At 41.3% G+C, this 140,339-nt stretch overlaps 12 protein-coding genes across 18 annotated transcripts in view; 6 read left to right on the top strand and 6 right to left on the bottom strand.

Annotated features, from left to right (window-relative positions):
- Nucleotides 1-18,426, top strand: part of LOC138621177 (disintegrin and metalloproteinase domain-containing protein 10) — a 31,354-nt gene extending 12,928 nt beyond the window's left edge. Inside the window, exons 9-15 of the mRNA XM_069699007.1 lie at nt 4,906-5,069; nt 10,679-10,850; nt 10,962-11,106; nt 11,437-11,620; nt 13,966-14,065; nt 14,502-14,722; nt 17,433-18,426. Of these exons, the coding sequence (XP_069555108.1) occupies nt 4,906-5,069; nt 10,679-10,850; nt 10,962-11,106; nt 11,437-11,620; nt 13,966-14,065; nt 14,502-14,722; nt 17,433-17,537 (1,091 nt within the window). The 3' untranslated portion in view covers nt 17,538-18,426. The remainder of the gene's footprint in view (nt 1-4,905; nt 5,070-10,678; nt 10,851-10,961; nt 11,107-11,436; nt 11,621-13,965; nt 14,066-14,501; nt 14,723-17,432) is intronic.
- A 218-nt stretch (nt 18,427-18,644) lies between these two features.
- LOC138621183 (lipoprotein lipase) lies at nt 18,645-25,144 on the bottom strand. The gene is made up of 10 exons (XM_069699021.1): nt 24,906-25,144; nt 23,794-23,993; nt 23,287-23,466; nt 22,603-22,714; nt 22,248-22,481; nt 21,606-21,848; nt 21,154-21,274; nt 20,484-20,702; nt 20,032-20,139; nt 18,645-19,948 (listed from the first exon to the last, which is right to left on the bottom strand). Exons 1-10 carry the CDS (start codon nt 25,003-25,005, stop codon nt 19,927-19,929), a joined length of 1,539 nt encoding a protein of 512 aa, XP_069555122.1. The 5' UTR covers nt 25,006-25,144; the 3' UTR covers nt 18,645-19,926.
- Nucleotides 25,145-35,198: 10,054 nt separating this feature from the next.
- lpla (lipoprotein lipase a) lies at nt 35,199-43,106 on the bottom strand. Its single transcript, XM_069699020.1, has 10 exons — nt 42,883-43,106; nt 41,741-41,946; nt 40,955-41,134; nt 40,246-40,357; nt 39,370-39,612; nt 38,826-39,068; nt 37,964-38,084; nt 37,501-37,683; nt 37,275-37,382; nt 35,199-36,654 (listed from the first exon to the last, which is right to left on the bottom strand). The coding sequence occupies exons 1-10, from the start codon at nt 42,980-42,982 to the stop codon at nt 36,603-36,605; spliced, it is 1,548 nt and encodes a 515-aa protein (XP_069555121.1). The 5' UTR covers nt 42,983-43,106; the 3' UTR covers nt 35,199-36,602.
- Nucleotides 43,107-52,825: 9,719 nt separating this feature from the next.
- On the bottom strand, nt 52,826-61,887 carry safb (scaffold attachment factor B). Of its 2 annotated transcripts, none has more exons than XM_069698978.1 (21): nt 61,621-61,887; nt 61,211-61,307; nt 60,133-60,197; nt 59,771-59,977; nt 59,621-59,680; nt 59,489-59,528; nt 58,273-58,672; nt 57,907-57,950; nt 57,689-57,798; nt 57,421-57,570; nt 56,602-56,675; nt 56,321-56,370; nt 56,116-56,195; nt 55,712-55,854; nt 55,293-55,398; nt 54,839-55,074; nt 54,548-54,725; nt 54,207-54,289; nt 54,032-54,090; nt 53,769-53,823; nt 52,826-53,623 (listed from the first exon to the last, which is right to left on the bottom strand). In XM_069698978.1, exons 1-21 carry the CDS (start codon nt 61,771-61,773, stop codon nt 53,506-53,508), a joined length of 2,508 nt encoding a protein of 835 aa, XP_069555079.1. In that variant the 5' UTR covers nt 61,774-61,887; the 3' UTR covers nt 52,826-53,505. The 2 variants fall into 2 exon arrangements, with proteins under 2 accessions (XP_069555079.1, XP_069555080.1); XM_069698979.1 differs by having other exon boundaries at nt 54,839-55,035.
- A 204-nt stretch (nt 61,888-62,091) lies between these two features.
- malt2 (MALT paracaspase 2) lies at nt 62,092-69,988 on the bottom strand. Its single transcript, XM_069698977.1, has 17 exons — nt 69,824-69,988; nt 69,272-69,423; nt 67,798-67,964; nt 67,259-67,389; nt 67,016-67,172; nt 66,743-66,930; nt 66,416-66,512; nt 66,179-66,229; nt 65,768-65,860; nt 65,451-65,654; nt 64,937-65,114; nt 64,768-64,842; nt 64,457-64,584; nt 63,771-63,920; nt 63,501-63,658; nt 63,181-63,318; nt 62,092-62,864 (listed from the first exon to the last, which is right to left on the bottom strand). Exons 2-17 carry the CDS (start codon nt 69,406-69,408, stop codon nt 62,421-62,423), a joined length of 2,496 nt encoding a protein of 831 aa, XP_069555078.1. The 5' UTR covers nt 69,409-69,423; nt 69,824-69,988; the 3' UTR covers nt 62,092-62,420.
- An 883-nt stretch (nt 69,989-70,871) lies between these two features.
- Nucleotides 70,872-75,268, bottom strand: mrpl54 (mitochondrial ribosomal protein L54). Its single transcript, XM_069698976.1, has 3 exons — nt 75,087-75,268; nt 74,363-74,519; nt 70,872-71,759 (listed from the first exon to the last, which is right to left on the bottom strand). Exons 1-3 carry the CDS (start codon nt 75,196-75,198, stop codon nt 71,627-71,629), a joined length of 402 nt encoding a protein of 133 aa, XP_069555077.1. The 5' UTR covers nt 75,199-75,268; the 3' UTR covers nt 70,872-71,626.
- A 1,885-nt stretch (nt 75,269-77,153) lies between these two features.
- On the top strand, nt 77,154-79,744 carry fam32a (family with sequence similarity 32 member A). Its single transcript, XM_069698975.1, has 4 exons — nt 77,154-77,269; nt 78,050-78,194; nt 79,099-79,152; nt 79,357-79,744. The coding sequence occupies exons 1-4, from the start codon at nt 77,196-77,198 to the stop codon at nt 79,423-79,425; spliced, it is 342 nt and encodes a 113-aa protein (XP_069555076.1). The 5' UTR covers nt 77,154-77,195; the 3' UTR covers nt 79,426-79,744.
- A 47-nt stretch (nt 79,745-79,791) lies between these two features.
- fh (fumarate hydratase) lies at nt 79,792-81,871 on the bottom strand. The gene has a single exon (XM_069698974.1). The coding sequence runs from the start codon at nt 81,826-81,828 to the stop codon at nt 80,329-80,331; it is 1,500 nt and encodes a 499-aa protein (XP_069555075.1). The 5' UTR covers nt 81,829-81,871; the 3' UTR covers nt 79,792-80,328.
- A 1,042-nt stretch (nt 81,872-82,913) lies between these two features.
- hdgfl2 (HDGF like 2) lies at nt 82,914-90,814 on the top strand. 2 transcript variants are annotated; one of them, XM_069698971.1, is made up of 16 exons: nt 82,914-83,147; nt 83,697-83,773; nt 84,843-84,984; nt 85,414-85,596; nt 86,028-86,150; nt 86,234-86,302; nt 86,416-86,596; nt 86,752-86,836; nt 86,952-87,249; nt 87,354-87,487; nt 87,590-87,657; nt 87,820-87,890; nt 87,991-88,092; nt 88,508-88,664; nt 88,775-88,892; nt 89,659-90,814. In XM_069698971.1, the coding sequence occupies exons 1-16, from the start codon at nt 83,076-83,078 to the stop codon at nt 89,756-89,758; spliced, it is 1,980 nt and encodes a 659-aa protein (XP_069555072.1). In that variant the 5' UTR covers nt 82,914-83,075; the 3' UTR covers nt 89,759-90,814. The 2 variants fall into 2 exon arrangements, with proteins under 2 accessions (XP_069555072.1, XP_069555073.1); XM_069698972.1 differs by lacking the exon at nt 82,914-83,147 and adding an exon at nt 83,250-83,279.
- A 316-nt stretch (nt 90,815-91,130) lies between these two features.
- On the top strand, nt 91,131-118,216 carry ap3d1 (adaptor related protein complex 3 subunit delta 1). Of its 5 annotated transcripts, XM_069698966.1 has the most exons (35): nt 91,131-91,434; nt 94,055-94,150; nt 95,079-95,159; nt 95,436-95,516; nt 95,641-95,748; nt 95,867-95,996; nt 96,646-96,785; nt 96,992-97,065; nt 97,194-97,243; nt 97,644-97,693; nt 98,085-98,133; nt 99,866-100,011; nt 100,531-100,679; nt 100,801-101,031; nt 102,169-102,400; nt 102,541-102,686; nt 102,905-103,046; nt 103,460-103,531; nt 104,334-104,409; nt 104,584-104,783; nt 105,345-105,418; nt 105,772-105,795; nt 107,562-107,730; nt 107,959-108,102; nt 108,540-108,593; nt 110,982-111,089; nt 111,377-111,532; nt 112,002-112,049; nt 112,754-112,774; nt 113,183-113,372; nt 113,683-113,771; nt 114,298-114,383; nt 114,717-114,838; nt 115,071-115,150; nt 115,295-118,216. In XM_069698966.1, the coding sequence occupies exons 1-35, from the start codon at nt 91,339-91,341 to the stop codon at nt 115,388-115,390; spliced, it is 3,810 nt and encodes a 1,269-aa protein (XP_069555067.1). In that variant the 5' UTR covers nt 91,131-91,338; the 3' UTR covers nt 115,391-118,216. The 5 variants fall into 5 exon arrangements, with proteins under 5 accessions (XP_069555067.1, XP_069555071.1, XP_069555069.1 ...); XM_069698970.1 differs by lacking the exon at nt 108,540-108,593; XM_069698968.1 differs by lacking the exon at nt 105,772-105,795 and having other exon boundaries at nt 91,132-91,434.
- A 664-nt stretch (nt 118,217-118,880) lies between these two features.
- cdc34a (cell division cycle 34 homolog (S. cerevisiae) a) lies at nt 118,881-131,039 on the top strand. Its single transcript, XM_069698962.1, has 5 exons — nt 118,881-119,327; nt 127,987-128,073; nt 128,273-128,370; nt 129,706-129,840; nt 130,015-131,039. The coding sequence occupies exons 1-5, from the start codon at nt 119,145-119,147 to the stop codon at nt 130,238-130,240; spliced, it is 729 nt and encodes a 242-aa protein (XP_069555063.1). The 5' UTR covers nt 118,881-119,144; the 3' UTR covers nt 130,241-131,039.
- Nucleotides 131,040-140,105: 9,066 nt separating this feature from the next.
- LOC138621149 (C2 calcium-dependent domain-containing protein 4C) overlaps nt 140,106-140,339 on the top strand; it is a 7,409-nt gene continuing 7,175 nt past the window's right edge. The window contains exon 1 of the mRNA XM_069698960.1: nt 140,106-140,214. The gene's annotated coding sequence lies outside the window, so the exon portion shown is untranslated. The remainder of the gene's footprint in view (nt 140,215-140,339) is intronic.

Raw genomic sequence — 140,339 nt, 5'->3', positions numbered from 1 at the left:
AAATAAACGTAAAGACTTCGATGCCTCCTGCAGCTACAACAGAATGCTCCATGCACACATATGTAGATATATGCAACCCCCATCCACCACACCAAACTCCTCCTCCAACCCCTCCATGTTGTGTTAGACATCAGTGGAGGATTGGGGGTTGGGCCCCAGACACCCCGCCCCACTCAGGCTTTGAAACCAGTAACTTCTCCTTCTGAGATAATAATTTTCCACACAATATGTTTGGAGTTGTGGAATCTTTTACGGTGGCCCAGAGTGCTCAACGCACTGCCAAAGAAAACACATGGAAATGGACAAAAACAAGCAAATTAAGAAAGAAAAGCTTAGAAAGAATGCTGCAAAGTGAGGAAACACAAGTGAATACATACACACTGAAGGGTTAACTGCACATACCTGTTATAATAACAATAAGTGTATACCGTTCGTGTCAGGGCGCATTTATCACATACCGTTTCCCCTTTATGAACAGGTGTTTTAAAACTAATTTCTGTTTTACTCGCAGCATTTCTGTACTTGGTTACTACTTTGCTGTATTTTTGTAAAAATGGCACTTTCTCCTTCACCGATAAATATTTCCAGGTTGGCTGTTCGTCCCATTTTCCTGAACGTGATATCTCAATAACACTTACATGGAGTTTCTTCAGATTTGGCACAAATTAACTCAATGGTGAACTGATTAGGTTTTGGAGGTCAGAGGTCAAAGGTCAGAGGATTGTGTCCTCACGTCCATTGCATCCATTGGTTCCATTCTAGTGATCGGGTTGCCCCAAAAATGCCTCGAGGGATTTTCTTTAAACTTGACATGATTGTTCACTTAGACTGAAGGATTGGAAAAGTACTTAATGGATACCTTTGTTAGTTACTTGAAGCTTTGAGCTACAAGCTTGAATTAAAACTGCAAGCAGTGATATGCGGGCCCTCGCACGCTGCACGTCGGGGATCCGGCGGGTAGCACACGAAGGTTAGCATATTCCCGATCTTCTCGATCTTGTTCCTTATTCTTTTTTCTTTTTTTAAAAAAAGGCTTTTTTTTGGTGGCTTTAACATCTTCAAAAACTCATGAAAGTTGGTGCCTCACACATGTGCAAAGTTTCATGAGGTTTAGAACATCGTTTGACCTTAAACATCAACTTCCTGTGTCACGGCAAAACATCAAACTTAGCCGCATTGCCCTGGCTGTACTATATACTCTATACAATATATTTTTGGTGTATGACCTTTTTCTGAACTGACATGCATGCCTCAAGTTACTTCTCACTGTGAGAACAGCTCTAACCAGTGCACAATGAAAAAAAAAGTCTCTTTTGGACTTTTTTTTTATTGTTGTTGACCTTTGGTTTGGTATTAGTATGACTGCATGTACCAACCTGAACCTTTGTGGCTTACCTTTAGAGGGACTCATCCCCTGTGAACCATGTGGCTTACCCTTAGAGGGACTTGCACTCTGTGAACTGTGTGGCTTCTTAAGGGGACTTGCCCTCCGTTAACCATGAACGTTACCTTGGCGGGGCTCAAACCCGTGTCATGAGATTGTTTCCAGCTTGGAGTTGGCATCGTAGACCGCTGGACTATCTTCTGTGCCAGAGGACAGGTCCCGGCAGGAGAAAGTGTTTCATGGAGTTCACTCAGAGCGTCCAGTGACTCAGCCGGTAAAAGATTCTACTTCACCATGGTTGCTATTAATGGTTCAGATTCCACATTGGCCTGTTGATGGTGATTCAACATTTAGTGACTGATTTGTCTGCGTCAAATTTGGTCGCATTTGAATGAATATTTATGGACGGTGGAGTTATAGTTTGCAGTGAGCCAAAGGTTTGTCACAATGTAACTCCTGGGAAGATAGATGGCACAGCGGTTAGTGCTGCTGCCTGTCAGCTAGAAGGTTTGTGGTTTAATACCCCCCTTTGTCATGACAAAATTGTTTTTTGACTTTGAAAATGCCTGTCATTTTTTTAACATGCTATAGCATAACTTTTGTGTCACGTTTTGGCCGCCACGCCACGGGCACACCGATCGACGAGAACAAATTATTTTGATAACTTTTAATTCCAAACATGTTAAGAGTGCACAGACTAAATTTCGAGTTGGTCCAACGCACTTTGACGATAACGCACAGGCTTCTCAAAGTATCATCATCAACATGTTAAGGCTATTCTTACCAGAATTTAGGTTCATGTGATCAACCAGGTCGACGAAGCATGTGAAAGTATGAAAGATTTCATTTCCAGTTGCCAGGAGGGGGCGCTATGTCTATGAGCAAACATGACCATACAGATGTCTTCAGGGCCAAATTTTTTATCAGGGATGTAACGTTTGGAGAAGGTCGGTCCATGTACATAAGGTTTACAGCAACTTGTAGTTTCACGGCAAGAAGCTCAAAATGGCCACCATGCCACGGGCACACCGATTGCCGAAAACAAATTAATTTAACAACTTTTCATCTCACAGGTTAAGATGGGACAGTTAAGATAGGACAGAGAAAATTTCAGGTCGATGCGTCAAAATCTGTAGGAGTTTGTTAAAATACAACACGTACGAATAGCCAAAAAAGGCAACTAAATTCAAGATGGCAGACTTCCTGTTGAGTTGACGTAATGGTGCGATGTAACTTTTTTGCAGTGTAAGTGTGATAAACATGTCCACCGATTTTCGTGCATGTACGTAAATGTAGCCTTTTCCCACATTTCCCATATTAGTGCCGGTGACGTTTTCTGAGAACTCTGGCTGTTGTTAGTGCACAGTGTCTGCTTTTGCTGTTAAAGGTGTTATTTGGACACTCTGACTCCCCCCACTTACAGTAAGACGGGAAAGACTGCCCCCTTACTATTGTTTGTTCATATGAAACCCTGTGAAGAAGTGTTTGCTTGTGTGTGTGCTTAGTACGGCGTGTCTCAATGAGTGTGTGTGTGTGTGTGTGTGTGTGTGTGTGTGTGTGTGTGTGTGTGTGTGTGTGTGTGTGTGTGTGTGTGTGTGTGTGTGTGTGTGTGTGTACCTCCACATGTTTGCCCATGATGTTAATTGATACTGTATGACCAAACCTTTTTAAGGGGTGTTTCTGTAGAAGAATAAGTGAGTGTCTATGTATATATAAATATATATATATATATATATATATATATATATATATAATATATACACTATATGCATGCATTTTTCCTCCGATGTTGTGACCCAGAGGATTGTTTGTTCCTCCAAACTTTGATTATCCACCGAGTTAATAATAGGAGTCTTTCATTACGGCTTCTTTCTTTGGCCAGGACGAGGAGGAGGGGACAAAATCGCAGGCCCTCCGCTAGTGCTGCCAAAACCCACAGCACGGGCCTCCAAAGGGACAATCTTTCTAGGAAATCCAGCGCCTTAAATAACCCATCAGGGGGGCCATTTTAGGTCAAAACCAATGCATCCAGAATTCTTGATTAATGTGGCTCGGGGAGTCTCCCCCAGCAGCTTAGCATTTAGCCGTGACAGGGACAATAAATCAGGACTATAATAAATTTCATTTCCTTCTGCATTTTCCTCTCGACTTTAAAATTCTCAGTGAGCTTCCTCATTTCTGGCAAAAGCCCACGTGACATCAAATACTGAGAGATGAGATACTCTCAGGTTACTGTATCGTCTATCGCTCCTTCATGTGATATGATGGGAGAGTGACCTCATGTCTTTGCTCCCAATACTTACAGCACCCTTCTTGTTTCTGTAGTAACAGAGATAGGTAGCCCTTTAGTTTTTGTTTTTCAAACTCCAATTGTCCCTGACCATTCCTGGACGTCACACTTACGCCCACTGTGTAACAAAAACATGCTGGTTGGAGATCCAGATGCCCGCAACTGGTTATACCAGTCCTCAGTGACACCTGGTGAACTCAGTTTTCTTCGAAACAGGGGCTGATATCGCTAGCAGATGTGCACCTCCCAAGCTTCGCCCCCAAAACTGGTACAACTGACTACATTGTGTAAGAGGCATTACATAAAACTCATGTGACTGCTGAGACCTCCAACCTGAACCACACATGGCCACACAAAGGAGGGAACCAGTGACGAGACAGGACATAACTGATTAAAAAACCTTGGTGGTCGCAAACATTGCTTGGGTTATTAATCATTTATAGGAGGTCCTCCAATGTTCAGTGTTCTGCTGGGTTGTTTTTTTTACCTGTATGTGCTGTGCAATAAGAAGAATTCACACTGTGAGATGGCACGGCTTTGATGAATGACATAGGTAAACTACAGGAACTAAAATCTTACTTTAACCCATCCGCTGTCTTGCCTCTTTATTATAGGTTTACAGCCTGACCAATAGGACTGGTTGCTGTAAAACTAACTGGACAGCTGGGAGATGATGTCACAGCCCTGCCATCCATTGATGTGAATCTGGCCACCTGTTTGTAATTGTAGGTATAGCTTTCAGGGTCCTTACATAACCAGGGACATTACGTACAGGCAAATGAGACCATTGCAGGCTGTGATGGGAAACCTGGGGAGCTCAGCAGGTCTGCTGCTCTGTCTGTCTGCACCTCACAGACCCAAAGCCTCAGAGGTCAATAACACTACAGGAGCAAAACATTGTTGGTTTAAGGTATTTCGAGAGGCACAAAAGTCCCTTGCGCAACCACACCGCACTATGGAATGACAAGTAGACATGTTTTCATCAGGTCTGCAGCTTATTTGGGCCTGTAGAGTCTGCATGATCGAAACTGTTAATTCAGCAGGATGTACAGTGTGTGTCATCATGAGGCATTTTATATTTTTAAAAAAACCTATCTTTATACCGCCTTCTTGCAGTGCAATGTATATTGTAAACAAGGGTTGTAAAATATATAAACAACGAATTGGGAATACTTTCAATGAAAATCTAACTACTAAAGTCTATGTTTATCCTCTATTTTCTGTACTTCAGGTAACTGGGGAGGAATATGTTCCAAGCCCACCACCCTCCGTAACGGCCAAACCGCCACCCTCAACACAGGTCTGGTTACAATTCAGAACTATGGGCAGTTCCTGCCGCCTCGACACGTCCAGCTGACCCTGTCACACGAGCTGGGCCACAGCCTGGGATCCCCGGTTAGTAAGCATCTTAAAATTGTATTATCTGCACATAATCAATTATGATTATTAACAATCACTCAATCCACATCATTATTTAATTTTCAATACAAATGATACCAGCAAGAACAAGATGATTACAATATTGCATGCTATTATGATCAAGTTAAACCATTTGAATGAATATTTGCTGTATATAGTTGCAACTTTCTTGCAAATCACAACGTACTTGAAAAGGGAAAATCTTTACTAAATACAGAACAGTTAAACAAATTAGTTACCCGACTCATTACGCTGCTTTTTGGTTAGATGCCTTCAAACAATTTTAAAGTCTCAACTCTCGCATGTCACAACTTCTCTATTTAACAAAACCAACTAAAACCTGAAAATGAACATTTTTGTTTCAACCAGCAGTCTGCCAATGTTTTGGAAGTCAAGAGCTAGCATTAGCTTAGCCCGAGTGACAGCAGGACTCCACACACCTGAACAAAACCTAAATTTGCCAGTCGTTAGGCTTACTGCCCAGAGACAACATGTTGAAATAACAATGTGAAAAAGTGATGCAACTTTTAATGTATTAGATTGCTCATGGCTAAAAATACATTCATATCACCCAAACTGAATGCTGCCATCGTTAATATCAGGGACACCTGTGATTTTCTTTCTTTCATAAAAAAAATTATCTGAAGTGTAAAGTGTCTGTTTGTTGGACGTCTGATAAAATAGGTCATCCAGAAACATGAGGAGACTTTTCTTTATACGATTTGTACTTTTAATGGGTTCAGTGAATTTCGAGGTGTCTGTTAAACTTTACCAGTTTCACCTTGGATCCTTTTCCTGTTTACTTCAACATAAGACTATGTGGGTTGTGCACTGAATAATGATTCAACATGTGTTGCAGTGAAAGGAGTACTTTCCCGTTAGCGTTGGAACAAACCGTCAGTGAATGATTCACTTCTGTGGGCATTAGAGACCTTGGTCCTTATTGACTGGTTTATTCTATATAGACCTCTGGCTCAGCCTCACAGGAAAATCTCAAATAAGGGAACAGGAGGAGCTCTGATGTCACTCACTTTGTGACCTATGGTAATTCTCAGTTTATTTTTATATGCAAGCCCTGACAACCTCTAACACGACCACAATAATAGCGCACAGCTCACTGACACACTCAGATGCATGCGCCTCTCGCCATGTGTGACGGCTGCTAACACCTTCAACCTCTCTCCCACTGCACGAAATGCCATCAGCACTTGTCAGACTCTTTTCACCCTGCCCTGTTATTCACATTTCCACAGACCAAAGAGTCCTTGGACACGTTCTTAACTCTCGTGTTGTCCTTGGGTCAAAATGACCCGCAGCTGTGTTCAACCAAGTTCTATTTTATTTTCACTTTTTTTGGGATCATTGGTGACAAGGAGGCTGTGAGGGTTTCTTTAAAGAATGATCACCAATGATCCCAAAAAAATATAAAAATATAGAAATAAAATAGAACTTGGTTGAACACAGCTGCGGGTCATTTTGACCCAAGGACAACACGAGGGTTAAGCAGATTAGTTCTGCTATGTAAGACTCTGGAGGCTTTACATAAATCAACTATGCTAAGTTTGTCTAGGCTATGTCCCTACTCCCGTCACAGGAGGCATGTCTCGTTGTTTCCAGGCCGGACAGGCTGGAAGAAGCACATAAAGAGATTTGACTGAAGGCTTCACCTGAGATGTGATGCATTTTGGAGTAAACAGATGGGGTGGTCTGTGATGCAGAGTGAAGCCTGGGTTAAAAAGCTGCCATGACCTTTGACTTACTTCCCTTCCCAACCATGCATCTGCACATTGATTTTTGAAAATATTTGTTTGTTCCTTATGCGCTGCTTTTCTTGAAACTGCATCAAGGGTATGTCTGTGGTGACAGCATCTGTAAAACCACTACAGGTGTTTAAAAAGTAAACAGGAAGTGCAGGAAATGTACAATACTGTTTACTTTTTAAACACCTGTAGTGGTTTTACAGATGCTGTCACCACAGACATACCCTTGATGCAGTTTTAAGATAAGCAGCGCATAAGGAGCAAACAAATATTTTACTAGCTACCTCAGGGAAAACATGGTGTCACATTTTCATGTATTTTGTTTTGTGCATTTGTCTCCCATTTGCTGATGAAAGATACATGCCATGGTTATATGAAAATGTTTAGATTTGTACGTGTACCAAAAACTAAATGTAATGAAAATTATGAGCAGAACAAGAGCAGAAAAAGCTTAAAGGGACATTCTGGGGATTTATTTCAATGCATAAAGTTAGCAGGCTCCCAACAGACAGATTTAAACTAGAAAAATCACCTTGTGATTGTCTGCCTCCACCATCCAGTCAAGTCGCAGTTTACATGCATATCTGTTAAGACTCATAACATATGTAGTGAAGACTTGAAAAGAATCTGGTCAATAAAGCTGATTAAAAGTTGTAACCAGGCCAGTAGACATTGATTCATATATGGATCTTGCTGCAAAGAAGCTACAAATTCTAAAACGTGGATACCACAAGCAGGTTTTTTGAGTTCAGTGACCTTTTGACCACCAAATCCATTCATCCATGAGTCCAAGTAACGGTTCGTGCCAATTTTGAAGAAATTACCTCGATCTGCTCCTGAGATATCGTGTTCATAAGCATGTGTTCAATCAGCTCAGAGTAAAAAGTGACTTGTGTGAAAAGGAAACAGGTTAATATCAATATAAAGAGCTATTCGGGAACCAGTATGACAATAATAATAATAAAAAATGCCTACAGGAGAGAAACAGCCAACAAAAGCTCATCAAATACAATATATCCTGCTGAATCTCCATGTTTTCCCTGAGGTAGCTAGTAAAATTATTTGTTTGTTCCGCTTATCTTGAAACTGTATCAAGGTTATGTCTGTGGTGACACCTTCTGTAAAACCACTACAGGTGTTCAAAAAGTAAACAGGAAGTGAAGGAAATGTACAATGTACAGCGCACTGCTGATATTCACAAGTGTTTCTGAAGAAGTGCTGTCTTCAACAATTAGCTTTGCTTTTCCTTACTGCTTGTCATATGTTGGCAGCAATAAAGTAGGTAGCTGCAGTTCTGGTGTACAGTAGTACCTGTTTTTTGTTTTAATCTAAAGTCGGCCATCCTTTGAGCTGAGACACCACAAAGTGGTTTAAAACAGTGGAAACAACTCAAGTGGTCTGTCGAAAATAAGGTTTGCCAACCAAATGATACCAAAAAAATTAAAAAAATAAAATCACTAGAAATAAAAAATAAATGTTATATTTAAAAGGAAAACAGTAACATCTGCTGTGTCACATTGCCCTGCTAAACCCAGAGCTGCAGATACTGACAGTTATGGTGAATACTAGGATTAATCATCCTAGTTTATCAAACTGATAAACACCAGATGCAGAAATGTCCACGTGAACAATATTCATTTCAAGTCTATGCACTGGTCTCTTAACTCATCAGAGTTGGACATCCTGAGAAGATGAGTTACAGAGAACGAATACAAAACAAATACAGCAAGAGGAGCCCTTTGTTCTGTCCTGGACGTCTCACATGTGGAACACAACATTCCTCTTCAGGGACGTCAGATTCCACTGAAATCTTCTGATTTCTTAAAGATGCTGTAAAGTAGAAATTAAAATGAGTTTTAAGTTCATCACACCACATAAGTATGGGTTGTTAACTACCCATCCAAATTTTAACGAAAAAAAAACACAGACAAGTATTTTGTCTTTAGGCTTTGAAATCGTGAGAAAATCAGCAGTCTTCTCTGCTCTGAGACTGTGGGGGCGTGGCCTGAAGGAGCTGAAGCTCCGCCCACTCACTGGAAGGTGTTCAGTGATCTGTATGACAGTCCTGTGGCTGCAGTTTTTTTCCCCACTAAGCGGTCCGTCTGACATCCAACCTCTCGGTGACTTCATGCATGATGTCCCACTGGTCCTCTGTCTCTCTGGTGGACTGAGCAGCCTGCTTTGGGAAAACAGAATAAAATTAGAATTTATTTGTCCAATGAGTGAAACATACAGATGCATATAAATGAAGCTTGTCCCCCCTGAGCTGTAACACAGGAGTAAAACTGGACACCAGAGACAGCAGACAGTGAGTCTCCAACTACTTCTAACGTAGCTGCATTACAATAGTGGAGATAATAAGAGCGGAGGAGTTGATTTAGTTCTGTAACTGCAACATGAACAACGCTGCATCACATCACATGTCAATTCATTATATCACGTCAATTCAAACTTTGAACCTGCTTAGGTCTAGCTGAAAGTCTTTCTCTTCCACTGATGTCCCTCCACCTCCACCACCTCCTCCACCTCCACCTGCTCTCTGCAGCCTCCTCCACATGTAGTCGGGCTCGTTTATCCGGACCAGTACCGGTACATGTAACCGAGAGGGTCGGTGATTGTAATGTTACACCGGACTACAAAAACAACAACCCTCATTAATCGGGAGGACAAGATATCCTCTGGTCCATGTCTCCATCACCCTGAAACGTAAAATACAGAGTTACATATATTATAGTTCCTTATCGGAGCTTTATTGAGACGCACAAAATAATCTGCGGTTATCGGAGCATTTTCCTCTGAACTCTGCTCGGCTACGAGCTCAATAGAAGATAATTAGCACATTAAATACCATTTCATGAAAATACTGTTATTCTACACCGAGTAAAATCACGTTAGGGGTTTGCACCGCAGACTAAATATAGCAGAGTTACCTCTGGAAAAGTTATCTAGTGTAATTATAACAAGCACACAGAACTTACGCTGAGTGGTGAACTGCTGGCGGCGGCGGACGGCGCAAACTGCAAACTGTTTCAGACATGTATTCATGTTACCATCCTCTCCGGTTGGTCTGATGATAATAATAATCTATATTGTATAGCACTTTTCAAAACTTGAGTTATGAGGTGCATCACGTAAAGTAAGACATTAACACATATCTCCAGGGATCATCCGCTATGATTTACTCTCGAGAGGCAGGATTGTACGAGCCGCGGGGCTCTGACGAAATTCTCGGGCCTGATATGATGTGCAGGCTGCTGAACAGTCGATGGAGCGATTGGGTACGATGTTGCCAACGTGTAATCCCGTGTAGTGCAGTTAGGATTACAGCACAAATTCTGTTTAGATTAAGGTTTTACTTTACAGATGGAGCGAGGTCAAGGCAGGATTTTCCTTCCGAGCTCTGCATTGTCTGAAATGTTGCTGACGGAATCGGATGTAATGTTGATGATGAACGGAATAAGTGAACGGCACCGCGCTGCGCATCACGAGGTCTGAAAGGCAGAATGACGATATTTGAAGAAGAGGGCTGACAACTGATTGGCTCGAAAGCGCGGGCAGAGAGATCATTGGCCAGATAAGGTGACAACAAGAATATGAATGAGTGACTTGACAGCGTGGGAAAGCGGAAGTAACGCAGAATATAGCACAGCAGGATTAATTCAGAGGTGGAATCAATACCATGACGCGACATTAGAGATCTTCCATATTGAATTTATGTAAAATCGTCATTTAATTCCCCCATCTGTGATTAAGACAGACTCAAATCGATTTGGCATTTGCTTCCACCTTCACAAGAATATTTCTGTTGTTTTCTCCATGTTTCAGCATGATGAGGGCGCTAATTGCGGAAACCTCGGCTCTACCGGTGGAAAGGGCAGGTACCTGATGTTTCCTCATGCCACAGATGAGGTGCGTGAAAACAATGATAAATTCTCACCCTGCAGCATCAAACACATCAGTCAGATCCTGAAGCTGAAGAAGGATGACTGTTTCATGGGTGAGGCACAAACAGCAGTCGGTGTTGCCTTCAGAGTTTGGACACAGTGAATTAGTCACCGTGAACAATTTATCTTGTGTGTTTACCTGCATGTCTGTTCATTTTGGTCAGTTAGTGATCAGCCCATCTGTGGAAACCAGATTGTGGAGGAAGGTGAGGAGTGTGATGTGGGTCACAACGACACAGACCTCTGCTGCTACAGTGCTATAGAGCCTGTGGAAGTCCAGTGTCGCCTCAAGCCTGGTAAAGCCTGCAGGTACTGCACACGTAAACACAGAGTATACACAGTGTGGATAAATGGAAAATTCCCATTTTTAGTTGAAGGAGAACTAATGATGCTGCATCTGTAGTCAGATTTGTTTTAACATTTATGGCTTTGTGTTTGTATTTTAAGTTAAAAATTCGTTCTCACTTGCATAATGTTTAATTGACGTGCCCACACCCCATTGTTACCAACCTTTCATCTGAGCTATTTTGTATATTTGATCTTCTACGTGTGGCTTTGCTTTGTTTATGTGTTGCTTTCATGTGTATCTGTCATCCCGACTGTATGCGTGTGACGTCTTTCCACTTGTCCATCCATCAGCCCGCGTCAGGGCCTGTGCTGCGGTCAGGACTGTGGGTTTAAGCCAGCGGGTCAGATGTGTGATGAGGAGACAGACTGTCAGAAAGACAGTGTGTGTACAGGCCTCTCCCCGCTGTGCCCCGAGCCGAATGCCAAGGAAAACCTCACCGTCTGCAGTCAGGGCACACGCGTGTGCCTGAACGGGGTGAGGCAGACACATCCACCACACCAGAGAGTGACTCAGTGAGTTTCAACTCCATTACCCAATGAGGCAAAGTTTGCAAGTTTACAGCAATGTTACAGTCTCATCATGAAGTTCATTTAGTAGCTGTTCTGGTGATTTCAATTACATCAGGTATTCTTTGGCAGCACATCCACTTCTTTTCAGTTGTAAACAAACATTTTTAGGACTTAAAAGATCCGCTTGAAATATCAGCTTATCACCAGTTGACGACCTGCAAATGTTTGCCAACCGCCACTGGTTTCACCTCGCTGCATTGCTGTAGAAGTGGACTGGAGGAAGTGTGTATCAGTACAGTGTGACATTACTGGTAGACAAGGTGCAACACAGCACACGTGTCTTAAATATATGGGCTACTGAGGGCTTATTAAACCTACCGGGCATTTGAAATACAAACATGTTGAACAGTCTTACATTTCCAAGAACACAAAACCTGGTCAACAGAGGTCGCTAGTTGGGAAATAAACGAGAAGCACTGGATGTGACATGAAAAAAAAGGCAATAAAGTAGAGCACTTGGGTACTGCAAAGGAGGCAGTGGAAGAAAAACTCCCAACAGCCGCCCACTATGTCTATCAAAATGATTAAAAAAAAACACAACCTCAAATTAAAAAAAAGAACTGAGCCCAAACAAACAAAATAAAAGTTGGGAGTCACTGGGAAGTAGAACTGAATAGCAATTTGAGGCAGGCTGAACAAAGAAAAACCATCAACACATCAAACACACAACAAACCAGACAGTCAATTAGAGATGTTGACCGCCCAGAGACACACCAAACTGACCACCAAACCAACCTCTTTATAACCTCCCAGCCAGGCTGATTGGCACCAGGTGACTACAAACATCACAGGGGCAACAAATAGCTCCTGATTTGCAAAGTTGAGTGAGCCTGTAACTTGGATCTCAGGATCCCTGGGCTTTCTGTTTTTGTATCACCTCGCACAAAGTAACAATCCTCTGGAGTTAATCAGACGATTCACCATCCACTCTGTGCTCACAAGTCACTTTACTTGAAAACAAATGGACCAATACAAGACAGAACTACTGAGGAAAGATCTTTTTGAATCCATTCCATAAAAGTTTCATTTTGACCATTTTCTCCAGTGTTGAAGACAGATGATACACTGTACTCTGAGGAGGTAAGCAGGGGAATTCATTCCAGCTGCTCTGGATATATTACTCTCCAGATGTGCTAATTGTGGTGACCCCTGATGACCTGAACATGAAACACAATTACTGGAAAAAGCTTTTGGGGGTTGATGTGGAAAATGGTATATTCCAAGAAAAGGAATCCAAAAATGAAGGAATGTGTTTTGGTTACAGTTTTCAAATTGATTGTAAATCATTTCAGCTCGCATTGTTTCCTTCACTGAACCACATGAACAGAAAAGAGCAAAACAGATTCCTCTGACTAAATAAACACGTTCAGTTCTTCACAAACTGGAAATGTATTTCAGCCTTTGATAAAAAAAAAAATTAAAAAAAGAGAAAACGTGTGATGCAGATTACCCACTTTAACAAGTGGTGGCCAAAGATTTAACTGTTAAGATTCAGTCAGTAATTTAACATTTTGAACATATGAACACATCCTAAACCATATCAAATTTGAGAAAAAGATAAGGCCAAATCATTTTTATAATTTTTAAAAAGTGTGTTGGAGGTATCTCAAGTTTTGTTCAGACTGCAGGCAAATCAGAATTGTTTCTCAATTCAGATATTGAGGACAGACTGTCTGGACTGCTATTTGCAAGCGTGCAGATCAGAAGAAATCTGATTTTAGCCACCAGAGCATCTGGACTGAAACCCATCTGTAGGAATCCAATTACAAATGTATTTCAGGAACCACCTCCACATGTGGTTGTTTTTTGGTGTCCAGGCTTTCCAAAATCAATCTGGATACAACCCGGATATGACAACAAAAAAAAACTCATTTAAACTAGCAGTAAAGCCAAACTTTCTCAGCCTTATCCAGAACTGGTGTTTAAACACAGTTTATTGGTTGTGATTTAAACAGGTGCATTTTATTACCAATAAACGTTAAGTCTTAAGAGTGACCGAAGCTCCAGCTGAAAACCCAAGTTACCTTCTAATCTAGTTCATATTGAAGTATCAACAAAGTGAATACATATATAGAAGATCAACTTTGACTGGGTTCATGCAGTGTTAGCATACAGCTGGCTTCCAGATAGCTCTTCTTTCTCAGGTACTATCTCACTTTTGTATCTCTTTATTCTCCCCCAGCCTTTCTTGTCTCATCTTCATTTCTTTGAAGTCCTCTTCTTAATGAGGGTCTCTGGTTGTCTATGCAGGTCTGTGCTGAGTCTGTGTGTGTGAAGCACCACCTGCAGCAGTGTGACTGTCCAGGAGACTCCATGAAGGAGAAATGCCACATGTGCTGCCAGCAGCCCGGTAACCACAGGCCCAAGTGTCCTCCTCTACTGAGGAATGCGTTTACACTTTGTGCCCCCACGAATCAGCCTGTGTCAATTTGTACTGAGGTCACCCTTCCATATTATTGTTTTCCATTAGACAATCTCAAGTCCTTTGTTTGCGAGAAATGCGATTTACAATCCGCTGCAGTGCTGGATGTTTTGGTCCGTGTTCAAGACACTGCAACTTGGCAAATTCTACATATTTGCTTCAAAGACTCGAACTTTGATTCTATTTTGTCAATTTTCCCGAGTGCCATGCCACCATTGAATATATATACAGTACATCTGCAGTATAATGGCATGTCACTCCGTAAACTTGACTATACAGTATGTACTCTATACGTGTGTGTGTAATATCCTTAATCTTGAAACTTCTAATCTAATTTGACATTCTTTGTGTGCGTATATGGCAGATAAGCCTGAGACGTGTGCCAGCACCACCTCCTCCGTATTGTCTCGTCACTTTCAGAGAAAAGCGTTGCCCCTGGTGGGCGGTGCTCCGTGCTCTGGGAACCGAGGATACTGCGACAAATTCCATGTTTGTCGCCTCCTGGATGCGGACGGCCCCATCGCCAGACTGAAGAACTCCTTTCTCCATTTGGTTGACTTCAACGACCTGGCAGAGTGGATGAAGGTGGTTTCCTGCATTAAGTAGATGACACATACATAAGATGACAGCGTTAATGATGGCAGATGTCACCATAAATCTGAAGAACACTTAACATGGATGTTAGGTTTGACCCTAGGTTTGACCCTAGGTTTGACCCTGTATCAGCTGTTTCAGCTGTTTCAGCTGGTACAGGGTCATTATTTGTTTTGGCCAAATAGATGAGAAGACCGATTTGTAATTTGAGTGTGTTGGTTTGTGGAACAACAATATAATAATAATAATAATAAGAATAACTTTATTCATATAGCACCTTTAAAAACAGAGTTTACAAAGTGCTCTACAGAGAAGCAAAGCATAGTCATACGTAATGTCAATACCGGTAAACATTTAAGAAAACAGGAGGCAAAAAAGACCATACCATTAAGGTAATGAATACAAGAAAACCAAACAAATAACCAAAATGAGCAAATGGAATAGGAAACAAACAAATAAATAAATGAATAAAATAAACAAACAAAAACAGGGGAACAAAAGAACTGCATAAAAGGACGACATCACTTAAAAGCAATTCTATAAAAATGGGTTTTAAGAAGTGATTTAAAAGAAGTTAATGATTCTGCAAACCTTATCACCTCAGGTAGGTCGTTCCAAAGTCGAGGGGCCCTTATGGAAAAAGCACGGTCACCCATGCCCCCATGGACCCATGCCGGTACTGGACTGTCATGCATTTGAAGGCTGGGGAACATCTGTTCACCATGTCTATGCCAGATGTTACAATATATTCAGATCTGATCGGGCCCAGTCATTCTTTGCTGTCAGGAGGTTAAAGAGGCAAAAGTACAGACAGCAATATGATATACAGAGTAATAGTAACAGGGAGAGGTGCAGGTGAAAGGGTTTATGGTAGTCAGGTTGGTTTATAAATTAATTCATTGAAATGTAATGACTGTGATTCAGTTCTTCTTTCATACTAAGAACATTTCTGTTACAGCAAGACTGTATCTTCAATAAATCTGCTTCATAAACATGATTACAGTAAAAAAAAAAAAAAAAAAAAAAAGAGGGAAATAACATTAGGAATCATAGTTTTTTGAGAGTTTTGATTTCAGTCAGAGGCTGAGCTGCAACGCAAAGACACGATCCATGCATCCATCTTTACAGAACTAATGTGCAGTTGTTACGATAAACTTCTGCAGACAAATAAACCAGATTTGTGCAAATTATACCCGATGAAAATTTACTGTCTGAACACACATCAACACGTGTAAAGTTGGAATCTCAAGCAGTAAAATGCACATTTACGAATAAACTGAATAATTAAATTCATGACTCTTCTCTACTAGACTTACCATTATATTTTATATTTATATATTTTTATTTTATTGCTTTTCTATTATATTATTCTATTCTATTATTTTATTCTATTGTTTTTATTATTGCTTCTGTATGTATGCTGCTGTGGCGAAAAAATTTCCCCTCGGGGATTAATAAAGTATATACCTACCTACCTACCTACCTACCTAATACATTTTAAGCATTTTCAGCTACCACTAGAGGTGCTGCACAGCAACGTATTACTGAGCATGTCCAATCTAAATCATGTGCCGAACGTTTAGGCCAGTTGCAAACAAAGAACACTGATGATGCACCTTAAAGGGACAAATGTCCCACTAAATGCATCCATCATGTTTGTTGGGCCTAAAAGAGACACAATGTAACTGTGTTGTTAATGAAAGACACACAGTGTACATCTAATGTATATTGTGAGAGCCCAATTCATCCTAAAAAAAAACATCCCTTAAGGAGATATTTTTTTTTATTTTAAAGAAAAGTTACTGTCTTGTGGTGGACTATTGTCACATAATAGTGCAAGAGTACATCTGTTTTGGTCTGATTTCAATCAGTTTTTCGTGTTAACTTACAGATGTCTTTTAGATTTGCATTTCAGGGACAGTGCACATTAATCAGCGCGACTGTAAAAAAAAAAATTTTAAACAGTCCCTGAGCCACATATTAAATTAGAGATTACGATGTGAGGACAGAGCAAAATGTTTGCCCGAAGTTACATCCTCAGCTCAGAGTGTTTGTTTAACTTTCTGTCTCAATGTTCAGCTGTCGTCACTGTTTCAATTGTATATAGCTGCCTTTGAGGTAAAGTTTCTCATGACAGCATGGAGAATCAGGAATGTCCATTTGGGTTTAAGAGCATCTCATAGTTTCAGCCATCCGTCTCAGTGAAGACCGAAATGAGCCCTTGCATCATGAATTATTGTGTTGCTTCACTACAAGCGTGTTGACTTGATCTGAAATGAGAAGGTTGTGGATGTGATTAATTATTAGGAAAGCTTCTTCAGAAAACATTTAATTGGTTATACTTTTAGCTTCTTAAAAGAACAGACATGGAAATTGTACTTAATGTGGAATATTCATTACAATAATGTGTTAGTAATCTCTTCAGTTGTTAAAAGGCACACAGTGTACTGAACCTGCTCTTGTTGAGTTTTGCTATAACACACGATCAAAACAGTTCACGTTTGTAAGATCACTGAAGACTATATGACACTAATAACATCTGTGTATTTAAAGCTCCTGTAGGGGTTTAAACTAAACTCTGTGTTCACAGACCGCATCACCTGCTGTATGTGGTGGACCTTTGGAGTTGATAGACACAATTGTTTTATGTTTATGTTTTGATCCTTAAAATCTTTAATATATTTTTGTTCACTCTCCACAGGCTCATTGGTGGGCCATCCTGCTGGCTATACTGACGCTGTCTGGAGTGATGGGCTGCACCGTCTGGCTCTGTGGCCGCAAATTGGACACCGATAACTTGGACTGACCTTTGAACTGATAAAAGATGCCTTTATCTGGGATTTTGAATTGCCAAGGCCACATTTATTCCACATCTCAAACATTCTGTGAGCTGCAGGCGACTTGGAAGACACTCAACACCTGCTCACTGCCTCTCACGCTGTATTGTTAACTGATATCTTTCTACGTCATCGTGGTTCTGCTGTTTCTTTTCTTTGTGCAAGTTGCCTGTTCACATTTCAACAAGCAGTGACAATCTCCTGTAATGCATGTGTTGTGGAAAATTTTGCTGTTGCGGCCAACTGTGGGTCAGTGAGATCCCCTTCAAGAGGGGTCACGTTCCTCCATTGTGACAGTACACCCACGGCAATTTAAATCCATCTGTCATGCAACAACTCAAACGAGCTGAGCGTGTTGGAGCTTGAATTTCAGCTTTGATGACTGTCCAGCTTTCTATCTCAGTGAGACAACTGCAAATTAGTGCTCAGCTGGACATGACATTGGAGTATCTGCTGTTATTCGCAGGTTTACAAAGTTAATAAAGGGACGAATAAACGTTTGTCATCTCAAATAGTAACTGTTTACTAGTAAATGCAGCTACTGTATTAAGTACAATTTTGAGCTAGTTGTACTTTATTTGTACACCACTACATCTATTTAACAGCTACAGAAAGAACCTGACTATGATTCATAATAATAAAAAAAAAAGCATATAATAATCTTATTTTATTACAGTGCAATGCACTGTAAAGATCAAACTCCTGGTTTCAAACCTTTTGGTCTTCTGACCCTGTACAGTTGTTTACACAAGTATTGTGATTCAGTCTGGGTCACCTTGACACAATCAGCCAAATGCACTGGCATCACAACAGAAAGGAAATTAAGCAACAGCACAGCTTGTTTTGGGTTATGTACAAATTCACTGCACTTTTCTATCAGAACCAGCTGTGAGAGTTTAAACTGTTGAAACTGTTTAGATCAAACACGCTTTGCTTTGATAAAAAAACAAATTGAAAAGTGGAACAAACAGCCTTGAGATGGTAAATGTGAGTGATAATGGTGAACATTTTTGTTATAGAGTAAGGAGAGGATAAAAAAAATGATCATGCTCCACTGTCAGGCTCAAGATGACCTCTCAGATGTCAGGTTTGGTTTATTAAAGACACAGTACAGCGACGTATTTACAGCTATGTACAAAGGATTACAGAAAGGCACATTTTACAGATCCATCCAGAGGTGAAATATATAACCAACAGTGCTTCAAACTACAAATTCTATTATCTGTATTATGGTATTTACATACATTTACTGTACAAGCAACTTGATTAGCAATCTCTTCCCCTGTTTTCAGTGCAAAAGTAAAACATTTCCACTTTTTTTTAAAGAAGATAAAAATGAAGTCACAATGATTACAGTACCGATCTCTAAAAAGCTGAGGTTTAGATATTGCTCACAGAACTGGAAATGTACTTGTGAATATATTAGCATTAGTAAAAAAAAAAATTTAGAGTTAGGGACAGAAGAAGTTGCATTTACAAAGAGCACAACACCATGAAAACACTAGTATTAGCTGTCTTCTACCTCACACTGAGCATCACATACTCGTTAAAAAAAACAACCAAAAAAACAAAGCCATATAACAGAAGAATGTCTGGCACTTCTTTGAGGTGACAGCTTCAAAGTCATATGTCATCTTACAGAGATGTAGCAGTAACAATTGAAAACAACAGCTTTTGCTGGTTCATGGACCTCACGCTCACGGAGGTGAAAAACAGCAAGAAAAGCACAGAAAAGTTCAGTTTGCAACAGCTTACTTTTGACAACTGTTTACAGTAAGGCACACTGATACAGGTCCCACAGTCACGTACAGTGCTGGGAGCCACAGTGGTGAATGCTCGGTTAGGTCATGCACTAGTTAGAAAATACAAAAAGGTGAATATATTGTACCCTATTGCCTAAAACACCCTAAGAAATTCACCTGTTTTTCTGAGGTGTCAGTTTGCAGGACATTATCTTTCACAGTGGTAGCTTTAAATACAAAGTTTAACTTGAGGTATTTTACACAATAGGACATCAGTACTTCCAAAGCCAAACATGATAAATCCAGTCCTCAGACCTCTCAGTGTGAGAGCATGAGCTGAATACATCCATCTATCTGGACAAAGAAGATCCACCAAAGATGACACCATTGTCTTTTAGTACAACAAAGAAGTTACAGTTACGTGTCATTAAAAACGGCTTTTTACAAAATATATTACAGTATTCACATACACGTTGTTTTAAATACCATACATACTTCTGTTGATATATACAAGGTGATAAAGGTTTTATATATTTGATAAATTTACAGGCGTATAAATTATCTACTAAGTGCTGAAATGGTCAGAGGGGCGTTCAACAGTATCTTCTCTTCAAGGTCAGTGGTTCTCCAGAGTTACTCTACAGACAAAACCAGGTATATTGTTATTTATCAGATGTAAAAGTAATGAAATATTAATAAAGTAAAGTGGAGACTAACATACCTTTTTGGGGCTCGTTTTGGGTTCATCCTCCACGCATCCTTACATTTAACAAACGTGACTTCCTGTGATAGGTTGTGAACATCGGGGTCTTTTACACAGAACACCAACCTGTAGGAGAAGTACAATTCATTTGAATGAAATCCGAGTAATGGACACGTTTTGGACAGATTTTGACCACAATTAATGGGGTAATTGATTAACTGGCCCGAGTCTCAAGGAAACTCATCTAACAGTGACGCTTAAGAAACAGTCAGGGGTTAATCAAATCATTAGGATCCCTCCTCTGGGCACAACGAACTCTTATGGGGACCCATTCTTCTATTGGAATATTTCAGTCTGAACCAATCGACAGACTGTAATTGCCAGGTTACAAGTAGGACTAAAGATTTAGTTCTGTTTCTGTAAATACCACGTACATAATTTTCTGTCTTCGTCTTTACAGTGCAACTTACTTTTGCTGTGTCTCGCCGGCTCTGATGCGGATTTTGTGAAACTCCATGTTGGAGCTGTCCGAGTCGCCGGACCACCAGGAGGATACCATCTTCAACATGTTGGAGGCAGACCAGCCGTTTGTCTCCTCCCACTTAAACTTCAACATCAGCAGGTCCCCGATGTCTTTTTCTGTCACCAGCAGGAACGAATGCGTCTTATTGGTCACAATCTTCTCCTTCCTGTAAGGCATGCATATGGAGGAAAGTTAGTGCTCAAGTGCTCTCTTGTTTTATTTAGCAAAGACTTCTAAAGTATGCACCGTAAAACATGCCAACACAGTGGTATAACCAGATATAGTAAAGAGCCAACTTTACTGTATTTGTGTGTGTGTGTGTGTGTGTGTGTGTGTGTGTGTGTGTGTGTGTGTGTGTGTGTGTGTGTGTGTGTGTGTGTGTGTGTGTGTGTGTGTGTGTGTGTGTGTGTGTGTGTGTGTGTGTGTGTGTGTGTGTGTGTGTGTGTGTGTGTGTGTGTGTGTGTGTGTGTGTCTCCATGGTTATAAAACTGTTTATGGTTTCTATCACGAGCTGTTGAATTCTCTGCCACTGTTGCAAAACAAATTGTATAAATTGTAAGCTGCAAGTCACGGTGCAGTAATTCACTTTTATAAATGATTTTGAACTTCTCACTTACAGCTTAAGCTCCAGGTTTTCAGCCTCTCCTTTGGTTCCGTGCAGTGAGATGGTCAGTGAAGGCTCCATCTCTGAACTATTCACCTTACTGGAGAAGTGGATCTTCAGCTGGTAGTGGTAAACTGTAAGAGGAAGCAACAACAGGCATCATTTAGGAAACTTAAAACATGCATGTAGGTTACTGTAATAAAACGCCTCCAATTCCGTAGTTTTATCAAAATGAATCCTCATGTAAACAGACTTTTGCACCCAGAGCAACCAGAATCTGAAACTCTACAGACCTCAGAAGGTCTTCATTTCCTTTTTAATCCCTTTTTCAAACATTTCAAAAGATGTTTTTTCAGTATTAGACATTGGACCTTGTTTTTGTAATAATATTAGCTCATTTGGCTATGACCAAGTAGGAAAATATTGCAATAGTTTTAGTCGTTTGTGTTGATAAAGTCTGCTGACCTCTGAAAGGCATGGAGGCTCGGGTCTTGGTGTACATCTGAACGTCGCGTGCCCTGCGGATCTTGCTGATGTCATAGCCCACTGTGTTGCAGCGGCCTTTGCGGCAGCTCAGACACATGCCGCGGTCGAACATGTCATTGCTGCCGCACCTGTAGGCCTTGGCCGCTTCCTGCTCGTTCAACAGCGAGTCGATGAAGAGGTGGATTGAGCGCTCGTGTTCACATTTCACTGCGTCGGTGATAGCTGATCAGGAAAAAGAGGAGGATGATCAGACACAGATAAAATTTCAAGTTCTTGGCTGAAAACATTCTAGATAAATGTTCACCTGCCGCCTAAAAAAGAACAATATTTTATCTGTCCTTTTCTCCACCATGTTTACTTTAATGTCCGAAAATATACCTGTAAAGTAATCTAAGTACTTCAGAAAACTATTTTCTATTTAAGAAGTGATTTATAGGTAATTCAAACAAAAAATGTTTATTATTCTCAGTATAAAAAAGTCCCAAAATACAATTAAGAGTACAAAAAACAAGAAAAAAAAAAAGTTGCATTGTTGTTGCATTCTGAAAATACAGTATAACACAATTTTGCACGTTTCAAGTTGAGTTACTCAAAGCTTCAATATTTTAGAGTTATTTTTACCAAATAGCCCAAAGTTAGCGATCCTCTCCAGGGCCCCTCTGAGGTTGCAGCCCGGCTGGAAGCTGCCTCCGTTGGGGTAAATGTCCACGTGGCCGACGGGCTGCTGGATTCCAATGCTGAGACCCAGGGAGCCACGTGTGAAGGTGTGGAGGACATCCACAAAGTGAGCATCATCTGGGGAGAGGCGCCGGTGGGCATGCTCGCCCTCAAAGTCAGGACCGGCTGGATCCAGACCTTAAGACAGAGAGGAGGAGCATCGCCAGATAGTTTATAGTCAATTAAACAGTCAAAAACTTAATCATACACTGCTTTATTAGTTTGTAAGATGTAGCATAAAATGGTCCCTTTTGTTTACCAGTTATTCTTCCGACTTTATTGGTCACATGGCTGCCAGCAAATCCAGCCACATGAGCTCCAAGGCTGTAGCCAATCAGGTGGATTTTGTCAAGAGGCATGTTCGTGGTTTCCTTTTAAATGCAAGTTACAGAAAACAGCATTAAAGAAGTCAGTAAAATATAAGATAAACTAAATAAACCATTATATAATAAACAACCTCTGATTTTGGAAGATCTTTTTTTTTTAAGATAGGGACACATTTCTTTACAAATTGACTGGGGACATGGAAACTAATGTCACTGTGGAACACAACTGTATTCATGAGCTAGTTTAGCAGATGAATTAGAACAGTACTGTTTTATAATAATGTAAACTATATTATAATGATTACTAAATTATCTATAAATATTTTTGGCTTGTTGTAAAGAGGAACAACTGGTGACTCTCCATTGTTTTAAAATACAGGTGGAAATAACTTTTTACAACTATTTTTCACAGTTCTAAATCTTCTAAATGTCCCTTTTGGTCCCAACAAGAGATCATTCAAACAGCAATGAATGACAGCTACAAGCTTCTACCAAGTCTGTTTTTTAATTAAAACATTTTTAAAAAAAGGGAATTAAAAACAGTCTCCTCTTTAAAACGAACAGTGATGGGTAAAACACTTTTAAATGAAACCTCTGAGGTTTTGGATCCCACTGACCTCGATCCAGTCGATGAAGCGGGCGATCTCCCGCCCCACTGCTTTGGTTTTCTGAGCTGCCACCACATAGTGATTCTGAGCCGAGTTAAGCCAGTCCACCACGATGACATTTGCCGTCTGCTCTCTTTCGTACAGCGCTGATACCAGCTTGGGCACCCAGCTCTCAAACATCCCACTCAACTGTGGAGTTGACAGTCAAAACATGAAACTTACAAGGTGACATTGCAACAAGGTCAAGTGGATACTGACACTGATAAACCTCCAATATCCACGATGTCTGAGCCCCCTCCAGATAAACTTTACAGCACATACTTTGGGATTAACTACAACCTACTGCTGCCTGTCAACAGCAGCTGATGAAGTGAGATTGTTCAAACGTGGTGGCATCAGAATTTAGTGAAATACAATCAGTCATAGGTGGGTTTTTTTCCTTTTCTGTGGCCTAAAGTGAACAAAGCTCCAGGAGGGATTTTAAAAGCAGGGCAAGTCACAACAGGCGTTGCTCACCGTCCATCCGTGGATTACTAGGAAGGTTTTGGAGGTGCTGTCGAAAGTGCAGGCAGCCAGGGAGTCCGGTCTGCCAGGAAGTATGTAGCACAAGTCGTCATCGGGATGGGATGGTTTACGGAGGGAGAATTTGGCAATACTTGCGTTCTTGTTGTCATCCTTGTGGTCAAGCAAATCTTTCAGAGGGTCGAGGAAGTTACCTGACAGAGAGATTAACCAATTAGCTGCATGATTTACGAGGACATTTTTCTCTTTAATTAACATTTAAGAAGAGCTGAGAAGAAGACGTTCCTGTGTCTAGCTGCTGTTTCTGTCAGATGTGCAAATCCTATCTAATGTTCTCAATGGGAGGTCTGAGACGCTTGACTAGCTAAATGAGTGACTGGCTGCAATAAGCCTCGGCCCCACGGGGCCCCCAAAGTAAATGAGCCTCCACCTTAGAGAAGATCAGTGCTCAGGGGTTACAGGGGTTTACTTGGTCAGGACTGAGCTCCATAGAAAGCCCTGGGGTTGTTCCCAGCTTTGTTCCTGCCACCTCACTGACTATAATCTGCCCAAATTTCAGTGGTCCTGAGACAGTCAGCTGACTCAACCCAACTGGGGGTTGTGCTGGTTTTCGGAGTTGGGGGTTGGGTGGTGGAGCTAAGTACCACATAGACATGCAAAAAGGATTACAGTGAAAAGTTGGAGCCGTTTAGGGGCCATATTGTAAACATAAATGCACATAATCACACTTAGACAACGGTTTCTTTTAAGATGACTTATTTCTCTGAATGTGTTCTGCACTGTGCACCTCAAATGACCACTGACTCTGTCAGAGAGTGAAAAACCAACATTTTCATCTGGTCTCTCAGAGTGAATAGCAGTAACAAAGTTGAGTATTGGCCAAAGAGCACAAAGACGAGTTTAGTCATAGACACGTGATCTAAAGCATGTCTTATATACCCTTAATGTTATTGGCAGAGTGTAAACTACACAACATCCGGCTCGGACAAAAGCACTGCGCATACATTCAAACAGAGAATCTCCACCGCCCGTGTCTGCAGACCGTACAGTGCTCCAGAGAAGTCTGCTGATATCGGAGAGTAAAAGAAGTTCAACTGTAAACTCACCAAAAATAGAATCGGTGAGCTCTTCTTCCAGAGACGTCACATACTGCACAGCTGCGTTCAACACCACGAAGTACAGAAACCGAACTCGCCACGCTTTCATTTCTTTTACAGCTTATTCCTTTTAGAGAAAATGCCTTTAACAGTTAATCAGATCAATAGCACACACCGTAGCCCGAGAGTGAGATATTCCTCTAAGAACAATCCTGCGCGTCCTGTTGCGCGCACAGCGCTGATGTATCTGAACCACCTTGAACTGGCTGCGTCTTAAATAGCACTTGTGAACTTTCTGACAAGCCATTGGCTGCTGACCCCCGGGCGGGGAATGGAAAGTATGGGTAAAGTAAATCATTACACTGCTTTATGGGGAGAGTTAGCAACACTGGTTGGCAGTGTGCTCTCATTAAAACCAGTAGACTGTTCTATTTGTGTTCTTAAATTAACTCAATGTATGTTTCTACCACATAACTCGCCAAACATGAGGAATTAATGAGTACTGCATGATGGGATTGTTTAATGGTTTTCTTGTGTGCGTATACATTTGTTGACTGTCTGTGGTAGAAGAATTATTTGTACTTCTACTAATACTACTCAATGAAAATACTCCTCTACAAGTAAAGTACTGCATTCAACACCTTACTATAATAACAATATGAGCATTATCAGCTAAATTTACTTAAATTATCAGAAGTAAAAGTAAAAAATGTTCCCTGTCAGTGTTTTATGATGTTTTTGGATTCATATTACTGCTGCATCATTGTGTATTTTACTGCTATAGCTATTTAAGGTTGTGCTAATTTGACTTGTTTTATATAGGCCTACAGTGTTGGATAGTTTAATCTGCAGTAGTGCATCATACTCTACATGTTCATAGTGTCACATTCAACAAGGTCCAAAAAAGAACCATAAAAAACACCTAAACCTCCAGGGGTTGATTAAGCTATAGAAAAGAAAACATTTACAACTTATAAAGGAAAACTTAATCATGTTGCCTATTGGAAAAAAGTCTGAGTGATTTAGGCTGAAGCAGGTCACAAGTGTTGTGCACAGTAGCAGACAAACTAATATACGTCACCGGTCACCTACATGGCTGACTCTTCGTTACATACCAGGACTCAGGCAGCCATAAAGACTTGAGGGGCTTCCCGGGGGCATTTTAGGGACTCTTTTACTTCGTTTTGGCATCAGAAATCAGATGAGTGTGACACAAACTCACAATTATAAATTACAACTTCTGTTCCTGAGTTAGGACATTATTAACATCCAGAAAAATGTTTTGAAGTTGATGCAGTGACGTTCTCCTTTGAGCATTTGAATATGAAATGCCATCACTTCACTATTTTATCTTATTAAACATTTGCGTGAAATTTTGTCATAATTCTGTCTTAAGTCATGGCCACAAACATGTTTTGCGGGGTCACAGTGGCCTTTGACCTCTGACCATCAAAATCTAATCAGTACATTCTTGGGATGAGAAAACCTGAAAACATAAAGCCTCCGGTTGCCGCTGTTGGTGTCAAGAAGGCAATCGTAACATTGTTATTCATTTTTAGGCAGTGTACAATTTTTCAATGATTCAGCTAATTAGTAAAATTTCTTTAAATGTTTTTTTCTTTCAAAACTTGTCTCTTTTTTTGTCTTCACTCTCCAGCTTCAAAGGACTGACACAGTTTGTTTAAGGTTTATATATAACACTTGTATTTGTTTTGCTTAGCATACTGCATACTCATCCTTGGGTGCTGTTTCACAAAACCTTGATAAGGGTTTAAGCCAGGATTTTCCAGGTATCATGGTTTAATTAAACCTTGATTTGGTTTCACAAAAGCAGTTGCACATACATTACCATGGAGATTTATTCTGTGAAACTAGCCTGGTTCTGACCAGACAGCTATGTTTACTTAGTCCTGGTGCCTTTCAGTCAGTGTTTACTCTGATCAGAAACCTATTTCTTACAGTTATTCCCTTTGACGGGAAGTTTTGCGAGAAAATAAATAATAAAAGAAATTTAACTTTATGAAAACTACTGTTCATAATATTCCTTGAGGCTTCATAAATATTTTATTACACTTTTTGAGATGATTAGAAATGGACAATAAAGTTGCAAAGGAGTTTTAAATTAAGTCATGAAGGTAATAAAGTATTAGAAGATGGTTGTTTCTCCCTTTACAGTCACATGCTCTTGATGACGTCATCGATGATGAAACGCATACGGGCTTCCTGATGGAAAAAGGTCTTTCTGGACAAGTCGGACCCCTCGACTTTTCTTAATGACGGCCTGCATGAGCGTTCCCGAGATTCAGCCCCACAGAGCACCGAGCCCTGACTGTCCTGCAGATAATCTGTTGTCTGATGTTTTTCTTTATGCAGCAGAAGATGCTGAAAATCTGAGCAAAGCCACTATTTGTCGCTCTGTTAAAAGGTGTATTTGGCATTGAAACAATATTCTCACATCTTCATCATGTTTCCACATAAGTATGTGCTATATTGAGAAGGATTTTTACTAAATCGCAGGTACAATGAATTACAGATTACACACAGAGGGAGAGAGGGCTTTGTAATATTCATGATGAATAATACAAGTAACATTAACTTCGTCTGCTCACTTTTAAGGCATTAATAACTGATAATTTGAATCAATAACTCCTTGAATTATAGAATTATGACCGTTTTATTTATAGGAAACTACGCATTCGGTCAGTCCACTATGTCTGCCACACCTTATGACGCTCCTTAATTAAATCAGCAATGTTCTCTTTCACATATTGTCCTTTTCCTCCTTGTATGCTTCCATTAAGAGCAGTTTCTCACTGGGATTTAAGCATGTAACACATCTCTTTTCAATTTCACATCAGTGAATCTGTGATGTACCTCCTGGTCTTTTGAAGACAGATGTAAATGCGCATTTATCCGGATATGTTACACCTGGTTTGAACGAACCACACCTGATCACCCAGGCTTGGCAAATGTGAAACAGATTAAGCCAGGATGCTCTGACTGGGCTAGATCAAGCCTGGCTTTTCTCTGTTATCCTGGATATCTTAATTCTGCTTTTGTGAAACAGGCCCCAGGAGTTTCTGGGAGTAAATTCCTCAATGATGTAGCCTAAAGGAAGAAAAATTCTATTAGCTGTGCTCCACTTATTTTGCTGTTACATTATGGGAAGGATATTCTTTAACCCAAGTTGGATAATAAATCCTGACTCCTCTCTGAACAATACAATGCATAGTAATGTTGAAGTAGAAGCAGATGATACAGTTAAAGTTACACAGCATTCAATTCATGTTGTTGTTACCACTATAGATTTTTTCAAAGTCTCATCATATTTAACTTTTCATTTCTGTATAATAATGTAGGAAATGTGAAAAATGTACTCCTTTACAAGTAACAATGGCTGTAACAGTGTTCATTAATCGAGCAATCAGTGAAGTTTTTGGCTGACTTGATCTGAATTTGGCAGTCAGCACACAGCTATTATACCAAATTCTTAGTTTTCATTACTTCAAAAACTTTTACCTTTGACCTATCGCATAGAGCATTTTACCAATCAGGCAAAGTGAAATGTTGTTACAGAACACCTTCAGATTATGTGCTCATATTCAGGCAAGAGTTGTTGGCTTCACAGCTGCTGATTTGTTGCCCAAAACTCCAGCACAACATGCCAAGACAATCTGGGCAGGAGGCCGATGAGGTGATAGTTGAAGCATTACAAGATTGTTGCTGTGAAGGTCATTTGAACAGTAAAGTTTGCACAGTGACACTCACTACAACAAAAGAACTGACTCTGTAACCAAGTATCAGCTAACAGTGTGACAAATCCAGAGTGATTCAAGCAGAATAAATGTAAGAAAAATTGAAATGTTTTTGAATAGCTTTGGATAAAAGCGTTATGACCAGAACTCGACCTTGAAGAGAATGTTGAGGAAGTAACAAAACAAATTCACCCAAATCTTATACTGAGTAACCCAAAATGCCAAGAAAAGGCTACTGACACATTTTTAAAGTAACAAGTGTTCAACAGCAATATAACAACTAAAAGTGCAGAAATGCATGCAAGTAATGTCAGGGACTCCAAGGACAAGACAATATAAAAAAAATAAATTAAAAAATTAAAGTCTACACTAACTAGAAAATAAACAGCTCAATTGCCCTGCAGAAACAGAAGAAGCACAAATAAACTGTAAACTAAACAAAAGCAGCACCAACACAGAGTGGCCAAATGGACAGGAGCTCTCGTAATGGTGGTTGATGTACTGACAATCAAATGAAGTTCAGGTGTGAGAGATGCAAGCACACAGAGGGGCATGGAAAACCACAATGACAGAGACACATACAACGTAAAAGGTATAAATCCAGTTACTGCTAATGTCGCTACAGTTTTAACATCCATACAAAAATGATTGAAGTTACCTGATAGCACTGTATAAAACAACCTGTTATTATTCAGAATAAATCAACTTTGTTTGTAATGATAGACTTTTTATAAGAATATACTGTTTTCATTCTTGATTATAGTGTGGTTTTATGGATTGTGACTCTGATAGGTTTATAGGTCCAGACTAATATATCACATGTATTCAGTGCCCTCAAATTTCACATGATCAATCATGATCTCCAGAGGATCAATCTTGCTGATCTCTTAGCTTTTCTTCCCTCTGCAAAACACAATTCTAGTCAAATTGTCACGGGAGTTCAGGATAGGACCCAATAGCAGACACAGGATCGAGATCAGGTACAGATCCGAGGCAGGCTGGTGGAACAGCCGTGAGACAGACGTGCAGGAACCAGAGGCGGGACTCTGGGAGCAGCAGGCCTGATCGACTGTGTGGTTCCCTTGGTCCAACACAGGATGGCAGGCTTATGTCAACTGGGTGATCTCCGCGTAATGACACAGAACGGCTGGCAGGGTTGACGGCAGGCTGCGAGCGAGTAGACGCAATGAACCGACAACCCAGGACTGCAGGACCAGGGCCGATACAGTGCCAGGTGGCAATCAGCAGGATTGCCAGCAGCTCTGCAGATTGATTAGGGGCGTGGCCATGGGAGGTGTCTGCAGACAGGAAATGGAGAGACACAGACCAAAACAAAAAGCACATAAGCACACCACAACAAACAGGGGAATGACAAAACACACCTGAGAAGGAGATCAGGGAGACAGCAACAACACACAGGGTCAGACAGGGATCCTGACACAAATCTCCACAAGCCTCAGCTGCACTTTGTGTTTACTGCTAATTGGAAAATCTTGTAAACATCCTAAATTAAGATTGTAAAACATGGTTTACCTATATTAGGCCCACAGAGCAGCTAACATGACTGTAGACTCGGTAGCATCTGGTTACATAAAGATATGTTTTAACGTTATACGCACATAAGTTATTGCAATTCCAGAGACACATCCTTAATAAACATTATTTTTCGTACAGTCTGGCAGATTTGCAGCATCTGAAGTCTTTCTTGATTTGAACACAATTAGACGCTGTTTCAGCCAATCAGGCTCCAGAGGTCTGCCTGTGTGGACAAGTCTTCACTACTATTGTGAGAAGCAGCTCTTTACAGTGAATCACAAGGGTCCGTTCATTAAAAGATTCCTTCACTGAATCATTCAGACAACACTCATGTTCACAGGATTTACCTGATGTTGCTATTTAAGAAACCTTCGAGCTGCTAGACTTTATCGGAAAATAACATCATGCTGACTGTATGAGGTAAAACCTCTAACTCAGTATGTCCCTGCTACAAAACACACAGCCCACACTGTGTGATGAAAGCTACGCTCTTCCTCATCCTGTAACACACATGCACACACAGTCGAGATGTTGCTCCCACAGCAAACCATCTGGCTTCAGCCACTGTTAATCTTCTATGAATATGACAACATTTTCCTCGGAAAAACAGTGACGGCATTTGTTTTCCCACCACAGCCACTGCACTCCTCGTCTTCGAAGGGGAAATACTCGGCCTTGTTGATGAGAAGTTGATGAAGAACAGAGTGTATCAGATGCCAGGGAGTCATTCCTGTATTCCCAGTGTCCTATATTTAAGTACATAATGAGAACCTGAAAAAGGCCAACTCTGTATTCACTTAGTACAACATGGGCGATTGTTGGTTTAGGTTAGGGGTTAGGTTCAGGCATAAGGGTTGAGCTGGGCAACATAGCTACACGTCTGATGCCAGACTTCAACAGCAGACATTTATTGGTTCCAGCTGATGGAAAGACAGCAAGCACTAACTCAAATGTCTTAAATGTTATGTCCTTCCAAGACTTCTTCCCTCAGCCTATTTCTAGGAATGGCACACGATCACGTGTTGCACATGTCCCGATCCCAAAAGATTGAAGTGAGCACATGGAATAAAAAAACATGTTTTTTTTCATGTGTTTCTTACGGTTGCTTCACAGGGAGACTTACAGCAGTTAGAGAACGGTTTGATCCGGGCAAAAAATGTGGAGGAAAATATATTCCTGGTAAAATTTTTAGATTGATAAATCCAGAGTTTTATGGTCTTTTAGTTTTCTTGAACGCATTAAAGCATGAGTCTCTTGTGTTTTGATTTACTAATGATCTGAAGTCAGAGTCAGGTGGTATGTTGGTGGTCAGCAGGTCAGTGCAAGCAGCAGGGCAGGTTTGAAAAAGTAATCTGTGTGGTTTTCAACAACACATGTTCACAACCAACACAAAGTCATGTGGGATGCAGTGTTCACAACGAGAGAAATCTTTTATCTGTTTCTTACTTTTTCTTTCTTTTGCAACTGGCATCCAAATTCCTATCAAATTCTTATTTTTTTTTACTCCTCTTTTACACTGCTGTTATTATTGAAAGATATAGGAGGCATAAAGTCTTTAAAACTTCATTAATAAGGTTATTAATATGGGTTTTACATGTCAAATTGCATCTATTGACCAAAGGGGATGAAATTATGTTATTTCCTTGTGACAGTATTAAAAACATGAACTCATGATTTTTACAGAATATAGCCAAAATGTCCCAGAGATCTTTCAGAGTTGATGTGATCAAGTATTGTCCATTTTAGTAAACAAGGCATTTACAAACAAATCAAGTGAACATTTTTGTTTGGAAGATGTTCTCAATTGAGGATCTGATCAATTTTGAAAATTAAAACAGCTGTCAGCTGAGGGTTGTGCGATTCTGTGCTAGGTTATGTTTACAATAATACAACATATATATATGCCATATCATATTACTTATATATAGGTCGTATTATCAACTATTAATCCTAAGGGGTAGACGAAAGGCTGTGTTTGTGAATGAAGGTGTAGACAACAGGGTGTGGTTGTGAACGTGTGAATGAGAGTGAAAGTACTGTGCCAAACCAAAAGGTCACAGGGGGAGTTCTGCAACCTGTGGGGTCACATACTGTTGTTCTTTGAGGCATTAACAGGAACAAACGGCTGTCTGGAGGACTCCAGGGGGTGAAGGAAGACAACCACCACCTCCACCAACCAACAAAGGACACATCAATACACATGACTTTTTGATGTCTGTACTATAAGAAGACTGGGTCAGGGAAAGTCAGGAGATCAGACTTCGTGAACTGACACATACTCTGTTGCGGTCAGGGAAACATAGTCTGGACCCAGAGCTCTGTAAACTGGTTATTCTGTTGCTGTTAAATAAATATCTTGAAGCCTGACATATTCTCCTATTGCCTCATTAAAGAACACGCAGGACTGGGGGCTGACACATATTGGCTTTGTACTAGCAGGAGCCCAAGTCCAACAGGGTCAGATTCGTCTTTAATACTCCAAACCACTAGAACAATCTAACAAGATGTTAATGATAATTTTTCACTTCATTAACTTTGTCGTGATCCAACTGTTTCTCAATGCCGCTCCTCCTTTTCCACAGCTGACTGGGAATCTCTTTCAGGAACAAATGCACACACTCAAGGAGTCCACAGATACAACATGCCGTTTCGTTTCACTAATACTACGGATTGGTTCACTGTTGTGCAATATGTTTAGAATTTTTTAGCAAAACTGGCTTAGTGATAACAACCAGCTATAATCCTGTACAGGTAAAACATGTTGGGAGTAGGCTGCAAAGCTGTGAGGTAGTTCAGTCCTGCAATATAATAACAATCTCATTAAAATGTCTGGCTATTGACCACTGCTCATTTAATTCTGTGTCTGTTTTTATCGTAGTGTATCGAGGTCCAGATGTAGTTTGAAAATAGACATTTGAGTGAACTCATAAACTTTTGGGTTAATGTGCGTATGTGGGTGCTGAAAGTATAATTTAGACCGGAGACTCAGGACCATGCCATTGTAACCCACTCTCTTCCCAGGGCGTCATATATTGTCATTGCCATCTCTAAAATACACACAAAGTGCCTGAGGTGTTGGCACCAAAAACCACATGAGCAATAGACTCACAGTTTCAGTCTTTGCTGCGATTATAGTCTGGAAACCTTGTTTGCATTGACGTTCAATCAGCCTCTCTGAGGGTCGACCAATCGGCAATCGGTCTCAGCAGTTATGACATTGGATTGAAGCATTAAATGTAGTTGCAGCGGTGGTCGAGTTTCGGACAGTTTCTGTTTCTGTTTTGGCTCATATGGTGGTAAATGCTGATTGGTTTAATTTAACCCAAGGTCTACGCTTATTAAGATGCAACGAAGGGGAATAATTGGGGCGTGGCCATCTCTGCAAAGATCATGATTTATGTTAAATGTGATATGGTTCAGTAACGTTACGTGCGTGATATAAGTTACTTTACATACATTATGTAAATAAAGTAAGTAACGTATACTGTCGTACTTAACTATGTTAAACTATGTTAACTTTTTCTTTCTCACAGAGAGGGGAAAGTCCTAACATCCTCCCGACTTTTACTTCGTTTCTCCTTCTACTTCATTGTTGACCCCCTTCTTCGACTTTAGTGGTCACGGTGCTGACGCCAACCAGCACCTTGTGTGTATCTCTGTTGTCAGTGGCTTTGACAAAACTGCAATATTTGATGGGAATGAGAGCAGGTTGGCTATTGTTGGCACGCTAGTATACTATGTGTGTATAATCTATGCTATATTGTATAGCTGAGGCTGATGGGATAGGTCAAAATTACAACGGTCAACTGGTCTTAAAACTTGACACAAACATGAAATCATTACTAAAGTCATAGAAATGAATCCACTGAGGACATGAAGTGTGTGGAGAAAATTTCATAACCATCCATCCGATGGACATTAACATATTTCACACTGGAACCAGATCACATTGTTACTAGAACGATGCCAGTGATGTGGTTAAATGCTGGTTAACATATGAAGTGAATATGTTAAATCAGAATATTGAAACGTGTCTGCAAGCACTGAATGTAAACATCAAACGACTTTGGACGTGTCATGTAAAAGAAAGGATTTTTTTCACATCTGAAAGATTCATGCAGTACATTGTGTTCTGGTAAGACACAATTTGTGCAAATGAAAATGTGTTTGTTAACACTGAAAACCCCACAAGGTCTCTTTAACTCTCACTTAACACTGAGTTTTGAAACACTCCCATAAGTCCATGATCTGCCATCAGGAGCAATGGGACAGAGACTCTCACTGGGCACTTTATGAGGAATAGTGTGCCAAGAGAACCATTAAACCACCAACACCAGCCGGGAATTATGACAGAAAGGAGGTCGACTTCACGGATTCAGATTGTCAACTCAAAATTCGGACCCTACCATCTGAAGCCTCAGCAGAAATGGAGATTCATCAGATGTCTTTAACTGTCCAGTTTTGCTGAGCCCGTACAGATTTCTTGATTGATAGGAACCCAATGTGGTTTTCTGCTGCTACAGTCTGTCCCCCCGTCAAGGTGATAAAGAGTGTAAAGACTGTCACAGTCAAAGTCACTCAGACCATATTTTTTTCCTATTCTTGTGTGAACACTACCTGAAGCTGACCTGTATCTGCATGATTAAACACATTGCCCTTCTGCCACATTTGCTTGGCTGATTGGATAATTACATGAATTAACAGGACTGGTTGCAGGTTTTTCTAATTAAGTGCTTGGTTGGTCTGTGTGGAAGTTGCTCACGGTTGCTGTGAGAACAACATCATCCAACACAGGGATGAAATAGAGCTCAAGAGGTCAATTCGATTTATATACTATATTTTTATATTTAAGTATATTTCTTCCTTTCACCACAAATGCTACCATGTCAGGTGATGTTAAACCCTGTGGGATATTCTCAGTTTGACAGGTGTTCAGGCATGTTTTCCCACTCAGAGGTCTGAACTTTCCCACTTCCTAGTTGCTCGAGAACGCACCAATACTTAAGCATGATTATACGAGTCCAAGGCTTTTTATTAAATGTTAAGTGACAGCTCCAACTGTAACAGGTCTACAATCATGATGGTTTAATTATTTAATTATTAAGTAAGGAATATTGTGATATGTGGTTTATTTCTTTATTCAACCGTCCTGGGCTCTTTCTTTAAACAATCAGTTCATAAACGTCGATGTACAGCTGGCATGGAGACCAATTTAATTGATCCTCCCAAAGCCTTGTGCATAAACACACAAAACACTTCAATTATAAAAATACAGATGACAATGGAAGCCTGCCAAAATATATTACAGCTTCATATACAAATATATAAATGTACAATCAATAAATACAAAATGAAGCATTCTTGAGATGTATTATGGCTATCATGTAGGCCAGTTGATCAAAAACTACAAAGGCTTGCATGTTAATTTTTTTTTAAAGCAATTTTGTAATGTTTGACCTTTCAAAATAAGGGCATGTTGTAGACTGAGCTTAGTCAGTGAGGTAAACTGCTTCAGATGAGACACTGATAACCATTCATTAAACTATTAAGGAACACCTAGCCAATAGAGAAACATTTAAAAAGTGATTGCTGTTCATTTTCAGGAAAAATGAATGTCTAGACTAAAGAATGCATATCCCTATTGGAGTGCAATCTTAATGACCTTAACATCTAAATGGCTGTAGGGGACAGAGAGTATTTTAAAGTGCCCAGTGATACAATAACCAACACAATCAAAGAACAAGTAAGGCTTCAAGAGATCAGATATTAACATATTACTCAAGAAAATACTGATACTGATTAAGGTATTTACAAAGACCGCTGTGATGCTATGCTCAGTAGATAGTAAATGTTTCTTTGGTCCCTGTCGATTGTTGGCAATTAGTGGTTAATCAAAGACAAACATTGGGCACAAAGTTGTCATTTTGTACATTTATAAAACAAAGATGTGCCTAAATGATGCCTGTCACTCTGAATCATTTCTGCATTAATAGTAATCCAAGTTCACATAGGCACAAAAAAACACATCAGTTCAGAGCTTCAAAATATATCAAAGTCGGTATAGGATACAAAAGCATAAACAATGATTAGTAAGCAGCAAAAGCTACTCAAAGTGTAAATTTGTAAAAAAACAAAACAAAGGTGAGCACATCATGAAAAAGACACCTGTAATATTTTCCAGCAGCAGAATTTGCAAAGAGACTGATTTTGAGGCCTGTGGATGAGGTTGTATTGGTCTGCACTGGGAGGTGAAGAAAAAAAAATCATGAAGATTCAAAGAAAAAACAAAAATACAGCATTCATTACGTGTAAAGTTATTTGTGAAAGGCTTTTCCCAGTGTTGCTGTGTGCTGTCCATCTTTGGTTTTGTATTTAGTGATGGATGATGCGCATGGTGGGTGATCCAAGTGCAACTTCAAGCATCGTTCTGCCCAAAAAGACTGCCCTGCATTTTAAGCTTGTGCATCCTGGAAAGGAGAGAGGAAAGAGAAGACAAACAGTGAGCAGAGGAGTTTCTATTTGTGGTAATACAAAACAAGGCTCAAAGGACAGTTTCCTTAGTCTGGTATTGTAGTCATTGTGTGGTGTGCCTCACTCGAGTTAAGCCAAAAACGATATGGGATGAACTGTATTGGATATAGAGCGTGATTATTTTTTTTTTATGATATAGAATTTAGAATAATTGTAGCAATAGATATATTGTGGCTTAATGTGAATTTGAATATATTTGGCCCCTTTTATAAATCATTTTTAAATGCAACAATTCATTCATTTCAGCAGAGACATGTCCAGGAATATAAAACATATATAAGACTTGACATGGCTATTAGCTTGTAGGTTGAGGGAGCTACCAAAAGGTGAGTTGTCAAAAGCTGCTCTGTATTTCTGTGGTTGAGGTCTGATTCATTTATTTCTCACTCTTCCTCGTCCTGATCTGTCAAATTGAGTGATGAAGGTTTTTGAGTTCTGTACCTCTGTCGATCACAAATTCACAAAGCCGTGGTCATGTTTGGTTGAGCCATTCAACGCTGAAGGATTTTGTTTAAACTAAGAATGCTTGAGAGTGACATGTTTTTAAGTAACTTACAGTTTTTCTTTCCGGTTTATGGTCTCTTCTTTTGACTTGACAAAGATTCCATCTTCTCCTCCCCTGACGAGGTAAGCAAACTCTCCTTCCTTTGCACTGAAGATCACCCTAAAGTCACACAGAAAAAAAAGCCATTATTTTAAATATAATTAAGCTTTTACAACCACATGACTATAGGACATAAATGTTTTGTTCTGTGTCTCTGTGGCGGCGACTAAAAACTTACTTGGACTGAGTCTCTCCGGACTTGATGCGAAGTTTTCGGATGTGAAACTTGCTGCTGCCCCACCAGTCCGACCAGCTGATGATCGCATCTTTCTCCCAGCGCAGCTTCACGATCATCAGGTCTCCGATGTCCACGTCGGTGGTGATGAGGAAGGACAGAGTGGTGTTACTGTTCAGCACCGGCCTGCAGGGTTCAAGGAAGAGAAACATTCAAGTTCATCTGCTCAGTTTGGACTCTCCTGTGAATGGAGGTCATAGAGGCATCCCTGGCATGTGTGCGTGTTTAAGGAAGTGTGACATATGCAGCATAAGTGACTGTATGGTCCTTATTTAGAACCAGGATCAGTGTTGCAGGTTGGAAACCATCTGTTGAATTTTTCTTGTAGTCTACGTGTGCACGTCTTTATGATTATGGTTAAATGTGATGGGTGGAAGAAAAAAACTGCACCGTTTGATGTACTTACAGGACAAAAGAAATGTCCTCCTTCTCTCCGTGGGTCCCATACAGGGAAATCTTCATTGGCTGCTCTGTGAAGCTGAGCTGATCCTTGCTGAAGAAATGCGCCTTCACTTGGTAGTGGAAAACTGTGAGTGGGGAGGAAGCACACAGTTTTAGACTTTGCACACTGTCTCTCAGAATCACCCATTCCCAACAACTCTTATCTCTCTAAAGTTTGTTTAACATAGGAAACGCAGTGATGTCACCTTCACATTTCTCTGTTTTCATGTGACTGCATTTAAACACAGATTTGTGCTAAATCCCTGCTGGTTTCAGTCGCACACCCTCATAGATCTAGCTTTGCAACTCTACCATGTGAACATCCTTCACAACATTTCTAACAATAACACTGTGGACTTGTGCCAAACTGTAATTCTTCAATAAACTTTTCCATTGCTCATGTAACACATGCAGAGGTGTCGCATTTCCTTAGCATTCCCTCCAGCCACCAAAATACCCATGACCTCCTCTTGTCCTGCCCCCCCCCCCCCCCACAGTGCTTGCTGCTTGTTGTACATTTGCATTAAGTGTTGCAATTTTACTGTCCACAAATTGTGTGTAGTCTATTTGTACCAATACTGACTGTATTAACATCATTTCCAGTTCCAAGCAGCCACATAACAACAGTAGCCCGTACACAAGAGGATTAATTTTATTATGGTATGTGCATGATCTAACTAAACTCTCAGTAATCCTCAGTTAAGTACATAAATCCAGACAGATTTTTCTGCAGTGGTTCAGTGTACGTCATCTCTTCTCTTGCTTTGCAGGGAACACAGAAACTACAAATTTCCAAGTTATCAAATGTCCTTTTTCCTGGCATTTACCTTTGTAAGGCATCATGTCACGGGTCTTGAGGTACATCTTTGCGTTACGAGTCGTGCGGACCTTGTTGATGTTGTAGCCGAGCTTGTTGCAGCGGTTCTTCCTGCAGCTCAGGCACAGCCCCTTGTTGAAGGCCTCTTTGGAGTTGCAGCGGTAGGCCATGCTCTGCTGCTGCATGTTCAGCAGAGAGTCGATGAACAAGTGGATGGAGCGCTCGTGGGAACATTTGACAAGCTGGTCCATATCTGCAACACGAAGAGCAAAGAAATCGTGAAACTTGTCTCTCCGATGACGTCATGCACACCGGGGGAATGATTTCCTCGTGTCTGGCTTTTTCACGTTTTCACACATGGTGACCGAATGCTAACCCAGAGTGCATTTCTCACTTTACATCGCGAATCTGAAGCTGTGCATATTATGACTGGAGGCAAACATGCTTCAAGACTGTAAGCTATCACCACAAAATTTGCAGTATTCAAATTGAAACGTAAGCAAAAGCAGAAGTGCAGTGAAGGACAAACAGCAGGAAGGGGTTTTATTACATACTCTGGAGGCCCTTGATCCCTTCTAATGCAATCCCCAGCAAGGTATTCTGGATGTCACAGCCCGGCTGGAAGGTGCCTCCATTGGGGTAAATGTCGATGTGACCCACAGCTCTCTGGATGCCGATGCTGCGATCCGGGGAGCCTCTGGTGTTGGTGTGCAGTACATCCACAAACTGGGCATCGCCTCGGGACAGAGTGCTCTGTTCGTCGGCGTGCTCGAAGGTGGGCCCGGCAGGATCCAGACCTGGGTAGAAAAAGAGCCGCAGAGGATTTGTTTTTATTCACTGTGGCCTCACTGGGGAAGAAGTACATGGAAGCAGACACTATCACTTCTACCGACTGCTTTATCGACAAAATTGTAGATTAAAACATTTGACTAAGTGCTTGGTTCGGCCTCTTTCTGCCGTGTGCAGCTCTGCAGAACCACTGAGGCTCAAAAACAATGTGAAATTGATTGCGGGCTTTTAATGGGCTGCTGCTCTCAGATCACAGTAAACACACCATTATTCTAAGCAGGTCAGAGAGATTTCAAAGCTGGATAAATTTCATAGTGACAAATAGGGGGAACTGGCACCGACTGGCTCACATACAATGCAGACCTGGAATTTAACGACTGACAACATTAGGTTTCAGTGGTGTGTTGTTTTCAGGCACATGGCTGGAAAGAGAAGTGTATGGTATGTTTACATGCATTGTCTCTGAGACTAAACGTATTTAAAAACGGCCGGTCAAAAGATCACGTTACACATGGTTATAACTGCACTGATGTATTTATGTGAAAAGGTGCACGTTTATTCAATTTACTCTTAGAGATTTAAATTAGATTCAACCAATCAGAGCTGTGAGCTGATGATGATCCTTTGGTTCAAGCTCTCACCTGTGATCCTACTAATTTTATGGTCGGTGAGATCTCCGGCAACTCCAGCCACATGTGCTCCCAGACTGTAACCCAGCAGATGAAGCCTCTCCCACGGCAACTGCAGCTCTTTCTGAAAGGGAACAAACAGGTGAGATGAATATATTACAGGCCTCAGAAAGGTTTTCCTGCGGACTCGCGGGCCAGATTGCAACTAAAAGTAGGTTGTACCTGTCAAAGCTCTGCAGCACATTCTCTCAAGTCTTTATAGAGTTTGGGGCAAAAAAAGGATTATTTTGTGTAATTTTATGCTTTGCCAATTATTTGCAAACTTTAAACCTGGAAGTCATGTAAACAAAGGACAAACACATAGGAGCATTACTCATGCCAATGTCCATATTTGCCCTGAAGTGGTTCAAACAAAAGTGGCACTCCCCTAAATACTGAACCATGTAGTGAGAGATAGGTTGCTTTGAGAAGCAGACGCTGCCATAAAATGCTTTTATAGGCATTTAAAATCATAACCAGTAGGAAAACATACCCACAGAAGCACCGCTGGATATAAAGCGTTACGTCATGGGCAACAAATTTCACACTTTGTTCTAATGTCTTTGCCAGCACATTAACAAGTCATTTGGTTTAGTCATCCAAAAGCAGAGGGCCAAATCCACTTGTTCATATCTAGGATGTGAAAAATGTGATCCAGCTGTCAACCAGGGAAAACACTCACTTGTATCCAGGTGACAAACTTGGCGACATCACGGCCCACTAGTTTGGTGTAGGCCGCAGAGGTAGGGTAGTGCTGGTTGGCGCGGGTCAGCCAGTCCACCACGATCACGTTGGCACTGGGCTCGCGCTCGTACAGAGCCGACACCAGTTTGGGCACCCAGCTCTCAAACATCCCCGTAACCTATAGAAATAACACACACAAACATGGTCACACACGTGTGTGAGGTCAGCTGCAGTATGGCGTGATTTTTCCTGAACTTAGGCCTCTCTGTGTCTCCTGCTGGAGAGCAGCCAAGGCATCATCAGGTTCACATTTTACTGCATGACTGACTCTAAATCACATTATAGGAGAAGATGCATGGACTGTTTTCCCTGCCAACTCTCCCTTCTCAGCCTGTTTCCTGCTAAAAGTGTACTTATTGTTTTAGCCATCTCACATTACTACATGGATGATTATCAGTTCGGACTTCTCCCAAGATTGATGATCAGTTCGGTTGTGTTTCAACAGACTAAAATTGCTTTGGCAAAAAATGTTGTGTTTATCCAACATATCATTCAATAAAATTATTTCAGCTGGTATTTGTGGTGTAATTTCATCACATCTTACAATAAATTTTATTTTGAAAGAAGACCAAACCATAACTGTGCACATAACCTTCATACACAACAGAATAATAGATACTTAACCAGCCAATAGAGACTGCAATAATACCTGTGATTTTTATATGATTTTCTAAAGCACTGATGATGACTTCATATGAAATGCAGCATGTTTAGTCTGTATTACCGTCCAGCCGTGTATCACAATAAAGGTCCTTGTCCCTTCATTAAACTGACACTCTTCGATGGTTTCTGGCCTGCCGGCCACGATGTAGCACATGTCATCATCAGGTAGGTCTGCAGTGCGCAGGGAGAACTTGGACACAATGTCAGTGTAGTCTGTGATCCATTCAGTTGTGGTCGGCAGTGGAGTGGCGGTGACTGTAGTGTTTACTGTCACAACACACACACAAAGACACAAACAAACAGACAGTGTGCAGTTGATTGTTAGATTGTTGTGGCATCACAGAATATGTAGAGGACTGCAGTCAGGTGAGACTCAGTGTGCTCAGTAATATGCACTCGGACAACAATCCTGAAGTAGTTGGAAATACTGATGTCCTGTTTTATTATAAATACATGTACTGAAGACAAAATAATCACTTCGAAATGAATCTGTTTACAATGAACAGCAAACTTTATTTCATGCTGCTTTTCTCAACTCCATGAAGTGACAGCTAGTGTAAGCAGTGAACCAGTAAGGGCATAAAGCATGGCAGTGTCGCCCCCTTTTGTCTTCTCTGAATTTCTATCAGCACAAGTTTTATAATGGCTGACAATATTGTTTAGAACCAGGATTTAATTGATGAACATTCATTAAAACTGGATTTCAAAAAGTCACAATTCTTTCACAGTCACTTTTGTACCCTGCAAAATTAAATTAAATTGGAAAAAATAAATAAAATTAAAGTCTGAATGATTGTAGGCTAAGTGGGAAAAGTAGCATAATTTGAGGCCATAATGGTGTTTTTTTTTTCGTTATCGTATTTAAGATTCAAAAACAATGTCATTTAAAAGTGATTATACTTTTAAAAAATACCCTGTTTTTCAGAGTAAAAGTCCCCTTCCTTTCTTGTCCTTCCTCAGACAAAAGGCTTTGTAGCTGCGGCTTTTCTTCACGCACACATGGAGCTGAATGGTATGAAATGGGATACAGACCCGCAGAGCTGAACTCTCAGAGCTTTTCAGGGGGTTATTCTCGGTCAGCGCCCAACAACATTCATTCATTAACCTGCTACCTCATATATTTACTTCATCAGAGCTTCATCACTATAAAAATCTAAAACAATGTCTCTCAGAGGAGTAAATACAATCATAGGTCGGTCTTACCAAAAGCAGTGGTGGTGATCTCAGGATCTGAAGAAAAAGTTGCAGAGATTTTTCCCAATATTATCCAAATAGCAAAAAAACTAATGTTTTCTTTTCCCATATTACAGAGAAGTTTTTTTTCTTGTATATCCTGAATAAAAAGTTCTCCAGCTGTTATTCGAACTGATATATATATCCAGTCGATTATTTGAGACTCAGAACAGCGGTCACAAAGTGGTGTGGAGTTGTGGTTTCGGAGTGAAGTTTCTTATGGTCTGTCAAGTCATCTTTATGGGTGGCTCATTTTAATATTCAAACGTGATTGGCTGCAGGTCCGGGGGCGGAGACTAAACTTTGTCCCAGAAGAGGAGACCGTTCATAACCTTTCTTACAGGGACTGAATGCTCAGCAGGTTTCATTTACACATTTATACGTGTCAGTTAGAAGTATAATTTAAAGTGATAGATTTAGAGGAAATTAAAGAAAAGTAGCCGGATTATGGTTTTCTCACCATTAAAATACAATGGTGAGAAAAGATTTCCGATCCTTTACTTAAGGAAAATTAGCAATACCTCACAGTAAAAACAAACAAGTAGGTCATTTACTGTAAGTATCAAGAGATGAAGCACGCAGAGCAGGAAAATGGGCCCTAATAGATATTAAATAGTCAGATACATGATATATTGATGTGTAAGAAGCCTTTTACTGTCCTTGTTTATCAGAGGGAATTAATCTGGTACACTCTTCGGTTGTTTGTTCAACATCAAGATGACATATTTGATGAAATTGACAAAAGTAATAAAAGTAGTACTGCATATCATACTGAAAGAGTGACATCATGTGCAATATTAGTCTTTTAATATGATGTGTAATATTACATATATGACTTTTTTCAAGAAAATTGCCATTATTACTATCATGGAAAAAGCGTGTACTTTTTCCATGATAAGTGTACTTATCTTTCTAAATTTATCTTGCTTCTACTGTTATTCCATGAGACACTGGTGTTAGTATTCCTTTTACACTTTTATATGTATTGCTCTATATTGTGTTTTTTTTTCTTATTGTGTTGTAGCTTTTGAGCGATCTCTGGCACAATAATTTCCTTCATGGCTGAAGTTAGGACTTTAATCATGAAAAATTAAAGATAGTGTGAAATGTAAAATTATGAAGCATCAATTGATATGGCTGTGAAATAAACATATAAAAGGTACGGTCGTGCCTGCTCAGCTGTGAAAGTAGAAGTATAAACTAATTGGATATACCCAAGTAAAGCACATTTTCCTCCACTCAAGATATTATGTCCAATGAATTTATGGTTCTGTTATTTGCAATTCAAATTTAGTTAATTTTATATTACAAGGATAATCTAGTGTCCTTGTGAAGTATACATTTTTCTTTCCGGGGAGCCCCGTCTACCTGAAAAATGAACAATAAAAAAAGACAATTAAAATATATATGATGCACTTTTCTCACCCTAAAAAGTCAAATTACCCCAACCCCTGATATAGCCCACTTTCTGTCAGATTCAAATTTGTGGTTGTTATATCATATTGCAATCCTAAAAGTAAATGCTTGCGTTAATGAGTTAATTTTGTTGATGGTGGTGTGGCTTTAAAAAACCCTGACTGAGGCCACTGATGCTTGTGGAATCCCCGACAGTCTGTGAATTAGATACTGAAATTCAGCCACAGTTTTCGAAACAGCAGCTCTTGAGGGTTCTGCTCCATTTGTAAACTGAAAAAGATGCAGAGTAATTACATGCAGACCAAAGATGACGACAAAGGTACACCGAGTACAACAAATAGACAGAAAGAAATAAAGATGAAAACAAAAAGAGACAAGAAACAACCACAAAAATGTGCAAAATGACCACAAAGAGATTCAAAATAAGTACAAACAGATGCACAACACCTTAATAAATGTGGAGATTTTCTCCTGTGCAGCTGAGGTAAGCGGGGCTTTTACATCCTTGGGGCCCAAGGATACATGTATCCCACATAGATCAGATAGATCAAAGGAGTGTGGGTGTGTTACGGAGCCCCCTTTCCCATTGGAGGAAAGGGGGTGAGCTGTCTGAAACTCACCAATGACAAAGCACAACTGGATGTCAAACGATACCACAGCGTCTTATCCCATGCCCTCTCACTGCTTGAAAAGTTAATAAAACGAATGAAAAGCACATTCCTGCTTCATATCAAGTCACTTAACGATAAAAAAGAAAAAAAAGAAGAAAAAAAAGAAAGATGTTTACACACCCTGGGCACCCTTTGGGGGTCACTGAAGAAGAAACAATAGACAACTCAAAGACATGGTAGTTTCATGGAGGCATGTGAGAAATGTGCTTGTCTGAGTTTTATGATGATTTTCATGCCAAAACACCTGTGTGAGAATATTTTACACCTCTGTTATCTTTCCAGACCGATGGCAACAAACACCGACTGGCTTTTAACCCACATATCTCCCCAACATAATATTATTGTATTGTTTTCTGTGAACGGAGGGTCACATCACGTTTGATATTGATGGTTAAAGTACCCATGTTTTTAAACATGATATACATGTGTGTTTTAAGGGAATTCTGAGTTGTTCATAGAAAGCTCCCCGCCAAGATGTTTAATCTACAGAAATATTCTTCTTCTAAATCTGTAGAAACACTGGAGGGCTCTAGGGGCTAGAATTACTGCTTTGAGTTTGTCTGCCTCCACCAACCAGATATTCATGTCTGTGCAGTCATGTCACATACATTGTGAAGATTTTAAAGAATTTTGTCCAATAAATTCAATTCTGATAGAAAACAAAATTGTTGTTGCTGCAAAGAATAACAATATTTTCTCCAGACTCTCGCAATGTAAAATCCTCAATTCAATATCTTAAAATAATATAATTTTATGACCTATAACAGCCACCAAATGAGTGAACCAAGACCCACTTTGTTGTGCTGAGCACTGCAATATTTTCAGAGTGAAAAAAATACTGATGAGAATCTTTTGAATCACCAAACACCCACGCTCTCTCTGAAATTAGAAATATATGCCTCTCCCATTTTCTTAAATGTTACTGATCTAGAAAGATGCTGCAGGCAGATGCTCCAAACTTGGAGGCAAGAGAGAAAATCAATCTCAGTGTGGGGAATGCATTTGATCCTCAGTTTTCTTGCAAGGCATGAGGACTTCGTGACAAGTAAAAAAAAAAGACATAAAAAGACCACGTCACGTCATAAAAGACCTACATTTCATGTACGATTGAACTCTAAAACTGTAATCAACTGCTGCTCTATTTTTGCTTGATCTAAATATAGCCCTCAGTTTCTTTTATCTTATAGGTTCAATTATATATATATATATATACAGTATATTCCTGTGTATCTTTAGGTGTGTGTTGTGTGTGTGTGCGCCAGTGATTGTCAGGAAGGTGATGCTTATGGCCTAACCAGCCGGCCCAACCCAGTGATTAGGCAGAAGAGCAACGCCTATCCCTCCGCCTGTGATCTCCGTCTCCATCTCTGCTTCCACTGTGGTTACTGTAATTGACCCAGAGGAAGACACATAGTGATAAACAACAGGGCAGAAATGAATAAATATCCTGAATGAGTCATACCCAGAATGCATCATCAAAATTGTGTTTAGCTTCATGCGTGTTTTGTTTTTCAGAAAGAAATTGGCCTCTGTCAGCAGTTTGGAGGTCGTTAAGGATCAGGAATGTAAAAGAGGAATGTGAGATAAACAGAGGGACAGGTGGAGGAAGTAGCAGCTGATCAAAGACAGACATAAAACACAGTAATGACAAGCAGAAAGTGCACATTGCCCTTGTTTTCTAGCTTGCGTACACTTCCGATGTGCCGCGTTTTAATGTCACTCAGTCTCTCTGCACTCCAATTAGTTTGACTCTGACCCTGTCTGACTGCTGAGGAAATTAAAAGATCACTGCAGAGAGGACATAGAAATCCAGTTGGGGAGGAATTCCTTCACTTTCCTGTTGCTGCTCTTTCATCTGAAGCCCTGCAAACCTGAAGGCTCCACATTTGTTTCACATTCCTCTGTTTATGCTCTTTACATGAAAGCTCACAGCAGTGTTGAGCCGCATGGACTCCTTCATAAACCTGCTGGATGTTGGCGCTCCAAAACAACTCGCAACTATTTAGAGTAGTGATTAATACTCTCCCTCTGTTTTTATATCTCTCTTGTCTTCTTTTCTCGCTTGCGTCCAGTCTTTACTCGTGTTTACAGGATTTAAACGTGCACTTTAGAAACCTTCACGCTCTGCAGGGGTAGTTACAGGTGTAACTTAAGTCCCTCTAATAACAGCATACGTGCTTCTCCGAAGTCCTTGAAAGTGAGACATAAACCTCATAAACATGCGTTTAAGCAGCCATGCATACTCACTTTCTCAGATACACAGCCCGAATCAAGTCCCCAGTGTAAACGTTTATTCTGATGACTCACTGAGAGGGACGAGTCTAGGAAACATTTTATTTTTTGGTTTTGCAGGAAGATGCAGCATAAATATTCTTGCTGGGCAAATTTGCAGGGGCCCCTTGTGTTTCAGAGAGGTCACACCATGTGTGTACAGTATGTGGTTTCCACACTACAGAGTCCGTTACATCCACAGCCATCAGACTGGAGGAGCTTCTGGTAACTTTTCATCCCACTGACCCTCCATCTTCTCCTCACGCTGTTCTTTTTTTCTCATCTCCTCCATTCCTTCTCTCAGTACATCTGGAATTTTTGTTTCTTACATCCTCATGTCTGGCTGCAATGTGGTGGTGTGTGCGCATACCGAATACAGATTATTTGCTGTGTGCTGTCTTCACTTGATGCAGAACATATTGTTGCATGTGCAAGGCCACTCGTTCTGTTTTCATTGCCTCGTTGGTACTCATCACATTGTGTTCTACCGTATCTGAATGTTTCCACTAACTTTCAGTGCCATCTCTGTCCAGACACAACAGGAGAGGAAAAGACCTTCAGGAAACTCATCACATTTTATGTGTGGATTAAAAACTAAGTAGGAAACTCTAATTAGTTGGCACCACATTGTATTTTAAACCGCGACGCTCGTTCAGAAATCCATTAGAAGAGACACATTTCCTTGGCAGGACACAAAGAAAGAAAGACACCTCAGTGGTAGTTAAGTCTTTTACGAGTCTCTAACTAAAGACACAATAAGGTCATAAAAGAGCCGCAGAAAGACTCAGGGAGGAGACGTGTGGGTGTGAAGAGGACAATATTTCATTCCTCTATTCAAGGGTGACATGAAGAGGCTGTGTTAAACACTTGTGCCGGGCAGTTTAATGAGGAAACTACTCGATGCATGAATTACGTGTGTGTTTGCCTGTGTGTGTATGTATGTTGAGATGTGTTGCACGGGATGTCTAGATGTTTAAGTTACATTAAGCTGTATGGTGGCGCGTGCTCCTTTTGTGAACCCTACAGTCCTCACTTTCCAGAAGGAAAAGAATCAGCTTTGCAAGAGGAAAATAACCTGCCGTCACTGGGTCGAATTGTGTTATTTATGTTTTAGCCTTAAATCATGTATCAAGTGAAAAAGCTGATGAAATCGCTTCAATGGTACAGCTGTGAGCTTTTTTTTTCAGAGCATTTTTTTCCTCCATCAAAACCCACTGACGAGGCATACGTTACAACTAGCGATGAGCTGGATGGAAGGTTAAGATAACTGCATGAGACCAGAAGGAAGCCAGAAACATCAACCTTCTCATATATCATGCTTGACATATATATGCACAAATTTTAAGGAAACTTTAATCCATAGCCAAACCCTTATAACTCATGAGGACGCTCTTCTCTGCTATTGCACAAGACTCGTGCTTGTAAATACAGATATAGTGTGTAAATGTATGTGCACGCACGTACTGAACATGACTGCAGATTGATGACACTTCCTATGCTGAAAATGAACGAACACAGTGAAATATATGGGCTGCAACAGATGTTGCTGTAGCACACCTGTTTATTAATGTATAAGTGAGATCATATAGAGCTCACACTGTCCTTTTCACACCGTGTCCAGAACACAAATGCAAGCACGCATACATTACACCAAACTCTCACTGAAAGCCCCAATTTCATGCATGCATAAGCCGTTTTGCACATGTGCCTGGTTTATCTGTACATTATGAGAGGAATGCAGCCAACCATAAAGGCCTGAAGGAGTCCTATGTTTCACCCATGAAGGCAGCTGGTCACGCCAGTGTTCAGCCAGTTTAAAAGGAGACGTGGGCCGCTGCGGGAGCAGTCTGGTCTAACTGGAGTTTCTCAAGTCACTGATGTCCTAACTCGGGAGAAAGAAGAGGTTTCATAACTGTTTGATTTCGACTGCTCCAGAGAATGCCAGCGTCTGGGTGGCAGCAGCGGTGAGATGAGGTCACAAATTTGAGCATGTACATGTTGGCCTTCAAATTTAAATGATTCTGTTATGTTGGAATCTATTTTATCTGAGTTATAGGTATTTTTATTTAATATTTGGTAGTGAGTATAAGTTATTGTGTATTTAGACAGGACTGGGCAGGAAGTAAATTCATTGATGAAGCTTTTATCTCCTGACAGGATTTCTTCACACTGTAATCCCTGACAGAGGCCTCATCAGAGGAGGAAACAGCAACTTTAGCTGTCCTCTCTGCTGTCTGAGCCCGATGGTTTTGGCTGGCAGGACACATGGTTTGCATCACTCCTCTTATGCCACTGTCCAGCAGGCTGCCATGAGGCCTGCGTGTGCCTGCACGGGATGATTGTGAGAAGCTTGTTGTTTCAACATTGAGCAGGATCATCATGAGGGGACCTCATCCAGATGAGGGGTTTGCATTGCTTGTTATTAAACATCTGTCTCTGATTTCTTCCCAAATCCCCCCCAAAAAAAATCCTGTTAGAAAACAGTTTTAAGGATCATAAAACATACATATGATATGATATATACATGTGGGAGGCTGTGGCTCAGACGGTAGAGTGGGTTGAACACTAATCGGAAGGTTGGTGGCTCAATCCCCAGTTCCTCCTGTCCACATGCCTAAGTGTCCTTGAGCAAGACACTGAACCCTAAGTTGCTCCCGTTGTTGTACCATCGGTGTGTGAATGTTCTCCTGATGGCAGAGCCTTGCATGGTGATCTGTCTCATTAGTGTGTTAATGATTGAATGGAAAAACATGTTAAAGCACTTTGAGACCAAAAGGTGATAAAGCACTATACAAGTACAGACCATATCACGACAGACCTTATCAAAGAAATTTCGCCTGCTGCAAAGCTGTATAGATATTTCGATGAAAGTGATTCTGGTGTATGGTTACATGTAGATTTAAAGGGGTACTCCACTGATTTTATACATCACAGTCTGTTTACAGGTTATGAAATGAAAATGGGGTGTGGGTTTAAAAAGGAGTGAATTCAGACCTCTGTTGGCCACTATTCATTTCTTCTCCTGGCTGAAGGCTTCAGGTAGCCTCTAGTATCATAACGCAACAGTTATGCTGTCGAACTGCATTGTGGGTAGATGTAGGTACCAGTTTTTGACATGGTTCTGCTGCAGTGATTTAGATGCTTTACAAAAGAAGTCCTTTAAAATTGTTGAATTGAGTAGCTACTGGGTGTCTAAATACTTTTTTGGCCTCATTTTGAACTCTTATTGTTTTGTCAACTAAAATTGCTTTTAGTGGAATATGTTGTTTGGCAGGTCTTCTTGCGCTTCTTTGAAAAGAAATGCAATTTGATTTGACATTTCTTTTTAATCAAATGCAATTTTTAGGTGTACTTTTTTTATGGCCTGTGTAAGCGGTGCTCATATCTACGTTTCTGCTTTTCTCTGAGGACTAGAGCGCTAAAGATCTGCAGACCTCCGTCTCCTCCTTGCAGGCTGCTGTTTGCTCTGAGCTCCACTTCTGTTGAAACATAATAAGGATGTTGTCTCAGCTTTGTTTTGCCCTCAGCAATCTGAGGAAGCTCCCGGTGGATCCACCTGTGGAGGTCTCAGGTCTGGAGCCTTTCAGACCAACACATAGATGGGCACTACATTACATTACAACCCTGCCTTGGTTCTCCTGCTGCAGTGTCTCACATGCACTGCTTCTGCTTAACAGATGATAAACTGCCAAAGATCTGTCTGAAAACCGGTTATTGGATATGATGTGAATTCCACCATATTTGTCTGCTTCTCACATGCAGCCTCTGGTACCTGTTGTAGATTTCAGATTACACACTGTGCTGTAGCTCCACCCGTTATCACAGAACGAGAGAGACTCTTTTTTTGTTGAATAATAAAATGCGGAATACAGCATGCTCGTAAAGCAGATAGCTGATCAGGATAGATAAGACCCAAACATCAGATCCATCTTTCATTTGACAAATGCTTAAAAGCCCATGAACTTAAATAAATAAACCTCTGTGAAGGACATGAGCTAAACATAAAATAACTGTACTAAATCAACAAGTTACAATCTCCAAAGAGACCAAAAATTTCTTGCAACAACTAAAACAGATCAAAGGCAGAGTTTATTCACATTAATCACAAGTTGAACTTCCTCACCTGTTGACTCACTAAAACATCTGAGTTATATATTCGCAGCTGCAGACAGTGAGGTGTGTGTTTCGATGTAAGAAATACAGGAGAGACACAACAGTGTCACGAAGGATGCTCCAGTCAGAAGATCCATCTGAACAGACATCAGAGAAAATAAACAGTCATTTTCCAAAAGCCAAGAATCTGGGTGAATGATGTTGAACAGCACGGGGGTGACACCGAGGACCAGCGCTGCACGTGGGTGTGTGTGTGAGTGCATTCCTCTTACAATGACCTCTGTGTAAGTGTTTTGAATGGGTGCTTACATCTCCCTTGTGTTTGTGAGGTGTTTGCAACCCTCTCAAGAGTCTGGCCAGTGTTTTCTTCTTCCCAGCAGGCTTTGTCTCGTTAATTTAAGCTGTTTGTTCTACATCTGGTCGACTATTTGTTGTTGAGAAGTGTTAAGTCGGGGTGAGAGGAGGCCCCGGTGGTGCATGTCCTGCTTTTATCCCCTAATAAACCTCTTCCACATGACAAGTCATGTTCTCTATGCCCCTGTCTTATCTCTCTTGTCTCCCTGCTTCCATTCATATCAGCATCCAGAGCACAAATGCAGTAACTGCAGCCCTCAATGTTGCTTATAGTTTACACTGTTACAGCAACATGCGTTACGGTTTATGATCATATTTGGGGTATTTAAGCTGTTTTTTGCACTAATTGCCAACTGTCAAACATACGATCAACCTAAAGCCATAATATAGAGATAGAAATGACCAGTTTGAGCTTCTATCTATGACGATATGATACCCTCTAGTGGACAAAATGGAAAATGAAAGAGAAAAGTGGGAAAGATTTTAGACCTGTACAAATATTTTGATGTTCTTAGATGTTTTTCCACACTAATCAGCTGTTTGGAATAGATGGTGTAGGGGTCAAGTTATGGGAATGTGATCTATAATCAAATCTAAAATTACATTTTTACCAGCTGGAAATCCGTTCACACCAATGAGTACAAGATGAGTAAGTTGTATAAAACAAATAGGTAAAGAAAAGTATTAACTGAATATATTTGGCAGAAAGGAACAAAAACCAAGGAAAACAGTTCTGCATTTTTAAATGAATAGGAACTTTATGTACACTGAGAACTTCTATTGTATAGTGTCATAATAGGCTATAAATGTCACCGTAGCCTTTTTTTTTACTCCGAGCCAATATGAAGTGGACTTGGTGACAAAGCTGATGCAGTTTAACTGTATAAACAGCACTTAAGTATAAGTAGCTGCATTGACTACAAAAAGTTAATCACCAACACTGAGTCAAGATACTTTGTCTCAAACTTAAACTGCATTTTTAAAAAGGAACTTAACTGTCAAGAGCCTCTGAAAGGAACTTGAAAAAAGGTTTGGGCAATTTTAAACATGAGTCTGGGAGCATTTGTTTCAGTAACACCACCACAAAATGATGAAAAATCCTTTATTGTAATTTCACCCTATGAATTTTACAAGACACCATCTGTTCTGCCACTGAGCTGAGCATGGCATTAAAACAAGAAACACTGAACTGAAGGAAAAGGGGAAACATTTGCGTTACCAGACATTTCATTTGAGAATTTATCACAAATCTTGCTTGAAAAAGAAAAAGGAAAAGTCAACCATTTATACTCAAAATGTGACATTAAATTTAAAAACCTTTTCATCTGCAGTACAATATCACCAACGTTCTGTTGTAAAAAGAGTAACGTCAACAAGGAGCCTGAAGCTGTGAAGAAATGATTTGCAACAGAGGCTCTTAAAAGAGAACAGAACTCTTCCAAACCTTTCAAACAGACTGTGGTGCAGAAAGGAGAGTGGTGAGGTTATGTCCATCAACCCAGGTGTATAATAAACATCTGACTTTATTACACACAGCTTTGACACGACTCCTGACACAGGCCCATTCGCACGCACATGACAGTCGTGTTAAATGAACAAGGTAGGACTGGATGATAAATACAAGGCAGCAGATCACTATGTCACGGAAAAAAATCTGCATTTCCAACAAAAATGGAAGGGAATTGAGGCAAAAAAGAAGTGTTTTTAAAAAATATACAAAAAATGGTCATATCCTTTAAGACGTGACCACCTGAAACAGTCCCTCGAATCAGTAACGTCGTCCAAATGCTCCACCCTGCAGCCCGCCGCCCTGCATCAGCTGGTTCTGTCTGTTCAGAGCGCCAGAGAGAGACTGGGAGGTTCCCGTGTTTATGTAGCCTCCACGGCTAGTGACAGAAAACACACACAGACACACAATCACTACTGTTGTAAAAAAAATTTAAAAAAAATAACAACAAAAAAAACCAATACTGCTGGCTGATCTTATGAGATCAAGTTTGAAAATAGACATCAGCATCATAACCTACTCACCCTGCCATTCCTCCACGTGCCATGTGGCTCTGGCCTGGGATGGCACCATCTCTACCTGGAGGTGAAAAGCTAAAAATCAGACACTGAACCACAGTACATACAGCTCTAAATCAAAGAGGACTTCAGGCCAGCGACTATACTTGCGCTATCTGCTAATCCAATCCTCAGAAGGCAAAACTACTGTACTTCAACATGTCTCAAAACCAGTCAGGTTGACTAACAGTACAGCAATGACACACACAACAGAACACGGGTATGCCTACCTTGCCAGGTTCTGTCTCCATCCATCTTCCTGTTGGAGTCCCAGTCACGGCCACCTTCCCTAAAAAAAAAAAAAAACACCGTTTTCTCTTTTCCTTGAGGATAAAGGTCATCAGCAGACTGCACATGGGTTTTTATATGGATCGAACTGAAGCTACTACCAACGGTGACATTCACCTGGGATTCATACGCTTGTCGTAACCTCCGCCCCAGGAGTCTCGTCCGTCTCTGCTGTGTCTGTCTGACCGGTCTGAGAAGTGCTGCAAGAGACACGCAACAGTTGTAACGCTCCCATATCATACTTACATACAGATGCTACAAATTTCTGGCTTTAAAAGATTCATGTTTTATTGTTTTTAGGAAGTTATGCAAACAAACTAAACACATAAAACAAAAAAAGCTATAATGTACATGTGCACTAATGTGTTCCTCACCAACTCTGGTGATTTTGTACTTGGATAAGTTTCTATATTGTTTTCAGGAATGTAATCTATGGGAGGAAGATCCATGCCTCTCACCTGGCCATCTCTGTCAGCACCCACACCACGAGCGTTATCCCGCCTGTCCATCATCATGTCGTCTTGGTAACGGCCCCGGTCACGATGATCAAAGTCCTGATAACGTTCTTGGCGACCAAAGTCTGAGCGGCCGTACCGGTCGTCCATGGATAGGCGCTTATCGGGCCAGTCATCTTTCCTACACAATGCAACACCAACCAGAATGAGGTTCATCCGTCTGCTTAAGCAATAAATCCATTCATCCACCATCCTGGTCAGCGTCGACTCGCTGCATCACCTGATATCGCATACCTGCCGTCCATGTCATAGGGCCTCTTGACGGGGCGTCGGTCCTGCTCGTAGCGCAGCTGGTCTTGCTGCCGTCTCAGCTCCTCGCGCTCCCTGAGGATCCTCTCCTGCTCGCGCCGCCTCTCGTACTCTATACGGAGCCTTTCACGCTCCAGGAACTGACGCTCCATACGGTCAGCATCGAGGCGCTGCTTCTCGGCCTGCGAATCAGATCCGTCATCATGATCATCAACGGAGACCTCATGAGAATGTTTGGAATAATGAGAAATTAGACAAGTCGCTCGTGTTCAATAGAAGCAAAATATATATATATATATATTTTTTGACTATTATTTAAAATGAAAATAATACATGTTTTAGACTATCTAATATTTCTAATAAAGAACGTGTAATGGTGGATTGTGGGTAGACACCTTGATAACACAGTAAGGGAGAGAGATATTCCTTGTGACAATACCTCCAACCAGTGTCTCTTCCGCAGCAGGTGTTTCCTCTCCTCTCTCTCCCGGAACAAACGGATTCGCTCGCGCTCGCGGTCGGGGCGGTTGTCACGATCGCGGTCACTGAAAGAGGATGCAAACGATCAATCCCAAGTCAACCTGATGTATTGACTGTATGTACTGTTTTAAACGCAGGTGAATAAATAGTTTAAAATACAAAATCATATTATACAGGCTGATTTCTTTGGCTCTCAATAGGAAACTATAGACCATTTATTCATATTTATTCTACAGAAACAGAGCAGTGATGTGTATTAAGATATTTCCAAATAGACCTCAATAAGTTTATAATTTACATAAATGATCTTGATCTCGTATTTTATGCTTTTTGAAGGGTTGAGAATGTAGTTTCCATCCCCGTTTGGATGATCCTTACGTGTATCTGCGTCTCTCCACCTCTCGGATCTCCCTCTCTCGTTGCCGCTGCCTCTCACGCTCCCTCTGCTCCTTGATCTGGTCAAATGACAGGATGTCTTTCTTCTCCTTACTGGGAGACTTGCGTTCCCGACTCTTAGAGCTCTGAAGAAAAGAAAAGAGTAGAAAAGAGTTAAGGACAGCATTATGTGCAAGTGAAAATACAAACCTGTCTACCACAGATCTAACTTTGAATTCTGGATATTGATAGGAGCCTTGTATGTGTGCATCTAACAGACCAAGCCACACTGCTGCACCTTCTCATGAGGAAAAAAACACCACTTCATGTTACAATGGTCAACAATACAACTAAGAGACTTAGATGGGCTTCACAGTATAACAGTTGTAAGGTATACGGGTACATACCCTCTCCTTGCTTTTGGTTTTGACGCTGATAACGGGCTCTCCCTTGGACTTGTCCATCACCACAGTCCTCTCATTTCGTCCTGTGAAACAAACACAATCCATTATGTCAAATATGGAAGAAAATGTTTGAGATCGGTCTTTTTTTGGTTTGTTTTTTAGATTAACTTGATTATACACGAGCTGGAAATCCTCCCACATTTCTCACCTTTGCCGTCTTTTCCTTCTCCCTCAGACTTCTCATCCTTCACTTCACACCTGCACACATTGTGACATCAGAGATCCATCCACAAACGTTTTAAACAGTTGTTTCATGACTGAGCTGATAGCTTATACTGTCTTGATTTATATATAGGATAAGGGTTTTAACAAAATACCACTGAGCCAAGCCATGATATTCAAAAGCACACTGGACCAAAATGACCCAGCTGCAGGGACATTTTTAGGAAGACTTCACTCAGATATGCGGCAACCTGCTGGCAGTCTTACTTGGAGTCAGAGGAGTGTCTCCTGTCACTGCTATTCTTGTCAGCTGGTTTCTTCCCGGCAGGCTCATTTTTGGCCTACAAAACATGAACATGTTTATTCAGTTGGATGAGCACGTTTAACCACACACAGATTATACCATTCAAACAATGAACAATGCCTCTTTTTTGTTGTCGAGATTACTTCCAATCATTTCTGTCACAAAAGATGTTCTAATCTTTAATAAAATGTTACAGTACCCTTTTATGTGTAATCTGACACACCAGATGGTTTGTTACACAGAACTATATGAGAAGTCGTCTTTGGAAACGGTTTGGAAAAGTCCAGACAGAACCATCTGTCTGTCACAAGCTGACTTCAATCAGTTCGATTATTATAGCGCTCAAGCGAATAGCGGTTTCTCGCTGTTGTCACACGCCTGTGGGTCCTCTTAGGATGCCGATTGGCCCAAACACAGACACATGACTATGGTAGACCTGAAGTATTTACAAATACCAAGAAGTTCTGTAAAAACTGTGTCTTAAGTAAGAACAGCTGTTGTTGGAAATAAACCCTTCTTGGTTCTGCAGACCTCTTACTTATTACGTTTTGCTTGAAGCTACACAAACACTTTAAGATCATATACAGCCTCACACTCATCTGGCTTGCCTAAGAACTTTACAGGTTTCTTATTAGGACTACATGTCAAGTGTCGTCATGTCCATTACATTAGAGAAACTTCTAGATTTTATTCCACCCAATAGAATTCATACTTAAATGAAAAAAAAAAAAAATAAAAAAAAAATGCTGTGTTAATAAAAAATATCTCCCTCCAACACTCACTCGCTCCACAGAGATCATCCGGCCATGCAGCTCGGTCCTGTGAAGGTGGCTGATACACTTGGTGGCCTCCTCTGTGGACGACATGGTGACAAAGCCATAGCAGCGAGCCCCGGGGCTCTTGGCATTGGTCACGACTTTAGCTCCAACAACCTGCAGGAAACATACAAAAGTATAAAACCGTTCAATAATACTTATTTAATGAGTTTAAAAAAAGAAAGAAAAAATATAGACCCTGGGAAAGCGATGAAAGGCTGTATTCAACACTAACCTTTCCATATTTGCTAAAGAGGGTCTTCAGATCAGTCGCTCTGGTTGTGGAAGAAAGACCACTGACCCACAGATTCCTGCTACTGCTTGCTGCAGCACCACCTCCAGGGGCTACATACAAATATCCATGTGCAATAAAAAAAAAATAAGATAAAATAAAAATTAGCATGTATCCATTGAAAGTGAAACCACAGGACAGAAACTATTTCATTCACTCACCCTTTTCATCTTTTGACTCAGACGTGCCATCTTTATCCTCAGAGCTAGAGACAAAGAGAAAAAAACCATAAACATACAACAGTGAGGACATCTGGGGTCTCCTGACAGATGTTCATACTTTGACTTACAATGATCAACCCATCAGGCACCAGAGTGCAGTGATTTAACAGTGGATAAATGCAACAATCCCAATACATTACTCAGTAATGGATAAAGAGGGATAGGTGAGTGTAAGGAACGACATGAAAACAGACAAATGCACAGAACGTTTTTACCTCCAAAAGAGCATCCAAATTTTGCTAGCACAAAGGGGCCAATGCAACAGAGATAACCATTTTGGTTTCTAGTATACAGAAAGCAACAAACCTCTTTTTCTGATCATCGCCCTCTACAGAAGAGGACTCTTTCAGTGTCGAGGCAGCAGCTTCCTCTTCTGTCTTCTGATCCTCCTCACCCTTCTTAGACCCCTTTTCTGAATCAACAGTTTCACCCACGCCGCCCTGTTCGCTTACACTAACAGCCTGCGAGCTTTTGTTTTCAGAGTCAATTGTCTCTTCTGGGACATTCTGGGCGTCCCCGACCTCTTTGGCGTCACACTCCACAACATCCCTGTCGCTGTCCACATCTCCTGAGGCGGCCTTGTCGGACACACTGTCTTCCCCTGCAGCGGTGGCGGCTTGCTCTTCTTCAGGGCTCGTCTCGTGGCTCTGGTGGTGATCTTCGTTAAGCGGCTCAGATAAACAAGACCCGGCTACTTTGTCATTTTCTACGGATTTAACAGGAATAGAATGGCACAGAGTTTAATCACTTCTGAAACACAGCAATAGTTAACGAGGAACTGGCAAGGCCTGGATTAGGAACGTCATGACCACTGGACTGTGCTCTTAGAACTATGTTATTAAAACGATGAGGTAGACCCTAACGAGAGACTGGAAGAGAACCCAAAAGGCTGGAGGACAACCGAGCCACCATTGGGGCTAAAACCTTGGCTCATTTCTCAAGCTGAACCACTTCACTCTGTTCACCTGATCCAAAAGCACACAAAGAGTTCAGTGCTGAAGAGAGCCACGAGAACAGCCGAGCAGCAGTGGAGGCTCGCTGCAGTCCGTCTTCTTTCAGCCTTTGACTTTTCCAGTGTCCATTTGTATTGACCATAACATCAGCTCAAGTCCAGCAGTTTCATATCCAGCTGATTTCTGAGTCAGTGTCTTTAAAAAGTTGTTATCGTTGGTGAATCTTGAGGGATCTTCTTTGTCTTGATCTTCATGTAGCAACCTAGAAACACTGCAATCAGCTACAACAGCTCAAACCACCCCGACCTCGAAATGTAATTGCTGTCAGTGTGCATCAAAGTGTTAACCACAGCTTTTTCAGCACATTAGAACACAAACGGTAACTTGATCAAAATTGATATAAGGATGAATTATCAATCATGGTTGACCAAATTTCAACACAAAGCCAGCAATTCCCTTTGGGCTTCCAGTCTCTCTGCCTGGTTGAAACTAAACTAAGTGTTTGCATTTCCAAGCTCAACACTGTAAAAAGATGTCTCTACTTTTTGATCAACCGTTTTCTACAGTACCTGTTTCTTCTCTCACATCGTCTGCTTCTGGATCCTGACCCTGAAACAAAGAAAATTAAGGCTTTATGGAAAATACTGCTTGCAAAACATAAATTTTACCATCAATTCATAGGCTTATCTTGGGAAACATACCATACTGAAGGATGAATACGCCATATCTTCATCCTTATCCAACATCTCTGGTTCGTCCATCTGTTCAAATACATACAAAGAGAGCAACATTAAAATTACTCAAATTAAAAGAGAACATTTAATAGACACGTTTTTAGTCTAGTCTCTCACCTCTGGACCTCTGGCTTCATCTTCTGACTCAAAAGTCTTGTAGTTATCAATGTCATTCAACATTGCATTTTCATCGCTGTAAAAATTCTCGGTGTCATCCTCATCATTCTCAGCTGGTATTGCATTGTCGTTCTCCGTCTCATCCAGGATGTTCATGTCGAGGATGTCCATTTCCTGCATGTTCTCGTGATCGTCCTGAAGATCCTCCTGATCATGCAAAGAAGAAATTAGTTAACACAACAGTAAGGCGAATTCCTCTGCAAGTGGAAAGGAGTGATCACAATTTTGCAATTGAATTACATTGCAGCAGCACTTAAACATAAACTTGTAGTCAAATTAAGTACATTTTTCAACAAACTTACATGTCCATCATGAGAATCCTCCTCGATGGTGCCGTCCTCTGGTTCATCATTTTCTTGCCTGCTGTCTACAGAAAACATGCTTTGGTTCAGAACAAGTCTTCATTTGGGTGTCATATAGGTATCAAAGGAAACTTTACTGTGAATACCTTCCTCAACCTGGAAAAACAAGGTGTTATAGGACACTTTTATAGTGTCAAATTAAAATCGACATTTTCATACACATGAAAGTAGCATTTAGTTGCAGGGCTATTGCTTGACACACGGCAGACAACTGACACCCATCCTTCCATCTACTGCGTCAAGGATTACTGTACACATGTTAAATTGTTGTACTTATTTGACTAAATAATGATCATTATATTTAACCTGTTATTCTGAGAACCCATAAACACCAGGGATATTGTTCTCCCTCGGTGTAACGCCTCCAAAATCAACCGACACCTCTCCACACAGTTTAAACAAGCTCGAAACACAATATCATGAAGATGTAACTCAATACAGCAGCAAGCAAGTGTGCACCCATATACTGTACACTGCCAACATTAAGTGGAAATGTAATGCCAAACGACATGAATATATCCCTGCACAATGCTAACATCCGAGAAAATCTCTTCAAGCGCAAACATTTCCTGCTATTTTGTTAAGTAACAAGCATGAAATACCACAACATGGAGTATCAAGTGTTATTTTGGACAGTCCAGCTGCAATTATTAATGAGTTCGTTGATCAATACAAAATGAATTGGCCAACTATTTTGATAATCAATTAAAAGTTTTCAGTCATTTTGAATGAAAACAATGTTAAATTGTTCCGATTCCAGTTTATTAAATGTTAATATTTCCCGTTTAAAAATAAATAATTAGAATATCTTTTGTTTGTGGGGTGTTACATTTAATACTGAACCTTTGACTAAACACTCATCTACAAAACCAAACAAATAATCTCTTAATCGAGAAAATAATCGACAGGTGAATCGATGCTTAAAGTACTCGTTACTTGTCACCTTACTTTAATAATAATAATAATAATAATAATGAAACAGATGTTTAGATAAGTGGACAACATATGCAGACTTTACCTCTTGCAGCCCGTTTGGGTGTAACATTAGCTTTTTTAGGGGCTGAGTCGGGAGCGACGATAATCTCGTCTGGATTTCCACCCTCGTCCTCAATCGCCTGTTTGTGGAGCAAAACAAAAAACACAAAGACTTTAGTAGACTTTACAAAATCAGGAAGTGTTTATTATTAGAAAAAAACAACAACAACAACAACAACGCCATAAAAACCCGTGAAAGCCGTCTGGCCCAAGTGTCCGCTAGCTGTTAGCGCAAAGTTCAAGTCAATGGGGCCTCGTCGGCTAACGTAGTTAGCTTTCAGTAAATATTTGACCGCGTTTAAAACGGGAAACCTTCCGGAGCGCAGCCTTCGTAAAGCTTCCTAACACCACCACTCAGCGCCCGGCTGTTAAACAGGAGAGGAGATAGAGGACCTTTTTCAGACGCTCCGACAGCACGCTCTTAACGCCCGTCGTGTCCAGGTTACGTTTCTTCAGCTCGGCCTTCAGGTCGATAACTCTCAGCTCCGACAGTTTGCGCACCTCTGCGCCTTCGGGCACTTCCACGTCTGCTGATGGGTCAGCCATCGCGTTGTCCGTGGAAATATCTCTTCGCTTTTAAGTACGTCCCAAAAGAACTTTATTTACTGATGCTGCACCACGAATGGATGCAGCAAGCTTTGCAAAACTAATGCAAAATGGAGGACGACGTGAGCCAAGGTGACGTCACGGCGCAAGCGCAGTTCGCAGAATCGGGCGCTGAAGGGAAGTGCTCATATTTTTACACGCTTATAAGACGCTTTTGAAAATAAACACACACACACACACACACACACACACACACACACACACACACACACACACACACACACACACACGTCCAGCAAGGAAAGCAAAGAAACACGCAGATTCAGTGATGGGATCAAATTATTTTCTCAGGTGTATTAAGAGTTACAAGAAGCTGAGAGAGCTGAGAGCGCTGATATAATTAATATTCAAAGGTTCATTGTTTTTTTTAAATTGCTGTTTACTTTTCAGTGCAATAAAATGTTACAAATTCGTATATACAAAAGTTCATAAAACATGACCAAAACTTAATGCATAGTTAAGACCTGGGTCAGCTTTACTGAAATGGCTAATTCACAGGCTTTTCTTTCCTCCACATCTTTTGGACATTCATGATTATGTGTACAGCTGATTTATCAATATATGCTGGTTGAATCGTGTCATAATGCTTAGTAAGAATGGAAATTGTACATGTCACTGAATTTGTAGTTTGTGTCGTTCACTTGGCTGTGGGGCAAGCTTTTGGTGGCAACAAGAGGTTGAGGGTTTTCAAATAACTCCAGACCGTCAGTCTCCTCTGGTACATTGGCATTTCTGGACCAAGTTGGAGAGACAGCGTTAGAAGATGCGCCGTCAGTTTGTTCATAATATGACCATGTATTTGAGGCTGCACCAACAGAGGTCAATCCCTCAGCAAAGGTGGAGCAACCAGGGACGTTGAGGGAGTCCAGACTGGTGGATGTGGAGGCAGAGGAGCTGCGAGCCGGCCGTGGTTCATGGAGATTGAGTTTGGAGACCAGGGGTTTGCCGACTGTTACTGGTTGCCTTTCTTGTACCTCTTCATCCATGTGGGAATAGGTGTAATGAAGACAAATGGTGAATGTGAGCTCCGTCTGTAAAGACAGTGAAGAGTAGAATGTGTTTTTTAGCTTCAGGCTTAAGAAGTTCCAACATCTTTCAAAGCAGACAATGAAATATGTCCTACGATCTGATAAAAATGTATGAAACATACTTGAAGTTGTCCTAATTACATAATTTGTTTACTTTATATCAACATAAACTTTAGCTAAAACAATCAAAACAGTGGCTTTAGCTTCATTTTTGACTGTACCAAATACTGTCTCCTGATGACACGTGTAATGGAAATTTTTTTGGGTTTCCCAGAGGACAGAAATTCTAGAAAAACAAACACAATCATTAGTCTCTGACCCTGAGTCTCTGCAGGCTGCGGATTCGTGTGTAAAGACTGGGGACTTCCGGAGAGGGAAGATTTTCCTTGATTAATAATAAACTGCCGGCTTCAAGCAGAGTTTCCTGATTGCTCTTCTTCAGATCAACATCCACATCCTGGCAAAGAAACACAAAAACAGTCCACTACCATTATTAATTCTTGTGTGTGTTCATTCATTCCTGCTGAAAATATTGTGTTTTTGTACGGTGTGAAATCCCAAAGGATTTTAGATCACAAGCATGATGAGTGTGTGCCAGTTAAAATGTATTTCTGTCTTTAAATCTACATGTTAACACACCTCAGGGAAATCAGTAAGCTGAGCGGAGCAGGAAACGATTTCTTGGGGTTTTTCAAGTATCCGAGTGTAGATGACCATGATGTTGGAGAACTCTGCAGCGAACCCAAGCTGAACCTTCACTCCACAGTCAAACTGGAGGCAATGGCTCTTGGGTAGGACTATGACGAAAGACATATCAAGGTTGTGACTTCACGTCGAAGGTGATCTACAAACATGACAGTAACTTTTGCTATGTTTAATCATTTCAGTAAATATTTTTCAATAAAGTACCATGAGAAACAGCCCACTGCAGGTTTCGAGCTGTATAGGATGCAGAACAGTCGATGGTCTGTATGTGGTCAGTGAGGGAACGTCTCTCGGACAGATTGCTGCGTAGTTCCAGCGCCTGCCTCCCCCGTGTGATCGCACAACGACCCATATCTGGGAAGAATGGTGACCCTTTATTATACGGCATCTATTAATGAGTGCTGTTAAAGCGTGGCAGATCTTGTTAGAACCCAAAGACAGATGTGTTCTCAGCGTGTGAAAGGTATTGCAGTTTGACTTAGTGGAAATCAGTTTTTGGTATTCTACAACATTGTTCTCCATGTCCGAGTTGGTACTCTGACCCATCCCGAAAGAGCAACATCTTGGGTGCACTCAAGGTGAAAACATTTTAAGTGTGTCTCTGGTTGAAGAAACCTTTTCACAGCATTCATGCACCAAACTAAAGAAAGTGGAGCAGACGTAAGGGATGGCTCTGTTATATCTGGGCGGGCCAGTAATCAATGTCACTGAGCCAACACAAATATTAGTATAAATTAACTTTTAAACTTTCAGATGGGGTGTAACATATAAGAAGATTAGCAGCTGCACACCTACACAATGACCTGATTTGTAAACAATCTCAGCAGAATGCATACAGAACAACTAATCGTGTAAATTTGTTGATGTGTGTTGTGTACTGTGTGCTCTACCTTCAGCGACTCTGTCGAGCATGACAGTGACCTTCTCATCTTCACAAACTCGCCGTTTGAGGAAGCTGATGAAGATGCCATTTGACACATCTTCCCTCTTCACCTCATATGCTTCAGCGTCAGCACATCTAAACACCGTAAGTTACAAATGAGCGACATCTTGTAGCCTAAAGCAGGAAGAGTCCTGCATAATTCACAATCATAACATTGGAGTTGAAAGCAAAAAAAAAAAACACATGCAAATCAAAACAACAGCTGATACCAACATCTACTGACAATGACAATGAACATGCTGACGATCAGTAACTTACGTGGCATAACCAAACACTATATTTGCAGTCACCTTCAGCAGGCCAGGTTGTACAATGATATCATCATTGGGATTTCTAAAGAAACAACAACTTTTAAAGCACAATAGGCACAGCAGATGGTGTAACCTCAACATCATTTAATTCATTTAAAGAGAAAAAACACCTATACCTTTTGCGGCACATGTCCAACAGAAACACATTAAGGCCAGTCTCTTTCTCCTGCATCCTGGTAAGTATATTCTGCACACACAAACAGTGCTTTGATGTGTAGGAGGCTGGCGCATCAATGGGAACCATAAAACTGTTCCCATAGTTCTCATAGCCATGACCAGCAAAATACAGCAGGCCTGTGGAGGCAATGACAAAGAAGAGTTAACAAATATAAGGACATTTTGTGAAAAGCATTTAAAAACCATGAAGAGCTAAAAAGGTGCCATGGATGGTTTTGAGCTCATTTCTTTCTTTTAAAAAACATTTCTGTTTTCTACAAGCATTTAGCTAATTTCCTACTATATTTTATTTTGTTAGAAATACATTTTGTAGAAACAGTCCTACATCCATGGTAATGTAGTATTACAGCAGTTAATAGCCTGTGTATCAGTCACTAAAAGTGGACACAGACCTGAAAGTTATGCCATGTTATGCACATTTGAACATATGGTACAGATGGACCAAAGACCAACCATAGACTCCCTTGTCAAGCAGCAGTAGGAACTCAGTAACAGCGCTGTGCATCTCCTGCCAGTTGAGGTCAAGCAGGGAAACCACCTTGAAGTCAATTTGTCTGAGAAAGTTTGTCAACTCGTGGACGTCAGAAATGGGAGCACACAGCTGAGTGTGGTAGAGATAGTTCATGTTGCCAATTAGGAGCGCTACTTTATCTGTGGCTGCGGAGAGGAAGATGAGGAACCATGAAAGACCCACTGATATGAAAAATATGTAATGTGCCTATTAACAGGTTATATTTTAATCTGCTGGTATTTCCTTGCATAACACTCACCATGGAAATTCTTGGCTGAAATTGGCGGACTGGCCATCTGTCGTAGCGGATGTATTCCTAGTCCTGAGCTGGACCTCTGGACTTCCTGTGACTCTGTCAACACAATATAAAAAGATTCAACAAAAAAATGCCCATACTGACATCTCATTTTCACTTCTGTAAAGTTTGATAAAAAATAAACACTGCACACACCATAGCCAGGTTGAATAGGTTGAGGGTTACAACACAATCTACCAAAACCACACCTGGATTAGCAGTTTCAACAAAGAAAACCTACATCATGGTTTTTATTTTTTCACTACTGTACATAAAAAAACAGGAATCAAAGCACAGAAAAGTACAGAGGCAGTACTACCCTATTGTAGTTCCTGTTTCCCCCCCCATAAATATTTGTCGAGAATTATAGAATACCTAAACCACGATCAACTTCTACCCAGGAGGCTTCAGTGATGGAAGTGGGTCCTGTGACAAAGTGCAAAACAGGAACAACTAGTACACAACAGGACTATACACATACTGTATACACATGCAATGTAAGACATATTTACTGGATATTCTTGTTAGCATTTAAATATTAATATCTCAGATTTGTTCTTCTCATTTATACATCAACATTTAAAATTATGAAAAAATGCCTCTGAATCCCACCAATGGTGACTGTTGCTGAGTTGCTCCACACCTCATGGTATAAATTGAACACCTTACATCTGTACTCTCCTCTGTATGCTGTGGTCACACACGGGATCTACATGGAATACAAGAGCACAAAACATTAACTACATATCGTACACTGACATGGAAACCATATAGGAGAATTGGTATTCAACTATGTTTTGTTTGAGAAGTCCTGTGTCCTTTCATATTTGTTTTATGAAAACAGTAATGTTTATTGTCTTGGTTGTGCAGCTTGTTCTGCTTTTATGAGTTTAAATCCAAAAGGTTTTCACACACAGCAGCCTCTATGAATACACTTACTTTTAGTGAACGCGTCTTGTGTTGTGGCATGGGCTTTGTGTTGTGGTACCACTCATACTGGGCGGGAGGGGTCGCCTTTGCGTTGCACTCCAGAAACATAGTGTCCCCCTCAGGCACTGCCTGGGACTGAGGCTGGTGGATGATATGCAACCCACTCACTGAGCCTTGAAAAAGACTGCTGCTGTAGCCTTAGGTGACAAGGTTCAACAATACGTTATATCGTCACATGCCATGAGATGAAGTAAAACACCAGAAAAGGAGAAGGAGAGGTACCTGAGCCAGAACCAGGAGAGTGGACCAGGCGAACATCAGCCCACTTGGAGAAGATACAGTTTTCTCCATGGTTGATCCGACAGATGTAGTGACCCTGGTGAGCTGGGCCTAACGGACACAGAACCAACTCTGGTGAAATCCCTGTTTCATCCGAAATCTGAAACAAGAAAATAATCAGCACATCCTGTAAAGAACAAATTATTATGGTTCCTTGTTATATTCATGAAAAGATGTTGGAATGACCTCCTCTTTGCGTCTGAACCACTGGTATTTGAGTCCAGGAGGCCCGGAGGCCCTGCAGGTCAACACCACCCTGCTCCCCGCTGCAGCCTGCTGGGACTGCGGCTGCACTGTGATCTGGATCAGCTCTGCCACTGCGGCACAAACATACACCATGAACAATCAAATTCACAGACCAGAAGAAACAGAACACAGGTATTCTTATAGCGATGTGTAGCCTCAGAGGAAATATTTAACATACACTAAGTTAGTTATTACTGATAGAGACAAAATCCATTTGGGGAAAAAACTCTATCTTTCCTCTACTTTGAAATTTATAGAAGAGCTGTAAACAATTTTTTTTCTTTTTGTTTACAAAAACATTTTCAATACATGTTTGAAAATGTCCATAATATGTGACCTTTAATTCACCCTACAACTAGATGCCGTATGTTATAGAAAACATGTGGCATAACTTAAGGCAAAAAGTACCAGAATTTAAATGATTATTACATAAAACACATATCCCAGAACCTTTGACACTCCATTCACTTCTACTTTACCTGTGTTGGTGAGGAACTGCACAGCTTTCTGGTGATTCATCTTCCTCAGGCAGCGGAGGAGGAAGTCCAGGGAGCAGGAGCGATCGGCTAGCCGAGCCAGGAGGGTGCGTCCTGGACTGCCTGCAGCACTCAGCACCTGCAGTGAGCAGCTGGTCAACTCCTTCTCACTGCAGAGACAAAAGGTCAAAAGGTGCTGTTGGCAGATGCGGTGACAGTGGATCTTCAGGGCCCAAAGCTGCAGTGGGCCCAAAAAAATTGATATGCAGTAGAAAAAAGGAAGGTCTTTGGGTACTTTACAAATGACTATTTCCATTTGATGCTACTTTTTGCTTCCACTCAACATTTCAGAGGGAGATATTGTACTTTTTCCACTACATTTATTTGACAGCTGTATTTACTTTTCAGATCAAGATTGGACACAATGGATAATATAACAAGCTTTTCAAGTACACGTTGTTGAAGATTAAACCAGAGGTTTCAAAACTTTCTGTCCTCTGACGTCTACAGAAATTAGTGTGTAGTCGGGGTAATAGTTCAGATTATTATGAGTTGTTAATAGCTCCATCAAATAGTGTTTTTAATCTATTATAATTGCTATTTTTTTACTTAAGTAAAGGATCTAAATATTTCTACCACCACTGACAAAATTATTGAGACAAACCTGTTTAACATACATGTCTCATCAGAGCAAGCTTCTGTAATAAAAGGATGATTCACGTTTGGTATGTGTCGGCGTGTTCGTTGATTTGTGAAAGAAGAACTACTCTGAGAATCGTCAACCTACAAGTTGATTTATTACAACAATTGGAGAGTCAAAAGTCATCCTGTACAGGGAAACCTCTCAGTTCGTGAGCAGCACACAGTTAAGCTTGCTGAACATCGATCCAGAGAAGAGTACCCATCTTACTGTTATACAGAGTTTTATATGAAAATGTGCTGTTATCTGTTGGTCCAAAAAACTGTTGGAAAGGGGCCGTGATTTAGACTTCACTCTCTCTTGTTGGTGCACAGGCCAGTCCCAGCCTCTCGACACACGATCTCAGCCATTCCTGTGAGACAGCGCTCTAGGTGGGAGGAAGCCTGCCTAGTTTGTTGTGCACTTGTTTTTCTGGCCTTGGTGTCATGTAACTGAACATCATCTTCTAACTGCCATATCTTTGTTATCATGTGCGTGTATGCCTCCCTCCTGATGACTCAGATCTTTGGGTCTGGTTACCTGTTCCTTTTTATCAGTAACATGTACACACACGAACATTGCGGGCAGTAATACAGTTCATGCACACAGTCCCTCATTCTGATCCTTTATGATGTATAAACTTGAAGCTGCACAGTCGTATAAGAGCATAAGAAACAGTATATTTTATACAGTCTAACATATGAAAAACAGCTCTGGAAACTCGTTTGAATGACTGCTAGCCATATACTGTACTGTATACAAGGGCTGCACTTCGAGTGATGCCTTCAAGTGTCTCACCTGCAGTGGAATTCCGGGTACTCGGATGCCGCGTTGGCAAGCTGCCTCCATCCGCAAGTGGAGTTGTCCAACATCTTTGACAGCTTGTTTGACACTTCTTCACTGAAAGCACCCACGCTCATTTTCCACTCCTCCATGTTTGTGTCCGTCACCTCTAACAAAGTTGGACAGACAAGAAGATCAATCTAAAACTTTACAGACTTCCAGGACCCCGTCGCAGTGAGACACCGTGATCTTCCCCCGGTGGTTAATCCGACTGAGGAACTACAACACAGTCTTGATTTCTGAATGAATGTCACACTTCTACGAGGTGACTCAACCACTTGTAAACACAGTTTAGGTTTTCCCCGTACGGCCAGCTTTAGGAAAATCCAACTACAACTGTGCACACACGGCAGAGGGCAACTCATCTCGTTGGGTGAAATAAGTCCGATGACAGCGATACCAGAGGATGAAAGTGAGAACAAATTAAACATCACGACGTAGATTAATAGCTTCGCCGCCACTTCCGCTTATACCGAGGCGTTCATCAAAGTCGTCAAGAAAACTTACCGAGTTTCCAAGAAGTAGCAGCCGGTGATCAGATCTCAGTGACGGATAAACAGGAACATTTGACCAGTACAGACGCGCCTGATGCGTTTAATACCCAATGGCCCTTCCGACGTTGCATGATTTGGTTCCCGAGAAGATTTGCTTCTCATTTCGGTTCCTCATTTCTGCCCTCCCCGGTGCGCGCGATCATTTGCATGAGGCGTTGTCATGGCAACACAATATCGTGAAGCCAAAAAGGTAAAGAAAATTATTAAATTTAGACCGGCAAGTAAAAGGAGTATGCAGGTCTTTTACTTAAGTAGGCCACTAGTACCATACTGTAAAATTTTTTTTTAAAAAAAATCCAGTATAAAAGTAACAGTCCTGTATTAAAAACTTTACAAAAGTATGTAACCAGCAACATTTACAGTATCAAAAGTACAATGTGCAGTAAAACATTCCCTGTCACGTGCTTTAATATTATATATGGTCCTAATAGATTAATATTGCTGCTGCATTAATATGTATGTTACATTTTAGTGCTGTAATTATTGCAAGTTGTTCTGTATGTGCTGTTTAATCTACAGTAATGCATCATATTCTACAAGATCATCATATGTCTGTAGTGTCACTGTCCTGTGAGAACCTTTGTATTTATAAAAAGTAAATAAGCTCAGAAAAACAGTCCTGTTTTCAGCACTGGAACGATGCTACGCAGCTACTCCAAAAGGGTTTTATAGTTTATATAGCTTAAAGAAATAGGAAAAGTCTTCATTTTAGAAACGTTTTACAATCACCACACTGAGACACATTGTTTTCATTGGACAGGACAGGATTCAGGTAACTGGTAAATAGAAAATGATTCTCCTCTTGAGATGTCATTGATGAGAAGTATATGGTATCATAAAATGGAAATACTCAAGTAAAGACCAGGTACCTCAAATTTGTGCTGAGGTCCAGCAGTGATTCATATAAATGTACTTCGTTACATTTTACCACTGCAAACCAGCAATCCAACTTTTTTTCAGTGAGTTATGACTGATCTGAAAAGCATTTATATGACCATTAATGAAGCTATTAATCCCATTTTATAAGCCATTTGTAATGAGGTGCCAGATTGAAATACATAATACAGTTCAAAGCTATGGGGCAAAGGCAACATTCAGATACTGATTCATATTTATTTATGATAAAAATGCAGAGTAACAAATGTGATTTGTGAATGTTCAATTAAATCCAATTCAATGCAAAGAACACTATTTTCTACGTTTTCTCTTTCCACAAGAGCTATTTAGAAGCTGTTCTCGAGCTTTCCATCATATCATACACTCTTTCAAATTTTAATGACAGCTGAGCTCCAGAAAACTACAAAATGGACTTTGTTGTGAGACAATAGTCTACCTTGTAGTTTTTACTGTCATTTTGAGACAACAACTCTGGTGGTCCATTGGATCCCACTGCATTTTGAGTGTCAGGTTTTAAATGTCATCTCGAGTTATGTAAAGGGCCATCTGCCCCCTTTATATTAGACTTAACCAGAGCCGAATTTCCGAAGATATCTCCCATACAGAAAAACATAATTCTGAAAGTTGAAACCTTTTTTCAGTTTTTCACCACAGGGCTGATGCAGGAATACCAATTCATAATCTGCATTGATTTCAGATAACCCAATGGATGAATGGCAAGAGAGAGAGAGTTAATCCAAAAGTCAGGAAGTTGTCCCAAGACTCTGAACATGTATCATGTAGCTGTCACGGTACTTCAGTCCAGAGTGTAAAGCCTGCCTTTATACAGGAAGAAGCCCTCTGTCAGTCCAATGACGGCCTAAAACTTCTTCCCTTTATGTAATCTGTTGAAACGCCAGATGTTTTCCTTCCTCAGACGTTTCCAATACTCCCAGGTGTCAGACTCCAGCTCGTGAAGCTTTCTGGGTATCCCCAGGTTCAACTGGAACAACCTGAGTGAGTAATGAAAGAAAAGGGAAATCAGATCGTAGAAGACGTGACCTCAGACTGGAGTCCCCCTCGTATGTAAGAGCTGTGTCAAACTAAAGGAAAACCAAAAGCACTGCGATATTTCTTCATGGTAGTAAACCTGTTCCCCATTATCTCCCCCTCTGACTGATTCCCAGAAATACCTACTGAAACATCATGCTTGGACTGCATCAGTATGTGTAAAAAACAACAGTAATAATGAGAGGCAGGTGATCTACTCAAACAAATGACACATAAAACTCACATTTTGATCTCGTTTTCATACAGGCAGTGTGGAACTTTTGTCTCCCCCTCTGCCAGTGAGAGTAATTACAAAAACCCAGTCGACACATGCTTATAGTAGGTAGGTAGGTATTTACTTTATTAATCCCCGAGGGGAATTTTTTTATGATAGAGGCGCTGATGTAGCCTAATCTTTTGCTACTCATGTGGCTCACTAAGGCCAAGAAAGTGGATCACATCATTCCAATTCTGAAGTCTTTACACTGGCTTCCTGTCTAACAAAGAATTTACTTTAAAATCCTGCTGTTGGTTTATAAAGCAGTAAATGGTTTAGGGCCAAAATACATTTCTGATCTGCTGCGACCTTATGAACCATCCAGACCCCTCAGGTTGTCTCCATGTTTAGTCAGAACTAAACATGGAGAAGCAGCGTTCAGTTTTTCTGCTCCACATATCTGGAACAAACTCCCAGAAACCTGCGGGTCTGCTGCAACCCTCAGCTCCTTTAGGTCAAGATTGAAGACTTTTCTGTTTGCTGCTGCCTTTAATTGAACCAGATTCAAAGATGTTGATCAATTTCCTGTATTTCTGCATTTTATTACTGTATTTTATTTCTTAAACTGCTCAGCAACTTTTATTCTATTTTTAGCTTGTTTAATGTTTTAATGACTGTTTTTAATGTTTCAATCAATGTTCTTAATTGTTTTTAAATTTCTTTTTCTTTCGCCCTACGTTTTGATGCTTTTAATGGTTTTATGTGAAGCACTTTGAATTGCCTTGTTGTTGAAATGTGCTGTACAAATAAACTTGCCTTGCCTTGCCTATTAGACAATGGATAAATTGTGGATAAAATTAATAAAAGCCATCATAACCTCCACAAAATGACACATTTTACTATCAAAAATCTAACCATTTGCTCCAAGGAAAAGTCTACAAGTGACACGATTGAATTATTTGATCCTCATTCAGGTTAGCATAGAGCCAAGGTAGAACCAGAGGTGAGAGGGCTCATGCTCTGCCCATGCAGAATGTCACACCAGACACCAGATTTAAAAACTTTGTATACTCTGACATACACGGATTTATTCAGTATCGTTGGAACTCGTTTGGCAAGCACTTGAATCACATCATTTATCACTTCCATGTCCATACAATTAGAATCAGGGGTTCCAGATTTGGTGTGAATGATTATGATCTGCTCAGGAAATGACAGGTATAATCCGTTTTATTCAAACCTCAGACATCTACAGGGTCTGGTTATTGAAGTGTGTGGTGTCATCATGCCGAGATTCTCTACAGCCTGCAGAAAAGAGGTTGTGGATACCTACGAGTCTAACAAGGTGTTTAAAAGATCTTGAAATTATTTGAAATAAATGATCCTACTTCTACAAATGACGTCGATTTCAAACGACTGCCAGTTTGTCCAGGACTGATCACCTAAAGAGCAGACAACTTGATATAAATATGAAAATATTTATATCAAGTTGTCTGCTCTTTAGAAGCCCAACATTTCCTAACGGGACCTGTTGGTGTCAAAGTTCACATGTCTACAATCACAACGAGATTGCACAAATTTGACCTGCATGGGAAGTATGCCAAGAATAAGTCTTTCAATTTCAAAAACACCAGAGCAAAATTACAGTTAGCTGATAAACAGAGGGAAAGGTCTTTTAGAAAAATGTGCTCTGGACAGATGAAGCAAAGACAGAGTTGTTTGGCCTCAGTAACATCAGACATGTTTGGTGCAGATTTTCAAGACAAGAACCTCACACCAACTTTGAAGCATGGAGGTGGAAGTGTTATGGTTTGAAGAGTGCTTGAATATAATGTAAGGTCATTTGTCAGAAAGTTGAAGTTGAACAGAAGTGGACCTTTCAGCAGTGTAATCATCCTTCAAGCACACTAACAAATCCAACAAGGAATGGCTGAAAAAGAAGAAATGTTAGATTGTGGAATGACCAAGTCAAAGATTTGAAGTCCATTATGATGTTGTGGGAGATTTGAAACTGGCAGTGCATGCAAGGAAATCCTACGATTCAGCAACTGAAGGGATTTAGCATGGAGGAGTGGTCAGACATTTCCGCAAGCGGGTGTCACCTACACGACGCGAACAAGAAGTAATTTCTGCTAAAAAAGGGCAATACTAGTGTTTGAGGCCAAGGGTGTACTTACTTTTTCAACAAAAGAGTTATAAATTTGTTGGTATTTTTGTTCAATAAATGACAGAAAAATAACAACACAACAAGTATTGTTCAAGTTTATCAGCTTGATCTGCAGGAAGTGTTTTAAACAGGGTCAAATGTTTGCTTGTTAATGCAGAAATTAGTGTAATGTGGGCTCTCACCACTCAGGATATTCCTCAGGAGGCTTCAGTTGGGGGTCTTCCCCTTGTTTGAGGATGTTGACTCCTACTGCATGGGATGTGAGTCTAACAGGGTCTTTACACACCTCTGGGCTTTTTAGCTCCTCTTTCATCATGCCTTTACCTTTTCCTTTGGAAGCTGAAAGACAGGGACATATAATGTCAGTATCAATATGAGGATGTGTTTAATGAACAATAAGAATAATATAATAAGCACCTTTCACAATAAATGCAGCTCAAAGTGCTTTACAGCAAGCAAATTACATGCAGTGTTTCACATAAAAACAGATATCAAGGAACACTTAAAAATAGAAAAGAAATAAAACGCATGGGAACAAATAAAATGCATAAAATCAAACACAAGACAAAACATGTATAAAATAGAATAGAGTTAAACAATAGAATAAAGCAATATGCATTTTAAGGCCCGGTAGTGAAGGCGGGTGCATTAAACCTTTGAAACAGAAGACATTAGGATGTAATGATGTAAGCAGACACATGAAGGGATATTTGTATCAGCTGGACCGCACCACCACTATTTCCCATTTTGTATCACCTAAGCGGAGTGAACAACCTCAACTCGTCAGCTAAGCTTGACATGCATATCTCATAAACAGAGTTGATTTAAAAAAAAAAAAAAATGGTAGCGAAGTACACAGAAATGTACAGTATGTTTACTAATTGTAGAGATGTCCTCTGTACTCACCAACTTTCTTAGCATATCCACATGTCTGTATTCTGTTCAACGTGATCGTCGTGGCGCTGCTCGTGAGATATTTTGTAAACGGTGCTATCCGGAATAAAATGTACCCTGACATTTTCTTTTTTCGCTGGGTTACTTAAAAACGGATCTACCATGCTACGATTTGACATTCATAGTTCCTTCAACTTCCGTTTTTTTTTTTTGTCTTCGTTAGGCTCTATGGAAATACTGCACTGCCCCTCTCTGACCGGGAGGAAACACTGCAGGACGACCCAAGTATCCCAGAGGCAGATCAGATGATTTAATGATATTATGTTCCGTAGATGATGAAATCCCGAAATTCTTTGCAATTTATTTTTAAATTGTTGCACTATTTTTCCAGGCAGTCTGTCACAGAGTGGTGAACCTTCTTCACTGCTGAGACTCTGCCTCTGTGGGACACTCGTTTTTTTTATGCGCGATAATATTAATGACTTGTTGCCACTTAACCTAATTAGTTGTGAGATGTTCCACCAGGTGTTGTTATTTTTTTAGCATTACACAACTTTCCCAGCTTTTTATTGAACCTGTCCCAAAAAAATTTGAGACTTGTTGCTGGCATCAAATTTAAAAAAAAAAGAGCACATATTCCTTATAAAACAAGACATTTTTCTCTGTTTCAAAATTGTATATCTCAGACAGCAGATTACACAACCACATAGAGTCCCTTGTTTAACATTATTAATTGAAAACTCTGAATGGTCTGCCTGAGGGTCGCTCATACTTGAAGTGGAGAACATGTGGTGGGTCAGCTGAAATTCTCTGTGCTCCTCTTAACAGGGACTGCTCATAAAAGGCCCGAGATGATTGGTAATCTTTCTTACCTCTGATCTGAGCAATAAAGCTAAATTTGGATTTTAACTGTGCTGAAAGCTTCCATAGTGTATCAGGCTGCTTGATAAAAGAGAAACATTATTCTATCATTGACCCCATACACTCTGAACCTTCTTACAAATGACATCCTGTGCTGAAACCTTTAGAATAGACAGTGCGGATGTTTTCCTATTTAACTCCGGATGATAGTTGAAGCCAGATGAGATACAGCCTCTGCAATCAAGGAGCTTTCTGACGAGCTGGGGGACACAACACAGCGATTTTACATAAGATGGCATACTAAACACATGGATTTCCCTAAACTTGGCATACCTTATACATCAATGTTGATAGATAAAGTTAAACAACAACAGCAGTAGTTATCCCTTAATTTATAACACTGAATGAGGACATTTCTGTCACATGTGAAATGATTAGCAATAGTTATTAGTTTACAGTGAGCCAGACAGAGTGATAATAATATCAGATTGATGTGCAGCATTAAGTTAAAAATGTTGTGACTCCAGTAGTAGAGAATATTTATTGTATAATATACCACAATCCCTGTTCACAGTTTAACCAATGCTTTTGGTCTGTTATTTTTGTGTGGGTCTCTTGATGGAAATGTGATGGCAGATAAAGCAGCAAAACGAGCTACGAACAGAGGGTGTGGTGAAATTTATGTAAATATAAGGATACCATAGGCAGAAGTGGTGATTAAGGGATGAATCAAAAATATTTGGCAGAATAAATGCAGCAATGACACTAAAGGAAGATATATTTTTGGAGATAAACCATTTGTTGGAAGAGCAGGGTCTGTATGACGAAAAAAAGGAAAGAGGGCACACTAGTTACAAGATTGAGGAATGGACATAGTGGACTGAACAGAAGTCTCCATATGAGTGAAAAACAGAAATACATAGATTGAATTTTGTGGAAAGATAGAGACAGTGGACCATGTGGTACTGCATTGCCATTAGTATGAATCTGGCAAAGATCCCTGTAGAATATTTAGGCTAAACAACATGAACAGAATTGGAGAAATATTAGCATTATTTATTTATTTTGTATTCTTGTGCTTCCTATTCCTTTTTTAATTTTTTGTTTTTTTTAATTACGTGTGTTGTGGTCGTTGATGGATTTTAGGTCATGAGTTCACTCTCCAGGTCAGTAGGTGGCGGTGTTGGACCCGGAAGCTGTTTGCCAACCGCCGATTAAAAAAAATGTAAAGAAGAAGCAGAGAAATCGCGTTTCTCCAAGATGTCGGAGTACGCCACGGTCCAGAAAAGTGCCCTGAAATTTAAAGGTGTAGGGGATATTTCAGCTGGGAAAAAGTGAGTCTTGTAGCGTCGGCATTTCTTTAACTATTCAGCAAAAGACAAAAGGTCGAAAAACGCTCTTTAACATCGAGTCTGAACTGATTCAAGCAGCGGGTGGCTAACGTTAGCTTGTTTGCTATTGGAAAAACATTACAGCGCTTATAAACCTTTAAGTTTACTAAAAACATAATGTGGATAAGAGCGAGACATCTTTAGAAAAAAAATCACATTAAAAAAATAGCATCTCACGTTGTGAAACCACGCGTGACATTTGTTATGAAATACGTAATATGTGTAAATATTGTTGTCCTCTTGGACACCACAGACACACGAGGTCACATAGTGATGACCAGTTCAGCATTTTTGGGACTATCCAGAGTCAGACCTCCGTTTATGTACATATGTTTGATGAACTGTGTATGCAGACGTGTCTTTCTTTGTTAATAATAATAATAGCAACAACAGACTTTATTCCTACAGCACCTGTAGATAAATTATCAAAGCATTAGTGTGTTTTTTTTGGCAGGTGAGCTATATCTCTAGCAATATTTCTTATGTGATAATTTATCACATTTAAATATTACATCCAGTTTTATGTGCTGATGTTATTTTTGTTCTTCTGGCTGGTTCTGCGGCGCCAGACTTAAGTCTGCTAAAGATGTTTGGTCTCCGTTCATTTGTACCATTTTCGAGAATTTCTGTTTTTCTTCATTTCAGTTTACAGTTTTTCCTCTGTGTGTCTGTGGGAGTAGTTGTCCTGACAAGCCACTGATTATTTCATTCTCTTGTTTTTAGGAAGAAGAAGAAGGACAAAGAGAGTAAGCATCGCCTGGAGCAGGTCGTGAGCAGCCAAAACGATGAGGAGATGAAAACCACGAAAGCGTACGTCGACAAACGGACGCCGGCGCAAATGGCCTTTGACAAGATGCAAGAGAAGAGGGTAAGTATTCGTTATCCGGCATTTAAGAGCTACAGTGATTGGATTTAAGGCTGAGGCATGGCTGATAGAAGTAGTTACATCAAGTCTACTGCTGCTGAGTTAGTGACTACAACTACTGTAAAATCTTTGGCACAATGCCACATTAAGGCGAAGGCTATGAAGGTACCCACTGAAACACAACACGTCAATCAGCAAATCACTTGCAGTGATCGGAAGCAAACAGGGGAGTTGTAGTAAGAACAGAATAAGTCTAAAATATTTATACACAAACAGTAAATCAATTGCTGTTTTGGGAAACTTTCCAGCTGTGATGAATGACGATTGTGCAGTTTGCCACCAGTAAGGCGGCAGTGCAACAGAAACACTGAATTATCCATATGACTCGTAGATTTTTAGTTTATGTGGCGTTTTGAATTTTCCTGTTCTTCTGAAGGACTCCGAGACCTCTGAGAGACGGAAACACTCTCAGCACAGCAGAGTAAAAATGAACTATTACGCTTTCAAAATATTGATATTTATCTCGAGTGTAGTTTATGATGTTTGATAATCTCTGTTTGCGATCAAATCCCAATGTCTGTCGGTGTTTATATACTTAAAGGTCAAAGCTCATTTTGTGAACTGTTGCAGCATGATGTACTGTGGAGCATATAGATGGTAAATCATGACATGAACACAGTGTCTTCTCCTTATTAAATGGTTATCAACATGTCTGCTGCCCACAAACATGGGATGTCTATGAAGAACACGTGTGTTTAAATAGGGCTTTGTTTAGTAGTATGTTGTGTTTTAAAGATGTTTACAGTGTGCGTGAAAACACAAATATCACCTATGTTTTTTTTAATCTTTTACATTCAATTCCTCTCTCTATCGGTGTCGGTCTTTCTTTCTTTTCTTTTTTTTACAGCAAATGGAGCGGATTTTGAATAAAGCATCAAAGACACACAAACACAGAGTCGAGGTAAGTTGCGTCAGATGTGGGAAAGCTTATAGCTCCTTAGTCCAACTCATTAAGTACAGACTTGTCAATCGAGTGGCTGATTTCGTTTCCAACACGGTGTACTGTACTTAAATGTTATTTTAGAAGTCTGTTAAATCAATGTTTCAGTAGCAAATTAATAAAGTCAGGAATGATTTTATCTTCTGTCGTTTTGTCTGTTACCAGGATTTCAATCGTCACCTGGACACCCTGACAGAGCATTACGATATCCCAAAGGTCAGCTGGACCAAATAAAAGAGGAGAACCTACATTTTTTTACTTTTTTTTGTTTGTTTTTTTGTTAACCACTTGTACAAAGTTATTTTTTTATTGGTTAAACAAGAAAAACATGACATCACATCAAAAGCAGTCACCACCATCAACAAGTGGGACGAGGCACGCAATTACTGGCCAGATGTTTTTTAATTTATTTTTTTAATTTAATCTTCTTTCTTGTGTTCAGTAAAACAGAGCTGCCCTTATAGTGATTGTGCCCCGGACGCTCTCGTTCATCATCTTTTTGAAATGTATATTTGTTACTTCCGGGTGTGTACCAATAAAGAAATGAAGTATACCTTTTGTGCAGTCAGACTAATGCGTGTAAAAAAGAAAAAGAAAACATTTCAAATCAGAATGTTTTTTTTAATTAATACATATTTCATTCAGCTGTAACACTAAATAAATGGCACACATACTGTTTACCAGAATACACGAGGTGCAGTAGTGCATTTTTGAGACAACTGGGATGGCACAGTGAGAACATCTGAACTGCGACGGTACCAACTAATAACTGAAGACAAATACACAAGCTCACCCGCAATACAAATTGTAATTGAGGGTGAAACTTTACTGAGATTATAAGCAACAGTTTATAAGTAAGACATGCCGGTGTAGGCCCTCAAATGTCATGTCGGCGACAAGCTGTTGGAACATATAACGCAGTTTAACACGACCAGTATGTAAAACGCTGAGTAAGAAGTTGCATCAAACAACGGTAGAGAATTCTCAAGGAGTTTTGTTTTATTGAGATAAGAGATGTTCAGGATTCAGGAAATGTTTTGTTCATACAGTTCGTCGGGTTTCGTTGGAAATACTCTTCTCTCTCACTGGAAAAGGTATTTTGTTTTGTTTTTGAAGTGTTTTTCGTGTTGTCAGAGTTTACTTTGGCCCCAGCATCTCACTCGGCTTCACCCACTGGTCAAACTGCTCCTCGGTCAAGTAGCCCAGCTCCACGGCCATGGCCTTCAGCGTGGTGCCCTTCTTGTGAGCCGTCTTGGCGATGGTGGCTGCCTTGTCGTATCCGATGTGAGGGTTGAGCGCGGTGACCAACATGAGCGACTCGTTCATGAGCTTGTTGATCCTCTCCGTGTTGGCCTCGATGCCCACCACGCAGTTGTTGGTGAAGGAGACGGACGCGTCGCCGAGCAGCTGCGCCGAGTTCAGGACATTCTTGATCATCATCGGTTTGAAGACGTTGAGTTCAAAGTGTCCGTTGCTGCCTCCGATGGTGATCGCCACGTGGTTTCCCATCACCTGGGCTGCCACCATGGTCATGGCCTCGCACTGGGTTGGGTTGACTTTGCCAGGCATGATGCTGCTCCCTGGTTCATTCTCCGGTAAGACGAGCTCTCCCAAACCGGAGCGGGGTCCTGACCCCAAGAAACGAATGTCGTTGGCAATCTTCATCATGCTGACAGCCACCGTGTTCAGGGCTCCACTCAGCTCTACCAGGGCGTCATGAGCTGCCAGAGCTTCAAACTTGTTGGGAGCCGTCACAAACGGCAAGCTGGTGAGAGACGCGACAGTAGAAGCGATCTTTTCAGCAAAGCCAATGCGGGTGTTGAGTCCTGTCCCAACGGCCGTGCCTCCAGCTGCCAGCTCATACACCCGGGGCATGGCAGCCTTTACTCTCGCAATGCTGTACTTCACCTGCTGGACATACCCGCTGAACTCCTGTCCGAGGGAGAGCGGTACAGCGTCCTGAGTGTGTGTGCGCCCAATCTTGATGATATCTTTGAACTCTTCGGCCTTGGCAGCCAGAGCGTCGTGCAGAGTCTGCAGGCCGGGCAGCAGGACCTGGTGGACCTCTGTGGCTGCAGCGATGTGCATGGCGGTGGGGAAGGTGTCATTGGAGCTCTGACTCTTGTTGACGTGGTCATTAGGGTGCACGGGGTCCTTAGAGCCCAGCTTTCCCCCCATGATCTCAATAGCTCTGTTGCTGATCACCTCATTGACGTTCATGTTGGTTTGAGTTCCAGATCCAGTCTGCCACACCACCAGAGGGAAATGATCATCCAGTTTACCAGCTGAAACCTCATCTGCAGCCTGGATGATTGCATCTGCTATGTTTGGGCTGAGGCCGTAGTCCTTGTTCACCTCAGCAGCTGCCTTCTTCAGGATACCAAAGGCTTTGATTACCTGGATCGGCATTCTCTCACTTGGTCCGCCTATCTTGAAGTTCATGGTGGATCTGACAGTCTGGGCGCCGTAGTACTTGTCAGCTGGGACCTTGAGCTCTCCAAACGTGTCCCGTTCAATCCTGTACTCGGAGCTGGCCATTCTGGACGTGCAGATGGAGAGTTTAGAGTTGCCGTTGAGTCTTTGCAAAGTCAGGAGGTTGCAGTTAAACTGCTGGACGCCTCTCAGAGAGCGAAACATGGCTGCGCATTAGAGGTGAATCCGGGGGGAGGTCAGCGCTGCCTTCCACATTGTAACATGTCATTGGATGAAGAGGAAACTGATCGCAGGTCAGCCAATCGGGACGCTCGAAAGGCGGGACTTCCGCTGTAGTCGTCGTATCGAGTGGAAACTATCAAGCTGCTGCATCCGGATGAGTGAAGCTTTTTAAAATATTGTACGACTGTATTTCCGGTTTGACAACTATAGATAATTCACTTGGAAGAATAAAAGTCAATCATTAAAAAAATAAATAAAAAAAAGCCATTTAATTAACCCGCAAACAAACTTTTCCATAGATATTGATATGAAATTTTGGACAGATGTGAGTTGTGTGATATTGGGACAAGAATATTTAACTAGGGTGTATATATTGTATGTGTGAAGCTTTATTGGGTTGATGCTGAACATTAGTCATTAAAAGCCAAGCTCATAATCAGACATGGTCACCCAGTGTGCACCATTTCAAGAACCTGTTTATAGTTTGTATATGTAGGTTCTTTTCTTTATTTCTGTTTTTCTTGTTAAGTCTCCCTACCTTAAAAAATGTACAAATAAAAAAAAAAGTGATAAAGTCAATACCACCTAAAAGCATTTTTACAGTTTGAGTATACCGTCTAGTATAGAATATAGTATATAAATTGATATGCCCTGGCAATTATGAAGAGGATTATTTTATTGGCTTTGCAGCCAGTAGGATTACTTTTTTTTCTTTTTTTAATTTAAAAAAAAATTATTCCCAGTATGGTGTTAGAGCCTCCAAGTCACAAAGGTATGTAAGGTACAAATTGAGTCAGCAGAGTATTTAATTGTTGCGTAGTGTGACTCTAAACTATTAAGACCCTGCATCCTGGGACTTACCCTACCACAGCTCTACACAGTTTTACCAAATTTCGTGACACCACATAAAGCACTATGTACAGTGTTTAACTGGTTTGATTGATTGATTGATTTTTTTTTTTTTTTTTTTTTGCAATGTTTTGCTATTAAGTGGACAGCCCTTTATTTTGAAGCCCAACAACGAGACCTAACCGGAAGTGCCCGGTGCGTTAGGTTTACGTTCACGCGGCTGTCTCTTCTCGCGGTAACGTTAGTGTACTGTTAGCTTGCGAGCTAACCCCATCGTTTCCAGGTTTCGTGTCGACCTGAAAACATCAAACCAAGAGAGACACGGAGAGACTACGCATCTCAGTACTTTTTAAATCCAGGCTGCACGGAGGAGCGGGACAATGCCACACAACTTCCAGCCCGGAGACCTGGTCTTCGCTAAAATGAAGGGATACCCCCACTGGCCAGCCAGGGTAAGCAAGTAACAGCAGCAGCCGGAGGGGCGGAGGGGGTGGGCTGCTCTGCATAGGACGCTGGAGAAGGTTCTCTGGATCTTCGGCACTATCTCACGGATACCAGCAAACACATACATGACTTCATTTCTGGTGGGCTGACAAGCTGCCTTACGGGGGCCCTCAGTCAGTGTACTAGCGGCATGATTTGCATGAGATGCTGCCGGCCTAATCTACATGGAGACGTGCAGCAGCAGCAGCAGCAGCAGCGAGGCTAACGTTGGTATTTTGGAAAATATTTTTTTTTCCAAAATTGTGGACGTTTGAGAGGATAACTGTGAATTTGTTTCTAGATAAGAAGCCTTCTCCTCCACGCCAGAGCTTGTTTGTGATGCACCATGTTTCCCAGTATTTTACATCAGTTAAAACGACTCCAAAAATGTGTGTTTTTTTTCCAGACGTCAATACATGTTACAAACATGTTGGGAGTCCCTGATCCACAGAAATATGCGAGCTATTTCCTTTTATTTGTCACTTGGTTGTTCCATTGAAAGCCCTGCTTGTTTACAGATTGAAGACGTGGCTGATGGAGCAGTGAAACCACCTCCTAATAAAATCCCAATTTTCTTCTTTGGGACACATGAAACGTGAGTACATCAGTCATTTCGACATTTCATGGGACAGTATTGTTTACACTTAGATGACTGCAGTTATTTACTATCTGTTTGAAAGGAGTAAACTAGATCAAAACATTGGCTGCAATTCATTGGTTGTGGTACATTTTATTTTTCGTCACGCGTGGATTGTTTTTGTCAATTTTAAATTGAGGCCCTGACTCATCTTTTTTTTTTAAAGCCTTGTGTGCTCTTCGCAAGAGCAATGGTGTGAGACAGAAAAACAAATCCCTACTTCTGCCCATCACCACTGCTTTTCAGTCTTCTTAACTGAATTTAAAAGAGTTGGAACCAGCAGTCGGTTCTGTTTATTTATGAGGCCATTATGGGAAAGACACCAGTTTATATCGCATCAATATTAGATTTACATTTATGCTTAAAGTCTTCCATGTACAATCTGAACTAAGGAAAACAGCCTGTTGTTTGAGTGCCCAATCTTCCTGGAACAATTATCAACGCTCTTTAAAAATCAATTCCCTGCTACCTCATGGCCAGTTTAAATCTATGATTACAAACCTCCCTTTCTCAACTCGTAACTGTTTTGTCTGATTATATTGGTGGCTTCTCTGTATATGAGTGTTTTATTATACCCACTGGTATTGATATAAGTAACTTAATTAAGTCTTGTCTATAGTTTATGGTTTTAATTTTGCCTACTTTTTATTTGACTAAAGTTCTATTATTATTATTAGAAATTTCTATACTCAAGTTCTATTATAATAAATACATGTTTATTTATTTAATCTGTTTTAATTACGGCTCAGTGTAATCTCTGCACGACTGGGAATGAGGGTTACCTCAATGTATTCCAGAGAATTAAATACAGGTTGAATGAATGGTGTTGACAAGTTTGATCCGGCATAAGATACCATCTGTTTGACAAGATGGCACCTGCAGTATATTAATTCATCACTAGGTGGTCCACTGTGCTGCTCCAGACTCTCAAGTCATTGGAAACACCAGTGTAAACAAACATCCTGTTATTCAGTCATAAATTTGTTTAGAGTTTATGTCTTTTTTTTGTATTTTATTTATTTAACAGAGCATTCCTTGCACCAAAGGACCTTTTTGCCTATGAAAAGTGCAAAGAACGCTATGGAAAGCCCAACAAAAGGAAGGGATTCAATGAAGGTTTATGGGAGATCCAAAACAATCCACATGCCTCCTACAGCGCCCCGCCTGTCGTAAGTCACCTTCATATCTAACCTGAACCAGCTGTAGTTCAACATGAACCATGAAAGATCCTGTTCATGTAGACTTATAGGTGATTTTATTTGAAGGTGTCAAATTGTATTTTTTTTTTCTTTCTTATCGTTCAAGCTGATTTGTTGTTCATTAATCCTCATTTTTGAGGAATTTTGTGTTCCCTGTTTTAGAACTCACAAGCACTTAATTGCAAGATGTTAACTTTTGAAATGTCTGCTGTTATACAAATAACTTACCTTGCTTACTGGTAATACTGCAGTTCAGACTGGGGCATCTGTGTGTCTTGTGGTTCAAGGTGCTATGCTTATAGCAGCATCTACAGTTTAATTCTGACAGAGGAACTTTGCTCCATCTTTTCCTCTGTCTCTTTGCTTTATTTCATCATCTTATTACGGTTTTGTCTACAGCCGGCGAGCTCATCTGACAGCGAGGGCAATAATGCCGGAGGAGGGAGCGACGAGGATGACGAAGAAGAGGACGCCACGGTTCCCCGGAAAGTTGACTCTGGAAGTGAGGTTGACTCAGATTCTGGGAGTGAAGACAGAGGGAGGGGAGGAGGTGGAGTGAAGCGGAAACCACAGGCTCCCAAGGTAAATGTGCCGACATTCGGTCTTAATTTTCAGTGGAAATAAATCACTGCTGCACCTGCATACCCTGTTCAGTTATTTGGCCTATGATGAACTCCTGTTATCATGTTATTGAGCTCCATAGAAAAATGGTATCCTCAGTCACAGTTATGGGTAGGAAGTGGTTGCTTTTGACATAATACATGACTAAACTGCTATCATCACCAAAGTTGAATACTTATTGAGAAGTTGTTTGTTTATATAAGAATGACAACAAAAGGTAGAAAAGAAGACAACTAATTCCCGGTAGCTTCCTTTTTTTTTTTTTATACCAGAAGTTATCGTAGCATTGATAAAAGTACAATGAGCCATGATTGTTTGACAGGTCTGATTGTCTCACACGAAAACTAACTGTTCAACTTTTTTACTTGCATGTTTGTGTGTTTGTGTTTTAGCGGCCTCCTCCTCCAAAAAAGGTTCGAGGCTCATCCAGTGACCGAGATGGGGAGGAGAGTGGATCCCCATCTGAATCAGAACCGACGCCTTCAGAGTCCGACTCCGGCAAAAACAGTGACCAGGTAATAACACACACAAATATATCATTGTGTGATTGTTGAGCGCTCTGAAACTAAACAGCGTATATGTTGATTTTCTTCTACAGGATTTTACTCCGGAGAAGAAAGCTGGTGGACGAGGAGGAAAGAAAGCAGGAGGCAGAGGGAAGAAAAAGGTCAACTATTAATTCCCTCACACAGGCATTAACTTGGGTATTTTACTGTCATGAAATCCAGTGTCTTCCCTCTCTGTTTCCAACTCAAACCCCTTTTCTCTGTGATGTTACAGAAGGCTGACTCGGACTCGGACTCAGACTCAGGATCGGGATCGGAGAAGAAAGTAGTCGACAGTGAGTCTGAGGACGAGAAGCCTCGGCCAGCTCTGTCTGGCTCAGAGTCCCAGTCTGGGTCAAAGTCCGACTCTGACTCAGAGCCACCTCCTCGGAAAGGCCCACAGGCTCGCAAGAAAGGTGCAAGTTCAGTCTTGTTTGTATTTTAAATACTACTTCATTCAAAATCCTTGAAATGCATGTAGATGATGGGTCAAGAAAAGATTTCAGGCCCTTCTTTACGCATTAATTTGTACCTGGTTGTTCATGTTCTGCACCCCCCCCTGTATTTACAGAGAAACCTGTGGCAAAGCCTCGTGCCCGGAAACCCAAACCTGCCCCGGCCAAACAAGCACCTTCGTCATCGTCCGACAGCGACAGGTCAGGCCACTCAAAGGCTTTCTTTTCACCCATTCATTCACCACAGATTAATACTGTAATGTAAATTCCAGTTTACATACTAGCTTGGCGTAAAGGTTGCCCTGTTTTTTCACAGTGACAGTGAACCCGACCGTATAAGTGAATGGAAGAAACGTGATGAAGAACGCAGACGAGAGCTAGAGGAGCGCCGGAAAAAGGAGGAGGCAGAAGAGCTCCGCCGGCTACGTGAGAGAGAGAAAGAGGAAGATGAGAAAAAGAAAAAAGACAAGGATAAGAGTAAAAAAGGGAGCGATAGTGACAGCAGCAGTAGCTCAGATGAAGGCATAGATGATCACCCATTGAAGAAGTCCAAGAAACCCCCTCCACCGCCAATCCCTGCACCCTCAGACTCTGACTCTCCACCACCAACTGAGGTAAATCTGTTACTCAAATAGATAATATGTAATAGAAACACAAGTAATAGGATTGCAGGTGACTCTCTGTGCTGTTAATACATGCAACATTTTCCCATTAAAAGGCGAAGAAAACAACCAAGAAGCTCGACAACCAGAAGAAGGCGAGAGCAAAGAAAGAGAAGGAGAGAAAAGAAAGAAAGGAGAAAGAGCTGAAAGAGAAGAAAGCCAGACGGTCAGAAGAGAAGTCCAGAGCAAGGTGAATGCACAATGGGGAACAGACTAACCTATGCAAACCTCATTAGATGAACTTCATTAAACTTTCATATGCACAGATCACAGACTTCCCTCTCTCTCTTAGATCTAAGCCTGAAAAACCCAAACGCAAACCGGAGAGGCCGCCAGAGAAGAAAGTGGAAAAGAAAAAGGGTCAGTGACACTCTTTGTTTCCCATGCACTGTTGTTAGTCACTGCAGTTGGCTGTCAGTCATTGCCTGGAAACGTATTTGTACAGACTGAAACCATGAAACACAAGTTAACGAAACTGCTGTTATGAGGTAGAAAGTAGTAATTCATTGTGTCTATATGCAGAGCCGTCACCAGAAGAAAGGCTACAGAAACTCCATACAGATATAAAGTTTGCACTCAAAGTGGACAACCCAGTAAGTAACATCTATGATTCTCGTTAAATACAGTTGCCTTCAGTCTGTATTTTTATGCCAGCATGAACATTCATTTTTTACCTATTTCTGTGCTCCCTAGGACATAGAGCGATGTCTAGAAGCACTGGAAGAGCTCAAGGCCGTACCTGTCACCAGCCAGATCCTCCATAAGAACGCCGAAGTTATTGCAACACTAAAAAAGGTGCATTTTCTTTCCTCTTGCTTGACTACCCTTCGTTTTTATGTTCACAAAGTCGTCCCGCATTAAGATAGGAAAACCCACATAGATTAAAAAAAAAAAAAGGACAAAAATAGGCATGGCAGCATGTTCTGTGGAAATGTCAGGTATTTTTTGTTTACAATATATTCTGCATTAGTCCGAATACAGAAAACATATGTGGGGTCTCACTAGTGCACTAGTTGTTTCCCAGAATTATGATGACTGTTTAATGCTGATTTTTATCTTTACATTAGATTAATATCAGTAAGATGCAATATTTTGCCATGTCTACTGGTTTTTATTTTAGCACACTCACTTATTTTGTTCACTCAAATGTGACTTATAAGATCTTGTGTATTTCTTAAATTCTCAACGTTTTTGTTATTTAACTTCATAGATTCGGCGGTATAAATCTAGCACCGCAGTCATGGAAAAAGCCAGTGATGTCTACAACAAGTTAAAGCTTCGCTTTGTGGGCAAAGCAGAGGTGGCAGCTAAACCTAAAACGGAGGGTAAAGAACCAGAGGACGATGAGAAGGACACAGAAAACACAGGTAAAAAGGACACATTTGGGATTTTTCTGCTGTCTGGGGTCTAGATAATGGTTCACTTGGTTTACTTTTCCCTGCACACTCAAATAAATCTTACTTTGCCTTTTTTGTAGATTCAACTCCAATTAATGGGGAATCAGAGCCGAAAAAAAATGATACAGAGATAGAGGAAAAACCAAAATCACCTGCACAGGAGGAGAACAATGACGACACTGCTTCAAGTCCAAACAGGTGAACATGGCATGTACAGCTGACAGGATATGCGAGCAGGTGTCTGTGAATAACTATTAAGACAGGGATTTGTTTGGAAAAATGTCACATTTAGGTTTAAAGGTCCCATATTGTACACTTTGTACACACACCAGTGTTTTATTTTCAGTCTTGAGATCCATAAACAGATAGTTCTACACCTCCTCTTAAGCTTCTCTGTGGGGCTTTACCAAGAACAGGCTGTTTTGTGTCTTTAAGGTGCATTGATATCAGTTATCCTCATCTCTTGATTGGCTAACTTTTTTCTGAGTGACACATGCTCAGGCCAACCACAGGTTGTCTTGGGTGTTGTAGCTTACTTCCATGACAGAATGACTGCCTGGGGTTTTCTTCCACATAAAAGGTAGGACAGTGACCCATGCTAAGGGTGAACATATGACATGAATGTGAGTTTGTGACATCACAAACTTACTGAAGTTCAAACAACTTGTCCAAACAGCACAGTTGTTGAGAGTACAGGCTGTGTGTTTCTTGGTGGACCGAATGTTTTTTTTACACATTCACAGTATTTCTATATTACCTAGAATTGCCTTATAATTCAACAGAAATAGAAATCTGAATTTATATAATATGGGACCTTTTAAGCAGAGTCATAATATATGTTCACACGGCGACCCATTTGCTAAACATTATGGAACTTATGTGAGCATCTTTCCTGGGTTAATATACAGGTAATTGTGATCTAAGCACAGAGAGTATTGTTACTCACTGTGTGTTTTCTCTTTAGACGGAGCCCAGAAAGCCCAGCTGATCAAGAGACACACACGTATGAAGACGCAGACAACTCCATCTCAGCAGAGATGGAACCGCCTGCTATAGAAAGCTGAAAGACCCTTAACAACCACTGAAGTGGACCAAGTGCTAAAAGATGGTGGCCTCTATTTGACGTCACACAGTGCTCCCTGCCCAACAACACTGTAACACACACCCAGCATTTCCTTCAGTATCTGTTACGTCAATGTTGATGTTTTGGACATTTTGTACTCCCATGATATCGAACCAGAAAGCCCCTTTTGCTCAACCCATTTGGTCCATGATTTATCACAGCAAAAAGAGCTTATTAGTGTGATAGTTTGTGGCGCTGCGCAAATTTCTTTTGTTTCTGAAATGTACTTTTCTTTTTATACAACACTCAGCCCGTCCTGGATCCTCACCCCAAATCCTAGCTCCTGGCTTCTTTGTTTTTCTACCACATGAACTCTTACTTTGGTCTTTGTACTGAATGATCACATTTTTAACACTTCTAACAGGAAATTAGGCTGGGCTAGCGTGAGATGAAATTTAAATGATTCGTAAGGGGGAAATTGGGAAGAAATGGAGTCACGCCGTTCATTTCTTGCTTTGAAGATTTTTGTGCAACCCTTACATCTGTTGGCTTCATTTTATAAAGCCTGAAAAACATCACAAAAGCCTCTTGTCTGTGTGTGTGGCATTGTGAGAGTGGTAAAGTACTATTTGTGAGTCTTTTATGTTGCATATTTTTTTTTTATTATCTGGTCTTGATCCAGTTAATCCAGTCTGAAATGTAAAGAGTCACTTAAATCTGTTTTTCAACTGAGGTCCACTGATGTTTTTTTAATTTTTTTTTTTTTTATAGCCTTGTTTTCAGATAGTTACAGTTTTGTCTAAAATAATACTTGCTGTGGAGTTAAACACCGTGCACTCTCCTCTCCCCTTAGTGTCTGCTTTCAGCAACTTGCGTAACAAATGAAATAACCGTACAGATCGATAACTGCCCTTAAAAGCTATTGAGATCTCACGTAGCTGCAGCATATTTTGACATTTTCTTGTCATGTGCATACGACAGGTGTTTTTAGTGCTATGTAAATTGGTAAAGCATTTCTATCACTTAGTTGAGACTTGAATAAAAATCTCAGCATGTTTTTGTTGCCATCTCATTTCCCGGTGTGTAAAACTTGCTTTTATTTCTTTGGAAGTGTTACTGTAATAGAGGGACTACAGGGCACTCTGATGAGTGGTTAACGTGTCAGTGGTCTTATTCTAATAAATTGTAGAATTAAGAGTAATTACAGAACAATCTTTCAAACTGACAGTGTCATTTGTCTAATCAAATACAGTGTTATTAGTTTTAAGTGGTGCCACACGGCACTGAAAGGGGGACTGGACCTTTAATTCCTCTGATTCCCACATGAGAATCTCGCATAACACTCCGGTCAGCTGACTTTCGACGCCATTTTGTCAGCCATTTCCTACACCGATCCACTGCCAGCGTCTCTGCACCGCACAGGACGCTCCGTCTGGCCTCAGCTTCACCTCCCCGGGCTCGGTAAACGGCAGCGGACCCCGTACACGCGGTACCCGGGTGGATGAGAGACGGTGCGACGGGTCGGTCGGCTCCCACTAAGACCTCTGCAGGACAGACGCGGTCCACACGTCCCGGAGAGACATGGCTCTGAAGATCGTCAAAGGGAGCATCGATCGGATGTTCGATAAAAACCTCCAGGACTTAGTACGTGGCATCAGGAACCACAAGGAAGATGAGGTAAAACAAAAACAAAAACAAAAACAAACGAGCGAAACACCCGTTTGTACCGTTCACGCCGTTTTAACGTCGGTGAGTCGACGCGGAGCTCCGGTAACCGGCGACGTTGAACCGCTACCGCCGGGTCGGTCCTCGTTAGCTCGGTCGTGTCCCCCCCCCCCTCCCCCGCTAGCAGGCGGCCGACGAAACGCTCATTTCGCGTTGCAGCCAACCGGGAACTCGTTCAACGTTTTACCGTGTAGACGAGCTGTCGCTCCTCTCAGGAGAGACGCTGACTGCCGAGGTTTTTAATCACGGGAGGTTTATTATAGTGTTGTTACTGACCGCTAGCTCTCCCAGCTAACAGCCTGGGAGAGGAAGCAGGTCGCCAGATTATCACTCTTCACCAGGAGATCACTCTTCACCAGGAGATCACTCTTCACATTCACTGGGGGGAAAATGAGCACTCACTTAATGCCATTTTGACACTGGCTCAAGTAGGGGTGAGGGGGGGGGGGGGTTAGGGGGGAGAAGGTGTGCACCTATTTGAGATGAGGACACGACAGTGACTTGGTTTACTGATCAGGTGACCTGGACCAAGACTGAAGGAGGCCTGCTGTGTTCACCAGTTTAAAAAAAATGCAGCGACGATTATTCTGGGTTTTCTTGTCAAAAACTTCAAACGAGTCAAGCAGCATCTCAAACTGGGAAAAAAAAAAAAAAAAAAAAATCCCATCGGTAATCTGTGACGTCATCCCCGTCACAGCTCTGTGGGTGATGACGGGCTCCTCACAGCATCAGACCTGAGTGGGATGGGAGGAGGGGGAGGGGGGTATTAGAGGACATTGTTTGGGACAGCCACGTTTCCATCTCTCTCTGAGCTCCTCCTGTGTCTCACCAACGGGGTGGATCCCCGGATTGAGCTGCTGCACTGTGTACACCTGCCCCAGGCTGGAGGTCCGGTGTGAAATGTCGAGGTGGTGTGTCTAACCTGCTTTTCCATTTTTATTTCTTTCCCAGTGTGGAAAATCAGCAATCCGTTTACAACAAACGGGGGGCTGAACCAGCAGATTTAATCATGTAGATGCACACGTTACTTGGATATTATGTCACCGACATTAAAACACGAATATGCTCGTCTGTTTTTGTGTTGTCGGAAAGTCGGGGTCATCAGTGCTTGATCTCTTGATTCAGTGTACGGTCTGAGCTGCTCGGCAGTGGTAACCTAACCCGGGCTGTCTAGATAAGGTGATGGTTGCCCAGTCAACAGTGGACAGTTTGCTAAAATATTAATACTCTGTGCGTGCGTGCGTGTGTGTGTGTGTGTGTGTACACACCTGAGTGTGTGTTGACGTTTCCCCGGCCAACCCACAGTTTCTCATACACTCTTGTTTTTTTCACATGAGTGCAGAGTCCTTGCACACTTCATTCATTCACAGTCTCCCTCCCACACCTTTTGCAACAGCAGTCATATTGAAGAAAGGTGTGAGGACGTCTCGAGAGTAATTCAGGGAGATTCAGAGAGAAGTTTCGGCCCGTTTGTAGCTGCCGTCTGTTAAAAGAGAAATGTAGCACTGGTTAGCATCAGCTAACACTGGGCCCCCTCATTTCTTGCTCCGGCTCAGTGTGTATTACTAGTAGAGCGGTTGTCCGTGTTGGCCTGGAGTCAACCATTTCAGTTATTTCAATGGGTCCTGAATTGGTAATTGAAGACAAGTGTGATAGAGGAGCACAGTGTGTGTCTGGTGACAGTGTTAAAAACCTACAGCCCTGCTAGCCACAGGCCCCTCCTCCCTCCTCCTGTCTCATGACCAGCACACATGACCAGCACACTCTCTCACTTTACAGAACTATACGTGTTTGTTTTCAACTGGGTTGCTCCTCTCAACAATGTCTAACTGACTGCGTGCATGCAAAGGTCTAACTTGGCTTGTTCCCCACTTCTAAATGAAAAGTCCTGTGCGCAGTATTTCAGGAAATCTGTTGAATTATAGAAGTGGTTGGACGAGCAACCGTTCTTCCACTCATTTATTCAGGCGTGAGGTTCCTGAACAAGTTCATTTGTTAAAATGTCTTGGTAGATGAGAGCACTGTGAAGTCACCCATAACCTTTTTTTTTTTTCTTTTTTTTTTACATCCACAAAATAACTTGTGTTTAAACTGTGCAATTAGAGCAAAAGAGATAAATCATTGGCTCATGATCTTAGTTCATATTTGTGGCTCTGAAGTCATGGACAATTTTCTCTTGGACCTGACTTTTTTGAACAAGCGTAATGTATTTAAATGTGATCGTGTCATCAGGCTGTTTATGACGATGTCACAGGCGAGTGATGCCATTTAATGCGTGTCAGTATCGGTGAGGAAATGTTTTAATGACAAAGTTTTTACCAACGCTGACTCATGATTTAAGTTGGACTTGACTGCCTGAAACAATAAGCGATAGAGAGAGGAAGAGGAAGCAGCTTGACTTGGTGGGACTCTAATCTCTACTTCCATTGTCGCTGTCTTAGATTCGCAGCAAGAGACAGACCAGGATTCTCCGGCTTGTTCCCGGTGCTCCGACAGCCTCCTACTCCAGGATATCACTCCACCTAATCTGATCTGGTGTCTGTTGTTTGTCCTACCCTTTGTCTGCCCTCAGGCCAAGTACATCTCCACATGCATCGATGAGATCAAACAGGAGCTCAAGCAGGACAACATCGCTGTCAAAGCCAATGCCGTGTGCAAGCTCACCTACGTAAGATCTCTCACCCCTCCACGGCTCTGTCTGTCACATCTGCACTGTGCACAGACGCTCATCCACAGACGGATAAGCCACTGTGTATGACTGTCAGTGTAAGCCCACCTGTGTTTCCTTCGGTAGATGTGCACAGAGCACGTGTCTGCTAAATAACAATGATGCCAGTGTGTTTTTAATACAAAGCTCTAGGAGGTTCAATTCAATATTCAACACCCTTCAAAAAAGAAAGAAAATAACCAAACAAAACAGATAAGATTTGATCCATAAGCAGTAGATAATTATTCGGTTTGTTCCTTTGGAAGCAAGACATCTATTGTTATACACAGTATATATATGCCATATATTTTGAATAAGTAACAAATCATTTAAAATGTTTAGGCCTGCAAGAGAGGATGTCTTTAGATAGGTATTTAATTTGTAAATCAGGTCCGCTCACTGCCATTGTGTCATATTTTGTTGACATGCACACAATGGGAAATTGTGTCTGGCTGTGAGAGCTGTGGACGGGAACCACACAGGGACTTCAATCTTTGTATATTATCTTTCCTACTCAAACAGAATCGAGTTGAATCAAAGCCAAAGCAAAGTTTCTATCTCCATCGGGGTCAAATAAAAGGAGCCACCTAATGCATTTGTACAAAACAGATACAAAGCTGCATCTTTAGTTTCATTTGTTAGATATCTAGCAACCAGCACTTAGTGAGAACAGGGTGCAGCTCCTTTTTAAATGAAATCACTCTTTCTATTCATAGAAAGTACACATTTAGGTTTAGATGTCTTGTTGCAATTAGCATCTGTGCTCACTTTTCAGAACTTCCAACTCAAAATCAATTGGGCTCTCTGTGCACCACAGAGACAGCTTAGCTTAGACCCCCTCCCCTCCTTCTTTTGTCCACCTTCTACCTCTGTCTCTTCTGTGTTTCAGCTTCAAATGCTGGGCTATGACGTCAGCTGGGCAGCTTTCAACATCGTTGAAGTCATGAGTTCCTCCAAGTTTACATACAAGGTACGACTAGAATATCATGATTGGACTTGAAAATCCAGGTTTCAGAACACAACAAATCTGGTGGTGAGATATCTGCAGTCTTTGGTAAAGAAGTTCAAAACTAATGACAGACAGATGCTTAAGGAAAGACTGTTTGTGAGATTAAGTCAGGTCTAGACATAGATGCTCACACAGAAATTGTAGAGCAGAGTACGCTGTATAGGTAAATCTCTGTGAAGCTGCAGCAGGCTGTAAAATGGTTGTAATAATGTAACGTGTATTTGTTTCCTCCCGCAGCGGATTGGCTACCTGGCAGCCTCGCAGTGTTTTCACGAGAGCACAGATGTCATCATGCTCACAACTAATCAGATCCGAAAGGTCAGTGATGCGCTTGTTTTTGTGCTCTCTGTGAATGTCTGTGAACCGTTATGTCTCCCTCAGCCAACCTTTTCTGTCTTACTGACTTTTTTTCTCTATATTATTTTTATCCTTTCTCTTCCAGGATCTCAGCAGTCCCAACCAGTACGACACAGGTGTTGCCCTCACCGGCCTCTCTTGTTTTGTGACCCCTGACCTGGCTCGGGACCTGGCCAATGACATCATGACACTGGTGAGCTATGGAGAATATGTCAATAGGTTTACCCGGTAAATTGTTTCCCAGTACTTTCTCTTCTTTAGTTCAGTTTTAACAGGTGTTATTCCCTTTGCTTTTTTTCCCCCCACCTTAGATGTCCCACACTAAACCTTACATCAGAAAGAAAGCTGTGTTGATCATGTATAAAGTGTTTCTGAAGTACCCAGAGTCCCTTCGCCCTGCTTTCCCCAGACTCAAGGAGAAACTGGAGGACCCAGACCCAGGTACCAAGAAAGGCACTACATTTCAGTCTGTTACACAGGAAATTCTGTCACTCAATTTACTGTAATGGGAAAAGAGAACATTATTTGCTAGTTTTTCTGTTTCTATGTTGATTTTGGCCCTCCACATGTACCTTTTTCTCATTCGAGGTAACTCATAGACCCGGCCGGAACTCCTGGGGACAGGCGTCTTCTGTCACTTTAACCCAATGAATTATTCAGAAACGAAGAATATGAGATTAAGGTTTTTCAGTTTTTAGACTTCTAGGGCTGTCAGGCAGTATTGTTGCAGACAAAATGATCCAGCAGGACATTTATCTGGCTTTATGACATGTAAGCAGGACTGTGCCAGTGGTGCCACACTTATTGTCTTTATATCAGGGAGCTAGCATTTACTGGTTTAAGATTCTGTGGTCGAAAAGCTCCTTTCAACTGTTGTTGCAAGTTGCTTTCAAATGGGATTAAGTTGAAAAAGAAATGTTAGCATTATTCTTTCATATCTTCAATTTCTTACCACTTGTGATGGCACAAGGCGTGGCTGCATTCAATAACACACAGATAAACTTTTTAGTTACATTGAAATAAGTTATGTTTTGCACCTTCTACATTTTTTAAGATTTGTTGTTTTCCGATTATTTTTATTCCTGTTTAGGCGTCCAGTCAGCAGCAGTAAATGTTATCTGTGAGCTGGCCCGAAGAAATCCCAAGAACTACCTGTCTCTGGCTCCACTTTTCTTCAAACTCATGACCTCCTCCACTAATAACTGGGTTCTCATCAAGATCATCAAGCTGGTAAGTCGGCAGGATGCAGGGAACTACCTTTAAGAGGTGCCACATCAGTTTAGAAATGTAATTTCTTCCTTTGGATGGATGGATGAAAAGATGGATACTTATCAAATGAATTGAGCGTCATCTGTAATGTTAAAAAAGGTAGAACAGTATCTGCAATAGTCGCATTAAAAAAAAAAAAATTTTTAAATCACTGCTCTCTTTTACAGTTTGGCGCGCTCACACCACTGGAGCCTCGGTTGGGGAAGAAATTGATTGAACCGCTGACAAACTTAATCCACAGGTGAGATGAAATTCTCAACTATAATCTCTCCCATAGATGGTAAAATGAGTCCAATCTGATGAATACATGAAAAATAATCTGCACTCTCTCTCTCTGTGTGATTCATATCCTTCCCTCCTCTCTCACAGTACCTCTGCCATGTCTCTGCTGTATGAATGTGTCAACACTGTCATTGCAGGTCAGTAACGGTGTTCTGTGGGCAGCGCAGTGGTCTGACTCAGTTTAGTGCTTGTTACAGTAGTTGGACTGTGACTCATGATTTAAAGTTTGTAGTACTGTTGAGTTATTTTGTATTTATTTGATGATTTTAAGGCCTGTAAACTTGCCTTTACATCTAGGAATAAGCTCATAAGTTTGTTTAAATAAAAAGAAGCAGTTTTGTCTTTTATGCATTTGTTCTTTTTCTGTGCTATACTTGCTAAAACCACAATTTTGTAAACATTACTTGACTCGGTTAAACTGAATTTACTATTATTGACCATTAAACATCCTGCAGATTTGTCATATATAAATCCCAATCTTGAGCCTTTGTTTAGTTCACATTCAGATCTAATCGCTTCTTTTATCCTACATTGCAGTGTTGATTTCTTTGTCCTCTGGGATGCCGAACCACAGTGCTAGTATCCAGGTAAGTCTCTACGGACTACGCGTGATGTGGCCACATGTTGATTTGAACCCTTTCCACTCCAGTTGAATCACAATGCTTTCACAAGTCTGTCTGATCAAACAAATCCTCAGTAGACACACCACAACTCTCAGACAGGCTAGAAAGTCTCATAAATCTCTTCTTTTTTTTCTTCTTTTCTCCACATTCTGTCCTAATGATGACTGTCAAATGCACAAGAAAGCTGTTTAACACAATCTAACATAGGCTTCATTTCCCCCACTTTTGTTTTCCTCGTTTCTTTTCTTTGAAGTGTGCTCGTGTGACAAGACTGAAACTGGTGTGGAAAGGTTTACAGTGGTGTTAATGGCTGTGCCCTTCTCCCTCTGTTTTTCTTCTGCTCTCTGTCCTACAGCTCTGTGTGCAGAAACTGCGCATCCTGATAGAAGACTCGGACCAGAACTGTGAGCCCTCTGTCAATGCCTGCAGTGTGTCATTTTCTCATTGTCTGCGTGTTTCTGACTGTTGAACAGTCCACCCTTTTAGACGACAATAACGTAGAGCCCCTGACTCTGGATAACTCGAAAAATCTCACCTTTTCACTCCCAATTTAGGCAGCCTGCTTGGAATACCGTTATACTGATGTCACATCCAATCCTTTCACCACAGAAAGCCCATGTATGACACAGGAAATGAACAACTTACAGTGGGGTTTTCTCTGTTTGTTGCTTCAGTTTAAAAGGGGTAAAAGTTAGCAGGTTGCCTTTATCAAATACAGGACCTGGCTCTGTAATTACAGGCCCTTGCTGCATCCAGCTATTCGAGTTATCTGGACCTACATACATAGATAGTCGTGTATTTGTGTGTGTGGAATAGACTATAGACCACTGGTCTCAATAGAACAGACTGTGAGCCTGTGGTTTAAGGTTTTGTTTATCCTTTAACTGCACCTCTTGTTGAGCTCTTGTAGTCACACTTTAGGCATAATACTGTCCAGTAAAGCAGTGACTAAAGTGCAAAGCAGAAGTTAAAGTGCAGACTTTCCCTGGACTGGATTACTAATAAATTCAGATGCTGTCAAAGCCCATTTAAACTTCCTCAGTGAAATAAGGCAGTCCATCGTTGTGTAAAATACATTTTATTAATTTAAATTAAATTGAGATGGCTGAATGAAAGTCAGCTGACGTACTTTCAGCATTATGCTTAATCAAACCTGAGTCAGTGTTTTAGATGCTTTATGCTATGGCATTGAATATGTCCACTTCAACTGAATTCAGAAAGTGCACTTGTCTCAGATGCATTTTAATGAACAGAAATAATGTGGAAATACATCAGATGAAATACGTTCCTACCCTTCTCAGAATTTCTTGTGCAGTTATGTGTCTCTCACTGATAAATGTTTTTCCACAACAAACCACTGAACTGTTACTTTTTCACTGTACAAGATTTAGCAGTGGTGTCCGTCATCGTCTCCTGCAGTTACGCCGAGGCCACATCCCTGGTCTTTTCCGTAATGTATTCGCTGCAGTGATCGACCTCACCTCAATCCAAGGTCACCACCACACACGTTCTATTGATCCAGAAAGCTGAGAGGCATTAGTCTCTGCTGAATTACATGATAAAACGCCATGATTCAGCAGATTTCCACATTTTTTTGAAATATTCTTTGGTGTATGAGTAGGACGAACTGTGAGGGATACGACAAAAGGATGAAGCAAAACAAAACCACTGTCCCTGTGTGTGTCGTCCCGTGTGTGTGTGTGTCTTTCCATCGTTCTATGTGTTTTGTGTTTCTTTCCTTTTTCTTATTTAGTTGATTTCCATATGACTTTCATGGATTAGCCCATTGAAAATGAGCATTGGGAGTAATTATTTAAATATGATTATTTATTGTTTATTAACACATTCATAGTTGTTGTTGTTGGGTTTTTTAAAAAATTTTTTTTTTATCTTAGAGTAAATAGATGTAAGGACATACATCATGTTATACCTGTTGAGTAACTGCAGTAACAATAAAGCAAGGGCAGGCAGATTTATGAATGAAATAGTATAATAATGATTAACTTTGGAGTTATTACAACGAATAATGTCAGGTGATACTGGAGTAAAATATATTTGACAAGGAGTGTAGATCTGAGGGCTGTATTTATGGCTGTTACGTACGCTGAGGTCATGTGTGTTCGTGTGTTTGCGTAGTGAAGTACCTGGGCCTGCTGGCTATGTCAAAGATCTTGAAGACCCACCCCAAGTCAGTACAGTCTCATAAGGACCTCATCCTGCAGTGTCTGGATGACAAGGACGAATCTATCCGCCTGAGAGCTCTGGACCTGCTCTATGGCATGGTATGGAGCACAAACCTTAGACTTTTACATCACTACAGCTGGGTTTTAGTTATTATTCCGCTAAAGTGTTAAAGGTTTATAGAGCCAGATTATATTTGTTGTCAGTTTTTAGCAAATTAGTTCTGCTGAAGCTGCTGGTGAATGCCAGTGTTCGCCTGCTGCTCAGCGTGTTTTACAAGCTTACTTGATTTATTAAGTGCGGCATAATAGGTTAGCCAAGCAGTCACACACACACACACCAAAGTGGCAAGTACAGTAGACAAACTAAGCAGCAAGGCAATTGTGCAAGTCGCGTTCTCACTATACCAGATTATGGTTTTGTAATAACCCTTTTAATATCGGGTGTCTTTCTACATCAAGTGAAATAAAATATATTGTCTTGTCTGTACAAATTTATGTAATTATCAGTGATTTAAACTATATTGTAGTAGGTTCTGGCTTTTTCTGCTGGAAGAAGAGACAGAATTTGAAGATTTACATTCATGCTTTACATCACTTTGGACTTCCTGCTCTCTCCAGGTATCTAAGAAGAACTTGATGGAAATTGTAAAGAAGCTGATGCTACATGTAGACAAAGCAGAAGGAACCACCTACAGAGACGAGCTGCTCACCAAGATTATCGACATCTGCAGCCAGAGCAACTACCAGTACATCACCAACTTTGAATGGTCAGTGTTAAAGAACACCGGCATTGTCTTGTGTTTCTCTCTGAATTCTGTTAGCTCTGTTTGATATTTTCCACTTGTTGGAATAATACAGATCTTCTCCTTCTCCTCATCTGCCTGACAGGTACATCAGTATCCTGGTGGAGCTGACCCGATTAGAGGGCACGCGCCACGGCCACCTCATTGCCTCTCAGATGCTGGATGTGGCTATTCGGGTCAAAGCCATCCGGGTCTTTGCCGTTGCCCAGATGGCTACTCTGCTGGACAACGCCCACCTGCTGACGGGCAACATGCAGCGAAATGGCATCTGTGAAGTGTTGTATGCCGCGGCCTGGATCTGCGGCGAATTCTCAGAGTATGCTTATTTCTCTCATTGGGATGCACAAAGTAGGAATGGGTTCTGATAGTTTTTTCCATTTTGGATCCAGTACCAGTTTGGTAAAATACAAATATATCTTGCACTCAGTGGCCAACAAATCCCTTATTGAATTGTTCACATTCTCTGTTTAGTTACTCTCTTTTGCCTCTCTTCTTGGCACTACGGCCATTGGCAAAGGGAAAAAAAAGACAGATGACCTATACCGACAGGATAATTCTGCTACTCTGTTGCTTAATATGACTAAGTCAACAAGACACCTGCAAAATGCAGCATTTGTGGGATGGTCGTCATGACAGAGGGGCACAACAGGTGTTGACATTTCTAATTACTTGAGAAGAATGTATAGTTGGCATCAGCCTCCCGCAGGTGTTGTGCCATGTTCTGTGAGCCATCACATTAGTTGCCTCAGATGTTGACCAAGTGATAAAGTAGAATTAAGATTATTTTAACTACGTTGCTTTTACTTACGTTTCTATGACTTTTTTAGCTGCAGGAACCAATTCTGTTCTCCTGCAAGACACGGTTAATGCAGTGATAAAAATATAGGGTGAAACCCTTCAGCATAGTAGATTGTCCATATTTTAGGTTTAAAAAGCAATTACAGTAGTTTGTATTAGTGTCACAATCATGCTTCTGTGATAATTGGTCCATAAATCACATTTAGAATCAGCTGTTGTGTAAAAATAACAAAATATCACCTTCGCCTGAGCTGCTTTAATATGAATCCAGAGCGACATGAATTAGCGCTTAATTCAGACACTACCTCCCACCTCTGTTTTCCTCATCTTGATCATCCAAGTTTGTGTGAGCTGAGCCCTGACAGCCTAACTTTAGTGACATTTTATAGGATTAGCAAAGCAAATCTCTAGTTCTAAATTAGACTTGGCTACACTTGTATTATTTTTAAATAAATGTTAAAAGAAAAAAAACAATCGTAGGGTTCCTGTTGAAAGAGAAATCCCCCAACACTTGCTCCATTAGATAGGTTCATTACCTTGTTTAGCTTTTGTCTGCAGCAACCCAAATGTATAGCCCAGATACTGTGTACGCAACCTTCCTGAGAGTAGAGAGTAACCAACCAGTAATAACAGAAAATCTCCTCCCTCCTCTTAGACACCTGGAGAACCCTATGCAGACGTTGGAGGCCATGCTGCGGCCCAAGGTGGCCACCCTCCCAGGCCACATCCAGGCGGTGTACGTGCAGAATGCAGCCAAGCTGTTTGCCACCGTGCTGAAGAACCAGGAGGGAAACACGGACAGCACAACCGCACAGGAAACCAGCCAGCTGATGATAGAGAGGCTACCGCTGTTTGTGCAGAGCGCCAACCTTGAAGTGCAGGAGAGAGTAAGATAGATGAGGAGCAAATGAGTCACATTGTGACTTTTTTCCTAAAACCGAACCTGAGATGTTGACTTTCAACACTGTAAAGGTTACCCACTTCATGCAAATCGGATAGATAACGGAAATTTACTTTCTGTCGTCAGGCGTCTTGCATCCTGCAGCTGGTCAAGTACATCCAGAAACTCCAGCAGAAGGACATTGAAGTGGCAGAAGAAGTCAGTGCGCTGTTTGCCGGAGAACTAAACCCTGTGGCCCCCAAGGCACAGAAGAAAGTGCCTGTTCCTGAGGGGTGAGTTGGTTCGGCACACGAGGGACAAACATATTGATTTAACACTACATCGTTACATATTTTGACTGTGTTTGTAATCTTGTTGTGTAAAATCTATAGCTTTTGTTTTTGCCATAGTGGTATACCAGCAGGAGTAGCTGCAACTTCTTTCTATTCATACTGCATGTCTCTGTCAATGAGTCTTGACCAATGAGGTGCGACAATGTTTGTTTGTGTAGCCTGGACCTGGATGCTTGGATCAATGAGCCTCCATCTGAAAGCGAGTCTGAGGATGAGCAGCCCAAGGCGATTTTTTCCAAGGAGGAGCCCAAACACTCTCGGCCCCGTCACACCGAGGTGGATGAGAAGGAGCTGGCAAGGGTACGCTTGTCAATGATCGCTGCATTGATGAACTGAACAGAGCAGTAGCGTTTTAGGGATAGTTCAGCTCTATAGTGCTATATGTGGTTATACAAAAAAAAGCTTTTATGTTTTTAGCTCATGAATTCTGTTTGAAAGTTCTATCATGTTCTAAAAAACATTTTCATCTACATGAGGACATTTTATTTCACCCAATGCCAGTAAATATATGAACGAAAGATGCTAAAAACAAGACATAGGTTTTTTTAATGCCACCATAACCGTGTTGTCAGTGTCTCAACAAACTGTACTGACCTTCTCACAGTTCTACCTTTAGTTAATTTGGCTTTCCATATCGATCCCTGCTTATGCTCCAGCTGAGGAAGGCTGTTTTTCATTGATTAATGGAATAATGTTTTTTTCCCCACCCGCAGAGGAGAGAAGCCAGAAAGCAGGAGCAAGCCAACAACCCGTTCTACATCAAGGCCTCTCCATCCTCTCAGAAGGTATGTGTACCAGTTTTTAGCAGTCTTTTAGTAACAGTAAATTTCTCAATGTACATAGTAGGGGTGGAACGGTTCAAGCAAGAGCAGCATTTAATCAGCCTCTTCGGGCAGATTCAGACAGGGCAAAATCCAGATCTAAAGCATTAGGGGAAGTTATAGCAAAATATATGCAGCCCTATGCAGTCGTGGAGGGTGCAGGATCTCGGCATGTGATAAAGCACCTGAACTGCACTATTTCTCCTTCTGCTGCAATTTAAGCAGGGAAGTAATTTCTGAACTTTATGAACATGCAACGAGGAAGAATTGTTCAACACAGCTCTTGCTACAGACGGGTGGACCTCCAGGGCTATTGAAAGTTAACTGGAAAAACCTACTGCATCAATACGGAGTGGGAGATAAAAGCTCTCTGTTGCCGACACCCCCCTTTATGAGAGACACCCAAGCAAGACTTTAATGTGGTTATTTTTATTTAAAAATAACAAAGCTGTATTTTTGGTTTGGACTAATTAGGAAACATGTTCCTTTAATTAAGATTTGACAATGAAGAATGTTTATGTTCCTTATGTACTTCGTGAGTATTTGTATGAAGGCAAACAGTCGTTAACTCTTTTCGCGTAGTACATGGAAAGCATGTTGAAATTGGCAAGATCGTGTTATGAACTGAGCCATAGATTTTGCAAACCGCTCCACCACTAGCACATAGCATTAAATAAATGGAGTCCTGGTCAGGTATGGACAATGTGCACCAGGAGACCGTTTTCAGTGACATTCATGTTTTAAATGAAGCGTCTCTTCTGTGTAGGTGTACCAGGAGACTGCTGGGGTGGAGCACATCCCAGTCGTGCAGATTGACCTCAGTGTGCCTCTCAAAGTACCAGGTGGGACACGCAGTCCTTGCATCACCACAAAACACTCATTTCACTGCCATGACTCTGTCAAGATTATACCAGAATGAAAATGGAGCACATTAACGTAAATCTTAACAGAACACATGATATTTACAATGAACGACGGGTTGTAGGTGGTGCTTATTTCTCCTCCCCGTCCCACAGGTCTACCTATGTCTGACCAGTACGTGAAGCTGGAGGAGGAGCGCCGGCAGAAAGAGCGAGCAGAGAAGAAGAAGAAGGAGAAGAAGAAGAGGAAAGAAAAGCGCAGTGGACGAGGGAAGAAACACGACTCGGGCCCGGAGAGCGAGGAGGACATCACGCCTGCGCACATGGTCGACATTGTAACAGAGGAGATGCCAGAGGTAAAGGGAGGATTCAAATTTGAACATTAAGACAAACTCGCTGAGATATAAACATGATGATGAGTGAAATATACTTGATTAGCAAAGTTACGTTTATTACAACTTATACGCTTGTACTTTACAAACTAGGATTTACTGTGAATTGAAACGCTATCATGTATTTGTGGTATTATAATCCATAATTAAATGAATCATTAGAGAAAGAAAGGATGTGTAGGAAGGAATTTTTATGAATAAAATTTATTTCGAAGCTTAAAAAAAATATATATATTTTTGGTTTTGTTTAAACTTTTTTTTTTTTTTAATAATTTTTCCTGATGATCAATAATTACTTTGAGCTCCTCATTTGCCCAAGCAAAAATAATTCCCACTCGCCGTATACCTGAATATGTATCATATTGAGAATTGAACACCACAATCGTTGATCAGTTTATTGATTTCTCGGCTCTGAGACAACACAGACTAAAAGTCAATATCTCAATGAATCCCATGCTGTGGTCATAGATTCATTTAGCAAGTTATTAACTCTGTTTTATTGCTTGTACCCTCTCTTCTCTTCAGAATGCCTTACCCAGTGATGACGATGACAAAGACCCCAATGATCCTCACAAAGCCCTGGACATCGACCTGGACAAGTGAGTTCACACCATATAGGCTCCAATTCTCAGACCTCCATCCCTTTAACTCTTCATGTTCACGTTGCTGAATTCCCTCATTTCCACATCTTAACTAAACCAATCAACCAGTTATTGAAATCCTGATGTTCAAAGTCATTTTTTTTTAGCTAAGAAACCCTAAAACCTGTGTGTATTTGTTTTTAACCTGTAGTTCATCATTTTCTCCTGATTATAACCGAGGCTCTTTCTGGGCACAGCACTAAAGCCAATGTCACTTGGCCCTTTTCCCTCCTTCTTCTCATGGCGTTCTGCTTTCTGCTTCCTCTTTTCTCTGCATACACACACCAATTACTGCCTCTTTGTGTGGGCAGTTTGGTGGAAGCGGCTGGGCGCAGGTGAGTAGCACCCCAGCCACAGGTCCTGGGCTCTGACTCTACACGGACTGCCTCTCTGTCTTCTTATCTTTGTTTCCCTTCAAATAGCCGTCTTGCTCTTTTCACTAATATAGCTGTTCACTCTTTACTCATTTGGAGCTTGTAGTACCCGCTTCCTCTTTCTGCTCTTCTTCCTATACATTTTCAATTATAGCTTTTGACTTACTGCAATATCAGTATCTATCAGTGTCCCTTTTCTCTTACCCTGCTTCTTTGTTCTTAACTTCACTTTACTAAGCTTGACAATATCAGCATCTCTGTTCCTGAACAAACTGTTCTACAATTTGTCTGACCTTAAAACAAGATATCTTTTTAGAAGAAAAAAAACAAGATTTCATAGAAGAAAGCATTTGTAATTGGCTGCTGCTGATGTTCTCAGGACTTAATCTTTCACCATCTGTCCTCCTGGGATAGACTCCATAAAGCATTGTGGTTTTTCTTGGAAAAGATTATCAGCATCAAAATGCTTTTAGAAAACTTATCGGTGGGGTTAGATTATTCTTTTGCTCACAGGTCCTCCTAAGATGAGTTCGGTGGACTTGGCATGCATCCAAATTGTTACCCACTCTTTTTGAGTGGATGCACGTTGTCTGGCCTCAATGGAGAAACAGTAACATGTGCCCTTAAACAAATGCTGAAATGGAGATAATTTTGTCTGTGAAGACGGTGATGGATTTATTAATCAGGCATAAAACAATCCGAGAAATCAGTGCACCTATTAGATGTTATCATAATTACAGTTCGAACTATATTGGATTTTTAGACCCGATACTGATATTAGGAAGTAAAAAGATTCTGATTCTAATATATTGGCCTAAATGTGGTTATCAAACACCTTTGACAAAAGATATGTAATGGAGGCAGGATGTTTTACAGTTTAACAATAAACTTCATCATTAAAGACAACTTCAATGCATTGAAACAGTTAATCAATGTAAACAAATATAAATAAAAAAAATAAACAAATAGAACAATTTATTAACGATCCCAATATTTTCTTTTCTAGATTATCTTTTCTTAAAAAAGAAAAAATAATCGTATAGAATAATATATACACCAATACCAGTATTGGCCAATATCAGCCAGTAAAATTGGTCAACAGATGAATCAATTGGGCCGAAATTAGTTTCCGTTTTGTTCTTACTGATTCAAGGTTACTTTAGCATTATGAAGTTTTTCTTCTGGCTTATAATTACAATTAATTTAAAATGGTACAAAAAAAACCAGACTATTTACTTCAAGAAACTAGAAACTAAAACTGTAAATACATCTTGAAAACCAAATACAAACAATATAGAACAATAAATGTATTATTGCCTAGAGATTGACAGACAGCGTTGTCTTTCTAGAGAATAGCCAGCAGAGGGCTACAGTGCATGTTGTTTCTTCTGAGGCTCCAGCTTTGAGGTAATAAACTTGACAGCTCTTTATTGGTGTAGTTTGTTACTATCTGAGAATGTTATTGTTTTGAGCTCTTCTGGACAAATGACTTAATTAAGTGCTTTGATTGAGACCTTTGCTGCTTCACAGTGCAGAGTATGTGGCTGGGTATGGTGGATTGCTGCACCCTGCACGCCTTGTTCTCCTTCTCTAACAAATGAATCACTCACTTAAAGAATGCAGGAAGGTTGAAAATATATTTCAGATCATTGTTGGACCACAATCACCTCGTCAATCGTCATCTACGCCAAGTCAGAATGTTTTATCTGTCCATTTTATTTGTCCAGACCGCTTGCAGACAGCGAGAAGCTACCAGTCAGGTCACACCGTGCAGCAGAGGTTGTCAAGAGCCCAACAGAAGATGGAGAGATGGAGAGCGTCGCCTCGCAGGAGCCCAAGAAGAAGAACAGCAAAGAAAAGAAGGAGAAGAAGAAGGATAAAGACAGAGAGAGGAAGGTGAGGTGAAAATATTGTTTTAATCACTGGGATTATGCAATTTTTCTCACGGGAAACAATGCTCACCACCTGACTCGTGAAGCTGCTTCTTAAAAACAGTAAACCAAATTTATGGAGCAGTTTGAGTGAGGGGAGAATAAAAGCAAGCTGTCAACTACTGTGATGATTTCTGTGTTTGTGCTTCTCAGCCTGACTGACAGGGCAGAATTTCTTCTCCTGTTTTCACAGAAGAGCAAAGACGAGAAGAAGAAGAAAAAACACAAACATGAAGAAAAGGAGGAGGATCTCCTCAGGGGTCAGGCAGATGAGCCCGTGGTCCAATCAGAAGAAACCAGTGAGGTGGTAGCACCGCCCACTTCCACCAGTGCTGAGGTATGCCTTAAGAACATGTTGGAGCACGGCTGTTTCCTACCTAGCAACAGAGATTTTATTGAATATTTCCTTTGACTCTGAAACTTGATTAAATTATCTGATCTAGAATTTCTGATCAAAAATAGCCTGAGAGTGCCATTACATATAGTCCACCATTTCTTATAAAAGGTTACATGCAAACAGATATGTTTGATCATTTTCATTTACTCAACACTTCCATTGCTTCTTCCCAGCCTCTCTTTCAGTCAGCCGTAGTGATCAAGTATCAGTTTCCCCGTAGCAGACTGTGCAGCCTCTCGCCAAATACTTGATTTATTCATGAAATAGAACAGTGTAATCTCTGTATCCGTTTTCATGAATAGTAGTAAGATACAGAACCTGTTTGGCCTTCACCCCTCTCACCTCCTCGCACTCCTCTCCCTCCCTTCCTCTTCTAGGTTTCGGACCTGGATTTCTGGCTCTCAACCGCTCCAGTGCCCTCTAACACCCAGGTTGAGTCGCCCCCCTCTCTCTCTCTGTCTCTCTCTCTCTCTCTCTCTCTCTCTCTGTCCTGCCCTCATCTCCTCTGTTTTCTCTTCCATAACACTGTTTTACCTCTTAGACCTGTTTTTCCATACAGTCAGCCGTGATATGCATCACGTGTCTTATTTTTTCCTCATCTCACACCTTTTTTAGACAGCTACCTTCTCTTTCACAGGTCACATAACACGTCTTGTTTTCTAGCATGTGTGTGTGTGTGTGTGTGTGTGTGTGTGTGTGTGTGTGTGTGTGTGTGTGTGTGTGTGTGTGTATTTCTCACAGTGCCAGTTGTTCTCTTCCTTAGCTTTTGTGTTGCTCGTTGGGTGTCGTATAGGTCTTGAGGTCAAAGTGGATGTTGTTGTTGGTTGTTGTTGTTGTTGTTGTAGTTGGAGGTGGTGACAAGTAAGCAGAGGTCACAAGTTTCTTGGAATCTGGAGCCCGCTTCTTTTGTTGGGTGTCACCACAGCATCGTCAAGTGCTCTCTATGTGCGCCCTCGGTGGTCTCATGTGGGGTCTTGCTTATCTATGTGTGATCTTTAAAGTGTCAGAATCCTACAGAAAGAAACAGAAAATGCCCCCAAAGCATTTCCTGAAAGTCCAGTTAAAAGTATATACAGTGAACCCTCGCTATAACGCGGTTCACTTTTCACGGTCTCGCTGCTTCACGGATTTGCATCGTGCATTGAAATCACATTACGACTATATGTAACGTAGATATATTTAATGTCCAGTTCTATCTATTTCAATTGTAAAATAAAGGTTACTACTTCACGGATTTCGCCTATCACGGTTTCTATTTGGAACGTAACCCCCGCGAAAAACGAGGGTTCACTGTAGTGGAGTATTTGATGCCTATGGACCAATGTTTCACTAAGGTCCTCATTTTGTTTGTATGTGCATGCATGCATACACAACAAGACTGCTAGCTATTGAACATGGATGTGAACTATTCAGGTTTTAAGATATTTCAAAAAATCATATGCCTTCAACACATTTGACAGGCTTCAGGGATACACACAACTTTTTGTGGAGAGAAAACCTAAATGTAAACAACTTTTCTTTGTTCACAACAAAAACCTCACGGTTTCTTTCACCGCTTCTCCCTTTTAATGATACGAAAGGACATTTTAAGGAAAAGACTATTAAATGTAAGAAAATCAGCTCTTTGATTGTTTGAGATCAAGAAATTGTTACTTTTGGAAATAGACAGGATAGCTGTCCCACCTTGCTTCCCTTCTTTATATGTGGAAAAACAAAGGTGTGGAAATGCAGCATAGTGTAGTGATATCTTTCATGGTAATATTGTGCCAATACATGAATTAATTTTTCAGGAACATGCAACATTTATGACACATTTTTATGACTGTGTTTATCAGTCTTTTTGCTTTACAATCCCATTTTGCTTCAATAGATATAATGAAAGGTTAACAGACTGAAAACTTTATTTTATTAGGGCAAACACAACAGACACAAAGTTTTTCTTTGGGGCAAATTTGCAGTTGAGTATAGGTAATAAATCACAATATATGCCGCCACAGTACTTACAAAATTGCCATAATATTGTTTAATGATTATTATGTTATTGAGCCTCTAATGATTCCTGCTCAGCAGTTCAATCTTCACATCTAACTGTCAGAAATAAGTGGAAAAAGCATCACACTGTTCCTTTAATCATACAAGTTAGCTTTTGACATTTAACCCAGATATGAACACAGCCGTTGTTTTACATTTACTTATCTGTAGATAGGTTCGGTTAAAGCAGGTCTGTCGGGCATGTTAGCTTTGGTTTTGGGGATTTCGGTTTTTAATCATTTGAGCTGTCAGCCCCAGAGTAAAAGCTGACCTAGAAAGATGTCTCAACATGTCTGTGTGGAAGACTTGTTTTTGTATTGGCTGTCACACTTGCATCACAGATCTGACAGTTGCATGTTTGTCGGCTATCACGAGGACCTTGTAAATCAGGCTCTTTGATTTTTGAGCTGCAGCTCGTGAAGCTGGTTAGCACAGCGGATCTAGTGATCTCAAAACTAAGCCACAGGCACACAAACAGAGCATAGTGGTTGGTCAGGCGTTCGTGGCTCATTCACCTGGTTAGTATTCTTGCATGTGCCACTTAGCAGGTTGCTGTTGGTTATGAGTGACTTTTTCTATGAATGACTGACTGAACTCACTAACTTCACTTACCTCTATCGAGACAGACGTGGCAAACGCTACTGTATGTTTACATGATGTGTTTGCTCTTGCTAATGTGTTTATTTGTGTGTGTGTGTGTGTGTGTGTGTGTGTGTGTGTGTGTGTGTGTGTGTGTGTGTGTGTGTGTGTGTGTGTGTGTGTGTGTGTGTGTGTGTGTGTGAGAACAGGAAGCAGCAACAGTAGCAGCAGAAGCAGCCCCTGTGCCTGAGGCAGCCTCTGGCACAGCGCCAGCCTCTGAGCCTGATGAGCCCAAAGACACAGAGATGGAGGAGACCGTGAGTCACTGCTGATGATGCAATAATTGCAAAGAACAAAGTTTGGCTGTAGTGCTCCAGTTCACAATGCCCGACGAGATGCACCACACTGGCAGCTCTTATTCTCACAAGTCTGTGAAAGTTATGTGGCAGAGACCGGCCACTTTCTGGGCTCTCTGGAGGAATATATCTACCATTTTCCTACATTCATTAACAATCTGCTTTCAACCTCTGTGATTATCAAATTTCAGAGCATTAATTATGTAAGAATTACTAATTGTTTGTCTCTTCCCTTTTTTTATGATCAGAAGTCCTCCAAACACAAGAAGAAGAAGCAGAAAAAGGAGAAGGAGGAGAAGGAGAAGAAAAAGAAGAAGAAGCATCATCACCATCACCACCACAGCGACGGAGGTGGAGAAGAGTCGGTGCAGAACGGCACCGTCGAAGAGGAAGAGCCTCTGCCGGTCCGTGTTAAACACAATAACAACAGCTAGACCTGTGAACAACAACAATCAACTTCCTGAGTGTAGCCTTACATATTTTTATTTTGTGCATTGAAAAAGTAAAAATGTAATTTATTTAATTTAATTAGCATCCTAGCGTTTCTATGCCTGAACTCAATGTGCAAAAAACTCAATGTTGCAAGTAGACAGGATCATCTATCGCCATTCTTCCTTGTTCCCCTATTTAAACCCACTGACCGCTACACACACACACACACACACACACACACACACACACACACACACACACACACACACACACACACACACACACACACACACACACACACACACACACACACACACACACACACACTCACTCTGCCTTGCTTGTTATGCATCAGCTAGGTAGAGTGAGCTCCTGTTGCCTTGTTAGCATACTGAGTGACAGAGAATGCCTGATCTGACCCGAGCTCTTCTTTCCTTTCAGCCCATGTCCAATTACTGCCTGCTGGCTGAGAACTCCTACATCAAGATGGTGAGTGATGGTGCCTGGGATGCTGCTGCAGGACCAAATTTTACCACTTGGCATGGAAAATTCTCTCTTTCAGTTCACTGTCCTCCATTTGGCCTCATTTGTCTCATAACATTTAATTTCCCTTATTTAAAATCTCAGTATCTAGAGCCGTATTCATGCTTTTTTCCACCAGGATCATTCCCACTGTAAACAACAAAGGACCAGATGAATTAATCGAACATAATCAGATTGCGTTGGGCATTCTTAATTAATTTGTTAATCATGTTAAATTAATTTACTTTATAATATAGGAAGATTGTGTAATGTTTGTTTTTGCTACATGACAACACACGCTTTTGTCTGGTAACTGAGAAGCATTTTGATAATCTGATCGACGACGTGATGTTTGCCCTGAATTGCCTCTGGTGTTGCGCTGTGTTCCTGCAGCTCCACATCCCCCTTATCACTGCAATAAAATTAATAAGTAAAATGTTAGAACAAGTGATCAAGTAACAGGTGAGCAAACAAGCTTGTGGAAACGTCTGAATCTTCTCTCCAGACTGACCCTTCACACTGTGTAAACAAATGTGGGAACACACATGCTAGTGTTCATGTTTAGGGTGTTGATAATAAAATGGAATTTATTGAAAACAACAGTAGCAGTAAAAAAAAAAAAGTACCAAAAAAATACAGATTTCTCCTTTTCTCTCTCTCTCTCTCTAAAGATGATGGAGGATGCGGATCAGGTATTGGTTAAAGTTCTGTCAGTGACAGAATATTATTAAAACTCCTCTCCTAGACGTGTTTCTCTCTGTTCTTGTTGCTCTTCGCAGTCTGGCCTCCGAGGCAGACAAACTACATTCGTGTTTCTGTAGCTCAGCATTGTTGCTTCAGCTTCTGAGAATAATTCTGTTCTTGTGATTATCTCCTGGTGTTCAGACTGGTTCTTGGAAATGGTGACGTGTGCTTTAGTGTTGGGATATTCCATCAGATTTGCTGTTTACTCTGTGCCTTCTCTAAATAATCATTGCTCAGTTTTTAAGATACCAGATGGGACTGCTTGAGTTTGATCAGTAATTTCTAGTATGGAAAGATTTATTTTATAACAAAATTCTTTTCTCTTTTTATTTCATTTTTCATTTCCTCCCACCCAGGTGTGCGATATCCAGGGGAACCTGCAGGATGGCAGTCAGGTGGTGGTCTCAGTTATATTTGAAAACAAGTGTGACAGCTTCCTCAAATCGATGGAGTTCAACGTCCTGGACTCTCTGAACTGCAAGCTGCAGAGGCCAGAAGGTTCTGGTCCACACGACGGCCTCACCGTCCCCTTCCAACTTCCCCCTGGTCAGTGTTTATCTGCACAAAGCAGGTTTTTAATGGAATAGTTGATTACTATGGTAATAGTTGCAATAGTTGATGCAAAATACACATTTTTGTGGTAAGTGTAGCATTTTCACTGTACTGTTCTGAAACAGTGCGGATCTCACATTGCAATGTAATATTTTTGAGTCATCAAACGTCAAGTTATCACCGAGATTGGAACTGCACATGAGCAGAAGGTTCTTTGTATTGATGACACTGTCTGATCTGTTTAAACCTCACTTTGGGAAGTTGAGTCCTGTTATTTACAGTGATCTTGTCTCTTGTGTTCAAGGAGTGTCCAATGAGGCACGATTTGTCTTCACTGTGCAGAGCATCGTAATGCCGCAGAAGCTGAAGGGAACCCTCACCTTCATAGTCAAGGTTAGTAGAAAAACACACCCAGACACCATTCATACTACAATTAAAAGACATTGCAAGAGAATCACACAAATACACCTTATGAGGGGTATTTCGGTATTATATTTTAAACCTCACTTTGTCTCAGTCATGCTTTGCTCAGCTTTTTTTTTCAGTTTTTAGATGCTTTTCTGCATTTATTTAGCTGCTGCTTATTCCACTGTTAAGAGGTCAAAATGACTCGAAGGTGCTTGTAGAGTAACTAATAACACAGTTAAGATTGAGAAGGACATTTACAACCATTAGATAGTTGAACAAGTTCAAAAAAAGGGCTGACTGCCCCCAGCCTATTGTGTGTATCCTTTAAACTCTATTTACAAACAATCTTGCCAGTCTTTAGAGAAGCAGAGTGGTAGATGAGTTGGATCCTCATGATGTTTGGTAATTTACTGTTTACTCAGACCTTTCCACAGGTCAGCGGCCAACAGGGAATCAGTCAGGTGCCATGTTACTTTGTGTTTTAATGGATTGTTGTGCTGCGTTCCCACAGAACGAGGACTCCTCCACTCACGAGAAACTGGACTTCAAACTGCACTTTACCTGCACCTCCTACCTAATCACTACTCCTTGTTACAGGTTGGTGATTTGATAATCTGTCACTTAGATTAAACCATTGAGTCATTAAACTTTTTTTGGGTGTCTTTGTGTTTCCACTTTGATCACAAAGTAAACGTTGTGACAACGTGCCTATTAGTGTAGGACATTTTGTGACTTTTTGGCTAAAGGACGGCACGAGAGAAGAGTTCTGGTCTTCTGCTGGGCTGCATAAATGTCTCATCCTTGTCTGCCCAGTTCCAAAATTATGTTGGTACAAAGAGGAAAAAGTATGATTGCTGAAAATCTACTGTGAATTTCACAATGGTATGTTTTTTTTTTGTTTTTTTTAATTTATTATTTCTGTTCTGCCAGTGATGCGTTTGCAAAGCTGCTGGAGTCTGGAGACCTGAATGGCAGCTCTGTCCGACTGGAGGGAATCAACATGCCCTTCCACCACCTACTGGCCAGGATCTGCTTCCACCACCACTTCTCTGGTACATATACATCAAAACATACAGATGTTTTATTTCTCTGAGTGACCCACTTGTCCTAAAACATTAAGACACCAGAAGGTTGCTCTATTTCACATACAGAAAAAAGCATTTATAATTTTTGGAGGAAACTTGTGATTGGTAATTTATCCAAAAATCTAACAATAATCAGAACGCTAATCATTTGATCTCCTGCATTTGTGTGACTGTGCTGACACTTGTGTTCCTTGTTCAGTTGTGGAGAGGATCGACTCCTGTGCCTCCATGTACAGCAGGTCTATCCAGGGTCACCACGTCTGTCTGCTGGTCAAAACTGTAAGTGAACCACTGAAATTCCTCCTTTATTCTCTTCTCACCAGTGGACTCAGATTTTTGTGGCCTAAATCTTGGTGTTACTCCAGTTTAAAGTAAAACACAGTAACCCTGACTTTGTCTCACTCCCTCTCTGTTTTTTTCCAGTCTGGACAGACAGTGTCCATTGACGCTAAATGTGACGAGCCGACGCTGCTTGGGAATGTGCTGGATGAGATCAAGCAGACCTTCTCGCAGTGCTGATTGTGTCCGATAGCCCCAGGGTGCCCCCCCACCTCTCCTCCCCCTGAAACACAACATAATGATGTTACGAAACACTGCGGCTGGCACTTCCCGTGTTCAGCCCTATTTATGAGTCCTCAGATTCGCAAGCTTTCTTTCCTCTTACCTTCTCCTCCGGTGCCCCTCACTTTGTTGTTCCTCTGAGCTCTGTGGTCACTCCCTCATACTTGATGTTGTTTTACAGACTCATTGTGTACATGCTCTGTGTTCTCTGCGATGCACTTTCATTTTTACTTCCTGATTTTCGAGCAGTCACCCCCTGTTCCACCCTGACTCTGACTTTACTGAGCTCCTGTTTCTGGACACCTTGCGTCCTCTGCTCTTTCCTGCGTACCTTTCCACCCTCCGCTCTGTTGGCAATTAAGTCTGTGACAGTCATGTAATGTAATGTTGACAACTGGACTTTTGCTGTTGATGGTTGAATTGTATTTTTACTTTTTGAAGTTTTAAGTTTTTTTTTTGTCTTTGGTTTGTTCTTGTTTGTTGTTTTGTCTCTTTCTTGTCATTTTGTTTTTGTCTGAAGCCCGTCTGCGCCTTCGTCTCACCCCCTTCTTTCTACTCACTAAACACGAGTGTGCGTACTGCTCGTCTGTGCAGGCCCGGAAAAAAAACATGTGACTGACTCTTTTTGGTGGTAGCTGGAGCTCTAACGTGCCGCCCCACCACTGACCTGGTGCCTGGAGAAGACCAGACACTGGGCCACTGCAATGACAATAGAGCAGAGATGAAACCAAAGGTACATATAAGGCATGGGTTTTTAAACTTGTATTAGGGCCGTTGCCCCACTTGCCTTTTGGCAAGGCTCAGAGCAGATTTGCTGGTGTTAGTTTAACAGAATCCTTGTGTGGCACTACGGGTCATTTGTACAGTACTAAGTGGTTTTGCTCTGTGCCTTAGCCCTGCAGTCTGACCTACTCCAGCACTTCACGAGTCTTTTAGAGCTCCACCTCTCTCCCAAGTATATCTGCTTGCTGATCTAACTGTGCTAAACTGCAGATTAACACCCCTCCCCCTCTCCAAGACTTTCAACATATTATTATTTTCATGAATCAAATAAGATGATGGGAGTAATGGAACAAATTAATGAAACTATGGCAGCAGAGTGTACTGTGTAATGTGAGATTTCAACACAGTGCAGTTTTTCTGTCTGGTCAAAACCACCTTTCCTCCCCTCATCCACAACTCACAGATGGTTTGGTTAGTCATAAGAAGATGTTATATTACTCTTGATATACAGAAGGATGGTTTATTTCGCTGAAGCCACTGTGGTGCTCCACTTTTATCACCACCTGTTCAACTTATTTACAGAATAATGTGGCATTAAGAGAGCTGCCCATGTTACATCACTGCCCTGCTTGCTCTGTGAGAAAAAGTCCACATGTGTCGAGCTAAAGGACACCAGCGTTACACTATCAACCTGTCTCCAGTTTTTAAAACCAGCTGGTCTGCAGATCAGGTTGCTGAAGTGGTTTTCTCTTTAAGCAGATACTGTTAACTAGTCAGTGGCTCCAGGGTCCCTCTGAATAAGTATTAGTCAATGTGGTTTCAACTGTAAGGACACATCCACTCTGTCAACAGTCCGTCTTCATGTGAAATCATGTGAAAAGTCTGCGCCTGTGCCACTTTGATGTTTGCATTGCAGTAGCTCAAACCAAGCTGACTTGTACCCAGAGAAATCCTTGAGGTTTCTTCTTCCCTTCAGAAACTGCCTTGCCACTTTTTTTTTGTGCATTAATGAGTTATGAGGAACAAGAAAGGTCATTTAAATAATATAATAATTGGCCTCCTCTTAGAAATCTCTCAGTGGTACGTGATGTTTTAATTTGGTGTCATTCATTTTTCAAGTCACTACCCCGTCCAGCGCAACTTAACCTTGTAGTAGCAAGATAAAAAACTGACTTGGTAGCGTCTCTTCATATATACTGGTAAGACCCCCCTCACATCTGTCTGCTAGTAGATAAAAACTATGATAATGATGTCTGTGACCTGAAGTTCAGGTCAGCCATTCCATTAGATCTTCAGCCCAGTAGTCGAGTCTGTATACAGAGGTGATCAGCTGTTTTTCAGGAATGTCAATAGAAAATAATGATGTATGTATTCCCTGTTCCTGAAAATGACTGCTATCAGTGAAACCAAGAAAAAACTCCCTTAATCATACATTGTCCTAATTCTGATCATTCTGTGCATAATATTAGATTAAACTTTGTATATTGCATGATTATGATTAGGAATGTACTTTTTATTTCCCTCTTCCTGTTCCATGGACATGCTTACACAAACACTTGTCATTCCACTTTGTCCTTTTTTTTTTTCTTTAGTTTTTTTTTTTAATGAAGTTTACTTGACCATTCTCTATTTTTGATGGTATTGTGTTTTTATCTATTCTAAGGTCAGACAATTAAAAGAAGTGATATCATTGAATGTTTTAAATTATTAAACACAGGGGAAGGAAGGGGGTTCTGTATGGTGTCATGACACTGAGGGCATGGGGCTCGGGATAATAACTAGAACAGGTCATGAGAAGAAGCAGTGTACTGAGAGGCGACCCACTCTGTCTTAATTCTCTGTTGGTTCAGTTGTAGTGAGTTATTCTACCACGTTTGGCTTGTGACATTGAAATATACTCTCATATGACAGATTTCTAAAGGTCCTGTCTTCTTATTTCTCCATATTCAATTATGAAGCTGTACAATATCATGTTCTTAAGGGGACAACATAAATTATCTACATTCCCTTTCAAGAAAGTCCACCCAAATTAAAAATAAATAAATAAAGGCTATAAGAAGCTGCTGTGGTCTTTTTTTTGTGTGTTGCAGTGAAGCGATTAACAGCCACACAGGCTAAAATGTGTAATATCTTTTCTGTGTGAATGAAGCGGAAGACATTCATATGTGCATGGAGGAGGTGTGGTGTTATATTTTATTACACAGAGGATGTTCTTGGCAAATCAACACGACATCTGATCAATACAGCGAGATGTATTGCTTTTGAACTTCAATTCCCAGAAAGCCTTGCTTGGCAAGAAGTAATCGAGACCTCTTCTGACTGACAGCGAGCAGCTGAGTTGAGAAAAGTTCAGCTGACAAGGCTGCAGGACTCTGGTTCATTATTTTGTATACAACTAGTTCATTTGAACGCAAAGGGTCCCTCGGCCGCGCTTCTTTTATGTCCGGCAGCAACAACAACACCCGAGATAGTATCCATGCTAGTTTTTTTTTTTTTTTTTTTTTTTTTTTTTGCTAACATCCCTTACCAAGCTAACCGGGACCTAAATCACGTTTCCTGTGTGAACTTTCAAAATAAAGACGAAGCTTTTAACTGTGTTTTCTTGAGGCATTTAAAAAAAAAAAAAAAAACGTTCGTGGTTCGTGGGCTTTTATTTTGAAATCTAAAACCGGAAGTTGAGTAAGTAACGCGTCTGCCTTGAGAGCAGCCGACGGTCGTTAGTCGCTGGGGCACAACAACAGAGGAAGGCGCACGAGCTCTGACCAGATAAAGCCCAGTCGGTTTGAGATCCTGTTTTGAACCATTTACACAAACGGAAACCAACGTCCCTGCGCGAAGAGCCTCCGTCCGTCTCTTGTTTTGTTTGGTTTTTTTTTTTTGGTGTGTTGTGTGCGCGCCGCCGAGCTCTCGCTTTGTCCTTCTCGCCAGTCGCAGCTCGTCTTGTCGGTGGGTCCGCTGGTATTATTTATTTTTCAACTCGTTGAGGAATATGGCTCAGCATGGACATCATGTAGCCAGTTCCCAAAAAGCACTCATGCTGGAGATGAAAAGTCTCCAGGACGAACCGGTCGAGGGCTTCAAGATAACTTTGGTGGACGAGTCGGACATGTACAACTGGGAAGTGGCGATATTCGGACCTCCTAACACGCACTACGAGGGTGGTTATTTTAAGGTGAGTAGCTAGTGTTAGCTAGCGGTGGATCTATTGTTCTTCAGCGGGTTTAGTTTCGCCGACATTTAAAGGTATAAAGGGTTAAAACATTAAAACATTAAAACATTAAAACACAGCCTCCGTGTAACCGTTCACAACCACGGCAGGTAACAGTTACTAACGTTAACGTGGCTGATCCGCGCTTTACGTTTTCACGTTGCTGCGATAAAACGCAGCTCTTTGTTCAACTTTTAAATAAACTCTTAACTCTGATTTTTCTTTTTTATTTATTTATGTTTTTTTTAAGTTGGTTTTAGGGGTTAGTTTTTTGTAAGGCAGGCTGGTAGACACCGAAACTTTTTTTTTTTTTTTTTCTGTGGTAAATTTGTCCTACAAAGTCCAGAGTTACTTCTTTTTTTATGTTAACATGAAACACAAAAAAGGGCTGTTGGCGTTGCTCCTAAATAGCTCATCATCTGGCGAAGTAACGCAATCATTTCCCTTTGTGTTCGCTATTTCAGATCAACAGGGTTCAATAGGCTCTTTGTTTCAGATTTACTCACCCCATCATCTTTTTTTTTTTCTTTAGAAATGTACATAGACTCAGTCGCAGCTTGGACAACTTCTCGCAAGCTTTTAAATTTGTTTTCTTGCACCACTTCCTCCCCGGGGACTAAATATGTGTTGTGTTTTATGGATGTTGTTCCTGTTTCTGAGTGTTTGTGGCAGGCAGTTTACTCCACTAACTTATTAATGTCTCAACTGTGTTGGTCAAAAGATATTCTCCAGCGCATAACTCAAAAACTTGATCGTACCCAGGCTGTGACCCTTTGACCTGTTTATATTACTGGTTGTTGCTGCTGTTTTTGTCCTAAAAGTTGGAGCTACAGTTAGTGACTCACTGAAGTTCACACACCTACAGTGTAAAATACAATAGCCTCGCATTTGTTGGAGTAGCAGATGGTCTACTGTTGTTTTTGCCAAACCTAAGTAGATTGTGGAAAACAATCAACTTCAGAGTTTTCTAAACACTTGACGTGATTTTTTTTTTTTTTTTTCCAAGTCCTGTATTAATGCTTGTGTTCATCCAAAGAGCGCTTTGTCCAGCAAAGTCTAATGAACCCATAGTAGTTGTGCTTTGAAATTGGGCTTAGATGGGTATTTTACTATTCATCAGATAAAAGTTGATATGCCTTTACTCAAGGGGCATAATAGTCCTTTCTTATCGGAAAATAAAACAATAATTTTCTGTCTATGAGCTCGTTGATTAATCGTTGCTGGAAACGTAATCAAATTCTACTTGTTCTCTTTACAACAGCTTTTTGTCATCATGGGATCATAATGTGAAGTCCAGCGATTGTTGTTTACACACAACAGCAAAACCATATTGTAATCGGTAACGTCTCCCACTGTGATCACATAATCCAAGATATTATAACATGTCTAATATGTTTCTAAACCATCAGCTCGGCTGTATAATGCTTCCAGTTCTTGAAGTATGTTCATTTTTGATCTTGTTGAAGCCCGTGAACACGAGCGGAGGGCCGCGGCCAGACTCCCGTAGACGCTGCTCGGTGTATCTGTGTGGGTGCTGTGTACAGGATTCCTTTGTCGGACCAGGAATGCACAGCCTGACTGTGAAATCCACCGCATGGTTGTGACTCATTGTTCTGTGCTCGGTTTCCATCCAACCAGTTTGCCATATTCTAACAAAGAAGGAGTTAAAAAAAAAAAAAAAAAAAGACCACCAGACCCAAACAAACAAGCAGTTATGATGCGTTGCCGTGGCCTGTTCATCTGAAACAGGGAAGATACTGACGTCACACAAAACCTGGCTGAGTCAGGTACGAGTTTCACATGGGTGTTGCTCTGAGTCGCACCATGACGAACGCGTTATAACTGTAGGCACAGTGGACTGGGACATATTGACATGTCATTCAGACAGTATTAGAAAACTGTCCTGGATCCACAGTGCATACGTGAACACGGTAGCATATTATAATCAATTGACCGTAGACCTGTAGGTTTCACATGCTGCCCTTCACTCACTGTGTCTCTTCTGCTTTGTCATGTAAATAATCCCTGCAGGCTCTGAGCTTCTGATGATTGCTGGCAGAGGACCAGTTTGTCCCATAGACGACTATGGTCCTGGGACATGTAGAAAGCGGAGCAGCTGAGTTGGCTGCTCTCACAGTACAGACTTTCAAAAGACAGAAACTTAACTTTCTGTGTTGTTATTGTACACATTCAGTTTGTGATATTTATTAAGTTTATTTAATTGTACGCATGTTTAATTGGAGCTATAAATATAAAAGAAGAACATTCTAATGTGTAATTTCTGAGTATTCTTTTCTATATGTTTTAACTTAATTATAGAAAGACTGTATAGATTATGGACGACTATGATCGACGTAATTATGACCAAAACAATACAACTGTTAGTCCTTTTCTAGTAGGGCTAATGATTTTTTTTCCACGACTTTTTAATCCTCCCTCTGTCTGTTCTTCGTTTTTCTCTCTTTTCAAATTTGTTTTTTCTCATAGAAGAGATTTAAGTGTTTGTATGAAATAATACTCGCACTCTACACAGTTAAAAACACTCTACAGCAATAACAGTGATTGTTTTTTGGTTTTTTTATGTGTCACAAATGTATTTGCTGAGGAGCTCCTTGTTTGTGATTTGGATCTCCAGTCTGTCTCTTCAGGAATTTGCATTGTTTGCAAGTGCTTGCAGGTTTATCTGAATTAAATCATCCAGATGGAAGAATAGTCAAAGCTCTTTTTCTGCTTCTAATAATATAATCCAGAAGTGTTGTTATAACCTTGGTTCAGTTCAAGTCACTCCTCAATAAGCCAAAAGTAATTACTGTACTTTCCAAGGACCCCGGCAGTGTCCCTCCCCTAACGGACTCAACCAATAGGCTTTACCTTACATGGCATAAAGTACAGAAATGTCTTTTTGTTAGTGTGTTTGAAGCTGTGATTTAGTCTTGCTGCCTATTGCGTCAATAATTAATTGAATATCTACACAAAACTCTTTTAACACCAGCTACACAGACAAAAAAACAACAACACATCTTTACTTTTGCTGAAACTAAATAGACAAATCACCATTTGGTTAATGTTAAACTCTCAGTTTCTCAGTATTGGAAATGTTTGCATATTTGTACTTTTTATAAATATATTTATTGCATATTGCTGTTACCACCTGTAAAACTTAAAACACCCCATTCACATTGTTTTGTGTCTCCACGTTTGTTAGGCTATTATCATGTGACTAAAACAACAAGGACAGACATAAAGACTTGTGCAGGTCAACCGACTCCTCCTGGGATCCATGACTTTGCTTTCTCTGTGACTCCAGAAGGTGTCAGTTCATGTTTGGTGAGATTAGACCTCTTCCTGCTCTGTTTTGTGTCGTGTACGGCAGAAAGAGATTATGAGGTCATCTCCCTACGCCTTGCAGAGAAGTGTAGTACGGTGACACACAGAAGGAATCATGCTGCGCGTGTAGTAACACAGTAATAGTGTTTAGTGGAAGGAGCTGCAAACTGGATGGATGTCCGTATCATCTTTTGTTGCTTGATATTGTAACGTAAACTGTGAAATAAAATGCCCTCCATATCTCAGTCAAGTGCGTTTCTCGCCTGACAGACTACGTCTTCACAGCCGATATAAGAAAGAGGGGTGTTGCCTTTTGGTTTTGTCCCGGGCATGTGTGTCTGTTTTAGCTTTCTACAATCAGTTGACAGACACCCAGTCCTGTTGAGCAGCTGACTTTGTATGTGTGCCTGCCTGCCGTCTCGGGTGTATGCTGCATAATTTGTACGGACCCCATGTTAGCCTTGCGGTAGCAGTGGAAGGGAGGGCACAGGCAAGAGGACCCAACCCGGCTGGGCCGGGCCGGGCCGGGCGGGGCGGAGCGGAGCTGCCGGAGTCATGTTTCTCCCTCTGGCTGTGTCACAGAAACAAGAGCAGGGCAGAGGGGGAAGAAAAAAAAAGAGGGAATCCTGAAACAGCCAGATGAAGAGCAGGCCGAGCTCTTCCTTGCACTGGTCCCCTTTTGAAAGGAGAGCCTGCAGTGACCAGAGGTGAGACAGTTATAACTGTCCCCTGAAGCCAGTGTGTTCTTTTCCTCTTCCTCTTCCCTCTGTTTGGGCCACTAGTGCGGTAATCATACCTCCCCAAACATGGCTGTGGGCTGCTTGTTTGAAATGTACATGTGGTATGATCACCTAACAATCAGTTTGAAGCAAAACTCAAAGTTTTTAATCCTTTTTCTTTCTCCTCTTTGTCCTCTGGGTGTTCGGAGGGCTGAGATAATGAGGCAGGGGCCTGTTGGGTATGAACATGATAATCTCTGGGACCTGTGTGTGTCTGTGTTGTAGGCTAAGGAATTTCCACTACACAAGGACCTTTTTAGTCTGTGTGTGTGTGTGTGTGTGTGTGTGTGTGTGCGTGCGCGCGTGTGTGTGTGCGTGTGTGTGCGCGCGCGCGCGCGTGTGTGTGTGTGATCTGTAGAGACAGTAAAGGGGTGGACAGGGAGAACAGAATGATTTGTTCTGTTCAGGGTCTTTGCATTGACCTGGTTTACTTCTTGCTGTCATTTTCCACAGGGTGGGCGCGTTCTCCCTCTTATTCCTGTTCTCTCTTCAAGGCAGCATTTTAGGTCACAATCCAACACCGAATTTCATAGAAAGAGGAAACTGATCTTGCGTTCTGTATTCTCGGTAACAAGAGAAGTCTTTCATAAGATTTTCTCTCTCTCTCTCTCTCTTTTTTTTGCATGCTTGGCAGGAAATTGGCTGCACTTCATGTCTGCTGCTCAAATGAGATGTTCAGAATGAGTCACCTTTTGACCATGGACGCTGTTAATTCTGCGCTCGGCCCAATTACGAGGCATGATGTGCATGCCAGCAGTAGCATGTTGGGGCAAATACAAATTTGCTCTTTGGGATGGGCTGAGATCTCTTTGAAGCTGCTGTATGTGACGAGAGAGAGCGAGGGAGCTACAGTAAAGGCTAAAGCTACCGTTGTGCTTAACACATTGATCATTACACCCCGCAAACTGTCTATAATATCTTTTAATACTCACATTTGAGGCACACTGGATTCAGCTGTCAAAAAATACAACCTACTGGAGTTGCAATGGAAGAGATCATATTCATGAAGCAATGGCGGAGGCTCTTTCACAGTTTCCTGCAGAACATCTCGTCCCTGTGCTCCCACGTTGATGGGTTTCCAGTCGACACGAAGCCTCCAGCTCGTCCTTATTGCATCTTCACAGCGTTGCGCCCCACGTCACAGGAAATGGGAGTTGCCCTTTCAGCCAAAACAACGTCGAAGAGCACCACGCGACAGCAGCAATGGCTTGACTTTTGGCGCGTGATGCCGTGCTTTAAGGGCGGTGGCGGCAAGCATCAACTCTGCCTAATAAATCAGAACGTATTAAGGACAGGAAAACCGATCAAGATCGATAAAATGATCTCTGGAAACTCAAAAGAGAAAGCTGATACGGGCCCTCTGAGACCGCGCTGCATCGGCGTCGCTCTTCTTCCACCTCCCTTCTTGTGTTTCTTCTTTTCTTGTCTGCTTGGTGCTGATGAGATGGGAGACAAGCTGCTCACAGCTGCAGAGCAAATGAGCCAACCAAGCAGCCCGTCTGTGTTAAGGCCAACTCCACTTCTTTAGATTAGATTAGATTAGATTAGACTTTATTAATCCCACAGTGGGGAAAATGTAGCCGTCACAGCAGCATGTACACGGTATGAACAAATTTACAAATACGCATATCCGTCTGTCCATCCTCTCCTCCATCTCTTGATGGACAGTCTGCTGTCACCTGGGCAGGTCGGGTGCTTCCATCCTCCTGATTATTCATCTATAGCTGGAGCTGCTAACGTGTTACAGCAGGAGAACAGTTTCAAGCCTCCTTTTAAGCTGCATTGGGAAATTGCGCTCTTACCGTCTTACGGGGATCAATGCTCGTGCTTTACCCTTAATGCATATCTATTCAACTTTATTTATATGGCGCCATTTGACAACACAGGTTATTTCATGGCACTTAACACATTAACGTCCTTACAGCAAGACTTTACAATAGTATACAGAGAAACACAACAATTCAACAATTCCCACATAAGCTAGGAGGGAAAAAAAACCCTCTTCTTTAAGGGAGAAAAACCTCCAACAGAGGGAAGAAAAAAACTCCCTCTTAACAGGAAGAAACCTCCGACAGAACCAGGCTCGGAGGTGGGCTCCACCCTCCTGCAGGATTGTGATGAATGAGGCTGTTTTACGGCTGATGTTGATGCACAGGCCTCCCGGCAACAAGCTGAAAAGTGAGATATGGGATTCATTTTTATTCAGATATTTACAATTAAACGATTTGTCTACTTATTGAGAGGCAGAGGACTTTCCTGAGTTATTCTGATTAATACTCCACAGCTCGAGTATAACTTTTCTTGCACGTCTGATCACCTTTTGGTATCCAACGTATCTACAAAAAAATAAACAAACAGATTTAGATGAAGATCGTTGGACAAATTGCTCTTTGCCAACAGTGGCGAGATACATTTTGATTGTGCTATTAGCTTATTTATTGTTTTTTATTATCCAAAGACATCCAGGACTTAAGCAGCTTTTTAAAGAGTTTTTGATTCACAAAACTATCTTATTTATTCGTTTTGGAAAATCAAACGGAAAAATGTAACCCTTTAACCACTGACATTTAAGCTTCATATTAATCCGCATGCCCTCTCGTTCTTTTTTGCAACATTTGAAATTGGACCAAACGTTTTCTGAAAGTAATGCCTAATGATGAGAGCGAGTGTGATTTATTTAAAACATCCTCCGTAGCTGTCGGTTCATTTAGTGGGCGGTGGACGTGAAGCGGAAGGAGTTGCGGCCGGAGAGCCAATTTTCCCAAATATACGAGCCGAGAGGATCCAGTGGGTAGATATGATCTTAACGCTTACATTGTTGTGGAAGAAAACCCAAGTACTCACTGTTGCTGCGTAGCTTCCCACCACCCTCCCGCACCATCCCCCACCCTCCCCCACCCCGTGGCTGGCTGCTATGTGTTGCAATGCTGCCAGCCTGTAATGTGTATACTGTTGGCTTGAACCCTGCACTCTGACGGGCCGCCAGCTTTCTGGCAGAGGCCGTCAAACCAGGGGATTTAGTGTTTTTTTTTGTGTGTTTTTGTGTTTTTTTTTGTTTTTTTCTTTCTTCCTTCCTGTTCTCTCAAGACTGTGTCAGTGTTTCCTCTCCGCTCTGGTTTTATACGCTTGGAACAGGTTTGTTCTGTTGGTTACGAGTCAGGATCGCTTTATATAGAACCACAAATGCTGATTTGATCTTATAATGTAGGTCAGGACATACTGACACGCAGCTCAATGACAACAGAGCCTTGAAGCCGGTAGATTCTGTGACTAATAGCAGGTCGCAGTTTTACTGTTTTTTCGCTGATAGACGTGTTTGTTGCATAAACTCTGGTTAAGTTATGCAGTGCAGTCAAAGAGGGCTAAAAGCTTAAAATATTATATAGAGGCCAACCCCTTTTATTCCAAGTGAAATCCCCCTTTCCTCCTCCTCCTCCACCACCACCACCTCCCTGCTCCCATGCAGCCGAGTCCCGCCCCCGCTCGTCAGTTCTCTGTGGTGAGGACCAGCTGACCATGCCGAATCAGCAAATATGTGTGTGTGCGCGTGCGTGCGTGTGTCTGTGTGTGTGTGTGTGTGTGTGTGTGTGTGTGTGTGTGTGTGTGTGTGTGTGTGGGGGGGGGGGGGGTGTTTCAGTGTGAGGACATATAATAGCAGAGCATGGGTGTGAGTAGTGGATTGTCTTGGGTTGCAGTGACAGCTGGAGAGGACAAACACAATGTCTTTACACCACCAACCAACCTCCACCCCGCCACGGCCACCGGTGTTTCTCTGAGCTCCACGCTCTCTGCAGCTGAATGCACTGCGGGCCTCCATCCCTCCCTTCCTCCACACCATATTACATTACACCGTCATTAGCTGCTCCATGCTCAGCCACCTCAGTCGGGTCTGCAGTGACTCTACAGCTTCTATTTATAGGTTTCTCTCAATCACTAATGAAGCTGATCAGAACGATTGTGGAGATCTTCATTCTGCTTGTTGACACCAGTGCTGCAAATACAGGTCTTTGTTCAGCTTCCAGAATGAAGTCCTCTTCCTTGCCAGCTGTGTGTGTGTACGTGTGTACGTGTGTACGTGTGTGTGTGTGTGTGTGAGAGAGTGTGTGTGTGTGTGAAGACTACGTTAAGTGAGAGTGAGGACAGGATTCAGATTGAGGTCAGGGCAAATGTTTGGGTTTGACATTTCCTTGCGATGGTTAAGCAGGTTGACAACGCATTAATTCTTTGAACGTCCCGACAGCCACACAGACACGTGCCCGTGTGTGTCAGTAGTTTAAGCAGCCACGTACGTGGATCCTCTACGCACTTTCAGAAAATGACACCAAGAGTGGGTTTAAATTAAATGCATCTGCCTCGCTGCTGCTGGAGGAATCAGGTCGTCGTCGTTGGTCTAACAGGTTCCCAAACAGCCATACTTTTAAGCGAAGTAGTTATGGCTTTTCTGTAGGTGAAGAAGAAGAAGAAGCGTAAATATACGGCGTGCCACGTTGCTGATGCACGTCTTCTCTCACCCAAAGGCTCGCATCAAGTTTCCTGTCGACTACCCGTACTCCCCACCGGCTTTCCGTTTCCTCACCAAAATGTGGCACCCCAACATCTATGAGGTGAGTTTGAAACAGTGCGTCAGAAAACATGTAGTATGTAACAGAAACATTACACGACTCCACGTCCAAGTTTATATGTCTTTTTTTTTTTTTTTTTTTGAAAGTTTAAAAGTTTTTATTTGTTCAGGATAAACTGTGAAAGTATCCCAGCCTTATATTTAGATTTTAAGTGTAACTTGCGTGTCGGTGCGTCCTGTAGAACGGGGATGTTTGTATCTCTATCCTGCATCCACCGGTGGACGACCCACAGAGCGGCGAGTTGCCTTCAGAGAGGTGGAACCCGACGCAGAACGTCAGGTACTCGCCGGCTGCTTCTTTTTCCCTCTCTCTCTTCTTTCGTTGCTCACTCTTTGTTTTTTTTTTTGTTTGTTTTTTTACTTTGACCTGATTAAAACACCAAACTTTTTCCATTCTTGGCAATGATTGGACTGTGCAGGCTTTTCGTCCCTTTTTCATTAGATGTCACATAACTGATGTATTTCTGATGTGTCCACATCCCCCCCCCCCCACACACACCCCTACTTGTTTCATTGTCCGCCAATCAGCACAGACGAACGGCTTCACGTGGCATCATAAAATAAAATAAGCATTACCAGACTCACATTTATCAGTTTATAACTCCTGACTGAAAGGTTTTAGTTTAAATTGCTGCTGTCCGAGCAGTAAGTTGTTGGACTGATGTATTTACCAGCTTGTGTTATGACAGTCAGCCCTTCAGATATTTACTTGACACATTCATATGTCCAACCCCTGCAGCGTTCCCATTCTCCCCCTGTCTCCTTAAGCTTTCCCTTTTTCTTTTATTTTTTTTTTTAATGCATCATACACAAACTCTGATAACTGAATGTAAGTGTATCCACAATAATGGGCCCTCTGCTGCCCCGCAGCTGATTATCACAAAAGCAGAAACGGTCCCACGTTGTGGCCCAAAGGAGAGAGACGAGCTGGTGGGAGATCACACGCCATGAAAACAAGACAGTCGTTCGGCGGGGGGGGGGGGCCTTTTTCTCAACTGCCAAACCAACGTGCTGCCGTTGAAATGCATCAAACATGATGTCTAATTCGTGCTCCTGTTATTTCAGATATTTACGCGACAAAGATTGAATTGTTCCATCCTGCCAGATTTTCTCTATTCTCTGTTTCTCCTCAGCTCAGACTGAATCTCTCACAGCTGAGAAGAAGTGTGCCTTCAGTAATGGGGCCTCTGCAGCCCTCCAGCATTACATATTACAAGGGCCTCATATTTTCCCAAGAGGACAGCAGTACAAGATGTACTTCATTACACCCTCTATGTGATCAATCTCTTGTTCAGTCCTACTCATTTATTTATTCATGTAAAAAATAATGAGTAGCACTATTGTCTGTTAATGTCTCTAATGAGCAGCTTGAATGAATGGATGTTCAGGGGTGTAACCTTCACACCCCCCCCCCGCCCCCGTGTCTCTCTTTTTGTCCATGTGACTCTCCTTCTGTCTCTGTTCACGTCTTTGTCCCGCACTCTCAATGTTTCTTGTCTCATCTTACCTTCCTCCTTGCTTCTCGACGCCCACGCTTCTCCTCATCCTGTATTGCTTTCCTCTATTTTAATCCCTCTCCTTCTTTTTCCCCTCGTCTGTCGGCCTCCCCTCTCAGGACCATCCTGCTCAGTGTGATCTCTCTGCTGAATGAACCCAACACATTTTCCCCAGCCAACGTGGACGCGTCCGTCATGTACCGCAAGTGGAGGGACAGCAAGGGCAAGGACAGAGAGTACATCGAGATCATCAGGTACCCGGAGCAAAAAACACACACACACACACACACACACACACACACACACACACACACACACACACACACACACACACACAGCATTCTTCACACTTCAAACAGACACTTGTCAGGCTAGCAGAGACTTGGAGTACCATCACTAAAGGTTTTGTTTTCCTTTTCATGTCACAGGAAGCAGGTGCTGGCTACCAAAGCTGACGCAGAGCGGGACGGCGTCAAGGTTCCCGTGACGTTGGACGAGTACTGCGTCCGCACCCAAGTCCCGCCCACAGACGACGGCTCCAACCTCTTGTACGACGACTACTATGATGACGAGGAGCTCGAGGACGACGACGACGAGGACGAGAACGAAGACTGTTGCTATGACGAGGACGACTCGGGCACGGAGGACTCCTGACCTTGCCTCCCTGTGACGTCACCCACCGCCACCTCCCTCGACCCCTGACCAGTTCTTGTTCTCACACACACACACACACACACACACACACAAAATACACACACACAAATACACACCTCCCTCTTCTGTCGTGGACTGAACATTAAATGCCCCCCCTTGCGCCCCCCCTCCGAGTCCTCACTTTCCCCTGGCCCCTCTGTCAATCTTCTGTCACATGTGCAGTCACAGCACGCACACTAAAATCTGATGCATTGAAGAAAAGAAAGTTGTTTTTATTTTGTTTCTGACATGTTTACTTTGGTTTTATCATTTGTCTAAGTCGAGGTTACACACACACACACACACACACACACACACACACACACACACACACACACACACACACACACACACACACACACACACACACACACACACACAGAGCACTAGAACTTGCATTAATACTTTGAGATTTGACTTCCTGCTTCTGTTCATCAGCACTGATAACTGAAAATGAATTCCCCAAAAACGACCTATTTCTTCCACCATCTTTGAGCGTAACAAAGCTCTCGTAATCGCCAGGTTTCTTTTTTTCTTTTTTTTCTTTTTTTTAAACGTGGCTGAAGAGTAGTGGCGCCTTTTTGTGATCTCATCCACAGGCTGGAATGTAACGTCACAGATCAGATCAGTGTCAAGCAGGAAGAGAGCGTTTTCAAAGGAAGCTAATTTAGGCAAATTGGCAAACTGTGTGCATGTGTGTTTCAAAAAGCTGAGTCATTTCCGCCTCTGAGCCGCGCGTGTGTTTGTGTGTGTGTGTGTGTGTGTGTGTGTGTGTGTGTGTGTGTGCGCGCGAGTGCGTGCGTGTGTGTGTGAGACCTCCGGTTAACGGGCCGTTTGAAGCCCTGCCATGCTTCACCTCTGACCTTTCAAGCCCCCGGGGGCCCGTGCTGCTCCAAACAGGGAAGTCAAAAAGCCGTTCACACTCCCTTGTGCCTTCCCTCACTCCTCGATATCCCAGATCCGAATGACTGACGGGGGCCGACCGGAGAAAGCAAAACCCCTGCCAGCCGCTCGCGCAGCGGCGGCGGAGGGAGATATTCAGGCTCAGAGTGTCCCCACCTTCACGTCTCAGGTGGGGACACCGCACCGCGCAAACAGCGCCGTCCTGACAGCGCAAGTTTCGACTTTTAAGAAAAAAAAAAAAAAAAAGTTTTTTTATTCATAGCAGCACCTGTCAGATGTGTTCGGGGTGCGAGTGAGAAAGGTAAGATTCAACAGCTGAACTAAAGAATAGAATGTAGATCAGAATCCCGCAAACGTCCTCGGCCGACTGCCACGCAGCCTTCACCGTACAAGCACGTGCTCCCGGTGGCCTGGGTGCATTAAGAAACAGCTCGCTGAGCCCGCTGCTGCTCGTGAAATCCAATGTACTGTATTTACAACAACAACAACAAAACAACCTATGCAGTCAGTGCTTGAACTTACTTAAATATGCAGTGCTTTAAACGTGGCAGTGAAGCTGAGCCTTGCGACAGTCTTGACCTGAACTCCAGCTCGAGTTTCACAAACCGGCTGCGTTGTCTGAGGGCTGTGGAGCGACTGCGTCCTCGGTTGGAGGAGGACACGTCGTCTGTCTTTTGTGCTTGTTGGTGGTTTGTGACTCGAACTCCAGAGTAGCACAAGTCTCCACGGCTCGCCCCCTAGCGGTGGCTGTGTGAACAAGCCCCCCCCCTCCCTCCCCCCCCTCCTCCTCCTCCTCCTCCTCCTCCTCTCCCCTCCACCACCACTCCTGATCCTGAAACGCTAAACTGGGGCTGCAGCCATCTTGACTCACCTGAATCAATGAGGCCCGTTACCTCAGAGGAGATCAGGTAGCAGCGCTGAGGGATTCGGAGGAATGAAAATGGTGTGGTGAATATATAGACTTGATGGAGGAGGTTTGTTTTCAGTCTGCCTTCTCCTAACTGCCAGGCGTGATCTGTCGCACACTCAAAAAGACACATTACAACCACCCAACAGTATTTCCAATGAAATTGTTACTGTCATAATGTTTCCGTTGTGCGTGCGTGTGCGTGTGAATATTCGCTGATCGTTTTTAAGATGTGCTGAAAAGCGTGGAGAAGAAGCGCAAAAGGGGGAAGGTACTGGGACAGGGTTTATCTTTGAGCATGACCAGGAGAATGCGGTTCTTCACTCCCATGCTGTTATGATGTGTTTGTGGTTTTAGATCTGCTGCAGGGGTTGGGATTATGTCCAAGATAAAAAAAATAAATTAATAAAAATAAGGTCCTCTAACAAAATTTTATCTAAAACTGTTGCATTGTTGAATGGGCTGAGGTTGTTTTTTGTTTTTTTTGGCTTCTTTTCTGTTATGATGTAATATTTTTATTTCCAAATTGTGGTGTGAGCTGCAATGTCTTCTATCTTGTATGTATTAAGAATATTGACTTGATTGTTAAAAAAAAAAAAGAAAAGAAAAAACAGGGTCGTTCATGGAGAAACGAATAAACTAATGTACCAACTGATGACACGCGAATTAACACGACAGAAAAGTTGTACAGAACCAAATTGACACGCCGCACAGAAATAGGATCTAAACATGAATGCTCCACAATGAGTTTTAAAGCCTCAATAATTGACGAATTTCTGTTACATGTCCAATGATTGAAACCCCCCCCCCTCCACCCCCCCCCCCGCTTTGATGTTTGGAAGAATGGGATTTCATTTATTTTGTCAGACTACTGTTTTATCGTCTTTCCTCCCCACTCGCAGCCCCAGTTCTCTGAGCTCTGATTGGTGGCAGCATCACTGAGGGAAAAACCCAGCAGTTTAGAAAACGGCAAGAACCTCAGGAAAAAAAAACAACAACAACAACCAACAAACAAATCCTTTTTCGGACCGAGTGAACCTGATCCCGGAGAGTCTCGCTTTTTGGCTTCAAAGGACTGTTTACAATCTCTACCTTGATATGCACATGTGGATATTTTGACGATCACTTGATGTTTTTTTTTTTTTTTTTCTTGTTTATATTTTCTTTTTTTCTTATGGTTTGTAAATCTATTTAAAATCTGAAATAAAGCTCTTTATTAGATGTCGGCTTAATTTTTTTTTTTTTTTTTTAAACCTAGATTTGAACATGTAGTCTGTTTGAGATTTAATGGTCTTACTGGCTTCTACCTTTTCTGTGTTCTCTTCTAGACACTGAAATGCCATGAATGAATGAAACTCAGGGTTAGCTCTGAGAGGTCAGACTCCAGTCCTTCCTTTTCACTTCCACTGAGCACTTTTTTTTTTTTTTTTTGAAGCCTTTTATTGGAGTTAAAGTGTGAGGAAAGCGAATGATGAGGTGTGTACCCAGTTGTCACCCTGTTACACTGTTACTCTGGAGACTAAAGGATTTCCTGATGTTTTCTCTGTTTACAAGAGGGAGTTAAGGACATGACTTTAATAAATGGTCGTGGTTTCTTTTTCTTTGTCTTCTGTTTCCTTCTTTCTTGTAGGAAATCTGAATCTTGGAGGACACTGAGGTAAGATGTTTCTCTGTTCTGAGGTCTGTTGTTAATTGAGCCGTGCTTTGTATTAATCAAACGCAAAGGATTCCTCTCGTATTTTCTTTGAACATTTTATGAAAAATATTTTAAAAAATGGTGTTCAGCTTCAGCGGGTCTGCACAACTGGTAATGTTAAAGCCCGTGTGCCCAAACAAAGTATTACAATTGATGATTAATCAATACTTCCAGTCATTTGTCAAGTAAATGTGACAAACTTTTTCTGCCCGATTTGCTATATTTAAATTTTTGGGGCATTTTGAAGGTTTCGTTTTGTGATTATCAAGTAACTCCTCACTGTTTTTCTTTGGTGAACACATTTCTGATTCCTAGTGCGTGAAATACTGACATTTTACCACGGCCTCACATGGACGCACATACCGTGGCCCTCGGCGTCTAATGTGAGGCGCACGCGGTGCTTTACGTTTAGTCCCCAAAGACAATGTGATTAGGGTTCGGAAAGAAAAAAAATCGTGGTTTGGGTCACTGAAAAGAAATCCACGTTGAGCTTTGCGTCGTCATTGACTCGAGCGTGGCTCTCCCAGATCAAAGTCCTGAGTTTGTTCCGTCCGACCACCCCGACCTTTTCCCTGTACAGAGTTCACCCCCTTTCTACTTTGTCACGTGACCTTTTTTTTTAGCCTGCCTCGTCATGTTGAACAGCACGAGGCACCTTCTGCATACTTCTCTGATGCTAACAGCTGTGACTAAATGGCAGTATTTGACACTTTAGGAATGAGAACAGTCTGGATGGTCCACATACTGAAGGGGGACTGGTTGAGGGGGGTACTGGTTGAAGGGGGACTGGTTGAAGGGGGGACTGGTTGAAGGGGGACTGGTTGAAGGGGGACTGATCTTTACTCATCACCAGCAGTACTACGAAGCATATGAAAACTGTCGCGTTGTCTTGTGCAGCTCTAGAGGAGCTTTGATTGAAAACTTTGGTGCAGTGACTTCTTTAAGTCATTTCTATAGTATGTAAAGACATGTCTGCTTACCAGACAGGAGGATTTAATTAAAGACTATCAAACTGCCGTTGGAGATTCATGGGAAGTAAAAGTCAAGACTATCTCAGCCTCTACTGCAACAATATTTTATCTTTTTAAACCTGTCACTAGTTCCCCACCTTTAATTGTTCATATCATACTGACAGACAACTTGTTTGGATTATATGCAGACTCTTCACTGACAGAGTTCACAATTAATGTGTGGAAATCTTGGTATCCAGTAACGCAGTGTTTTGCACTGAGTTATGGAAAGAGAATAACTCGGTGTGGAGAAAGAGGACTTCAGTCTGATAGAAAACAGGAGAGCAAATAGCAAATACCGGGAAAAAAGCAATCTGTTGCATTATTGCAGTTTACCTGGATGCTACTCTGACCCTATAGAGCCCAGAACATACCAGTTGATAAATAATAATAACAATTAGAGTGATTCACATATGATATAGGTGACTTATAAAGCAGTTCAAGCCTGTCCCAGGCTTCCTGATGTAGCTGCCTCATACAGTATTTGCTCGCCTTTCAGTGGTGTAATATGTCTCGGATCATGTAGCTCATATTTAGCAGGACATCTTTCAATGCCAAATGAACTGTTTCTCCATTATTTACCGAGCGTCTCAGGGGTCAGTGGACTGCATGTTTAATACAACAGATGCTGTTGCTCATACTATAAAACTTACAAGATGTCTTATGCTGTTCTTGAAAGGATTCCACAGAATTCAATTTGAGCAGACTTGAACAGACCATAAACGTGTTGTTGACAGTGAAGTGCACGTACGCTGCCTGGATGAAACATGGTCTGTTTGTGCAGCTTTATTGAAGACAGAAAAGGAGGTTTTGTTTCACTTGCAGATCCAACTTATTGGACAACACAGACATTTTTCTAGAAAGTAATAAAGCTTCTTGTCACTTTTTTTTTTTTTTGCTGACAGGTGCATTTCAGAAGGAATGTGATCTTGCACAAACACTGAGGTAAGAAAGTATTTATCTCTGAGGGACTGCACAAGCACAACATTTTTCTTAATGGAGACAAATTTGCTTATGGGAGCGCTCTTATCTAAAATTCTCTGTTTTAGGGAAAATTACAACACTATTTTTTGTGTTAAATTAACTGCACCGCATTTTAATTCATGAAGGGGCAGTCCCACATTCAGTCACATCTAGAGGACTTTTTCTGTGATGTGTTGAAAGTGAGTGAGGAGGGTGCGTGAGGAGATCTGTACCCTGCAGTCACCCTCATCATTGGGGTGGTGGAGACTTGAAGGATTTCCTAATGCTCAACTGAAACTTTTTTTTCCCCCCCCTCCCAAGAGTTCATTGTGTTTCTGCTTCATACCTCTAGAGGGCAGCAACAGCTTGTTTCTTATTTGATATGTTTGTCAGTGGTCCTCAAACTCCTGAGTAACCACACAGATATCAGATGTACGAGTCCAAACAATATCTTTTTGTGGTTATCCAATAGTATAAATCTATTAAAGGACCTTTCCCCTGTTTTCTCAGCTCACATCTCTGTGGTCCTGCAGTCCACATAAGCTGGAGCCCCGAATGTTTCTCTTGCCTTTGTTGTCTTCCCCTGAAAAATACAGAAATATAAGGTACTATGGGCCACATACAGTCTTCCACCTTTTCATTTCAAAGTGTCTCCTCAGGTCATCTCCACTCTGACTCTGTGAAATGGGATGCCAGTATAGCTCATATGTGTTATGGGGGGGGGGGGGGGGATTGATCCAATTCGTCAGTGTATGAGATGTCTCCAAGGCAACAGAAGTTGTGTAAAGGGTGGGAACAGGTTGGCAGGAAGGAAGAAAAGACGGATGGCAGCAATAAGAGGGAGAGAGGTAAAAATAGACCACACACACACACACACACACACACACACACACACACACACACACACACACACACACACACACACACACACACACACACACACACACACACACACACACACACACACACAGACAGACAGTGCTGAAGGAACAAGTGAGCAAACCTGGAGAGACACTGGACTTCCCGCTTCTCCTTCCTGCCTTTCCAGGAAGCCAATCGGACGTCAGCAGGGAAGATGCTGTGCCGCATTGTGGCAACACTTTCTGGGTTTTGTCCTTTAAAGTGATTTTTTTTCACATATAATTGCCTCACACACCCCCTTGTGTGTGGCAACATGTGTCGGTCCACGCAGGGAACAAGCAAGCACAGCCACATGGACTCAGATCTTTATTATTAAGAGAATGTACCTAAGTCCATTCAGGTTCGTCACATTTTCGGACAGACAGAGTCGTAGGGATCGGCCGTTTGCTGAGAGCAGAACAGACACATTAACCTTTTCTCAGAGGACATTCAGATGCTCGTGTAGCCTATTGATCTTGTTATTTAGTAGAAGAAGCTGTTAGCAGTGTGAGCCTGGTGTTGTGCACAAAGTGATGTGACATTCAGATATTTCCCAGCAGATATTGTTTCAGTTTTAATAAGCTTTTATTAAAAAAAAAAAAAAATTGGATCTTAATTTGTGTTGAACTGTTGAACATCCAAATATGAAATAATGAATTAGATGATAGGCAGAAATTATGATAATTGGTTAATCATTTTCAAGACCGGTAGCTTAAATAATCACTAATTTAAACTTCTCTTCAATTGCTTTGTTTTTTGACTAATTATTTTAGTAAATGTTTTTATGCAGTTTGGTTGAGGCACAGAAACATAAATAACAGTTTAAAGCACCGATACAGAGAATGTGGATAAAATAATAAAATACATACATTCATTTTCACCCGAAACTAAGTCATAATGTAAAGACCCAATGTCAGTATCCATCCACTTCTGTTTTCAAATTTTCACATCTTTGGGTTTTGGGTTTTAGACCAAACAAAACATTAAAGCATTTCAGCTTTGGGATAATTGTGAGTTTTTAAATCACTGTTTACTGGCATTTTCTGTGTTAAAAACGTAATCAATTTGCTCCCCAAAAAAAACGAAATCAGTAGATAACATAATTGTCCATTGTCTCGTCTTTTCCTTGAAGAGGTTGAGTGTCTGACGGGTGCCGAGTGAGCTGGCTTCAGGTGAGACACCGGCAGTGGGTGATGGTATAAAATGTGCCTCTGCAATGTTAAATGTTAAGTGGCTCCTTTCACAGGTTGATTACGTCAGACAAAGGCCTCCGCACGCAAGACGTGTAATTATCTCCACTCAGCTCGTATGGCCAACATGGTTGACATGCCATACTGTCCTGATGCGTGTCCTCGTCGCTCTAGGCTGAACTGTAACGTCCAGGGAGCTTCGTCCTCCTACAGACATGCTGGTCTACGTGGATTGGTAAATATTACACATCGTCATGCACTTTTTGTTGCAGTGTCCTTAAATTTCAAGATCGGTCCTATACGAATGGAATTTTATTTAAATGTATGTGTCCGAGGGTATGCATCTATATATTTGGATGCATGGATGCATACTATTCTGATTTAAAGAAGCAGTGTGTAGGATTTAGTGGCATTTGGTGGTGATGTTGCAGACAGGAACTAATTGAACACCCTCACCCAAGCGTGTCAGAGTTTGTATGTTCTGGGCTTCGGTAGAAAGATTGCAGTGTGCTCTGTGAAAGAGGCGTCACTGCCCCATCTGTACTGGAAACCCAATTTGTTCAACGCATGTTTTCTTAGGATGGTGAAGGCGTGACCCGGCCGACTGTGCCTGTCATTAGCTCATCCAGTTTTAATCGGGTTTCAGGTGTGGATCAGGTAACCACGACAGGACCCGCTCTCGGTGTAAATATGACGGTGTCATTGGAAGGAATTCTTTGTTTCAGATCATTAGATACAAATGAAAACACAATTATTAACATTATATTCTATTTCTGCCAATAGATCCCCCGTAAATCCTACACAGAAACTTTAAAGTCCCTGTAAACCTTGAAAGATGTGTGTGTAGCAGCCACTTTTTAGAGTTTGTAGCTTCTTTGCGGCAATGTGCATATTTGAAGAATCGTCTACATTCGAACAGCTATATCGGCCAATGTGAACACGTATACGGAGTTTGACTCATTCATTTCATTCAATGAAGGACACTAAAACAGTCGACATACAACAGAATAACATAAATTCGAACAAAGTCTTTACTACATTTGAGTCTGGATAGATGTAAACTGCACTTTAGTTGTTTGACAGACATACGAGGCAGTTATTCCAGTTTCTTCTGCCTTTTTATTGAGAAATACTTAAAACTTGACACTAACAAGATTAGATGGGCTTTAACAGGGGCTGACATTTAAATAGAAGTTACATCCAGCAGCTCATTCACTATAAAGCTCTACCTGATTTGCTGCGCGAGCTCACAATTAGCTGTGACAACACGATCCAAAACAATAAAGCTCATTTTCCATCAGTGAGGCAGAGACAGGCAGAGTTGACACCTATTCCAGGTCTATTCACAATTGATGACTTGTTTGTAAAGCTGCTGTCACTGTCAACAGACACTGATTCTCTCAGCAGCTGAAATCTGCACATTTCTATGTTCCTCCCTGTGAAATCGATGCAGAGTTATACATACTGATCTCTATTAAAGCATGCTTATCTCATTCCTCGGCAGGCACTTGACTCAAAACCAGGCAATCTGAAAACATAAAGTGCCTTTTATCCTGCACATAATGAAATCAGTGGGGCCCATCCTCTTTTAGACAAATGTATATTTATTGCCAGAGCAAAGTTTCCAGGGAAACCAAATGGTCAGTTTAAACTTGATGCAGACAGACAGGAAAAAAAAAAAAAAATGCTGCTTTTAAAGTGAACTGGACAGTTGCATGTGCTCCATATTGTAATGTCTGCTCAGCGGCATTAGCTTTTTCTGGTCAAATATAGGATCAGTCTTAAATACAATTATTTACTGTCACTCAAAAGCTCAGTGCTACGTGCAAAAAACAAAACCTGGCCCTTTGAATGGGGCTTGAGCTGACAAAGTGTCACGTATCTCTCAGATTTGAAAGATTTTCATGAGCTTGGTTTGTGATGCAATTGAGTGAAAACTAAAAAAAACCTTTTTTGTCGTGAGGAGAGATAGACCAGGTACAACTGACTGTAATGCCTGTAATGATCGAAACCCATATGGAAAAACTGTGCTTTTACTGATAACAGCTCAAGTATTCACATAACAGATCATGGTTTTCATGCAACGGTGACTGCTGGGTAAACAACCTGTAAGAGTCCTCTGCCTTTCAGATGCAACCAGTGTGTCTCCAGCTGGTTCTACTGGGAAACGCACAGTTTGATCTTATTGGCCAGCTGCAGCTCTATGTCGCCTATAAAACGCACGACAGACTCTCCGGAGCTGAGACCGTCTGAGGGCGCAGAGTAGCGCCGCGGAGCGCACAGCCTTACCCAGGGAGAACACCTATTTACTGACGGAGCAAATGCAAAGGAGTGTCTAAAGAGGGAGAGTCCATTTCTGTAGTGCTGTAAGTATATTATTCATGATTTTGTTTTGTACAGCATAGATAGGAGCCGTTTGTTTTCCAAGGTTTTAAGGCGACCTAACATTTTGGAAACGGAGTGGTGCGCAAAGGGAGGAAAGATTTTTGCA

Source organism: Brachyistius frenatus, unplaced genomic scaffold (genome assembly GCF_029030835.1).
Source record: "Brachyistius frenatus isolate BFR_SWC_R1_liver_20210118 unplaced genomic scaffold, ASM2903083v1 Contig_29, whole genome shotgun sequence".
In the NCBI taxonomy this organism is placed as follows: Eukaryota; Metazoa; Chordata; class Actinopteri; family Embiotocidae; genus Brachyistius; species Brachyistius frenatus.
The sequence above is the reverse complement of the archived record's forward strand: the minus strand, read 5'-3'. Positions and strand labels throughout refer to the sequence as shown.

Bases quoted from the DNA above. Each gene is read 5' to 3' on its own strand.
- lpla (XM_069699020.1), bottom strand. From the start codon at position 42,982: ATGGGAAAAGAAAACATTAGTTTTTTTGCTATTTGGATAATATTGGGA. The intron at 38,085-38,825 runs GTAAATGCCAGG...CCCCACTCACAG, and splicing joins TGACATGATGCCTTACAAAG to TTTTCCACTACCAAGTGAAG. The intron at 37,684-37,963 runs GTAAGTACATCA...TGAACCCTGCAG, and splicing joins GAGGACATTTCTTTTGTCCT to GCCGGTGCTGAACAGTAACA.
- cdc34a (XM_069698962.1), top strand. From the start codon at position 119,145: ATGGCTCAGCATGGACATCATGTAGCCAGTTCCCAAAAAGCACTCATG. The intron at 128,371-129,705 runs GTACTCGCCGGC...CTCCCCTCTCAG, and splicing joins AACCCGACGCAGAACGTCAG to GACCATCCTGCTCAGTGTGA. The intron at 129,841-130,014 runs GTACCCGGAGCA...TTCATGTCACAG, and splicing joins GAGTACATCGAGATCATCAG to GAAGCAGGTGCTGGCTACCA.
- LOC138621183 (XM_069699021.1), bottom strand. From the start codon at position 25,005: ATGAAAGCGTGGCGAGTTCGGTTTCTGTACTTCGTGGTGTTGAACGCA. The intron at 23,994-24,905 runs GTGAGTTTACAG...TCTCTCTGTCAG, and splicing joins GCTCACCGATTCTATTTTTG to GTAACTTCCTCGACCCTCTG. The intron at 21,849-22,247 runs GTAAAAATAACT...TTTCCTGATCAG, and splicing joins CGCTAACTTTGGGCTATTTG to CTATCACCGACGCAGTGAAA.
- malt2 (XM_069698977.1), bottom strand. From the start codon at position 69,408: ATGGAGGAGTGGAAAATGAGCGTGGGTGCTTTCAGTGAAGAAGTGTCA. The intron at 66,513-66,742 runs GTAAGTGTATTC...TATTCCATGTAG, and splicing joins ACAAGACGCGTTCACTAAAA to ATCCCGTGTGTGACCACAGC. The intron at 64,843-64,936 runs GTATAGGTGTTT...TTGTTTCTTTAG, and splicing joins TTGGACATGTGCCGCAAAAG to AAATCCCAATGATGATATCA.
- fh (XM_069698974.1), bottom strand. From the start codon at position 81,828: ATGTTTCGCTCTCTGAGAGGCGTCCAGCAGTTTAACTGCAACCTCCTG.
- hdgfl2 (XM_069698971.1), top strand. From the start codon at position 83,076: ATGCCACACAACTTCCAGCCCGGAGACCTGGTCTTCGCTAAAATGAAG. The intron at 87,658-87,819 runs GTCAGTGACACT...GTCTATATGCAG, and splicing joins GAAAGTGGAAAAGAAAAAGG to AGCCGTCACCAGAAGAAAGG. The intron at 88,665-88,774 runs GTAAAAAGGACA...CCTTTTTTGTAG, and splicing joins GAAGGACACAGAAAACACAG to ATTCAACTCCAATTAATGGG.
- safb (XM_069698978.1), bottom strand. From the start codon at position 61,773: ATGGCTGACCCATCAGCAGACGTGGAAGTGCCCGAAGGCGCAGAGGTG. The intron at 56,676-57,420 runs GTGAGTGTTGGA...CATGTTTTGTAG, and splicing joins GGATGATCTCTGTGGAGCGA to GCCAAAAATGAGCCTGCCGG. The intron at 53,824-54,031 runs GTAGGCATACCC...TTTCACCTCCAG, and splicing joins TGGAGACAGAACCTGGCAAG to GTAGAGATGGTGCCATCCCA.
- mrpl54 (XM_069698976.1), bottom strand. From the start codon at position 75,198: ATGTCAGGGTACATTTTATTCCGGATAGCACCGTTTACAAAATATCTC. The intron at 74,520-75,086 runs GTGAGTACAGAG...CCTGTCTTTCAG, and splicing joins TGGATATGCTAAGAAAGTTG to CTTCCAAAGGAAAAGGTAAA. The intron at 71,760-74,362 runs GTGAGAGCCCAC...TTACTCACTCAG, and splicing joins CCTGAGGAATATCCTGAGTG to GTTGTTCCAGTTGAACCTGG.
- fam32a (XM_069698975.1), top strand. From the start codon at position 77,196: ATGTCGGAGTACGCCACGGTCCAGAAAAGTGCCCTGAAATTTAAAGGT. The intron at 77,270-78,049 runs GTGAGTCTTGTA...TCTTGTTTTTAG, and splicing joins GATATTTCAGCTGGGAAAAA to GAAGAAGAAGAAGGACAAAG. The intron at 78,195-79,098 runs GTAAGTATTCGT...TTTTTTTTACAG, and splicing joins ACAAGATGCAAGAGAAGAGG to CAAATGGAGCGGATTTTGAA.
- ap3d1 (XM_069698966.1), top strand. From the start codon at position 91,339: ATGGCTCTGAAGATCGTCAAAGGGAGCATCGATCGGATGTTCGATAAA. The intron at 96,786-96,991 runs GTAAGTCGGCAG...TCTCTTTTACAG, and splicing joins TCATCAAGATCATCAAGCTG to TTTGGCGCGCTCACACCACT. The intron at 104,784-105,344 runs GTAAAGGGAGGA...TCTTCTCTTCAG, and splicing joins TAACAGAGGAGATGCCAGAG to AATGCCTTACCCAGTGATGA.